The sequence below is a fragment of the Embiotoca jacksoni genome, unplaced genomic scaffold (genome assembly GCF_022577435.1).
Source record: "Embiotoca jacksoni isolate LCO1_2020_lvr unplaced genomic scaffold, fEmbJac1.0.p SCAF_1, whole genome shotgun sequence".
NCBI classification, from domain to species: domain Eukaryota; kingdom Metazoa; phylum Chordata; class Actinopteri; family Embiotocidae; genus Embiotoca; species Embiotoca jacksoni.
The window spans coordinates 6,751,043-6,895,221 of record NW_027185229.1 but is presented as its reverse complement, the minus strand read 5'-3'; the positions used below and the strand labels follow the sequence as shown (position 1 = coordinate 6,895,221).

At 40.9% G+C, this 144,179-nt stretch overlaps 7 protein-coding genes across 12 annotated transcripts; 1 reads left to right on the top strand and 6 right to left on the bottom strand.

The window, feature by feature from the left end:
• Nucleotides 1-27,188: 27,188 nt before the first annotated feature.
• Nucleotides 27,189-33,821, bottom strand: myorg (myogenesis regulating glycosidase). 4 transcript variants are annotated; one of them, XM_069158561.1, is made up of 3 exons: nt 33,740-33,821; nt 30,893-31,271; nt 27,189-30,722 (listed from the first exon to the last, which is right to left on the bottom strand). In XM_069158561.1, the coding sequence occupies exons 2-3, from the start codon at nt 31,153-31,155 to the stop codon at nt 28,931-28,933; spliced, it is 2,055 nt and encodes a 684-aa protein (XP_069014662.1). In that variant the 5' UTR covers nt 31,156-31,271; nt 33,740-33,821; the 3' UTR covers nt 27,189-28,930. The 4 variants fall into 4 exon arrangements, with proteins under 4 accessions (XP_069014662.1, XP_069014643.1, XP_069014652.1 ...); XM_069158542.1 differs by having other exon boundaries at nt 33,550-33,750; XM_069158551.1 differs by having other exon boundaries at nt 33,579-33,750.
• Nucleotides 33,822-37,230: 3,409 nt separating this feature from the next.
• On the bottom strand, nt 37,231-42,882 carry LOC138199404 (BOS complex subunit ncln). The gene is made up of 15 exons (XM_069151465.1): nt 42,744-42,882; nt 40,910-41,100; nt 40,507-40,651; nt 40,228-40,325; nt 40,008-40,085; nt 39,750-39,853; nt 39,412-39,500; nt 39,187-39,326; nt 38,916-39,094; nt 38,715-38,802; nt 38,566-38,604; nt 38,037-38,209; nt 37,872-37,925; nt 37,716-37,794; nt 37,231-37,560 (listed from the first exon to the last, which is right to left on the bottom strand). Exons 1-15 carry the CDS (start codon nt 42,880-42,882, stop codon nt 37,504-37,506), a joined length of 1,653 nt encoding a protein of 550 aa, XP_069007566.1. The 3' UTR covers nt 37,231-37,503.
• An 880-nt stretch (nt 42,883-43,762) lies between these two features.
• Nucleotides 43,763-55,771, bottom strand: fam219aa (family with sequence similarity 219 member Aa). 2 transcript variants are annotated; one of them, XM_069158500.1, is made up of 6 exons: nt 55,528-55,771; nt 51,663-51,759; nt 50,713-50,806; nt 49,971-50,051; nt 47,747-47,822; nt 43,763-46,807 (listed from the first exon to the last, which is right to left on the bottom strand). In XM_069158500.1, exons 1-6 carry the CDS (start codon nt 55,585-55,587, stop codon nt 46,649-46,651), a joined length of 567 nt encoding a protein of 188 aa, XP_069014601.1. In that variant the 5' UTR covers nt 55,588-55,771; the 3' UTR covers nt 43,763-46,648. The 2 variants fall into 2 exon arrangements, with proteins under 2 accessions (XP_069014601.1, XP_069014609.1); XM_069158508.1 differs by having other exon boundaries at nt 47,768-47,822; nt 55,528-55,770.
• An 826-nt stretch (nt 55,772-56,597) lies between these two features.
• dnai1.2 (dynein, axonemal, intermediate chain 1, paralog 2) lies at nt 56,598-83,013 on the top strand. The gene is made up of 20 exons (XM_069158465.1): nt 56,598-56,716; nt 56,864-56,923; nt 57,223-57,321; nt 57,539-57,619; nt 57,720-57,846; nt 58,658-58,713; nt 58,864-59,010; nt 60,789-60,848; nt 60,953-61,078; nt 61,822-61,906; nt 62,019-62,133; nt 62,253-62,296; nt 62,540-62,787; nt 63,141-63,230; nt 63,383-63,470; nt 63,653-63,732; nt 69,719-69,867; nt 71,551-71,650; nt 75,892-76,077; nt 80,678-83,013. Exons 1-20 carry the CDS (start codon nt 56,675-56,677, stop codon nt 80,777-80,779), a joined length of 2,085 nt encoding a protein of 694 aa, XP_069014566.1. The 5' UTR covers nt 56,598-56,674; the 3' UTR covers nt 80,780-83,013.
• Nucleotides 83,014-95,641: 12,628 nt separating this feature from the next.
• On the bottom strand, nt 95,642-99,048 carry LOC138203556 (transmembrane protein 233-like). 2 transcript variants are annotated; one of them, XM_069158530.1, is made up of 4 exons: nt 98,819-99,048; nt 98,518-98,708; nt 97,826-97,960; nt 95,642-97,294 (listed from the first exon to the last, which is right to left on the bottom strand). In XM_069158530.1, the coding sequence occupies exons 2-4, from the start codon at nt 98,701-98,703 to the stop codon at nt 97,283-97,285; spliced, it is 333 nt and encodes a 110-aa protein (XP_069014631.1). In that variant the 5' UTR covers nt 98,704-98,708; nt 98,819-99,048; the 3' UTR covers nt 95,642-97,282. The 2 variants fall into 2 exon arrangements, with proteins under 2 accessions (XP_069014631.1, XP_069014622.1); XM_069158521.1 differs by having other exon boundaries at nt 98,824-99,048.
• A 2,615-nt stretch (nt 99,049-101,663) lies between these two features.
• LOC138203525 (RNA-binding protein Musashi homolog 1-like) lies at nt 101,664-126,440 on the bottom strand. Its single transcript, XM_069158477.1, has 14 exons — nt 126,299-126,440; nt 125,754-125,794; nt 124,927-125,008; nt 124,717-124,801; nt 116,153-116,194; nt 115,689-115,781; nt 109,675-109,723; nt 108,329-108,411; nt 108,093-108,210; nt 106,454-106,534; nt 105,925-105,981; nt 104,425-104,484; nt 104,091-104,245; nt 101,664-103,967 (listed from the first exon to the last, which is right to left on the bottom strand). Exons 1-14 carry the CDS (start codon nt 126,361-126,363, stop codon nt 103,926-103,928), a joined length of 1,053 nt encoding a protein of 350 aa, XP_069014578.1. The 5' UTR covers nt 126,364-126,440; the 3' UTR covers nt 101,664-103,925.
• Nucleotides 126,441-134,504: 8,064 nt separating this feature from the next.
• Nucleotides 134,505-139,557, bottom strand: LOC138203533 (protein unc-119 homolog B-like). Its single transcript, XM_069158490.1, has 5 exons — nt 139,172-139,557; nt 138,119-138,232; nt 137,779-137,878; nt 137,415-137,587; nt 134,505-135,960 (listed from the first exon to the last, which is right to left on the bottom strand). Exons 1-5 carry the CDS (start codon nt 139,401-139,403, stop codon nt 135,848-135,850), a joined length of 732 nt encoding a protein of 243 aa, XP_069014591.1. The 5' UTR covers nt 139,404-139,557; the 3' UTR covers nt 134,505-135,847.
• Nucleotides 139,558-144,179: the final 4,622 nt, after the last annotated feature.

Here is a 144,179-nt window from a genome sequence, read left to right as displayed (position 1 = left end):
GATATCAAAATAAATTTGACCGAAACCTGAGAGAAGAGAAAATGGATTTGATAAAATAATTAACATTTTGATGAAAATGTACCTTTATGTTTAACAGCTGTCAAGGACGAACTAGGAATTCTATCCAAAACAGTCAGAAAAGCTCCCACAGCTACATCTCACATTTCTCACAATTCTGCCTCCAATCAAACAGAATATGACAGAAGATTAATGACCCACCTGAGTCACAGAAATTGATTTGAATATACTGAATATACCATCCAGGGTTTTCCCCACCATTATAACACACCAAGCAATTTTTCACAGGACTATAAACTCTGTTTTACCTATGTTTGGAGATTATTATTTTCATGGAAGACATTGCATTTTTGAATAAATACTGTAATGATAATATTCCAAAACTTTGTGAAAATGCGTAGGTTTCAGTAAAATAAGTCCCCACCAGCCTTTACTGCTACCACAGCACCTATAAGCCCTCCACAAACCTGGGAAAACCCTGCTAACCACTCTTCTTTTCAGGGACCAGTGCAACAGTGGTCCGACAGGGACAAGCAGTAAAAACCAGAACTTCTCCAAAAATAATGATGTGACACTTTATGAATCCCAACTGAGAAATTCTCTTTATGTTCTCTCCTTCCAGGGGGTTCAGAGCAGTGGGTCAGATACAGTTCAATGACACTACAGCTGAGCTGCTCATTTGTTTTGTTACACTCTAAAAGGTCTTTACACACTGGGGGCGTTTTTTTTCGTGCGATTAATTCGCACGGCAATATATTTTATCGAAGTGTTTTTGTCATGAGTACTTTCCCACAAAACGCAAATATTACACAGTTAAATAGCGTTTGGTTTTTTTCTGAAGAAGGTCCATTTTTCAGAGCTTACACAGCACAAGTAAAGGAATCAACTAATTGTGTGGAAAAGTAACGGACATGACATCACAACTCCAAAGACAATGTTGACTGTGTGCGTCTCCAGCGAGCCGGTGTTATCCGACAAAGGGCGCAAAAATTACAAAATAAACAATCTCACAGACAATGTATGGACCAGCATCGAACAACTAGGCTGTCAGGACAGCTAGTAGTTTATATAGTTTACTTTTGGATGTAGCAGAGTTGGTCGTAACCAGTCAACAGTGTCACAGCCGGTTTGTCTCACAAACCAAAATCTCCTCTTCTTTTGCAAGGTCAAGAGGAGCAGGACAAGATAGTCATCACTGTATGAAGATGACTCAATCATTTTTTCTGAAGGAACTGACAAAAATATATTCAAACTACTGTCCACAACATTTAACAGCTGATGCAAATTCTCATCAATGATGGTATGAATAGTTTTTATGCAAACTATTAGCAGGCAGGTATTGCACACTCTGGTTTAATTTACTTATCACACCCCTGGTGGTTTAAAGGCCTTTCAAAAAGAATAAGGTGAAATAATAAGGGTTGGTCTGTTGCTAAATTAAAAGATTTACTGTAATTTGTGGCATTAGTTTTGGTTAAATACTTGCTTATAACAATTGATTATTAGAGATATGATATCTTATTCTAACCACACAGCTATGTTGAAAAAACGGGCCAGATTAGTTAATGCTGCTTTGACTGGCTCTCTGGAGTGTCTGGCAGACCACTGAGCTGGCACTCGGTCCATTAACACTGATAATTCTGCTGCACTGTGGGTTTTGCATGCTTGTACATGGTTCAAACTCATTTTGGCTCAGACTGAAACATCTTAACAACAGTTGAGTACATTGATAAAATCTTGCACAGCCATTCTTGTTCCCCAGTCAACCCAGTCTCACATCAAAATGTGTGATAGCGACGTTGGTAAACAGAGAAAAATGTATTTGTTTCACAATAACGGCTCACAAATTGAGATACCTTCATTTTTTTGGTCTACTCTTTTCCATTGGCCTTCATCTATGCATGTACGTCATGTGACCATCCAACAAAGCCATGAAAATGTCCTACCTGAGAAATTCTTATTGTCTCTTCTGTCCTCAAAACCCCCGTCTCCACCTTCCCTGGTCATGCTGACCTCAAACATTGCAACGCCCAGCCAGTCATACAGTAATTATGACTTGCAAAGTTACAAGTTTACATGGATTCAACGTAGGTATGACCTGTTTTTCCAGGGTCACTGTGCAATATTCAAATTATGCAGCTTTCTGTCACAAAATGACATAAATACAAGTTATGAATGCAAGGAATAGAGAGACTACGTTCCTTTTCTATAAGCTCAAATTCTACATATCATATACAGTGGGTACAGAAAGTATTCAGACCCCTTTACATTTTTCACTCTTTGTTTCATTGCAGCCATTTGCTAAAATCAAAAAAGTTCATTTTATTTCTCATTAATGTACACTAAGCACCCCATGTTGACAGAAAAAAACAGAAATGTAGAAATTTGTGCAAATTTATTAAAAAAGAAAAACTGAAATATCACACGGTCATAAGTATTCAGACCCTTTGCTGTGACACTCATATTTAACTCACATGCTGTCCATTTCTTCTGATCCTCCTTGAGATGGTTCTACTCCTTCATTGGAGTCCAGCTGTGTTTAATTAAACTGATTGGACTTGATTAGGAAAGGCACACACCTGTCTATATAAGACCTTACAGCTCACAGTGCATGTCAGAGCAAATGAGAATCATGAGGTCGAAGGAACTGTCCAAGGAGCTCAGAGACAGAATTGTGGCAAGGCACAGATCTGGCCAAGGTTACAAAATAATTTCTGCAGCACTCAAGGTTCCTAAGAGCACAGTGGCCTCCATAATCCTTAAATGGAAGAAGTTTGGGACGACCAGAACTCTTCCTAGACCTGGCCGTCCGGCTAAACTGAGCAATCGTGGGAGAAGAGCCTTGGTGAGAGAGGTAAAGAAGAACCCAAAGATCACTGTGGCTGAGCTCCAGAGATGCAGTAGGGAGATGGGAGAAAGTTCCACAAAGTCAACTATCACTGCAGCCCTCCACCAGTCGGGGCTTTATGGCAGAGTGGCCCGACGGAAGCCTCTCCTCAGTGCAAGACATATGAAAGCCCGCATAGAGTTTGCCAAAAAACACATGAAGGACTCCCAGACTATGAGAAATAAGATTCTCTGGTTTGATGAGACCAAGATTGAACTTTTTGGCGTTAATTCTAAGCGGTATGTGTGGAGAAAACCAGGCACTGCTCATCACCTGCCCAATACAATCCCAACAGTGAAACATGGTGGTGGCAGCATCATGCTATGGGGGTGTTTTTCAGCTGCAGGGACAGGACGACTGGTTGCAATTGAAGGAAAGATGAATGCGGCCAAGTACAGAGATATCCTGGAAGAAAACCTCTTCCAGAGTGCTCTGGACCTCAGACTGGGCCGAAGGTTCACCTTCCAACAAGACAATGACCCTAAGCACACAGCTAAAATAACAAAGGAGTGGCTTCGGAACAACTCTGTGACCATTCTTGACTGGCCCAGCCAGAGCCCTGACCTAAACCCAATTGAGCATCTCTGGAGAGACCTGAAAATGGCTGTCCACCAACGTTCACCATCCAACCTGACGGAACTGGAGAGGATCTGCAAGGAAGAATGGCAGAGGATCCCCAAATCCAGGTGTGAAAAGCTTGTTGCATCATTCCCAAGAAGACTCATGGCTGTACTAGCTCAAAAGGGTGCTTCTACTCAATACTGAGCAAAGGGTCTGAATACTTATGACCATGTGATATTTCAGTTTTTCTTTTTTAATAAATTTGCACAAATTTCTACATTTCTGTTTTTTTCTGTCAACATGGGGTGCTGAGTGTACAATAATGAGAAATAAAATGAACTTTTTTGATTTTAGCAAATGGCTGCAATGAAACAAAGAGTGAAAAATTTAAAGGGGTCTGAATATTTTCCGTACCCACTGTATGTACTTTCATCCCAATATAAAACCTGTCTTCATATTGCCCACAACACAGTCCACAATCACAGCAGCTACATGCATAATTTAGACAAAATATAGACTCGGAGCCCAAAAAAAAGACCCTTCAGATAGAAAGGAGGAGCAAACTGTCAGGCTGCCACTTCCGAAGGCTGCGATCCTTAAAACTAAAGGCAATCTGTTCAGATCACTGCAAATAAGAGTTAAAATACACCTGCGGTCTTTTTGTAGTGAGGTTAATGGGGAAATGTTTCATTGAGAACATTTAAAACTTTCCATTACAAATTAATTTTGGCCAGTTTGTCATTTCTCTTCACTCTGTTTATTTTTTACAAAATGGATTGAGTCAAGCTTTGATTGTTGTCTATAAGTAACAACATACTGTGTTTAACAATACCAGTGCAGAGCAATGAACAACTAAACACAAAAGTTCAAATTCATCTTTTAAGTTTTTTCTGATGTTCTGTTGTAATTCACTGCCGTATGTACGAGTCACATTTCATAGCCTGAAAGTTTTGTCAAAATTATTTCATAACCATCTCATCACAATTATTTGAGATGATTATAATCATTTTGCATAATCATCAGAATCATTTCTATTAATCTGTGTAAAAACAGGTGGATGAAAACTAATAGATGTCATATTTCCATCATTTTCTATAGTTTGAGATGTGACTAGTGCTCTTGCTCTTTAATGATGTCATTTAACTAAGGTGGAGAATTAGCGCCCCCAACTGTTTACCTGGAAGCGCTCTGATATTTGACTGACTCGCTTTTGATGATCAAAAGCCAAGCACCAAGAAGCTGCTCTGGCAACATTTTGGTATTAGGCCAGATTTTTTTTTTTTTTTTTTTTTTTTTTTTTTCAAGAAGAAGAAAAGCCTGATTCCTAGAAGGATGCGATTTTTCCAATTTACAGCAACAAGCTGATTGTCAAAGTACAATGAACAGAAAAAGACAATTAAATTGATTGCAACTGATTGTATGACAATTATTTGTGATAGCTCTAATAACCATTTTTGTTATTTCCTTCCTTTCACTCTATTTATCATTTAGTGAAAGCCAGGTTTACTTTTCATAGTGGCTGAAATAGTAAAATGCTGAAAAAAAAGCTTCTCTATCACCAGTGGCTGCTGTTGTTATTGTACATGTCCAAAGAGTAATGTTGTCTAGCATTATATTAACTAAATAAATAAATTTTTGTCTGATACAACTTTGTATGACTGAGTAGCTTTCCTGGCCTATCATGTGCCAGTAAATGAACTTCTAATGAAGACAGTTTGACCTATAGCATTTTAGATTTCATGCAGCACTTAGCTGTGACCAGAGGCGTTAATCTTTGGCTAAAATTCAACCTGGCCCTTCCGATCTGAATAATGAGGCTTCGTCTAATCCCCCGCCTGCGAATGCTTCCCCTCTTCTCCTCTGTGCTTGCACTCCTCCCGCTCCAACTTACCTTCCTTAATCTTGTGTCTGCTTCTTCTCACAGGCAGTGGCCTCCTTTTTTTTTTTTTTTAACCAGGGTGAAAATCTGCTGAGTAACTCCCACCACCACCCAACCAACCCCCTTCCTACTCCTTCATCCTCACCATCACCCTGCACACGCACGCGCACACACACACCCACCCACACCCACCCACACACACCCACACACCTACACACACACACACACACACACACACACCTACACCTACACCTACAGAAAGTGATGGGAGGAAGAAGGGAGGAGAAGGTGAAGGGGGGTTGCTGCTGCTGCTGACGTTACGCGGCTCACAGGACTTGCCCGTAAATGAACTCATTTTTCATCCTGCCTCTCTCCCTCCTCCCCCTCCTGTTAATGACTGGCACTTTCCTCATACAGAGCGCCGGCCCTCTGAAGAGCCTGGCGAGTGACAGAGGACCATTCATCTCCTCGTGACGGGGGTGGGGGGAACGGGGAGGTGGGTGGGGGTGGGGAACGGGGTGAGAGCAGGAGGTAGGGCTGGCAGACGGACATGCGGACAGATGCAGGGGAAGAAAGAGACGGAGACAGGTTGCAAGCAAGGCTAGATTAAGGAACACTTCTAACAGTGGGAGCCGGTGAGAGATAAAAGAGTATAGGAAAGAGGAGCTGGCTACCACAGATGGGACAGGCACATGACCTTACTTTCTTTCTGATGTGCAGAACAGCTCAAATGGCAGATGTACCACCTAGTAATTCAATAATCAGCATATTTTGATATTGATTTTTTTGTTTTATCTTTGATCAATACAATAGACATCCACATTTATCCAGCTCATGAAAACTTTCTTACTTGCTGTTTAAACACCTGGTACCCACTTGGACTTTTCTGATAAATATCCTCTGAAGCACATGCAGTTTATCTTGAAAGAAAAGAGCCCCATCAGATTGTCTGGCGGAGATACAATGCTGCTGTCAGGTTCAAAACTTCTCTCCACAATGTCAAGCGGAGAAAATTAGCTGAGATTTTAGATCTTCTTCTAACCACTCAGAGGAAGCGAAGTATACCTAAAGGAAATCAGTCCATCATCATCATCATTTCCAGTCAATTTAAGTCAGAATTATTTGTGGTAATTTCAACAACCAGCACAATGTCCACATGAAAAACAGAAGAGATAATAACAGGTGAATTTAACAGTCAATTGAATATGATGATTGTGTGTCGGATGCACCAATGAGAGAGACAGAGCCCAAGCACAATCACAGTCTACTCAAACTAATTTTTGTTTCACTATGTCACTGTGTGCACAGTATGTATTATCAAAGCCTTCCCTCCTTGAAGCTTAAAAGAAAGCTGTTCAAAGTAAGACACAGTTGCTCTGGTCAGCTTAAGTTGATGAGACAGAATCACCTTTCTTTTGTTAAAGAAAAAAAAAGGTGCTACAATATAAAAGAAATGAGGTGCAAACCAAACATTTGAGACTTCCTGCTGCGCATAAACAGATCGCAGCACACTGACGTGCACAGAGCAGCGGGAATCAATAACTTCTGTGAGTGAATATTTCAAGATTCATGCATGATCAACATAAGAACCCGAGTTACAGACATTTTAGTGCCCACTGGTACGTGCACATTTGCAATTTCAGCATAGGCTTGATCAGAGAGCGCACATCAAATGTGTCAAACACAGGAAATCGGTCATGGACAGCCTTAAAATGCTTCAGAAAGCCAGCGGCCAAAGCAAACATGAATTCACAACAGAGGACACGCACTCAAAAGGACACACACTATGACCACAACAGTAGGAAGCAGATGCTGACAAAAAATGAACCCAATCTAAGAGCAACAGAGGGCGAGGCGATACAACATAATACGCTCCTCTAAAGGCACATCAACACAAATACACAATCCATAATAGTAAAACAGCTCCACCAAAACATTAAAACAGCGCTGCACAGCCACAGTGCATTTTACAGTAGAGTACTGCACAGCCACAGTTCATATTACAATAACACAGTATATAATGATAAATGATATTGCCTTACCTTCATGCAGTTAAGAAGCTTCTGACTTGTCTCCACAATCCTGTCAATCACATCGTCAGTCCACCTTCATTAGGACCTCTTCCTCCGTCACCATCAGCTCCAACTCATCTCCATGCTGGGTGGAGTAACTTTCCTCACCTCACTTGTAAGCAGCAGAAAGTAAACAAAAAGCGTGAAGGCCAAGCCTATTGCATAATACACCTGAACGAACCATTTAAACTGCCTCGTGAGCAAATAGCAGCACAGTTCTTGCATTTCATTCATTTATAATTGCTCTAACTCCACCTGACCCGCTTCTTCCTGCGGCTCCGTTGACCCGCTTCTCGAGGCTTTTTGTTGTTTGTCGTCAGTTTCTCTCAACAAGTCCAGTGTACACGGCCTCCTCTTGTTTGTCTCGGTAGTCTGCCTCTGCAATGTGCGTGTCGTCACCCATACTAACGTTAGCGCTGCTAGCTGTAGCCGAACTCGCGCGAATAAATGCGTTATTTTTGCACACCTGTCACCGTCACCTAACAGCGCTTTGTTGGTCTTTCTCCTCTTTTTCTCTGCTTCCTTACACCTGCACCCTTTGGTCGCTTGCCGCCCCCATTCATTTCCTAATAGCCTGCAACACTGTCATAATTTCATATTTACATTTTTGCCCTCACTTGACCTCTCCAGCCGCAACAGATGGGAACAGAGAGGATTCTGGGAGAAAATGTGTTTATTAAAGGTGCAATTGGGCTGATTTAAAATGTTTTGGGCTTCGCCAATAACTTTTGAATAAATTAATGCCGTAATGGCCTGTAGAAGGCAACCTTTCTGGTATTTGTCCAATCTCCAGAACCATGACAAATCAGACAGACAAATGTAATAATACATTTTTTTGTCTCTAGGACAATTGTCTGGTCAAAACCTCTGCTACATTAGCTATACAGAAATGTTGAGTTTGGTAGCCTATATGCCTACATCTTGTAGGCTACATGGTGGTAAATAAACCACATTTATTTAGTGCTTTTCATCCTTAACAGACTGCTTTGTCTGTTAAGGATGAAAAGCAAATTGCTTTATTTGCCCTAGTAGCAATCAGGGGTTCAGTGTCTTGGTCTACCACAACTTGACACAAGGAGCTAGGAATTCGTCCACCAACCCCGGAATTAAAGGGCAACTTTGTAGTCCTCCTGACCCACGTTATCTGCATGTGTAGATGGTAGAATTGTCTCTCTACGCATCAGCTGAAAATCTGTTGTTCACTTAATTTGCTAGATTCCTCTTTGAGCCTTTAAAACATCACAGCCGCTTCACCTCCCTCTCTGACAGTGGTGCTGATTTTCCAGTGAGAGTGAACATCACTATTTTAACGGCCTTATGTCTATTTCTGTGTACAATTTGGACACCGTGTGGATGTTGCTGATTTGTGCTAAAACGTTGTTTACCTCTATAAACCCAGCAGGTTTTGCACTCTACAAAGAGGATTTCAGGTAAAAACAAAGATACAATTGCAGCTGGTGGAATATACATACGGTGACCTGTGGAGATTTCTAGTAAACAAAAACAGTTGTGTTTGCATTTATTGTTCCTCACCAGAGCACATTGTGTTTAATCTCAAGGTCTAACAAGCACTGAATGCATTTTCTTCCTCACAAACTTTTACAAAGCCAATTTTGTGAATATTTGAAACCTCAATTTGCTAGCTTGCAGTCTTCTTCCCTGCATGTGTTGCAGCATTGCTAAGTTTCTTGGTATAATACAGCCTCTAACTGAATATCAATGGAATGGTGTGCAAATGAAGTCATGAGACATGATTGTTTTTCATCGCAATTGAACATTATAGATAAAATACAAACATTACATACACAATTTTTTGTATAAACTGTGATATTTTTGAAGATTTATATATGAATTCGAGAAAATAGTCCCACATAAGCCTCAAGTCTACATCTCAAATAGCAAATTACTACAAGTGCTTGGAAGATTTTTGCCTTTGGTAGACTAGAATATCGCCCTGAGCTCTGATTAAGAGCACTGTGCACATCAAATACTCCCTCTCATTACATATAATTATATAAAGTATAAATATGCATGAGCCAGTGATGAGCATCTCCATCTCTTGATCACTTTTTGGGGTCGACCTTTTGCTCTTTCGCAGACTCTGAAACGCTGCGTCAAGGCAGGTGTGTTCCAAAATAGAACAAGTGTGATTAAAAATTCAAGCATGCGGTGGAGAAAAACACGCCCTGCTGTTCAACACAAATCTAATTGCGCTGCCTGTTTCCTCTACTATCATATTACCTGTTGGTGGGATGACGGATCGCTGAGCCTAAACAATGCTATTAGGATTCGATGCCCATGACTCAGATCCCAAGTTCAGTTTTGCAAGTAAACAACATTATTGTGATACTGGAGAGAGTGATTAATTATGATTACACAATTATGATTATAAAAGAAGAGATGCTATACCAATGCCTCAGAGGACTTGAGGTATCTTGATTCCGTAGATAATTTTGAAAAAGAAAAAAAGCTATCTGAGAAATGCTTTTTAATGAATTCTGTTTTGTGACCTAAAAATTCATTTGAGATCAGTGCTTTTTCTGGCACTTCCATAAAGTGACAGATGGATAGAGCTGGTTTATGGTCAAAATAGTGCACTAACAATCAAGTCAAACTAAATATATGGGATGAAATGACAGAGGAACAGTTTCAAGCCATAATAATGCAGAAGCATCCTTAAAAGCACAATAAATGGAACCATAAATGAAAAGGCAACAATAAAAAAAAACCTGTTTGAAAAAAACTATTTTCGAGTGAACTGCAGTCTGCACTAGACTACTTGTACGTTTATGAGCAGGTACTTGCACATATGATGAGAAAATGATACCAAACCTCAGAATGCACATGATCTACCATGAGCACATCCATGTTTCTGTATATTTGTTCATGTGCACATGCTGTGAAAAGCAGTTTGTTTTGGGATTTTTGTTTCTCCTGCTGAGTGTGGCAGATGGAGTCAGGCTCAAAGTGACACAGCTATAAAGCAACACCTGGAGGAGATGGGCTGGTCACCGCTACATCTGTGGCCATCAGGAGAGTGTGCATATGGGTGCACGTCTGTGTGTGTGTGTGTGTGTGTGTGTGTGTGTGTGTGTGTGTGTGTGTGTGTGTGTGTGTGTGTGTGTGTGTGTGTGTGTGTCCTACGGCCAACAGAAGTGTTGGCACATTGTGACCAGGGTGATGGTGCCAGCCTGAATTCTCTGTGAGATGCGCCAGAAAAGCAGGAAAACACATCAGCTAGGAGATGCAAAAGAAGAAGAAAAGTAGCTAGGGAGATGTGGACTGCCAGATTCTGCTCTGGTTTAAAGAGGGCTTTTTTTGTTTTTTTTCTTTTCATTTGCTTTAATAAAGTGTTGTTCATAAATAGTATTTAATGAAACAAAATAAGTATTTCTCATATGGCAAATGAATCACAGTAGAGTAATAAGTAGAAATGGCTTTTCCTGAGAACCCGTGGTGTTTACCTTCCTGTTAAAATAAGAGGTGAACAAGGACTGGGACTTTAGCCTCCCTGAGATCTGGCAATTCTAAAAAATAATTACATTTTTCAATGGCCTCTTTTCCTACTTTAGAACAAAGAAATGTCTGGTTTTCTTGATTTAGTTTGAATTGTTTTTAAAAATGATCTCTGGTTGAAACAGGGCAGATTATATTTTATATTGATTTAAAGTAGACACTACATACTATATACACACACGATAGAATAAATTGTAAATACAGCTTGCAATATAAAATAAATGTAGGAAAAATATAAAATTATATAGAGAGGTTCAAACTACAAATTACAAGGTACTTCATTAATAAAATGCAGGGTACTGCAAATTTTTCTGAGTTTAAAGCTATGTAAAACGCTGCAGAGAGAATTGCATGTTACAATGTGACCTTGTTAATTTAAGATAACTGTACTTTAAGGAGCATCTATGCCATCAATGTGACAAACTACAAGCTTCAAAATATAGAAAAAAAAAATTTTAAATGTAAAAACTGTATTCAAAAAATGGATCAATCTTCCTCTCAGTTACAAAGCCTGAATCAGACAAAGATCAGTTAGTCTATCTTGATTGGATGACTTATATAATGCATTTTTGCCTCTTCTGACTCAGTGGTTTTCATCTTGGAAGACTCCTCAGCCTGTTTTAGCAGCCCTAATGCATCTCATTTTAAGTCTGGTGCTTTTGTCCTTAACTCTACTGTGAAACACTTTGTGACATCTGCTGGAGAAAGTTTCTACTTAACCTTCACCTCTGTCCTAAAATACTCTACCATGCCTACTTATATGCAGTCATAACAAAAACTGTGCATCAACACACATGAATTGCTGAGTAAAGTTCCTGCAGTTTGCATGAGAAGTGAGTCCGGTCTCTTCTGCTCCATCTCCCACAGAGCGTGTCCCTACCTGCCCACCTTACTCCACAGTTAGCCATTCAGAGCCCTTTTCCTGTCCCAGCAGCCCACAGCCCAGCCAGTCAGAAGTCATTACACCCGCTATTAACTCCTGCTCAGCTTCATTAGGCATGCAAATTGAGGAGGGACAAAGACTTGAAAAACTTTACTCTGTCTCACAACCTCCTCCTCCTCCTCCTCCTCCTCTCTCTTTCTTTCTTTCTCTTCCTCCCTGCTGCCAAACTCCCACCTGTGTTCAATTAAGCCTGGATCTGTATTGAATAGTCTGATGTGGGAATTTGTGTCGTGTCGCTAGGTATGGAGAGTCTAATAGCCAAAATGTTTGACAACTGGGGGTTCAACAGCATGACCTTAAAGCCCTGAGAACAAAAACTTATGTGATTTCTGACATTATATTGCAGTCACAACAAGCTGTATCCTCAGCTGACCGCACACATACATGTGTTCTCACACGACACAGATGTACTGTTCTGATGCATCGTTTCAATGTGTTAAATTTAACACTATGGATAATTTGAAGTACTAAAGGGCCCTTTTTTTTCAAACCGCAGTTACTACAAATAACCTGCTCAAATATTCATGATCATTGTGTTAATCTAAAATGTGGCAATGAAATTTCAGCGATTTATTATGTGTGATTATGCAGGCCCGAAGACAAACAGAGATCTGTGATTTACTGATGTACTGGCTTGTCATAATTTTAAGAGGAGGAGGTTTCTCTTTTCACGCCGTGACCTCGATTCCTCTTTAGTAGCCCTCTTTTTGTCTCTGCTGTCTAAAGCCACCAACATCAGAGGCAAGGCCAACATGGGTCAGGGCCAATCCCTTGCTCTGATGGAGCATAAATGTATTACCAGCGGGCTGAATTACCAAGGGATAACACGGTGTGTCGCGCCTTGCCACTGTGCATCACACAACAGGTTCAAACAGGTGGAAAATGTATTCAGAGGAGAAGAATAAAGTCAGCCTCTGTCAGTTTGCACAAGAAGACACACCTTTAACTTAATGTGGATTCATCTGTAAGTGAGACAAGCTTTGAGCGGGAGTATCACATCTCAAATAATGAGATTTATTAATTCACTGGGAGTTAATCCAGTTGAAACAATATTGGAGACTGAAACCAAGACTGAAAATCCTCTGTATATCTTTGTGCTTTAAGACAGTAAGGATACTGTGATCTTAGCAAAAGCCAATCAGTCCATTTATATTTATTATCTGTGAACAAAGATTAAGAGTTGTGATTGTTCAGCAGTCAGCTGCGCTTTGAAGCTTGAGAGCAGGTATTCTGTAGTAAACAGTGCCTTCCGCTGATTCTTATGAGAACTACACTAACACGGCTCTCATCTGAAACAGAAGTAACTCCAGGTAGTAGTTACCGAGATCGTCATTGTGATGAAACGTTTTTTCGGTTGATATCTGCTTAAACTTTACCCATATTTCATTTGTTAATCCATAAACCAACCAATTTAGGACTTTTGAGGGACCCAACATGTGAATAAGAAAACCCAAAAAAGAAACTGAATTTTGCAAATTTTGTAATCAAAAAGTTTCAGCACAACTTACTGCATCACTTTGAAAGTACACCTATGAAAACATATTCTCTGCATGATTTTTGAGACCTTCTAGTCATCGGGTTCACAGTGATGAAGCATGTCTTAGTGAAAATCTTGCCAGTGCTAAATGGCGCCGTGATGCGGATGGCCCGGAGGCCAAGGGCCAGCCGGAGTACAGGTGGCAAGCTAATCATGTGGAAAATGAGAGCCTGGAAGGCACGTGTAGGGGTGGGAACAGAGGCTGATGAGGGGTGTCCACCTTTTGCTCACAGGTCTTGGCCCGACTGGGAACGAGACCAGCTCCATGGAGCTCCATTCTGTCTACCAGCGAAGCCCCCTTTACACCTGCCATTCCCACAACTATATTACCCATCCAGTGTTTCTTGCACAACCTCCTGATGGCCAACCTGTTGCTCCACCAGCATTTTCTTATTCTTGTTAAATAAACTCACAAGACACTACATCATTAAGTCATTATACTAAAATAAGGAGGATGTACAATATTTTAACCAACCTTTCTGGTCAGTGTACTAATACAGTATTCACTGTGTGTTCATTATACACAACAAATCAACAAGTCATTATAAAAAGCCCATACAACAGACTGATCAGCATTGATGCTGAACCTTAACAATTCAGCTAATTGCTGCTAAACTGATTTTGGTTAGCGCTTTGTCACTGTCCAATAAAGACTTCCTGTGGTGGCAGTGAAGTTAGAGTGAGACAGTGTAAATTTAGGTGGACAGCAAGAATCTATTGGATAATTAAACTTTTTCTGACTGATGGCCACTGTTGCCATAAAAAAAAAAAAAAAAGCTAAACTAGTTAATAATAAATGATAACATGTAAGATAATAGTAACATCAGAAGAGAAAAGTCATAAAATCAACAAATGTAGTCATACAGTGATATATGTCTAAATTTAGCTAACATCAGCAAAACTATCAAGAGCACTAATTTGAGTAACATTGCATTTTATTGTTTGTAAATTTGACTTTTCATTCAATCAGGAGCACATGGAATGGAGTGATTGAATTTTTGATACTCCCTGCTATTACTGGTGATACCACTGTGAATCAACACTGAATATGCATAGTGTGGTTAAAATTGTCATTTTGGTTCACAACCCGTGTCAGTTGACAAAAATCTGTGGGCAGTTTCTATAGCCAACATGAAGCAAGTAAACCACTGATTCAGATATGTGGATGACTCATGTGAAAAAAGCAACCTCCGAGGAGGCGAATCTCACAAAAAACATCAACTCAGTGGGTGATAGCATCAATTTTACAACAGAGTCCATGTCAAACAATGAATAGACATTCGTAGATTGTGTTGTCTCTCTGAAAAAGGGAAGGGGGAGGGTGGAGCTCTGAGATCGAGTACATGCACCAGTACCTTCTGTTTGATTCCCAGCGTCCATTTGATAAATTAGGTGTACCTCAAACCTTGCAACACCAAGCAGAAACAAGCATTGACGAACAGCTTTTATATGACTGCCATGTAACCACAGGTACTTTCATATGACACCACTGTGTGAATAAGGCTCAGGGGTTTTACAGTGAATACCTGGAACAATCTTTGATAGGTCATGTGAGGCATTCATTGTTAAGTGTTTTCGCATCACTCAGGAATCTTCTTCCTAGTTTGACTTTTATTGCAGAGAAGTCTTTATGCCTAATCTTTTGATTCATTCTGATATATTTGATCACTATTTTGATATTCCCACTGATACTGTGTCCTGGGGAGTGTGTTGATTCAATGAGTGGAGGGCACATTTAGTAAAGCAGGGCATCATGGTATACATATAATGCACTACAATGACTACATGTCTTTATCGACTCCATGTGATTTGTAACATTTTAGCTGTACAGTGCATCCGGAAAGTATTCACAGTGCTTCACTTTTTACACATTTTGTTATGTTACAGCCTTATTCCAAAATGGATTAAATTCATTTTTTTTCCTCAAAATTCTACATGCAATATCCCATAATGACAAAGTCAAAATAGTTTGTTTAAAATTTTTGCAAATCTATTAAAAAGAACGAACGAAAATATAACACGTACATAAGTATTCACAGCCTTTGCTCAATACTTTGTTGAAGCACCTTTGGCAGAAATTACAACCTCAAGTCTTTTTGAGTATGATGCTATAAGCTTGGCACAGCTATTCTTGGGCAGTTTCTCCCATTCTTCTTTGCAGGACCTCTCAAGCTCCATCAGGTTGGATGGGGAGCGTCGGTGCACAGCCATTTTCAGATCTCTCCAGAGATGTTCAATCGGGTTCAAGTCTGGGCTCTGCCTGGGCCTCTCAAAGACATTCACAGAGTTGTCCCGAAGCCATTCCTTTGTTATCTTGGCTGTGTGCTTCGGGTCGTTGTCCTGTTAGAAGATGAACCTTCGCCCCAGTCTGAGGTCCAGAGCGCTCTGGAGAAGGTTTTCATCAAGGATGTCTCTGTACATTGCTGCATTCATCTTTCCCTCCATCCTGACTAGTCTCCCAGTTCCTGCCGCTGAAAAACATCCCCACAGCATGATGCTGCCACCACCATGCTTCACCATAGAGATGGTATTGGCCAGGTGATGAGAGGTGCCTGGTTTCCTCCAAACATGACACTTGGCATTCAGGCCAAAGAGTTCAATCTTTGTTTCATCAGACCAGAGAATTTAGTTTCTCATGGTCTGACAGTCCTTCAGGTGCCTTTTGGTAAACTCCAGGTGGGCTGTCATGTGCCTTTTACTGAGGAGTGGCTTCCGTCTGGCCACTCTACCATACAGGCCTGCTTGGTGGAGTGCTGCAGAGATGGTTGTCCTTCTGGAAGGTTCTCCTCTCTTCACAGAGCAACGTTGGAGCTCTGTCAGAGTGACCATCGGGTTCTTGGTCACCTCCCTGACTAAGGCCCTTCTCCCCCGATCGCTCAGTTTGGCTGGGCGGCCAACTCTAGGAAGAGTCCTGGTGGTTCCAAACTTCTTCCATTTACAGATGATGGAGGCCACTGTGCTCATTGGGACCTTCAATGCTGCAGAAATTTTTCTGTACCCTTCCCCAGATCTGTGTCTCGATACAATCCTGTCTCGGAGGTCTACAGACAATTCTTTGGACTTCATGGCTTGGTTTGTGCTCTGACATGCACTGTCAACTGTGGGACCTTATATAGACGGTGTGTGTCTTTCCAAATCATGTCCAATCAACTGAATTTACCACAGGTGGACTCCAATCAAGTTGTAGAAACATCTCAAGGATGATCAGTGGAAACAGGATGCACCTGAGCTCAATTTTGAGTGTAATGGCAAAGGCTGTGAATACTTATGTACATGTGATTTTTTTTTCGTTTTTGAATTGTAATAGATTTGCAAAAATTTCAAAAAAATGTATTTCATGTTGTCATTATGTTGTGTATTGTGTGTAGAATTTTGAGGGAAAAAATGAATTTAATCCATTTTGGAATAAGGCTGTAATATAACAAAATGTGGAAAAAGTGAAGCGCTGTGAATACTTTCCAGATGCACTGTATATGGAGAAAGAAATTGGATTAAGATTTTTGTGCAAAATATTTCATCCTTATCAAAATCAATCATTGACAGTTATGACACAACTGCTATTTTTGGCAATTATCTGGTTATCACCACCTGCCAGATCAGACAAGCCATTCATACACATCCTGCCTGTTTCAAAAGGGTAAAAACCAAAGTAAACATGAGAACATTTACAAATAAGCAAAATGAGTAAACACTTGTTTTTTCATTTTCTTCAATATTTTTTCAAGATACCATAAATGCAAAATGTTTGAGTGCTTCCCTTACCTTTTATGGATTTTTCCTCCTGACTGATACAAATTACTTTTAATTCAAAGGTGATAAGTAAAGGCTGTTCTTTTCTTTATTTATAACATTGAGTCATGCAAAGAAAACAAGATGTTTTCTTGGAGTTGGTGGTCCAAACACAGGGCACAAAAGTGTCTGTATATTGAGCAGGTGGTGACAAAAGACATGACATTAACACAGGTATAATTAATATGATCTGTTACCCTGTGTGAAGAGGGCTTATAGATCTTATTTATTCATTGTAGGGTGGACGCTTATTAGAACTGAGCCATCATTAACACACCTGTGCATTACCTACTGCGACAAATCAAAATGTCTACTGCAAAGAGGGCTTATTGTTTCGCAAGCTTTATCTTTAGAGTATTTTTCTTTCTTTGTAGTGGTCTAGATTGGTTGATGCAACTTTAATATGTAAAACTAATTTCATTTAGTTAAATAAGTATATATTTGGATTCATGTTTGCGTCCACATAATGAATATAAGTTCATATTCACTCTTCTTTTAGCTCTGTTTTGGTCCCCACCAACTCCTGGGTGATATTTCTTACTCTTAAGTCAGTTGCTAACTTTGACTGTTTCCTTTTTGGGGGTGTTGTGGTCGTGTCCAATGTGATAATCAGCTGCATGCTGGAAATGAGTTCAATGAGAGCCATGAGAATGAAGCAAAACAGTAAAGTTGTGGAAGGAAAAATTAAAACAGGGAGCTGAAAGAAGCTACAACGCCCCAGCAGAGCTGCGAGATGGGCCTGTTACTACAAGTGATGACGGTTTTTTTCATTAATGTAAAAATATTGATTAGTGCAATAAAATTAGCACAAGAGATACAGATTACAGAGGGTATTTTAGATTGTCCGAACAATGCTTTTTACTTTTAACTCTAGATTCGTGCAGTCTGGCCAGATCAAGAGTGGTTTAATGGACAGAAATTTGTGACACAATAAATTTTGGTTATTGTTTGATTTACAATACCTCCATATTTGTATAGTCTACAGTCCAAAACGAGGATGTAATGATGATGGCAACACATTCCTAAAATCCTAACTCATTTCAAAACAAATGTAGATGGACAAGTAAGCTGAGATAAATCACATACAAAAACGCTGCTCCACATTTCCTTTTGTAAATGTCAACCATACAGAATCTATTCCAGAGTTATAGGCAGACTTTAAAAGAAAGTGTGACAGAGAGCCATAGTGCCCATAACAGGCAGAAAACCTGCATGGAGCAGAGGGCCACAACAATGTCTGTCTCCTGGGCGATCCTTTCTTTGAGAAAATAAGAAGGGCTGCAGGGAAGGAAAAACAGGTCAATATCACAGTGTTTTTCAGGAAGGAATATTGCTGTATGTGTGTTTGAATAACATCCTGAGGGAATTATTGATCAACACTACAGCATAAAAGAGAAAGGGCCCTAAATTGCTTCAAATTGTTCCTAAATTGCTGTCAAATTAATGCCACTCACATTAGGTTAGCGGCATGTTGAAAGGAGAAGGAGAAAGTCTTGGGTATAATTGAGCGTGCTGCACTCGGAGGACATTTTAATATTTGTTTTATTGTGCATAAGAGTGCCAAAATTTTGACTTGGTAACGGTGTAAATCTGAGAAACACATTACTCTGATTGTACATAGTTTAGTTCATTCAGTTCACATTTTTGTTGTGTTAGTTATCATTTTTGATCAATAGGACTCATTCTCTCGCCACTGCTGTGATTGGTGCAACAGCAGCTCTATCTCATCTGCTCTGTGCGGAGAGGGAGGGGGGGGAAATTACACGCTGATGTGATGACACAAATTGCAATGTAGAAGTAGCTTTACACCCACACACCACTCCCAACCCCAACCCCCCAACTTGGGAAGCGGAGGAGAATTAAATCGTCTAAATCGGGGGTGTTCTTTTTTAGTGCAGAACCTCAAATTAGAAATTTTGTCTCTCATCCTACAATACAGGCTCATTAATATTTATTGGTACTTTTACTTTGTGGGAACACACTAAAAGTAGAGCTGTGACCCACTTTGGGTCTGATCCACAGTTTAAGAATACAGATTATGCTCCATTTTTAAATGAAATAAGATATTCCAATATTTAGGATCAAAAGACATCATAGACAATCATAATGAAAATAAAGTAAATGACATTAAACCCCTTTTGTGGACATGTCAAGTAAAACACAAAAGCTAGGAGAGTGAGAGATGGTGGGAGGAAGAGACTGATGAACAGAAAGGGAAGATGTGTTATCAAACTTGCCAGAAGGGGAATCAACTCTTCTGTCCCTATCCATATGTTACTAAGGTGATGTTCCATGACATCCATCCTGACTCAGACACCTGCCAGCCGGAGGTTCTAACACTGTTCCCCTGCGCATCCATCTGGACCAATACTACCAGTGGAAAACAGGACAGCAGGAATAGGTAAAAGTAAGGCTGCCAAATATGAAAAGAGGAGTCTGCAGTGGCGAGGTATTTTTTCCCTTTGAAAGTTCAGCAGCAGTGATTTTGTGTGGTTGTTATGAAGCATGTAAAGTGTTCTTTCTGAAATAAGGTTTAATGGCATCTTCATTCATTCCAGGAGCATTTTGGCTGCACTCTGAGCAGCTCGCTGTCTGTTAAAGATAGATCAGCAAGGCAAGACAAGGAAAGAAAATAACACAGGAAACAGAGGAAGAAAGAGAAAAGCCATTTTGTCCCCGTCAACCTATTAATTTGAGGAGAACCAGGAAACGCCATTAGGATTAAATGTGTTACTCCAACGGCTTTTTTCCTCACTTCTTATTCTTTTTTTCTCTCTGAGTTCAAATTAAAGGATGGGGGGCTCTGTGGGGAGCGGGGCGGGGGGAGGGGGTGATGGAAAAAGAGAAGAAAGGTGTTAATTGCTTGCCAATCGATAATTCTATAATTACTTTGTGACAAATGGCTGGCTTGCGGTGCTAGGGTAGGTTTGGAGGCGAGTGGGGAGGAGGGTGGTCAGTGAGTGTGGATGTTAAAAGGGATCGGCCATGATCAGGAACGGAAATATTTGCTTTTGTGCCTACAAGCCTGGCTGCCCCGGGGATTTGTGACAGGGAATTTATGTCAGGTTTAAACGCGAAGCTTTAACCTGATCTTTGTAGTGGGGAGAGCGTGTACACACACACACACATGTATGTAATGACACTCAAACGACACAAAGTAGTTTTCGCCTCAGCATACTTTACCTGCTTTTTCTCCTCAGGTTGAGTGAGTTACTAAATCCCTTTATTCTACAGTACACGAGACAATAGCCACCCGGAGTATGAAAGCATATTAAAGGTAGGCTGGCAGATTATCATTTTTCCAACATTAAATTGTCAGACCGATTCAAGAGAAGAGAGGGCTGTAAAAGGAAACCTGGAGCGAGAGGTTTGAATTTGGCTAGAAGTTGGAGTCTACCACTGCCTGTCACAGTTCACTATCTTCCAATCACAGTTTCATTATGCCAGCCAAGCGTGAAGTGATGGGAGTCTCTTCTAGCCGTAGGGGGAGCTTTAGGCAGACAGCAGGTGGGCTATCTGGAGACCTGTACAGGTCAGGGTACCATGACACCTGGCGCCCCCTAGCTGCTATGGCTGGGCGGGGGAGGGTCAGAGGGGCCAACGGGAGATTGATTGCCCACCTTCATTCATGTCAAATCACCTGTCAGCACGCCCCTGGCACTGAATCCATTTTGTTCCAAGCCACCATTAACCTTGGACCATTTGGATTCATTCCTCCCCTCCATGGACCAGGCCCCAGCAACCTTTGTCTACTACAGCTGCCAAACTAGTTACTGGCCTCAACTTTTATCATGTTCGCTGAGCTTTCATCAACAAGGCCGACTTTTAAACAGTAAACACTGAAATATTTGACACTGAGCTGTAGGCACACAAAAACAAGACTTTATTGATTGTCAGGATTTGGGGAGCCTTGATGAGGCTGATTCTGTTTTTGATGAGAGCTGCCTGAAGGCCATTTTTACCCTGTACTGTTCACACTTTTGGATAAATGTACTGTTTTTCCATTGTTACATCTTTTTTTTTTTGGATAGGATTTGATATTGTATGTGCAATCCATCTATATATGAAGCATGGTTATGAGCAGATGTTTGATCATTTCACAGGCCTATAAAAGGGCGATTGGGCTGCCAGTGGCCGCTGTAATATTGATTGATGGTGGGCAGGTGGGGGCCACAGTGCTGCCCTCAGACAGACTCTGTTTATTTATACAGTCTGCCGTCTGCCCACCTTACCCACCACAGGGCTACATTCACTGAATTTACAGTCGTCAGGAGGGAAGAAATATGCTAATGATGCTGCGCAGCCCTGAGGAGAAACAAAAACATTTTCTATCCAAAATTCAGTTAACATCAGTTATATCAGGCTGGATCTCGTGCATTTTCAACACAAATATGATGTATACAGTAACTAGGCTCTTCACAGCACCAATCCATTATTTGCTACTCTATTCCCTGGGGCATACATAAATTGGGTCCAATAATGAGAGGCAGTAATGATTGTCTTTGCATATTTGGTCTTGATTTTCAATTATGTATCGCTCATATTATTGTTGTGGATGCTGTGCAGTGTGGTATTAAACTGCACCATTCAGTAGAAATGGATTCAGTGTCAAAAAAGGGATTGTTTTCAGATAAAGGTTATTATGTCCAACCTTTCGACAGGCTTATTTGAATCAGGAATCTGTGTAACCGCAGATACTGAAACTCACTGTTGTATCATGAAAAAAAAAATCACAAGTCATGTGCTGCAGAAAATGTAAGATAACTGCATATATGCTGTTTCAGTGACAGACAGAGTTGAGAATGAGAGAGCGGCCGTCTCTGCGGCATTAAGGATGCTGAATAGTGAAATTCTTGTTCCATTCCAATTTTCTAAGCTTTGAAGGAGTCAGTGGTTGGACGTGGGCTGCCTCTCAGAGCATGTCTGCTGTTCCACTGAGCACAGTAGCTTAGGGATCAGCCTATGTCCCTGACAGGAATGTGTGCCACTGAGTGTTGGCCTGTCCACTGAACAGAGCTGCAAGCCTCAGATCAGTGGCATTGGCTGGCCTACGGGTTGTTCTTTATGGCTGTGTCGCTGAGTGGCTGGCTCTCCGCTGCGCACACGGCAGCCCTCCAGATGGATGCTGGGACAGCGGAGGCCACAGGGCTGAAAATCCCATCAAGCAGCAGTTCCAGGCCCTTGCACTGAGAAGATGAAGCACACCGGCACACCAGGGGACACGGGCCAAACCCTTGTGCGCCTCCATCACCCACCCCAACCCCAATCCCTTCATGCCCCTCTTTCCTTCATCCCTTCATCCCTCTTTTCCCCTTTTTTTCTTCCTTTTACCGGGGAAGACTGCATGCCCAACCAGCCACAATATGGAGTGTGGCCCTCGGGGTCTGTGGCCCTCGCTTGTTAAATAAAGGAGCTGACTGGCTGATTGATAGACCCTCAGCAGTCCCTGCACCTCACATGTTTCCCACTTCGCTGCCTTATATACGAATCCTTTGTTGGCTGGGCCTACGTTAGCATTTGTTAAATGCAGTGTTTGATGGATGGCATCAATTTCCCTCCAAAACCCAGATGAGCCCCCTAAGCACCTTTCCCAGTCCTGGGGTTTCTCCCCAGGTAAACCCCAGGAGCATGACGGGACAGGAGTGCTCTAAAACAGTATCAATCAAACAACCTTGTACGCGGCTGCAGCAGCAACGCAATGTTTCAATTATGCATCTGTTCTTCGGTGGCTGACATTTCGTTCAACCTCTTACGCCCACTGAGGCACAGAGAATGTGCCCTGCCTGTTGTCCTCACCTTAATTTTACTATTTAAGTTGGCTGGCATTGATGTTGCTATTTTCTTATCTTTCATCACTCTATATAACATATCCAAACAGATCTAAACAGACTCAAGATTCAAGACCGCTTTATTGTTATTGTTTCCAACAACAAATTACTGCAAAATCGGTTAAGACCATGGCTCCTCCTAACAATCATTTTAATTACAAAGTCATTTACAGATTAGTTTCTTATTTGATTATTTGATTATTCATTTACTCTATAAATTGTCAGAAAGTAGTAAAAAAAAAAATCCCTGTCATAATTTCCATACTTTCAGGAAGTCATCCATTTGCTTGTTTTGTCCAACCAACAGTCTAAAACCACATGACAAGAAGCAGCTGCAAATCCCAACCCAGGACCACCCCAAAAGTCTGTGGCTCTATCAAACCATCTTCCACCGGGTTGCCAATTATTCTGTCTATACCTTCCTATTTAGACTGAAGCACTTATTTACTTCATCAATGACCCCTGTCACATGACTTCCATCATATGACCTCTTTCTTCAACCCGAGCTGCATTCTGAATGGGATATGCTTTTTCTTTTTACTGTCAGTACGTTCTGCAGCTACCCTTACAAAGTAGGTACTGTTACTTATAGTATGCATACAATTGGAACATACTACCTCATCAGAAAAATACGTTTTGAACTTTGACTTCTTAGTCATATCTTAACGTTACACTTTTTTTTATGCCTCTTTCTTCCTCTTCCTTTTGTAAATTGCAACAGGACATAGCATTAGCGCCACCAAGTCTCTCGGGGGCTCAGTCAATGTGATGCATTCTCTGCTGCACAAGGGATTGTGGGTAAGAAAGGCCAGAGAAGCATGCTGGCTGGCATACTGCAAAAAATTACCAGATGTAGGACATCCTGGTATTTTTTGACATACTGCATTTCACAAACTATGTATTGGGACATTATAAATCTTTCACACTACTATTTTTCACACTGAGATAAGTGACTGTAGTGAATTGTCACTATTGTGGACTGACTGGTGTTTTACACACTTTTATGCGATACTGGGCTGCAAATCCTCACATTTAGCCCCTGAAACCTGAGAATCTTTAGAATTTTGGCTTAACAATGATTTAAACAATTACTTATTAAACTAGTTTCCAATTATTCTGTCAATTTTGATTCGGCATGAGCTTCTGCACAAGAAAATTACCAAAGAAACACATGATTAGGAGGAACAGTATACCGAGAGGATATAAACTTATTAAAGTTCTTTAAAATATGTAGGTGGACCCACACACTACTATACTATCATGCCCAGTACCAAAGTTAACAAATATTACTCCCACTCAACACTGACTGTGTCCCTGTAATGCCAGAGGCAGGCTCTGAAATCCACAAAGGCTGCAGAGTGAGTGTCAGCCTGATGCAGTGCAGCGAGCAGACAGGTGAAAAAGATAAACAGATGCGAGACCAGTCTCTGGGGTGTTGGGTTCATTTGTTACCTAGCGAGGACAGACATATTCCTGTCAGACAAACCGTGGCAGCACCAGATGCGAGGTCATTCTAGTTACGGAGGGAAAATCTTGGGTTAAGGACAAAGATTCTCACTTCACACGAGATGGCCATGAGGTTTTATTTCCCCTGTGGTCGTCCACGATAAATGCTCATTCCACACGTAGCTTTGAGGCGCCAGAAAGCTTTTTTATTAAAACTGAACCTTATATATCATTGTTTGTCACTTCGTCACTTTGGTCTTTTATGTCTGATCCAACAACAATTCTAATGAACAAGTGATGCTGTTCAAAAATCAGCTTTTATATATATGTATCTTTATTAATTACCCTTTCTGTGGCAGTTGTTGAGTCATTCTGGATGAATTTAGCTGCATCGAAAATGCACAAGCACATTATAGAAAAAAAGAATACGTGTTTGCTATTCTTTTTGTATTTTAAATAATGTAAAAAAACAAAATTTAATGTGAGTAATATGATTAATTCTGCTATTGCTGCTTTGATGTTTTTGAGTTTTGTGATGTTTTTGAGTTTGATGTTCAGAGCAACGCTCTCTCTATTTGCCTTACTGCTGTAGGACACAGCAGACAGACTTGCTGAAGTCTCTCATTGAGGATATGGGAAGGTACTTGAGACACACTGGCTCCTAACCAGAACAACTGGCGTCTCTCCCCTGCAGATGGACACACAGGTGGGCTCACAGGTGGAGAAGGAAGGGGGGGTAAGTGCTCTGCCAGTTTTGTGTCCTGCTTGGTGTGTGTGTGTGTGTGTGTGTGTGTGTGTGTGTGTGCATGCCCACGCAACATCTGGACTACGGTCCACTGACATGTCAGAAATTGAATTCATCACTGAAGCTACACTGCACCCTTCTGGACGGCTGCAGCACCACACATCCTGAACAACACGTCTCCGTGTTTTGTTACAAATTTGAGTGGCTACACTTCGATAGATGACCCTGTTAGTTTTCTTATTTTAATATTCTGGATTTTATTCTAAACTTACTCAAACTCTACTCCTACTACTATCAACAAATATGCACTTTCCTCTTTTTTTTTTTTTTACAATAAATACATGTGTAACATAGTGAAAACAGAAAATCGTGTGCTTCCATACACTGAACTATGTACTAAAATAACAAATGAAGCCTTTATTATTGTGTCATCTTTACTTCTAATTCTGTTCCCTGATTTAACCCTAGAAATCTCACGGATATTTCTAAAGCTCCTAAAGATCTCACATAGAGTAAATTATTTGTTCAGTCTATGAAAAGATGGTAAGAACCAAACAATATAATTGCAGAAAGCACACGGACAAATAATATTGATCCCAGCAACACACAGACAGCTAATCAATGCATGCATGTCCTCCCCGCACAGGCTGCAAGTCTGGATCAATTCTGGAGACAGATGAGACATTGGCAAATAAAGTGAAGCAGTTCTAAAGCATATCCCGCTGTTGGGAAACAAACATATGAATGATCGACTGCAGCTATGAGGAATGGAGATGCCAGGCTGTTTGAACTGAGAAAGAACAACCATGTTTGATGCCGTAATTGGAATAAATATGCTCGCTATGCTCTCCTACTGCAGTAAGTTTATCTTTCTTATTCTCGGTGTCTAGTCGTACACTTTTATATCACCTGCTCTCTGGCCTCGTATCATGAAGCAGCAGATGATTTATTGATCTGAACACAGCCTCCAAATAACCTGCACAATTGTTTCATCACCTTGTCATTATTGCCCTATGATGAGCTGGGCATCAAAAAGTTGGAGGAGCCCCTCAAGGGTGTCTCTTTCAATATTGAACTGAGAGGCACATTAGTCTTCATGTATTTCAGACTCATAAGAGGTTATAGGTTGTTAGTTGGCTCACTGATTGCACGGTCAGCTTTCTAACTGAAATTTCGAATCCATTTGTCATTCATTCTTGTATATTTATTTCCTTTATTTTCTGGTGTGTAAAAAATTAAAGACAAATTACTCATCACTCTTAGAGCAGTCTTGGAGGATTTCAAACCACCTGTCTGGCAATATTAATCATGGTAGCAAATATAACAATTTAATATTCAATCTTAAAATGAAGATTATTGTTTGTTTCATGCAAATTAAACCCAACAAAAATTATCGTAAGCAAACAAAAGTTAAAAGTCAAACTTGATTTCTTTTAATACATTCATATAAAGTGACATCAGATATGCACTTTGAAATCAATGCAGCCTTTTAGTCACATGCAAATATTGCTGATAATCACTTATAACAAACAGCACACACTGGGTTAAAAAAAACAACCAGCCAAAAGCACAGAAACCTTCAGTCCAAGATGAAGACTCTGTCTCGTCCCAAAGCAAGACAGTCTGAGACAGAAATAGCCTGAGAGATTGGCCTGGCCCAGATGCTAAGTGAGAAGTGCTATAAATAGGAAGTGTTGTTGTGATGAAACCATGTCAAAAGGCACAAACAGCTGGGGTCAACACGGGAGACACATGTCGAAGGCACAAGTCAACAAGAGGCTGCATAATGTGTGAAAAGCAGAAGACATGAACATGTTTCAAATGAGCAAATTGCACAATAAGTAGGTGGACACTGTTTTAGCTTAAAGTCAAAACACATTATTTTTCATTGCAGCTTCAAAACCAATCAGTCAATCTCAACATTTCTTAAAAAGCTATTAACAACCACAGGAAGTCAAAGATGGACGTTATTAAACTGAATAATTTATGCATTTATTCATTTTTATGAAAGATTTATAATACTTTTAATTATGTCAGAAATATATTTTTAAAACATTGTAATAAGATGACCCATACTTTGTGAGCGACAGTCAGTGGAATATGCTGCCTCACCCCTAGTTTGATGAAAATACCAATATCTGTTTCATCTCTGGATGATATCATACATGATTTTACATGATGTTCTTTGATCTAGAACTGTGAAAAAAAAAATCATTTGCAGCTACATGCTGGAAAATTCAAGGGAAATGTCATGTCTGAAGATCACCATGTTCTGCAACACTCAGTTGACCCCATAAAGAGTTAACCTACCAAAAACATTAGCTAATAATCAATAAGAATTATAATAAATGCATAGAAAAAAAAACACAAAAAAAACTACATAGCCCTTATTATTAACACAATGCCCTTAAGAATATTGGTGCAGTTCAAATATTCACATTAACAAAACACAATACTACCATTTAATGTGATAATTAGATGATGCTAAATTCCCAACACATACCATAGACATCAAATAACTATTATGTATTTTAATTGTGTTTCCGAATTAGAAAAAATTTAAACAAATTGCTACAAAAATGCTCATTATTTTGGACGTGGCCTTTATTTAATGCATTAGACATTATAGTATTACTAGCTGTTCAGCTGCAATCACAGTCAGCAGAGCACGTTAAAAATAGTTAGCACACACTTCAAACACACGACAACCTGAGAAAGCAGTTACAGTACCTGAGGAGGAGCATAAAATATTTAGGACCTAATAAAAGGCATCTTCTTCTGGGCTAAGAGTAGTTACACGACAGTGTAACACAAATGAGGGCACAGGCAGTTTGCAATGATTAAACCTCAAGCATTCATCCTGATAAGTGAAGCATAAAACCTGAAAAGTATCTGGAGCAGAAGAGTAGAGCAGTCGTTAGCATCGCAGAAAAGCAGAATATGTCAAGTTTTTATGTAGCCTACAATCTGCTTAATGATAATAAAGACACATGTGTAGTTGTCCTCCCACAATACAGTCTGTTTGGTTTCAGCTGAAATTCAAAGTGCTGCGAGACTCAAAAATATAACAGCTTTATGGCATACACTAGCAATCATGCCTTATTTAGTTCACAGCTTGTATATTCCCTTTTTCAAAGTTTCACAAAAATGACTTGTAGGCATTTAAAGCAACACAACACAGCTTTACAATTTTTCCTAAGCATAAAAATGCTTAATTAATTAGCTTTAAAACAAACCCTTATTATATTAACACACTGGGACAAGTCTTACTGAGTCTGGCATGACCAGTAGCTACCTGGCAGCTATCTACACAAATACTGCAGCATAACTGATTTATGTCTATGACTCTCTTGTGTTACTGTTGTATTACATTTTACCATTCCTCATTAACCTGTAAGCAAAGTCAGCAAAAGTTACATGACCTCCCTTTAAAGGACACTTGGCTATCTCTTATTAAACTGCAGAATACTATAAAAGTTTGAATGAAATGGAAAATCATAAATTAGGATGAGGTTTTTGATTGATGCAACTTCACATTTGTGAAGTAATGTGGTGTTAAAACTTAAATTCCTTTTTAAAGTCTTGTTGCACAAAAGCTGTTCCATATAAAACTTTTTCATATAATGTCTCTCCTGTCAACCATGAAAGATTACCTCATCTCGCAAGCAAACTGGAGCATAGTCTAATTAAGTCTGTCATTTTCTTCTTGCTACACCCAAACAAAGTAGGCAATTTCATCCAGGTCTACAGGATAGTCTGTGAGGTGCAGCGGCTCCTTGATATCAAATCTCTCCCCCTTGTAGCTTCTCCAACGGCCGGCAGGGAGGTAGATGTCTCGCTCTTGCTTTCCAGGCTCTAAAACCGGGGCTACCATGAGGTCATCCCCAATCAGGAACTGGGAGTCGATTTTATAGGCTGTCTCATCACCTGTGGCAATCCACCACAGGGGCCGGATGATTGGGTCCCCGGTGTCCAGCACCTCGCCAGCCAGCTCCAGGACCCGCGGCGCTACAATACTTTCGTGGAGGGCTGTGTATTTCCGGGCAATTTCAACTACCTCGTTGTCGTATTCCCACGGCGGAATAGAGAACTGCATGGAGGGCATGAAGGCTGACAGCTCCAACCAGCGGATATAGAGTTCTCGATCAGGTAATGCACGATTTCCATCAGTGCGGTTCAGATAGGCATTCCCCCCGATCATGTCGGGTAGAATGAACTGATAGCCCAGGATGCTGATGGTGAGCACTGTGGGAATAAGAGATTTGAGACCCAACTCATAGCCCCACACAGAGTCTCTGTCAATTGGTCTGAAGAAGCAGGATATGTTCTGGGACTGGTAACCACTCCGCAGCTCGGCTCTATCATTGTAGGGAATCGCCATTTCTGTGTAACGTCTTGTGAAGAAGCTTGGGTCCCGAATGGGAGTCCTAGTACTAAATTTCCATGGTAAATAGTTGGTCTCTCCTGCATCGAATTTAAAAGAGGACACCCCGTACCTGGAGCTCAGTGAACGTAGCTGGGAGGAGAACCAATCACGGGCTTCTGGGTTTGTGAAGTCCAAAATGCCGCCGATGCCATTCCACCAACGCACCAAGGCTGGCAGCCGGCCTGTCGGCTCTTGGACAAACAACCCCCTTTCTACACAGGTATGGAAGTTCTCTGAGTCATAGTTAACAAAAGGGTGGATCCAAAGAGACACCAGAAATCCATCTGATTTCAGCTTTTGGAACATGGCTGAGGCATTCGGAAACTTTGTAGTGTCAAACTCAAATTCCCCGTAGCGGCTGGTGTAGCGGTCATCTAGTTCCAGGTGGCTACAGTTGAAGTTATGCTTGCGGATGCTGGCGGCATACGTCAAGATTTTCTCCTGGTCAATGTCAGTTTTATGTAATGCCCAGGTGGACCAAATAGGATGCCGAAACATGGCTTTGGCGGGCACTTTGTTGGGTTTATTGAAGTATCGGCGGACCATGTACTTGTGTATTGATGTCACATCCAAGCCCACACAAACTCTGTAGCTAAGTTCAGCACATGGCGCCTCCCCTGGGTTTGGCTTGAAGGGACTATCATTGTATCGTGCCTGGAAGTACATGGTCTTCTCCGTGTTGTTCCAGCCCAGGTGGAAGGGCACTGAGTTGTTGATCTTGATGGCCGTAGCATTGGACGAAAGCCAGTAACTCTCCAAAATTCCACCAAATTCGTTACGGTTTTTGTAGATGTCACTAGTAACAAAGGGTTTGGGAGCCTGTTGACCAGAAATGGAAATAGGCCAGTGCTGAATTGCTGACACTGCACCGCCATACCAGTGTGCAAACTTGTACGTCATGGCATGCTCAACAGATATGTCAGGAACCAGTTCCTCCCAACGGACACGGTAGCATTGCACAGTGTCCTTGGGTCGCACTGTCTCAATGAAGAAGTTTAGTTTCCTGTCAGTGGTGTGTCCACAGCTCAGCATCTCCCCTTCTTTAGAGCAGGAATCCAAATCCAGAGTACCTGATCTGCCAAGGTTTAAAAACATTTCTATTTCCACGCTTTCTCACTTAATACCAACTTCACATTTCCTTTAAATGACAACAAGGTTCATTTAAGGACAATTAAAAATTGAAATTGTACATTTATATTTCACATCAATTTTCCAAACTCATTTCAATAACCTAAAAATACCAACCTGAAGTCCATCCTGAAAACAATGGAGCCTCCCTGGTTGCGGATAATGTAGCCATCTTTATTCAGATCCAGCAGCTGAGTTTTAAGCAGCTCAGCTTTGCGTAGAGAGGCGATGTAATAACACCACGCGGTCACGGCTGCAATCAACAGCACCAGGCCGATTACTCCGGCTCCGACTAAGGGTCGAGTGTCCTTGCTGTGTTTCTGCTTGGGGATAACATCTGTAATTGTGCCCCCCGCTCCTCCTGGCACTACTTGGTACATGACTTGTGCTGTTCAGTGGGCAAAACGGAGAGTTTATGCTCCACAGATCATCAAAGTGCTTTGCAGGGAGCCTCTTTTGTTGGACTCTGGCCCTGCTGTCACATCTGTTTTCCTGCCTGTCATGAGAATGAGATAACAGAGTCAGAGTTGAGGTCTCCACACAATATTTGCATATCTCATATTAACACTACATTTTAGGAGTGTTTTCAAAATATAGTTAATATTTAATAAGGTTTTATACAGTTAATTCACCTACTATTGCTTATCAGTTGTCAATCTTCAGAATATATTGATTTAGAGACATCCAGGAAAACAATCCCAGCCAGATCACTGTGTTGAGACATGTGCTCAGGCTTTCTTGTTTTCCTGTCAGTTCAAAGCCTCCATTACATTTCTGGGATTGTGTTACACGCCCTGCATTGCTGAACAAAGTTATTTCACAGCACTTAAAGGTATTACGGTGTCAGGATGTAAACTTTAAAGAGGTGTTTGAGATTTAACAAAACTAATCTACTGCCAATTACCAATAAAAAGATAAATTGGATGTTGCCAGCAGTAATTCTAACATATGAGTTCAATTGAAAAGAGACTCATTTGTATGTAAGGAAGTAGACACGCAGGAAAGGGGATTTTGGCCTTAAACCTCTGCCAGTGTCAAGAAGGAAAGGAAAGAATACTAAACACCGTTCTCTATCAAGCCAGACTAACCAAAACTGGAAGTAACCTGGATCATTCTATTATAGTTTGACAACATCAGTAACAAACACAGAAAAGACTCAGATCCATTTGTATTGCATGCACCTCACTGTACCAGGAGAACATTTTATGGGTAATTAACTTGCTGATGTTAGTTATTGTGGCTTGAACCAATCAGAAGAGATTTGATTACAATATAAAGCCGAGTGTGGGGAGTTCATTTCTCTTACCAACTTCCCTGCTTGCTGACTCCTAACTGCAGTTGACCATCATGCTCTGCCCTGCACGGCAGCAGGGGTCAATAATAAAAAAATGTTGGCTATTACTTAGCAATCTAATTGACTAATTCTGTGTTTAACCACCCTTAGTATAGATTTCCCCCAACAACAGGAGTGATAACATGAGCCCATTATTAATTAACAATGAACTAACTGTTGGTTCCTTGGAGATGAGCTCAGGCTGCTGGACTCAGGGAGGAACAATAACCAGGAGAGTCATTAGATGATTACACTAAGCCAAATCACTTTTTTTTTTTTTATTGGAAATATGCAAAGACTGAACCATAGCAATCTGCGATTTAATATTTGTATATCAGGCTGCAATTAACATTAACTTTTACAACCGATCAATCTGATGAATATTTTCTCCATTTATTAATTACATTTCAAATCCATTAATTATCAGAAAATTCTGTATGATAGCTTTCAAGAGCTCGAGATGATATCTTTATATTGGAAATTCTGATCAACCAACAGTCTGAAACACAAAGATATTGCATTGATTCAACAAATATTCAAGTTTGTTACTGCAGAAAAGAAGCTTTTTCTTTAAAACATTTTAACATTCGATAGATAGATAGATAGATAGATAGATAGATAGATAGATAGATAGATAGATAGATAGATACTTTATCAATTCCCACAAGGGGAATTTTTTTCGCTAGAGCAGCATTATAGATCCAGGAAAAGCAATAAAACAACAGAGTAAAAAATATTAAATATAAAAATGCACAATATATACAATAAAATAGAATAATATTAAATTAAACAATTAAATTAATCATTTAGTTGCCTTTTATTTCGTTGTTTTACAAAATAGATTGAGAAAAATCCAATAGTAGCCTCATGCAATGACTTACTGTAGGACCAAAAAGCAGGCCTGATCCATAATCAAAATTGTCTTTTAGTCGCTCAACTAATCAATGAATGGACTAATCGTTTGAGCTGTAATCCTGTTTTTTACATAAATACAACGAAACTTTCATTCACACGCATAGTGTTTTTGTTGTTGTTGTTGTTTTTTTACATTAAACCGACAACAGAAAAGTATGAAAGTGTCAGACTGAGGCATTTCTTTGTTTATGCTGTGATCAGGGGGGTTCATATCTGCCATTTCAGCCGATTCCGTATCTGTACTGACGGGAAGAAAAATAAACACAGAAATGCTGATTCAGTTATTGCAGCTGTCTGAGAAAGTCGAACTACCTCCAAAAGCGCGCGCGCGTGACTGTGGCTTGTTGCAGCATGTTGAATTTGTTATTTTTATGTTACAGAGCACCGAAACAGTTACATTAGCCTATGCATTGATGAGGCTGAGAAATTGTTCAAAATCCTATTTTTATCCACTGAATAAAAAAGTGCACTAGGGACACACATGCATTTCTATTGTAATGATCATGAAGAAGAAAATAAAGCATACTTTCTCATGTATCCATATCTTCTACATACATTTGGTCTGATGTATAGAAAGCTGGTGTTGTCTTGCGCCTTGGTGGGTGGTGCGAGAAAGTTAACGGAAGAAAAAAACAACACGGGATCCGCACGCGCGCTATCGCTTATGTCCACGCAGGGGTTTTTTCAGCTCGTTCGTTAAAATAGTTTTTGCCTACCGGTCAGCAGCGGTCCCCCTGGAAGCTCAGAGTGAAACTTGTTTGCCAGAGTTGACAGAAAAAGACGGAGAGGAATCAAAGCGCGTTGCTGCGTATCCGCCTCGTGTACGCCTACAACATCATGGGAAATGTAGTTCCGAGAGAAGAGCCTTTATTCTGCAGTGTTGCATGGTTTAAGAACATCACACGGGTTGAAATACTTCACTTAACACATTACAGTTTGTATAGCGAGAGAGAGAAAAATATGACAAAACTGACTTTTTACAGAAAAAGAAGTTTGCAAAGTAAGAAAAAGGCTTCCTATATTACTGCGGGGGTTAACATCTACAGTATATGTAACTACATGCAATAAAGTGACTCTGTAATGGTTCTATCTGTGCAGGTTTTACTGGAAGAAAGTATTCTGTTTTAGCCCTTCAAACGTGCAATAAATAATTCCTATATCACATGGAGAAAAGTATCCCTCTAATAGCACATTACAATTTTAATGTCACACACAGCACATTAGGGCCACAGTGCTTCACTCAATCTGCTCCTCACAAGCCCCTTGTGGTAAGATCTTTGCTGCTGATTTAGTACTAAGTGTGTCCATGCTGCACAGAGATAATAGTGTTGAGGGTGACGCTGTACATTATTCACTCTTACACTTTGTCTCACTGGGTTAATTAGCAGTGAATTAAACAATAGTTAATAATCCCTCATTTTGCTGGAGAATCCCAGCAGGTTCCCTCAAGGACCTCCGCAAGGCAAGTTCCAAAAACCCACTTTGGAAGTCTTTGCTCAGATAGTCCTAATAAAGGCACTCAGACACAAACTCCGGGTGTATGATGTAGTGCCCGGCTTGGTAGGGTTTCACCACATGGAAGCAGCTGTAGCAACTACTGTGGAGAAAGAACAAGAGCAGAAATGAAACCTCAATGTTTAAGGCACAATAAGACAAATGAGATGCGTGCTTTTTGTTCATTCAACACCACAGCTAAGTGAATACCTGCGATCCAGAGAGCTGTTAGAACGATACCGCTGGTACTGTGTTGGTGGAAAGAGGTGAGAAGCGGCAGGTGGGTTGCTGGTTTGGAGTCTTGTTAGAAGCTGAGCTCCTGCATGTTGCCTATTGAAAACAGTGTTATTCTATTTTTTTTAATTATAAAAACAGGAGAATCACTCATCAGTCAACAATGTTCATCAACTCATCCAGTGTTTTAAGAGTCAAAAGGCCACAAGAAGAGGTCAAAGGTCATTTTCTTACCTGCATTGCTCTGCTGAGAGGGGATGGACATTCCTCTGATAATCCACTCTCCTGCAAAGAGAATCAATCTGAATTGGTGTGTATTTATCTGTGGACCACAGACTGAGATGTTAATAATACCTTTGGGGCATCTTCAAAGCGGTGTGGAGCTGAGTGGCAGTGCCAGCAGGAGACTCCGTCAGCTGTTGTTTCTGCAGTCTGTCAGCAGAGGGCAGAGCTTGTAGGGTGGAGGAGTTAAAAGGGGGCATGTTTTGAGGTCTGGCTGCCTTCGCTGTGTTTACAGAATTGTCATGGCAAGTTGTAACAGGACTATGAAATGACAAATGTCTGACAGGGGGGAAGCGAGGACATCCGGTGTCCACAGGGGTCGAGGGATGTGGTTGTGTGTGGGGTGACCTGTAGCTGGGTTGAAGACTCCGGGGAAACAGAAAATTCTGGGGCAGGCCAGGAAAGAAAGGCAAAAAAAGATGTCTGTCACAGATTTGTCGCACACATTGACCTCAGTTTCCTCTTTACATGTTTTGTATCTCACATGTAAATACTTTTTTTCATTTTATTTTCTTTATTCTAATAAAGTACAGCTTGTCTGAGATGATTCCTCTCAGATGTCCCTCTCAGTAACATTGTATTGTGCACCAAACAGTAAAGATTCAGGTGACAAAATTCCATTTTATATCTCTTAAATGGTTTTCTCTTTGTATTATTATCATTATAATACACTGAATACCGTGAAAGGGTGAGACAGTGCAGTGCAAACTAAATTTTTTTGCATATGTCGCCTCTCTCCTGCATAAGTTTTGCTTTGTTTTTTTCCTTACTAGGCTGATTATACCCCTTTTAGCTCTGTTTACTCCTGGATGAATATATATAGGCATGAAGGAAGTACTGAATAATAAATGGGACACAGCTTTCCCCATGCACAGAGAAATGTAAACAATTCGTACAAGACACCTCAGCATGGCCAAATGAAGAACAATGCATTGGGTGTAAGCAATAAGTGACCCAGTTAGTCCTGTCTGACCTTAAATGCACCATATTTTTCATATTTTTCTGGATTAAATAGAGTAACGAACTACCACTTGTCAATTTCTAGAGAGTAATTTTTCAACACATCTGTGCACAATCATATGTAATTACCCTGTCCAGTCAACCTCTCAGTGCAGCAGGCTGTGCGTCTTACCGGTCGGGGCTGGGGGTTGTTCCTGCGGTGGGCAGAGGTGGGTCGAAGTTGTGCTCGTTTCGCCCTGCCGGGAGAGCTGAACTGCTCTCTGTACATTGTGATATAGAGCTCGGGAACCATCTTCGCTGACTGCCTTACTTATTTTCCACTGCTTGCTTCAAGTCTGCCTGAAAGTCAAACAGCATCCTTCTCCTCCCCTGTCACCTGTTAGCTCCACCCCTTTCCCCCATCTCCCTGCACCTCCTGGTTTTATTTCATTTTTTTGTTTTTTAAGTTGTTTAACATGTGTGGGGTTTATTGCTGCTGGGTTGTGCATGCTACCTATTTTGCTGCTATAAATTACTTATGATGTGTGTAGTGTATCACAACCCCGTTTTGCATCAGCAGTTATAAATCCTCCATGGATCCTAGTCAGCCACCAAATAAATACAACTTTTTGTTTAACCTGTAGCTATTATGATGAATCTACTCTGTTGGTAGTAGAAACAAGTTAAGAGCATCCCTGCTGAAGCAGAACAACTTTGTGCTACCTGAGCGCTCGGACACTAATCCTCCTAAGCTCTGGGCCCCCTGCAGAGACACACATACCTGGGGTCACTGTCCATGACCTACTTCCCTCCCAGGGGTCCTTACGAACAAGCAGCACTGATCTCAGACACTGAGGCTCAGTTTGTTTCGCTGCCTTGTACTTGAAACAGACTCGGTCTTATCAGATCTGCCGAACAAGAGCAAACCAGTGAAGGAATGGGACTTCTAAGAATCTCCCACCACTATCCACCGTCACCTCTATTCACTGTGAGCATGCCACATAAGCATTAATAATTCACCAAGCGCTGTAGGGTGCCTTTGTGTCTCCAGCGCTCTCACTGAGTTATCTGTGACAGGAACTGGATGTTCATACACTGCAGTGGTTGGGTCTTGTTTGACAGCCATGTTAAGCCCAGTCAAATCCATGACAACAGATGCAAAGCAGAGGACATGAGCAATCATAGTAATGATGAGACAGGAACATCCTTGACGGGTACTTGAATCAGATCCAAGCTGTGGTTTGTGTTCCCAGCTTTGATACCAAACTCTTTCTTTCTTTATTTTGTTCACAAACAACCATTTCCAAGTCTGCTCATATTTTTCACAGCTCAATGACTTTGGGTATAGTGAAAGGTACAAACATCTTTAAAACACTCTACATTTCAAAGCAAAAGCACACTTTATAGGGGGACTCGGAGAGGATTCAGAGTGCTTTCATGGCCTGCGCAGACAGTGAAGCAAATGTCCAACATGGGTTGAGCAGACTTCAAAGGCCTTGTCATAGACTCAGTATTCATAGTCTTACAGTATTTACTGGTGCTTGGATTTCACTGCTGCTTTCAGTTTAGTGTAGAGATAACCAAAATTCTGTAAAAGAGAAAAAGCAGAAAATAAACCAGACATATAATTTTTTTTTTAAATATATCTATCAGTGCTTTGAAACTATATGAAACATATAATGTTCAGCGCTGTCTGAAAAGAATGCAAAAATACAATATGAATGGAAAAGAGCATTTACAAACCTGGATTGCATAGTAAACAATCCCCAAATAAGCAGCAATGCAGCCACCTAGGAAGAGATCAAAGGCTGCTGGCTTCACTCTAAAAAAAGAAAAATGTGTGTCAGTGTCCAAATGTCTCATTGAATTTAACATGTCCACAAAAACACGGATATTTACCTGTACATCACTATTGGCTGGTTCATTTGATCAAAAAAGGTAATGTCAGGGTCCCTGTATGAAGAAATATTCTGAATCATTTTATTTATTTTATCTCTTTCTTCCATATTGCTCAGAGCACTGAGAAGGCATCACATTATTTTGAACTACGGCTGTATTCGTCACCTCTTGTCCTGTCGGAAGGTCTGTCTGTGGACCTGCTGCAGGTAACGTTTGAATTCGTGCTCCAGTGAGCTGACGAGCAGGACATGACTGGGCTCCTTATCCAGCAGCTGGGTGGCTCGAGGGACTGACGTCAAGTAGGACATCAGACTGGAGACTCGAGTCTCCTGAAAGTCCTGCATCAAGAATATTTAGTGGATGTGGGTTCACAGAGGGGGGAAAAGGTGGGAAACATCCTATGTGTCATCAGATAGAATAAAAGTTACTTTATGTCAAGGAGTCTGAATTTTTAGTCATAAAAGACGCAGTTGGGAATTTACTATTTCATAAATCAAGCTGTTACTGTTTTTACACTCAAAACGTGTTGAAATAAACAGCACCTCATATATTGAAATGCCCCTGATATTCAAAAGAACCCATTGAACAAGCCAAGGTTAGTATGCAGACCCAGGCTGATGATGTAATGTCTATATATTAACACCAGAGGTCAGCACTTGTCCTTGCATATTGACCAAAATCATCAGGAACTCACCAGTTGGCCTTTGAAAACCTGCACATCCTTTGGTGAACCCTTGTGGAGAATAATACAGTAATCACACATTAACATGCTATAAATAGATCAAATGATGGAGACAGTTTCTGTTTTCATGTCTATCCAATAGGTTGTGTGTATTGATTCACCTTGTCAGAGAGATTGTACATATACCGGGCCAGTGCTTCTGCTATGATGATGCCATTACGCTTAAGTTTTCTGAAATCCACCTGTGACCTATGAGGTTATATTCACATAAGTCAATTATCTTTTTATGGGCTGTGAAACTAAACCAACCCTTCAAGTATAGCTCAAATAATTCATCCTTATAAACTGAATTTACAATTTACATTGTGTCTAGTATAGAGCCACGCAGCTCAGATTTGGGATCTTCCACATGAGACAGAGTGAAGCCCAGGATCCTGCGGAGGCTGTAGCGCTCATGCTCCCAGGCTACTGTTGACTCCACAAGATTGATCTTCTTATGAACCAGTCCCACCTTCACCCAGGGAAATCTGGAGGAAACCACCTGCAGGACAAACAAAAGATAAAGGTGCACAAGGCAACTCTAACTGACAGGACTTGCCCATATTCACACATATTAACAGTTAATATGGTTACCTCCTCCAGCAGTTGAATGAAAGAGTGCATGGGAGTGTCAGGCTTCGGAGGGCGGGACACATGCATGTACAGCTCGTCACCGTTGGCCAGTGTGTCCAAACAGAGAACAAATGCCACATTGTCATGCAGCAGGCTGGACTCTGGAGGGAAAACATTTGGCTTAAATATAAATAATTCATATTCTCACACATTAGACAGCCCAGAAGTTCGAGACAGAAATGTTACCAGCATGGTCCAGGTTGTCTTCGATCCATCTCTTTGTGCCGAGAAAGTTGTATTTTCCTCCTCCAGCCAAGGAGAACATTAAATTATATCTAAAACACCAGAGAACAGTCAAACTATCAGGATTTCTATACATCACCAAACTGTATAAATATTTTCGCCAACACAATGGTGAAAAATCTGATATTTGAGTACGTCAATATGGCAGCGTGTGCCTTCATTGCAGGTTACTTTCTCAACAGTATCACACATAACACAAATTTTGGATCTCAAAGCTTCAAAGAAACACACATTGATCATCTCACACATGATTTCTTATGTTAAAACTAACAGAAACTCACTGTGGTCTGGTGCTGGGGCTACTGTAAAGTTTCTGGAAGAGACGTGCCAGCTCCAGCAGGATCGTGACTCCACTCCCATTAGAGTCTGCTCCATATGACAACCACTATGTTGCACAGAAACATTACCACGTATGAGCCCAGTATTATACTGTATGTACTGACATACTAAGAAGGGACTGGATCAAACAATTCATCAGGTTGGAGCTCTGAAAACGGTGACCTACACTTCTCAATGAACTGTTTTTGCATGTGACTCACCGGTGCCAGCCCATAGGAGTCGTAGTGGGCAGTGATGACGATGGTGGGCGGATCCTCTCCTGCTCCAGGAAGCACTCCCTGAAATACACATCACCAGCCATAGAACTGAACGAAGAGGGAATCACAAGCAAAGTGTAAAACTGGCCAAAATTTAAAGAACTTCTGTCATAGCTGTTACTTCTCAATGTAGATAAAAGAAGGTATTGAGCTCCACACTCACCTCCAGTGTGACTATAGCATTGTCAGTGGTGGCCTTAATAGCGGCATTGTTGCTCACCAAGATCTGAAAGGCTGTAGCTGTGACCATACTCCGAAGGACTGCCGACCATAAAAAAAACACATTTTAATGGAAAGGTATTGTTGTCTTTTCAGTTTTTCTGTCTCTTCAGCTCTTCATATCCATTTTTGATCAAATATTCTCTCCTTTATCCCTTCAAATGGTATTTCAAATACTTCACGCATCCTCCATACTTCCATATATTCTACTGTATTTTTTTACCTCTGACAAATATGGATGAGGTCCGTGTGGCTGCAGTCTGCTTGACCTCTTCATACATATAGAGCAGCTGTTCGTCCTCGGGGGCTACATACACTGGCATGAGTGTTTCCTTCTGCAAACTCTCACTTTCACTCACCATAAAGGACTGAGAAAAAAAGGCAAACCAACTGGGTAAAGAAAGGACTGTTTTACTGTTAAGAACTGCCTGATAGCTCCCTTTCCTTTATGTTTTTTTCTCATTTCTAGAGCAATTGTATAATATTCTGTGACAATACTTCACCAAACTGTTATCTTGTACTTTGGAGCAGAGAGATATTATTCTGAAAATGGTTTGATAAAATCTTTTTTTTGTTCCCTTGCAGCTTGTCTTGAAGCACAAAACTGCCTTTAGATAACATATTACCTGTATCATGTCAGGGGAGATACTGGAGATATTTTGGGGCAGCAGGATCAGAATGGCAGCAGCATTTTGTCTCTGGGCCTCCAAGTATCTTTCTGTGGTGAAATCCGGCACCTTCATGATGACACAGCGGCGGGTCAGCGATGGCTCTTCGGCTGAGCGTGCCTCGGCCACAACAATGGCTCCACGGCAACCTCAGCCAAAGAGACAGGGTAAGGCAAATCAAACAGACATATCAACTTGAGTGTCATACAAAAACAATTCTTCCTCTGTTTTTTTTTCCAAACAGAAAAGCATTTTTGTAAACTTTATTTGTCAAGAGAGCTCACACTTTCACCAGTCAAGGTTCATTCCCTCATAGTCAATGGCTATGTTTAGGTCACACGAACACCTAAAATTCATTATCTCATAACTCCATTGCATTTTTTTAAGATTAATAACTGCTCCATTAAAAAAACAAAAACAAATATGACCCTAATGCAAAATCATGTTGATCTACTTTTAGTTCTAACACTGACATGTATAGAACCAAAAATATACAGACTGAAAAATATTCTGCTTAGAATTATAATTTGTTTTTAATAGGAATTTACCCAGTTCAATTTAACTCTACGGATGATGTTGCAATTTTACAGATGTCATGTAGGGGGCGATGGCGCCTGCAGGACTGCACCGAAGTCAAGGCAGAAAAACAGGAGGGAGATTCAAACGAAGAAGAACATCTATCAGACTCCGGTGTCGTCAGTTGCATCTTCACTTAGAAGATTAGGTTGTTTTACTGCGTACAAGTTAAAGTCATTTAAGAATGTTTTATCATGTTTCGGTATTTTGCTGTTCACAAGAAGGTTACGAAGGATCAGAACTGGATGTTTATTCTCCGGTGAGTGTGTTTTCTGTTTTTCTCTGCAAACTTATACTGAACAGAGCTCGTGTTTGTTTTCATGACTCTGACTGCATTTTATTTTTCCAGTCACTGATTTTAGTTTGGTTTATGAAGGTTTACATTAGTAATGAGAGTGATAAAGAACTGTGCATGTTGAAGAAAAATTACATTAATTGAAAATCTTGTATATGCAGGTGGGTTTTTTTGTGTGGTGGATTTCTGAGGGAGGAAGATGGTCGAAGTAATGGGGGCTCCTACTTGAACTGAAACTATATATATATTTTTAAAAATTTTTACTTTATTAAACTAAAACTTAAAAAAAAGAAATAGGAGGAGAAAATTAGCGTAGACTAATGAAAACATTTTGAACTGACATTGTAACATTACCCAGGTATTAACAGAATCTGAATGATGGACAATTTCATTTCAGTTTCTTTTTTTCTTGCTATTTTATGGCTTTTAACTGTAGAATAAGTTGCACACAATTATCCAGCGTTTTTAAAGATTAGATCTACTCCCTCTCCATCACTGGCAAATCTTCCATTTTAAGATACATTTATTTTCCAAGTCTAAAGTTTAACAACTAGATGCAACACGTCCTTCTTCACAAACTCCATTCGTGGTATTTGTTTGTCTTAAACTCAGATTTATGGTGAGCTCAAAGAAAGTCACTCAGCAGATTAATTTAAAAACAGCCTTCTAGTTTCAACATCTGAACACACTTCATTCTGCACAGTTAAGGTCAGATATGTAAATGAAGTAACAATAAACCAAAACCAATTTTGAGAAGAGGCTGACTTTAAATTTAGAAGCACTTAGCATTTTTCTCAACACAAAATTCTATCTGAGATGCGGTAAAGGAAAGTGATGTAACTTTCTTTTTTTTTACAATCATAGTACATTCATATCCAGGTGTGTCACAGTACAGTTTAGGGGAAGGAGACATGAGCTTACCATGCTTCTGCTGTACCAGGTCGTACTGTTGCATCCTATAGGCAGTGAACTCATAGGAGGACACGGCAGGAAGAGCAGAGCCGTGCAGACACTGCACACAGAGCTGCAGCACAACAGCAGCGACGCTCAGCAACATCATGTCTCGTCTGGTTGGGATCTCAGTCTGTGAAGGGAGGTTGATGTTAGGCTAAATATGTTAAATAAGTCCAAATCTGTGTTCATTCACTCAAGCAGCCCAGAGTTGGTCAGATCAGTCGAGGGAGGAAGGATAGACAAGACTACAGCAAACATCTATGCCCCTGTGCAAATTGCATCATCTCTTTGCTTTACACCTCGCCTTAGAAATGTTTTGGGAAATTTAATAAAGAAATTGGTTGCTGAAGATTAGGATCATCTTGTCTTGTACTATAGTGTCAATTAATATAGACTGTCATAAGGAGACTCCCACTGTGTACAATATGTTCAATCTATAACCACAAGTTTGACTGTGCACTAATAGCATTATTTTTGGCATGGAAATGTTTCTCACCTGTCTTCCTGCAGTCGTGTCTCATGAGCCCTTTTTCTTTATCAACTTCAGCGTTACTCTCTGCAACGTGGACACACACTGCTGTTAACTCCTGGGATCCAAGGCGTCTAGGTAAGCCACCATTCACCATCTGCTCCCAAGGGATCAACTCGAGGCTAATCACAAATGCCCATCCCCCCAACCCTTACACTCACTACCTCTCTACCTCTCTATCTATCTATCTATCTATCTATCTATCTATCTATCTATCTATCTATCTACTTCTCTATTTATCTACCTTTCAATCTGTCTGTCCATCCATCCATCCATCCATACATACAGCCTGTCAGTCTTGGTTACTACCTCTGTTTCACCCCGTAACTATTTGTTTCATCACGCGCAGGGACAACTGATTGAGTCTGAGCGAGTGTTGGACTAGAAAAACTAAATGGCTGTTGTGTTACACCAAATGAAAAAGGCACAATTGAAAATTATAGAAGCACAATAAAACTTGAGATATCTAATATTTATTTTCTGATATGTTGCACTAAACACAGAACTATAACACTGTTAGAAGCTAAATGGAACCAGTTCACAATCATAACAAGCATCTGACAAATAAAAAATGTCTGTCTGTATATGAATTCATTTCCATTCATGAAAATAACTGAAAAACGCACACCTGCAAATAAATAGTTTACAATGAATTACTCTCGACTCTAAACTGACGTTAATGAAGCTACGCCCCAATTTATACAAGGTTAGCAACAAGTATTGCACTCAGTAGAAGACAACCATGATGACTTGTGTGCAACTCGGTGATGTTGATGGCAGAAAAATGCAGCACCTTTTTCACATAGTCAGTCCCTACAGTGTTTATGTTAACTGCACACAGCTACTAATGCAACATTCACCTCGACTAGTAGATGCATTTAAGATATGTTAAATTACCTACTGCGCTGCAATTTTCTATTTAATGCAATTCACTTTATTGTCTACACACATGGCACCATTTTGCAAAAGAAATGTGAAGTATTTTTTATTGTGTGCACTTTTGTAGATCAAATGCCAGAGACACTGAGGCTGTGTCAGTGAGATGAGTGGTAAGAGACTGTAGATGTTGTCTGACTGGGTCAGAGAGATTTGTCTGGAGCGTTTACTCAAACCAGAAAATTTTTAAAAAAAAGTATAATTTAGTTTTCTCTATTCATGTAGGATTTAGTTATTTTTATGCTATACATACAGTACCATTCATTCATGTGTTTGACCGGTGCCGAGGTTCTTCTTTTGACTTCCCATACATGCAGATCTGCAAATGAAAAAAAAAGAATGACTAACATGGAGTTATTTTGGAGCCGAAAATGACACGGTGTACCTCCCGTCAGTGAATCATACGAGTTACATTTGTTGCACTCTACAGATTTTCATTATAAACATGTAAAACCTTTATCAGAAGATTATCAGTTATGACAGATTAATGTGCAGTTCATTAAAACAGTCATATCCAACTCAAACTAAAATGAGATTGTTCAGAGTAGATGCACACAGTATTTCAAATCCCTTTAACATCAGACACAGAATATTAAGATTATGAGGAAGTAAGTTACGCCACAGTGTAAAGTGCACACATACTTAGAACTGTGGTTCTACTACCAGCTATCTTTCCTGTAAGATGGATGACGGCTTATTTAATATTTAGTTTTTAATGAGAAAATGTTTTTGAGGTGTCATGATCAGGAATTGGTACCTTTTTAAAAAGTCTTGTTATGACCTGACTTCCTGTCATCATTTCTTTAAGAGCAGATTCACATGCATGTAACTGTTACCATCTATTAGAAACACTGCTGATGTCTGTGTAGCTCTTCAAATGTCTTCAGCGTGATCTAAACATAAAAAAATATGAAAAAAGAAACAATGTACATTCAGTGCTTCTAAATAACAAGGGCTACTTCCTATTGAGCGCCATGGAAAACATTAAATGGAATAAAGCACTGACAATAAACAGCTGTGTCTGGTGCTACATGTACAGTTTTTGTCCCCACATTAGACTAATTAAAATGTTATATTGTAACTCAGAAGAAATATGCACTCATTTCTCACCTTACAAAACAAAAATAATTCTAAACAAAAGGAGAATCTTTGAACTCCCCTTTGCAAAAAGAGGAGTGTCCTTCTAAGGAACACACACACAAAAAAAAACATTCCCATCCAATTAATGTGTAATCACTTTAGAGACATTCTTCAGAAGCACGTCTGACCACAATTGCACAACTTTCAGTGTATCTGAGAAAACTTGCAGCTTTTTATCCATCTATTAATTCCCTCAAGTATATGAACTATATTGTAACCTTCACTGGTGGAGGCTAACATGGACAAACACACAAAGTACACTAACTCGTGAGTTCATTTCTGCCGTTATTACAATGGTTTCTCGAGATCTACTGGTATTACAGTAGGTTGACCTAAATATGACTAACTTTGTTTCTGAAAGCACCTAACGTCTCCTCGGCACAAGGATGTGGTTAGGGGATCAATAAAAACTGAACTTATATGCACAGGCTGGTCGTCAGGACACAGTGTTAACAGGCAACATGCATTTTTCAGCTTATTTTAACTGAATGTAGAACAATTAAGCGGTACAATTTCGGTGTAACGGATAAAAAAAAAAAAAAAAAAAAATCTTGATTACTAACTTTGTGTTACAAATGTAAGCATTAGTGTTTTATCAGCAGCTTGATGGTTAGCACTATGTTCCTGGGCATAATCTGGTACATGTCATTTTCGTGTTTGACACGTATATACAGGAAGACAACGCAGACTGACAAAAAGAAATTATAAAAGAAAATGGCCACTACAAAACTTCCCATTTCGTCTTCTCCATTGTAAATGATCACCAATTAAACACCAGGAGAAGAAGTCGACCTCTTGGATGGTCCACTAACACGGCATTGACACTTATGTCACCATTACACGTATTTGGTTGAGTCCCAATCATCTCATTTAGTTGTTTCTCTTCACAATGTCCCACAATCCTTCATGGTCCTTGTAAACCAGGAAATCCACAAGCATGAGATGGAAGTCAAACAAAGGAGAAGCAAAAGTAACAGGGTTCCTTAGAGGTATGGTTTCTGCCATCAGTCGAGTCCCTGCTGAACCAACAATGCAGAAGTAAGACGCACAGATCCTTCCATAGGAGGAACATGCACAGATACTGTACATATTCATTTTCTCAATTTCTTATTTTAGCATTTATAAACCCTAGTTTTGTCCCTTTGTGCCTTTGCCAGCCAATAGTTTTTCTTCCTTGTTGCCACTCTGGTCAGTAGTTGGCCTCAGTGCAGGTGGCAGGCATGAGATTTTGGGGGGAGGGAGGTGGGGAGAGAGGGGAAGGGGGGCGCTACTGGATTTGACAGGCTGTAGAAGGAGCAGCCTGGCAGCACATGCAGGTGGCGTTGACCGCTTTAGGGGGGATCAGATCCAGATCCTCATCGTCCGGGATCTCATCGAGGCGGTACCCGTCCTTCAGGAGTTGGATGTTCAGGTCCTGGTTGATCTGCTGTAGAAGCCAAGAAAATAAGAGCTCAGCAGAACTTCAAGACAGTTTTGTAAAATCCTAAGACTGGGAATTAACTTGGTAATACCAGACCCAAATTCACTGCGAGAATAGATCTGGCAACGCTCCATTGGAGATTGATCCCTGTCGTTGCATCCTCCCGGGCGTAGACCGTAGGTTCATTTTAAAACTACTGGAGTAGCCATTGACCACCAATATGATGTATGTTGTGCACCGTAATGCAACAAGCTGTGAGCAACAGTGACCCTCCCACAATATGAGAGATATATGATGCAATCTGCAGACTTTTAATTTTTTTTTATTTTAAGCATTGTTCTTACTCTGGTTCAGTTCCTCGATATCTGCTACAACTGTTTGTATCTCTTCATCTCACTCTGACACTGCCACCATTGTTGGAACTACATTTGTCACCACACTTAACCACCCCCACTGGCCTCTGATTGGTCCTCTAGTCAGAGGGGCATTGAAGATTGAAGCTGTTAGCAATAGGCGGAGTCAGGCTAACTGTGAATTACCATTGTAGTTAAAGTAGTTACTATGTTGATTAAGAAAAAGAAAAAAAAGAATTGGGGGGAAATGTAAAAAAAAATGTTTTTTTCAAAATGATTACAAACATTTTGAGGGCACCAACATATTGTAGTAGAGTAGATCACTGATGGTAATAGGCTGATTCAAGAGGCAAAAACACGCAAGACATTCAACTCCAAGAGGAAGAAATGAAAGGAACAAATCTGTTTGGATGAGAATTATGGAGAAGTCATTACAGGTGACTGTGACTATGAATGCTTGGAGGAGCCTGTGTAAATTTTTTTCAATGGGTGAACATACACCTGGTGTGACAAAGGGACTAGGTGATCACATGGTGATGTTTGTGGTTTCACCAAATGAAGCTGTGAAACAATATAATATGTGTATATATACCTGGTCCCTCAGACATCTCACCTCGGCTGAGGAGTATCCTGATGAGGAGTATCTGGACATGTCGAAGTCATCATCACTGAAAGACAGGAGACAACAGCACTTAGACACAAAAGGTGAGCGTCTACGTAACATTAACACAGTGAATATTTAAAGGGGCAGTGCAGCAATTTAGTATTGAACTTCCACAAAGTTTGGGGACTCGACACGAGTCAGATTAAAATGAAAATGCTCAAAATACAGACAGTAGAGGTTGAGGTATCCTGACTTATTTCTGGTGTAGAGAAAGGGTACAAAATTATGGATGCAACATTTCCCATAATGCAATTCAGTCTATTGTTTGACACTTCAGCCTGATAAGTATAAATTGAAATGGCCATGAATTTCAAACTGTGACCTCTGTTTGTAATGCAGACTTTCAATTTAAAATGTATCGTTTCTATCAGGGTTCACTCTACAGCCTCAGAGGAAATCATTCAACATTGTTTCCATAAGCTGAGTAATAATTCACATTACTCTTTAAATATTGCTTTTGTTGGTTAATATTTGAACTCTCATATTTGAACTGGCAGATTGGGGGATTAGCAAACAAAGTATTGATATTTCCAGATTATTGAGTCTCATGCAAGAAAATTTGTATCATTAACTCTGTAAATCACTCATTTCAGCCCGGAGAAAGTCACCTGTTCTGGTGTCCATTCATGTGATTTGGTCATCAACATAAACAACGCTCTCTAAAATGGCTATGTGGAGCTACATGCTCTGCTCCTGAGCGAGTTTCATTCCCATGAATGTTTTTTAGGAGTTTCAAGTCCTGCCGTCAGAAGTGAGCAAACAAGAAAATGTGTTCAGCGGTGACAGCGGTGGTATTAGAGCACCACAACCAATTAGAAAATATTAATAGTATAGCTGCTGATGATGTGTCGGAACAGAGCTGCAGTGTGAAATAGAAAGAGGGAATTGTTTGAGCTGCATGAATTTGAATGCCAAACAACATCTTTCTAAAGCAAAGTGGTCCGTGATTATTATTAGATGTGGTCATGTGATGGAGGCATGAGACAAGAGAATATTATAACCTACAGCAGGTGGTGTTACACTGCAGGTGCAGCAGTGTGATACAGGACACAGAACTGGCGAGATCCTGAGGCAGCTGAGTGAGAATAGTGTAAAATCTAAAGAATCCTTTTCAGAATAAATGCACATCATGATGACATGAAGAATTTTGCAAAAGACATATTTCATTATAGTTAAGTCCTGCATCATATTTGAACTAAAAATGAATTCTGACTAATGTTTGTATTTTCTCTGGGGAAAGGCAGACTGACTGGCTGTATGTGACTCAGACAGCAGGTTGTGATCACTCATGAGTTTCATTTGCATGTACAAGAAAGATTCTTGGTACTGGAAATTTGTTGTGTCACAAATTGTCTTAAATCATTGATACGTGCCACTGAAAAACAAATTTGTTTGTAGAAGTGGTTTTAACAGGCACAGACAATGTCTTTATTGCTTTAGAAATTACTCGCTTTAATAATGTGGATGAATAAGCAGGTCAGATCAACTTGGAGCCTCTTGCCTAAATTCTTTTGAGTTGTAGTAACATCATGGTGATGCAGCTCAGGGTCTTTCTCCCTCAAATGAGTAATCTGCCTTTCCTGAACTAAAAACCTGTAGAACAGGGGGACATTGTGCTGAGGGTGTGTACATGAATCTGAAATGTGGACAATAAACAAATGGCTGTCGTGTGTTGGTGTGAGTCAGAAAGCTTGTTGGAGACAGTATATGAGGCAACACATGATGTAAGCTGTGTTGTCCACCAGAGAGCTAATTTTCCAGGAGAGGGTTTGCTCATGTATCATATGGGTTGGGGGGAGGGAGGGGTTGGGGGGAGGGAGCACAAATGGTTGGAGTCAGTGTCAAATACAGACCTGCTGGTTACAGGGCGCGGAAGCGAGTGCTCTCTGAGCTGCTGTCCAAATCCTCACCCCGCTATCCTCTAATCCTGAGCCCTGGGAGAGGCTTTGCCCCTTTTTAGGATCCCTTCTGTTAAGAACTCTCTCAAGTTGCTCTGTGGATTAATGTGCCATCATTACAGAGTGAGGCCTGCAAAACTACAAGTTAGCCAATCTTTTAGGTCATCTCTACTGTTCCTAAAATATTATTTCCCTCTATCTGTGTGAAAATTTTGTGTTACAGAGGTTGATGTGATGACATGTACTGGACCTACCTGTCAGTGTCCAGAGCTACCAGAGGCTTCTCATCTGGGCTCTGGTCTAAGGAGGAGTAGCCTTTGTTTGGCACCACCAGCCTATGAGAGAGCACAGAGAACAAACAGCACACTTCTGTATTAAAAACTGAACCTATTGTATTAAAACTGAAACACCTCACAAATGTAGAAATCATAGATATATTAAAGAAACAGACTGTATTTGTCCAAAATACTTCATTCATTCCCCACAAAATTGAGGCTAATCTGTAGCCTTCAGACTGTTGGCAGTGCGAGATTATCTTTCTGCCTCAGAGATTCTGCATCCAGACCAGTGGGTAGCTTTTCTTATATTTTCACTAATCCACCAGGGAGTGGGATTAAACAGATGAGCCCATTTTCAATACTGTGGGTTGTACTGGGTTTATACTCAGTGCTTTTGCCTCTTTTATCAGCATTGGTACTCGCAAAGAATCATATTTCCTTTCATTAAGAAGCCTCGCTGCGCCCTGTTTGTGTTTACTTACAACATTAGGAAGTCCGATGGCGTCCCAGCCAGGCTGGCTGCAAATAAAGCCTTCAGAGGCAGCACTGTGCACTGTGCTCATGTTTTGCATTTCAGTTGCCTGTGGTATTTTGTACTGAACGGACGACAGAAGATGCAAAACCATATTGTTTGTGATGCTAATGAATGCAAAGTGTAACACTTGTGGTTAAGTTGGTCAAAATAACTGAGAAACAAACAGGCGGTGGAAGCCGCTACCTTGTCCTGGCATTCTTCTTGGGTTGTTGATTGACAGGACTTCCCACAGTGCCATTCTTCACTGATCCCTTCCTGGCAAGGTCCCTCTGTTTCTCTGGGCAACCACAGGATGTGAGGTCATCAGTAAATACATCAATTAAGTTAAATGCATTTACATTTAGTCGGTTATTTAGGCAGTTCAGTATTGAACTTTGGTAGAGAGCATAGGCTGTGAATGTGGTCATTTTTATACGCAACATGCTGCCCCTTGTGGTGGTTAGTATTTTTATGTCGATAAAACAAATAGTGAGTCTTCATTAACACATCCATGAATTGGAAATGTTAAAATATGTGGTTGTTTTACAAGAATTATACAATATATTCCAAACTTTTTGTGTTGTGGATTGAAAGTCAAAAACATCTGTGATTGCTTAAGAAATAAAGAAGAATTTCATCCCACGACCTTGAAATAAATAACTACCCAAAACAAATATGTTTAGAGGATGGTATAAGTTGGCCAAAAGGAATAGTTTTGAAATATTGACTAGTCAGTTTCCAGAAACCATCTTCTCCCGCAATCTTTTTGGAGCAGAACCCTCAGGACTAAATAGAAATGAGGAACCAGAAGTGCAAAAAAGTGTTGTGGTGGTAAAAAAAAAAAAAAAGAGGCTGCGCAGGAATCTTCTGACACCTCTGACAGTAGAAATAATAAATTGCAATGCCGGGAGACATAATTTGACCGACATACAATAGTGACTATCATATGGCACAAGAAGTTTTTGAATACTTATTTTTGACTTTGTGTGATGCAGTAAAACAAACCTGCATACAGCGGTCTCCCATGATAAATTTCACTGATATATTTAAATACTTAACATTCTTCGCTGCTGCTTACTGTTGATATACTTTACTTTTGAAATAAGAGGGTAAGTTATGTCATGTATTGATTTGTAGTGTGTTGGTTATGATACCTATTTGGACCTGCAGTGGTGAGGGCTTGTAGTTCATGGTCACACTCTCTCCCTTCATGTCAGGCTCTGCCTCTGAGGTGGAGGATGCTGCTGGATCCTGGAAACAGAAACACACCGTGCAGAGTATGTTAGCTTTGAACACTAACACCTAACAATTGATGGTACTTTAGTAGACTCTCACATCTCGGATATACATATTAGGAAATTATCTTGTCATATTGGACAGAGATTAAACTTGGACTCAAACTGTTTTCAAATATTTCACCTCCAATCCCTTTGTGCTGTGATCTGGTTTATCGCTAGCAAACATAGCCTGGAAAATCAGCTCACTGTAGGAGTTGCTTGCATCCAACACCCTGGCAAGATTTATCTGGCCTGCTATGGCCGCCTGGATTGCAGCATCAATAGGCTTGAGTGTTCAGCCTATGTTGGTGGCTCTGTCTCTTTCATGTGTGAGCAGTGATGGCATGGAGAGGCGGCCGTGGGAGAACAGAGGGGGTTGCTGTTGGAGCCACAGTTTTACCCAGATTGCGAGACGGGAGCTGGGCCGAGCTTGGCCTGCTCCGCTCACAGAGCTCCACATTATGTTGATCCTACAGGCCTCCCCTTGTTGCACTCTGAGGGACACACCGAGGCCACATAAACAAAGGCTACCAGGCATTGGGATTTTAATAACTACGAATTCTCTCCAGAAAATTGGATGCTGGAATTAAACGGATGCTCCAAGCAATTAAATAACTGCAGTTGAAATTTAGACACTTACAGTTAAAGTTAAAAAAAATTCATAAAGGCTCAGAGAGATATACGAGATACAGTATGATAATTGTGTGTTTTAGTAATATAAAATAAAATGTACAAGTATTGGTTATTCCAAAGTCTTATAACAGGCAGAGGCAACAACATTTATAAAAAATAAAAAAAAAACCTAATAAAAACACAAGCGTCTGAAAATTGCATAAATTAAAACAAAATAAAGAAGTCTATGCACAGATATGTCTCAATCGATTTCAAAACATCAAAACCTTTTTATGGTATTATTGAGAAATACGGCACCAATCCAGGCCAATAGATCTTATCCAATCTCAAAGGGCTGGATGAACAATTCCTGATTATTTAGCACAGGCAGTGAAAAGCTTATTTTGCATATCAATTCTCATGTAACACAATTAAAAACAAACTGTCAACAACACAATCAGATGGGACAGCATAGTAAAGCAGTGCATGTTTAGACATGTAATGTGTGGTTTAATGCACGAGCTAAATTCTAAGTAACATGAAAGAACAAACAGAAACCAAATAACTTTTTTTTTTTTTTTTTTTTGAAAGAAAGGACCCCTCCTCACATTTCCCCACTTCTCAATAGGAACCTAGATTAAAATACCAATATGGTTGAATCCACCCACATTTCTAGCTTAATCTTCATCTGGTGATGAAGAATTGTTCACTTGGCTGGAATAATTAATGAGAGCTGCAACAGTGACGACAATACGCACACGCATAAAGGTTGTGAAATCACACCACACAGATGAGGTATTCCCGCTGCAACAAGCACAAACATTTTTCTGTTCTGTGACAGGCCCTTCCCTCAGATCATTAGGCTTACTCACAGGATTTTTTTTTTTTCCTTTACATTTTCCCCTTCCACAACAGAAAGATACTGTGAAGACGCAGGGTCACACTGTCTGTCAAATAAATCCCTTTGAAAAACATTCGGCAGAGCTGCCAGTGAATAATGAAAGGGATTTGGTATGAAGCTGCTTGTGACAGAAATTTCCTGCCACTTCTTAGAAAGAAGACAGCACAATTACTGAAAGCAAATGGCACAATAAACACGTTAAAACTCTTCCTGAAAGATCATAACTTAGACAGTAGATCAGTTAAAAGTTTGGCCTGAAGAAATGCAAATAAAGTTTATGAACATAAAAACTGAACTGAAAATGAACGAAGCAACAGCCTCAATAATCTGACTCGACCATTTTAAACATGAATGTAGTTTCCTTACAGAACATGTGCTGTCTGCTGACAGATCTTAGTCATTTATTAAAATGACTAAGATCTGACCTTTGACACTTGGGGCCCCACGTTGATTTTATGTACTACAGTAAAACATGGCCTGACCTCCAACATGCATTCACATACACTTACACTCACGGTCACATACACGAGAAATGACCACTCCATGTATCAGTTTCATCAGTCTGTCCTCCTGCGGCGACTACTTTGCTACCTCTGATGATAAAGAGCCACAAGGTTGCTGACACAGCATAAACACCAAGCGATTGGTAGGATTATACAGCATGGCCGCCCACTAGCCAATAGCAGTGAAGGCTGATACGTCAGGTGACCATTAAAACAGTTGAATGCTATCCTTATGCTATATATATCACTATCCCGGTCGTGTTGCAGGGCAATCTGCCATAAATGGATTCGGGACTCAGACGTCCTTGTGCTGAATGGCGCGATGCTTTGTAGAAGGGAACTTATTGTGATTTCACGTCTCATTGAAAGAAATCAATACAATAGACAATAATTCAAATCACTCTTAATTCTATACAGAGCTTTTTTATTTCTGTGAAATTGCTTAACAATGAGGCGGGGGCCGAGTGCATTCATGCGGTTTAGGAATCACAATGAAGTTATTAGCATTAAAATGCACAGCCATGTGCGCCACTGCTAATGTGGTCAGATACTGTATAAATGTAAAGTGAGAGACTGTATAATCTGGAATTGGAGATGGCCACGGTGTTGTTTGACCACTTCAAGCTATTACAGTGAAAAATAATAAAAAATTACAACAACAAAAATTATGGTTTCCAGTGTTTGAGGGCATGAGCTGACCACTGACACACTTCAGCCACCAAGTGTCTGATATTGGATTTGGCTCCACAAAAATCTCACTGTATTAAACATGAAGGCAGGCTGATCAAATCTTCATGGGGCAACGCAGTTGCATATAGCATCAAAAAAAGGAGACTTTCTGTACTGATGAAAGTATGTTCTTCTATGATTTCTGTCTGAGTTTAGCCCCAGGGTGTGGTAGTAAGGCTGGGGAAGCATTGATATGGTATGAAGAGTAAAAACTGGGACTGAACCCCAAAGGCAAACACTTAAAAAGGGACAGCTGGTTGAGGGTGCTTTGTTTGAAGTGGAGAGAACAAGGCCACAATTATCTATGGTAGTGATGCATTGCTGAAATTAAGCTCAACTCAAAATATGTTGGGAATAAGAGCAGAGGAACAGTAGATGGATATACCCTGGGACTCGTAAAACATGAATGTCATGACTGTTAAGAGCATTCAAATTTTAGTGACACTTGTGAAACTTGTATATGGTGAACCGTGGAGGGAGGGACCATTATCTTCCTGTGGAGCTGGCCAGGCTCATCATGGCTCAGCCCTGCAGTGTGGGTTTGGACACCGAGCACCAATCCACGCGTTCATACTGCCATTCCGACCCAAATAACACGTCAGCAAATGACGAAATGAGAAAAAGAAAAAAAAAAAAAAAGTGAGCTATTGATGTAAACAAGCGCAGACTGACGTGGATTTTACAGAATCACGATTCTAGCGAAGTGCGTAGTTTAAATAACAAGTGCTCATTTATAAATTACTATACGTGATATTTATCAAATTGTTCGACAGGTAAAGTAATAGTCGCAATCGTTGTATCTATCTATAGATGGTCGCTTTGCACCCATCCCAAGATCCAGCTTGTCCCAAAGCTGCAAAATTGCTATCGGTTAGCTCACACGCAGATTATGACACAGCTGTCACGATAAATCACACAGGCCAGACCCCCCCAAAAAAATGTTGCATTCAATAGAGAATGATTTGCATAAGATGTGTTTTTGTCTGTCGTCTCTTACCAAAGGCTGCGTCTCTCCGTTGACTGGAGGCACTTGAAACCTGTCGATTTCTTCCATCATTTTGGCAAAGCGTTACAAAAACGACGCAGTGGTTTCGGGTAAACGTTGAGTTTAGTTCAACTCCTCCGGTTTACGATGCTTGGTTGTCGGTATCCTTCGTTAATCAGCATGATAGCAGCTCGTTTTCCTCCATCCTCCTGACAGAGGTGACTCGACAGCAAAACAGCAGCACCCGCCCTACTTCCGGGTCTATAGAATATTCATGACAAATCTGTCCAATCACGGCGGACATCATATGGAAATACGTTGTGAAGCAAATTCATTAATATATCGAATAGAACATTTATGTAAGTCAACACTTGTTTACAAGTAATGTATGAAGACTGCATTTTACGATTGAATTATACATTATTATCGTCTTTAGCTTTCAGATGTTTGTGTGCCACTTTTGCTCATAAGAAAATGCTGTATATATATATTATATATATACTATATATATATAATATATTTAATATATATATTATATATATATATGTATGTGTGTGTATATATGTGTGTGTGTGTGTGTATGTATATATATATATATATATATATATATATATATATATATTTATTTATATGTATGTGTGTGTATATTTATATATATATACACACACACATATATACACACACATACATATAAATATAAATATATATTATATATATATTATTTATATATATATATATATATATATATATACACACACACACATAGATATACACACACACACACACACACACACACACACACACACACACACACACACATATATATATGCGTGTGTGGGTGTGGGTGTGTCTATGGTGGGAACTATTTTGATGGTTTTCCGAGGCTCTTTGAGCTGTCATCGACCGAGACGACAGGTGTCGTGCCAAAATGTGAACCTCTGTCAGAAACTGACTATAGTCCGCGGGATCGCGCGCGCGCGCAGCCTGTTAAAGCCGTTGTCTTGGCAACCCAAATACAGCAGCAGGCACATGCCGTGGAGTAAATATCTTCTTTGTTTTTAGCCATTTAAAACTTGTTTTTTTTTTCACTTTGTGTCGGAAAAACAGTTTTAACAAGTTATACTGTTAGTTGAGATTTAAAGAAGAGACTCTTTACGCAATGTCCGTGCCTAAAAGTAACGCCGCAGCATATGCAAGAAAGGTAACTGCCAATTAATTTGAGCTAGTGTAATTTAGCTAAGTGGCAAATTCATGACGCACTAAGTATGAGTAGACTACTGTTAACGTATTAATGTGCCCTTAATACTACAGCTAACCATTAAGTTTTCTGTCCTTTGTTTTGATGTAGGCCTCAACTGTTCAAAAGGTATCTGGTGTGAAGTCAACCAAAGCAGCCGGTAAGAAAAAGGTGGGTGAACCCTGTCAAAATTCCTGCACTACACAAGCAAGAGTCCTAACATGTAAGAGTACTATTTGTATGTGTACTAAGATAAGTATGTCATTTGGAACACAGCACCAGAAGCTATGTCAACTTTTATACACAGGCAATGGTGTACTTCCCAAAACAAATTAAAGAAATTGCTAAGTTTTGAATTTTGACATTTTGTTACAGGAGGGAGAAAAACGAGAGACTTGTGCAAGTACAACATAATGCTGTTCCCCATTTATTTAAGACATAATAAATCGCTTCTTTATATGACATTACAGGATGAGGAAGAGGCTGTGGAGCTGGGTGATGGAGGGGAAGAGTGGTTTCATGGAGAAGGTGTCACCAAGCCTCCAGATCAAGTGGACCTCACTGAGGCTGTAAGTGAAGGATGGGAATGTTCACTTCTCAAGTTTAAGAATCAGACGGGTTGAGTCGAGGGAATAGTCTCAGAGTTTGCTGCTGTTCTGCTTCATTCAGTTTTCTTAAAATTGTTATCATTTAGTTCAATGTCCTTGTAATCAACACCTCTGCCAAGTTAGTCAGGCATACGTACATTTTTATGCTCTCTGCTTTATCTAAATTTGATATGACTAGGAGCTGAAAGAAGAAATCACGAGGATCCTGACTGCAAACAACCCACATGCCCCTCAAAATATTGTCCGCTACAGCTTCAAGGTAAAGCAGTTACATCCAGATGCAAGCATGACTGCAATGTTGAAGCCACCTCATATCAAATTAAGGTACTGTAGATTAGCAATTTTTTTGTTTTTCTCAGGAACGTTCCTTCAAGCCGACGCTTGTCATGGATCAGATGGCTGTTCTCTTTGAGTTGGATGGCGGCCTTTTGCATAAAGATTCTGATGAGGCCCGTAGACTGAGGGTCAGAGACAGTCTTACTGAAGGTAGCTACTGAAATGTTCTACAATACATTACATTTCATTTAGCTGACGCTTTTATCCAAAGCGACTTACAATAAGTGCATTTCAACCATGAGGGTACAAAACCCAGAACAACAGGAATCAAGAAAATACAATTTCTTCAAGAAAGCCAAACTACAAAGTTCTATCAGTAAGTGCCATTTTAAATGCTACTAAAGTTCTACTGTTCAAGGTAAAGTCGGAAGAGGTGTGTTTTTAGTTTGCGGCGGAAGATGTACAGAGTTTCCGCTGTCCTGATGTCGGCGGGGAGCTCATTCCACCATTTAGGAGCCAGGACAGCAAACAGTCGTGATTTTGTAGAGTGTTTAGCTCGCAGTGAGGGAGCAACAAGCTGATTGGTCAAAGCAGAGCGGAGGGAGCGGGCTGGGATGTAGGGTTTGACCATGTCCTGGATGTAGACTGGACCCGATCTGTTCGCAGCACAGTACGCAAGTACCAATGTTTTGAAACGGATGCGGGCAGCTACTGGTAACCAGTGAAGGGAGCGGAGGAGCGGAGTAGTGTGAGTGAATTTCGGAGGTTAAAGACCAGTCGAATACTGTTCTCTGTTTACAAAAACATAAACCAAACATAAACCATAAAAACTCCAGATCATGTTCCAGAGGTTCTTTTTACAGCATGTTGTGTTGTTTTTTCCCTGGTGTAGTACATAACTGGTGCCACAAGATGTCAATTTCAACTTGAGCCATGAAATTCAAGATGTGTCCAGAGTCTGCCTGTAAAATGTTCATTTTCTTCACTGTCAATTATGATGTAATTTTTCTAACGTGTCCAGGGAATGCAACAATTGACACTGAAGCAGAATGTGATGAGGAGAAAACAGAGACCCCGGTAAAATGTCTTTTTTTTTTTAAAACTGAAATCAGACCACTGGTTGGTGCTGGGCAATGTTTTGCATTTCATTTCAACAGTCAACAGTTCTTCAAAATGTAAATAGGTCAAGAGTTTGAAGACAAACCTCTAATTGTTAGTTTTTCCCAGGCTACACCTGTAGAGGATGGCGGGGAGGTGGAGGAAGCTGGAGAGGAGGACAGCGTTGCCTCCAAAACTATCAAGAAAGAGCTGAAAGTTACCAATCAGTTTAACTTCAGTGAGAGGGCCTCCCAGACTCTCAATAATCCACTGAGGGTAGGAAGGCGCTACATTGCCAGTGTTCTGCATAATTGTTGAGATCTCTGATATTTACAGATGGAAGGTTTTGATGTTGAAGTGCATTTAAAACACAGTATTGATAGGTATATACAGCAGGTAAAATAAGTATTGAACACATCACCATTTTTCTCAGTAAATATATTTGCAAAGGTGCTATTGACATGAAATTTTCACCAGATATTGGTAACAACCCAAGTAATTCATACATACAAAGAAACCAAAACAAATAAGTTCAGAAATTAAGTTATGTGTAATAATGTGAAATTAGACAGGGAAAAAGTATTGAAACCATGAACAAAGGAAGGTGCAAAAAGGCATGGAAAGTCAAGACAACAGCTGAAATCTATCAGTAAATAGAAAGCAATCCAGCCCCTTGTCAGTGCAAATTAATATCAGCTGGTTCAGTCCCAACTGATGGCCTATAAAAAGGTGTCTCATTACCAAGGTGTCACACAAGAAACATCTCATGATGGGTAAAAGCAAAGAGCTCACTCAAGACCTTCGCAACCTTATTGTTGCAAAACATACTGATGGCATTGGTTGCAGATGCATTCCTAAACTTCTGAATGTTCCAGTGAGCACTGTTGGGGCCATAATCTGGAAGTGGAAAGAACATCATTTCACCATAAACTGGCCATGACCAGGTGCTCTTTGCAAGATTTCTGACAGAGGAGTGAAAAGAATTATCAGAAGAGTTGTCCAAGAGCCAAGGACCACTTGTGGAGCGCTTCAGAAAGACCTGGAATTAGCAGGTACAATTGTTTCAAAGAAAACAATAAGTAATGCACTCAACCGCCACGGCCTGTATGCACATTCACCACGCAAGACTCCATTGCTGAAGAAAAAGCATGTTTAAGCTCGTTTAAAGTTTGCTGCACAACATTTGGACAAGCCTGTGAAATACTGGGAGAATATAGTCTGGTCAGATGAGAGCAAAATTAAACTCTTTGGATGCCACACACCATGTTTGGAGGACAAATGGCACTGCACATCACCCTAAAAACACCAGACCAACAGTGAAGTTTGGAGGTGAGAACATCATGGTGTGGGGCTGCTTTCAGCATACGGTACTGGCAAACTTCACATAATTGAAGGAAGGATGAATGGAAAAATGTACAGAGAAATTCTTGATAAAAATCTGCTGCCATCTACCAAATGATGAAGATAAAACGAGGGTGGACATTTCTGCAAGACAATGATCCCAAACACGCAGCCAAGGAAACTCTCAATTGGTTTCAGAGAAAGAAAATAAAGCTGCTGGAATGGCCCAGCCAATCACCTGACTTGAATCCAATTGAAAATCTATGGAAAGAAATGAAGATCAGAGTTCATAGAAGAGGCCCACTGAACCTTCAAGATTTGAAGACTGTTTGTGTGGAAGAATCGGCCAAAATCACACCTGAACAATGCATATGACAAGTTTCTCCACACAGGAGGTGTCTTGAAGCTGTCATTACCAACAAGGCTTTTGTACAAAGTATTAAATAAATATCAGTAAGCGTGTTCAATACTTTTTCCGTGTCATTTCACAGTATTACACATAACTTGATTTCTGAATGTATTTGTTTTGGTTTCTTTGTATGTATGAATTACTTGGGTTGTTACGAACATCTGGTGAAATTTTCATGCCAACAGCACCTCTGCAAATATATTTACTGAGAAAAATGGTGACGTGTTCAATACTTATTTTATCTGCTGTAGTTTATTATTAGTCGCCTCAATTTTCAGAAAAATCATTTTTATTTCCGCTGTAGGAAAGAAGCTGCCAGACTGAACCTCCTCAACGCAGCACCTTCTCTTCCACTTCTAATCAGGTAGTAAATTCTCTCACTTATTTAAAAGATATGTTTTCACCAGTCTTGTTTTGTCCCGTTTTTGTTCACTTGGGATGACAGTAATAACTCTGTTCTCTCTGCAGTGGGTGATCTATGATGCGTACCACGAAGAGCTACAGAAACAAGAAAAAAATAAAGAGAAGCAGAAAGTCACAACAAAGAAGGATGATGACAAAAGCAAGAAGAAGCTGGTGCTGATGGATGGTCAGGTAAACCGACTGCTGACCAACTGTCTAGCCTAAACTTATCATCACAGCCCGACTGATGCCGGAGTTTTAGGGCTAATAGCGAGATAGGGAGTAAAGAAATTCTGATATTGTTATATCACACATGCACACACATGCACACACGAATAAATATAAAACACATTTTTTGCAATAAACCCTTAAATGTGGTTATTGAATGCTCGTGACAAAGATGGAGGCTGGATATTTGACAGTTTATTGTCCACAGTGACATCAGTGCACCAAAACAGTGAAACGGTAAACTCCACTTGGTGTTTAATAATTCAAAATAACTGTTATAAAACACAAATAGAAATAGAACGTTTTTGCGGCCTACATACAGTATATGCTGATACCGATATACCTGTGACAGGCCAACATTGGCAGATAAAACTGTCTGACCAATATATTAGTCAGGCTCTACTTAACGTGTCTAATATTTCCATTTTTCCTATTTATGTCTGATATAGTGCTGTGATATATGCTACGTACACATTATCCTACTTATACACTACTAATAGCTGCCATACCATAATTGTATCTTCAGAGCTAACAAAATGAGTTGCCCAGGACTCCTGATAATGCTCTACCATCATTTTCAGGTTCTTATGTTAGTCTATGATAACTTAACCATGAATCAAAACAATTCCAAAATAAAACAGTGTAATGTATGTTGTTGTTTTTTTTAAAGTGTTTTCATCCAATATTTTATCATGTTTCTGTTACAGATTGATGAACTTAAAAGAGTGGCCAAGGCGGCCAAGATCTGTGAACGAATAGTTTATCACAATACGTGTGGCGACATAGCACTAGGTATGTTCTATTAAATAAGGCTTGTGACAAAATAATACACTACAATGCCATTTGATAATTAAGCAAACACATTCCCTTCTCCTCTAGTCATCCTCCTTTCATGTTCCCTCAGATTTTGCATACTTTGAGGATCCTTCCGATGAGTTTCGGGACCCGGAGGGCACTCTGCTCCCTCTGTGGAAGTTCAAAGACAAAGCCAAAAGACTGTCTGTCACTGCCCTCTGCTGGTAGGTTGGCTCATAAACTCTGCTAACATTTCCTCAGAATGGTAATTGTATTCGAGTGATTTTATATCCCTGTAGCTGTCATGAGAAGGGGGACTGATTGAGTCACCTTTCTTTAACAGGAATAAGAAATATCAGGATCAGTTTGCTGTGGGCATGGGGTCATGTAAGTACAAAGGATAGTGAGCAGTTAAGAACTATCTCACACAGGATTTTAATTTCATGTAGTCACATTTGTAATTGTCACTTTCTATGAATAGTTAGCCATTAATAAACCTTTACTAGTTGAATCTAATATGATCTAGTAACATTTGTATTTTTTCACTTACTATGAAGAACATATGTTGTTGTTTTTTTAGCAGATTTTTTTTTTCAATCGATTATCCATTCATCTCTCTCTCCTGTCTAGATGACTTCAGTAAACAGGGACATGGCATGCTTCTCTTCTACACATTGAAGAACCCTGGCTTCCCAGAGTACGTCTACCCCACCAATTCTGGCGTCTTGTGCCTCCACATCCATGAGCAACGTTCCCAGCTGGTGGCAGTAGGCTTCTATGATGGCTGTGTGGCTGTCTACAACCTGAAGAAGGAGGGACAAGAGCCCGCTTACAAGAGCACAGCTAAGACTGGCAAGCACACTGACCCTGTCTGGCAGGTGAGATTAGGGTACACGGCAGGGGAGGATAGAGTAATAGGAGTTCAGGGTGTATGTTGTTCAATCTAATTTCAGCCACTCCATCCATTTATACCTTCACATGGAAGTTTTTCCATTTTGTAAGCTGTCCCAAGCCACTTATTTTGGAGTGAACGTGGACTAATAAACTGTCCAACATTGTGCATACAGTGATGCTGAGTTACAATACTACCCTACAGCCTAATACTGAATTTCAGGCTCTGTAGAATAAAGTAAATTTCACATAAATCTGTCTTCTTTTTCAGATATTATTTTGAATCCAAATCAATCTAAAACTCTTGTTTTAAGTCCATGTGTTTACATTTTTTGTTCAGGTGCGCTGGCAGAATGATGACATGGACAACAACCACAATTTCTTTTCTGTGTCATCTGATGGCAGAGTTGTGTCCTGGACACTAGTCAAGGTTAGTATGTTATGTTTGTAACTTGCTCTCTTATACGCGGCTAATTAGATGCTTTTGTGCGTGCTATGGATAAGCGTGTTTGTGTCAGTTCACATTTGTAGTTGTTTTCGTGTTTTTTTTTTTATATCTACTGTGTGTTTCCATAATTGCAGAATGAGATGGTTTTTACAGACATTATCAGACTGTCACTGAATGGATTTGTCTCTGTGGGACTGGAGGGTGCACAGCTACCCAGAATTGGTAAGGCTTTATTCATGTAGCGTGTTATTGTACTTATAACACTTATTTAATGCTATAAATTATAAAAAGTACTGGACAATATTTATCTGATATCAGTTCTGATTTTCTTCAGTCCTGTTTATCAGACTGGTGTCTGTAACGATGTGTGTCTAATTTAAGTGCTTGTTGCTTCTTTTACACAGCTTGTGGTACATCGTTTGACTTCCATAAACAGATAGACTATCTGTTTGTGGTTGGCACAGAGGTGGGGAAAATATACAAGGTATGTTTCATGGATTTTGCAATGTGGGTTTTGGTTGGATGCCACTTTTAAAATTACATCAAGCATGTTGTCATGACTAACTTATTCTGTCAGCATAACTCATGATACAGAAACATCCAGACACTTACAGGATATAGACAAATCTATAATACTCAATACAGCACAATCATCTATGGCAATACATTGCAGTATTTGCGTAACATGCCGATATAGAATGGTAAAACTGTTTTAAAAAGTGTCAATTAATAAGACATCATCGCATTAAAGTAATTTAACTGGCGACAGCAGTGGTTTTCATTAAGTATGAATTGTGTATAATTTGCATTATGATGTTAATTCTAGACTGACTTTTTCAGCAATCTGACAGGAGTAGGTATTCAAAAAACAGGCTGGCCAATCATCTGTGTTTTCATATTGTCATGTTGTCATTACCAGCAGTTGTCATTAGTTACACATCATATCTGATTGCCTGTTACTGATCTCACAGTCCAGCTGTTTTCATTAACCTGCATTGTTGTACATTTGACAATGTACTGACCATACTGTTAGTAAGTCTGCAACATTTCTCCCTCCCTCATTCACTGTCCAAAACTAATAATGCTGTTCATGTGTTAAAGCAAAACCAACTGCCAATAAGCACATGCGTTAACTGTATATACATTCACAAGTGAAGTTCTGGTGTAGAAAAGAGCCGGGAGTCAGTTATGGCATACAGACTCCCTGGATAGTGCAAAAGGGAACATAAACAGGTCACTTTAAATGAAAGAGGGGACTCAAACATTCTGCTGTGTGTATTTAGCTGTCAATCGTTGATCTGACTGCCAGTCAACATGAGCCTATTAAATCATTTCGGCAGAACCTTGAAACTTTCTTCAAATGATCCAATGATAAAACGCATGTTCTCATTTTACAGTGGACACTACATATGCCCTGTATTTATGTCCTTTCATCCATCCATTCTCTGAAGCTTATCCAGGGTCGGGTCTCGGTACAGCTGCAATAAAAGGGATAGTGCTGGTAGTATACATTATTATCCACTGTTAAGATGTCATGACTGTGGTCCCACTCAAAATATATATTAATGACAGTGAACAAAAGTAGTTAGACAAAGAAAGGAAAACAGACAAAACAAATTCATAAATTTTAGCACATAAGATATTTTACAGCGGTATAACCAAAATGGAGGTTATCCTAGTTTAGTTAATTAGGATGACCATTGAAAATGTATCTGCAACTTTTGCTGATGTTGTTTAGCAAAGCCTTAGACCTAAAATATGTTGCCTTTTTCGACCACCCCTAAATGATATAATCTTTGGGCTTTATACTGTCTCCCAGAATCTGCTCTGAAAATGGAAGATCAATTTGTTTGTGGGGCATTTACAGAAATCTGGCTGCGGTTGTACTCTAGAGGATACATAAGCTAGACATTTTCCATTAATTTTGCCTTCGTGTGTGTGTGTGTGTGTGTGTGTGTGTGTGTGTGTGTGTGTGTGTGTGTGTGTGTGTGTGTGTGTGTGTGTCCATGTGGCCTGTTGGGAGTGCTTCAGGTTCGGCATTTAGCATTTAATGTGTCTCTTTAAGCAGAGGCGCTCTCTGTCCACTACAGACAGCTGGTAGTTTTTGGCTGCCCCCCACCTCCTTCTCTCATCCTCATGGTGCCCATTGAGACTTGAGACTCAAGTGCCTCAATGTCAATACACACACAGGCTGGTGCCCACGCTGGCAATGTTGGAAAGTGCATGTGGTAATGATTAATTAATTGTCAACATTTCATCCTGAGGAATATATTCTGAAACAAGTAAAATCAACAAGTGATTTAATCTGTCAGCAAATGTCACCCGCCTAATATAGCAAGGGCTCCAGCACTAAAGAGCATCATTGACGTCATTGACATCTAAATACAAGTTAAATCATATAAAAGAGCTGTACCATTGCAGTGGGGCACATTGTACTTCATTGAAATGATATATACAGAAAAAGATGAAATTACCATTTTGATATGATTTCTTATGGCACATGGGCAGCACAGTGGTGCAGTGGTTAGCACTGTTGCCTCAGTGAGAAAGTTCAATCCCAGGCCTGGGGCCTTTCTGTGTGGAGTTCGCATGTTCTCCCTTTGCCTGCGTGGGTCCCCTCCGGGTACTCCGGCTTCCTCCCACCATCCAAAGGCATGTCAGGTTAATTGGTGATTCTGAAAAACAAATTGCCCTTAAGTGTGAATGAGCGCATGAATGGTGTTTGTTTCTGTCTATCTCATTGTGTTGGCTTTGTGACAGACTGGTGACCTGTCCAAGGTTTACCCTGCCTTCGCTCAAAGTGACCCTGTTCAGGATAAAGCGGGTATAGAGCACATGAATGTTTTTAAGATACTATAATTAGTGATTAAATTAACTACATTTCCACTTAATATGTTTTAATAAGCAATAGAAATACAGTATATAGGAACCCCTTAAAGATTCATCTCCTTCCTTTAGAATTCTTGACCATGAAAATATAAAATGCCACTCATTTTACTCATTGCATTTTCGTGTTGAAACCAGACACTCGGAAACAGTTGATGGTGCGTTTTTGCACAGGTAGAAAGAGGACTCCTATCTTTACTGTCAGCCAGTAAAATCACCTTACTCGCCTACATCTCTTGGCAGTTTTGCTGACACACGCCCAGTACGTGTGATAAAATATGCCTGTCACTTCAAGGTTTAGTGGCGCAGAATCCTCAGGAGAGGACATATTAAGAATCTTTCACCTCGCTGTAGGTCAATATCAAACTGTCATTGCTTAGAAATGCAACAGCTCTCCCCACAAGCCATAAAGCTGTTTTTATCCTGGCTTGTGTCATTAATTCTTATAGCAAGACTTTTTCATAATCTGTCAATGGAAAGCCGTGCCCAGATATTATATATACAGTGCATCTGGAAAGTATTCACAGCACTTCACTTTTTACACATTTTGTTATGGTACAGCCTTATTCCAAAATGGATTAAATTCATTTTTTTCCTCAAAATTCTACATGCAATATCCCATAATGACAAAGTCAAAATAGTTTGTTTAAAATTTTTGCAAATCTATTAAAAATAAAGAACGAAAATATAACACGTACATAAGTATTCACAGTCTTTGCTCAATACTTTGTTGAAGCACCTTTGGCAGAAATTACAGCCTCAAGTCTTCTTGAGTATGATGCTATAAGCTTGGCACACCTATTCTTGGGCAGTTTCTCCCATTCTTCTTTGCAGGCCCTCTCAAGCTCCATCAGGTTGGATGGGGAGCGTCGGTGCACAGCCATTTTCAGGTCTCTCCAGAGATGTTTAATCAGGTTCAAGTCTGGGCTCTGCCTGGGCCTCTCAAGGACATTCACAGAGTTGTCCCGAAACCATTCCTTTGTTATCTTGGCTGTGTGCTTCGGGTCGTTGTCCTGTTGGAACATGAACCTTCGCCCCAGTCTGAGGTCCAGAGCGCTCTGGAGAAGGTTTTCATCAAGGATGTCTCTGTACATTGCTGCATTCATCTTTCCCTCCATCCTGACTAGTCTCCCAGTTCCTGCCGCTGAAAAACATCCCCACAGCATGATGCTGCCACCACCATGCTTCACCGTAGAGATGGTATTGGCCAGGTGATGAGCGCTGCCTGGTTTCCTCCAAACATGACACTTGGCATTCAGGCCAAAGAGTTCAATCTTTGTTTCATCAGACCAGAGAATTTAGTTTCTCATGGTCTGACAGTCCTTCAGATGCCTTTTGGTAAACTCCAGGTGGGCTGTCATGTGCCTTTTACTGAGGAGTGGCTTCCGTCTGGCCACTCTACCATCCAGGCCTGCTTGGTGGAGTGCTGCAGAGATGGTTGTCCTTCTGGAAGGTTCTCCTCTCTTCACAGAGCAACGTTGGAGCTCTGTCAGAGTGACCATCGGGTTCTTGGTCACCTCCCTGACTAAGGCCCTTCTCCCCCGATCGCTCAGTTTGGCTGGGCGGCCAACTCTAGGAAGAGTCCTGGTGGTTCCAAACTTCTTCCATTTACAGATGATGGAGGCCACTGTGCTCATTGGGACCTTCAATGCTGCAGAAATTTTTCTGTACCCTTCCCCAGATCTGTGTCTCGATACAATCCTGTCTCGGAGGTCTACAGACAATTCTTTGGACTTCATGGCTTGGTTTGTGCTCTGACATGCACTGTCAACTGTGGGACCTTATATAGACGGTGTGTGTCTTTCCAAATCATGTCCAATCAACTGAATTTACCACAGGTGGATTCCAATCAAGTTGTAGAAACATCTCAAGGATGATCAGTGGAAACAGGATGCACCTGAGCTCAGTTTTGAGTGTAATGGCAAAGGCTGTGAATACTTATGTACATGTGATTTTTTTAATTTTTGATTTTTAATAGATTTGCAAAAATTAAAAAAAAAAAAATGTATTTCACATTGTCATTATGGGGTATTATGTGTAGAATTTTGAGGGAAAAAATGAATTTAATCCATTTTGGAATAAGGCTGTAATATAACAAAATGTGGAAAAAGTGAAGCGCTGTGAATACTTTCCGGATGCACTGTATATTATATAGGTATGCAATTTTAGATTCTCCACAAGGTAACTTTACAAATTCTGTCCAAGTAATGTCTTTTGTTTTGTATGTTTCCTTGTCAGGAATACTACTACTTAGTGTGTAAAAACAGTTGTGTCATGTTTTCTGTTGTGTTAGAGGGACCTTTGAAATTTATAATGTTTTTATAGCTTTATGACCCAAATCCACAGTGTGAATATTTAGGTCGGGGTACTCCATAGGGAATCCTCTGGGTTAATTTTGAGGCTATTGGATCATCTCTAACCAATCAATGTGGCCAAAACCAGCTGAAACTCTACCACTGCTGCGGCTACATTTAGAAGAAAACACTCAACTACAACATCTTCATACTTAATCTCTGACACTGGTCGCTGATTAGTCCGACCTTCAGACTGTCTGAGCGAATGCTAATGCTCAAGATCTGTCTCTGGAAAGTCCTCCAACATGATGTGTACCAAACCACTGCACTCTTTTAAACTATATCACCTAGTGTGCAAATGTCCTTCTCAATGAAAAAAGGGAAAACACTTAAAATGACCTACCTAGGCTGAATAAATGGCAAATTGTTTTACTCGATAACCAGATATTTAAAGTACCAACAAAGGTGCAGTGAGTCAGAAAACATGTTGCCACATGTGCAGCTTCAAACTTCACCAGTTTCTCTTCAACCCACTTAAGTTCTCTAACAGAACTTATCTAAGCACCAACAACATTATGACTGTCTCTGGAATCACTCACCTATTAACTGTATAGCACAGAAAATGAACTGTCAACCATTTTATTTGAGAATCTAAATTCTGGTGTAAATGGATCCACGGTACTGCCCTCAAAAAATAACAACAGATATTCTGCATTGCAATTAAAAAAGCAGCATCTGTAGCATGTGCACTTCTTACTTCGCACAATCCCAGGATGCAATGCTCCATATATTTAAGAGATGACAAAATGACTGTTAGACACTCGGCTGTTTGTGATGACAATAAGTGAGTCTCTAAAATGTCAATTTACTGCTCATTATTTAGTAAGCCATTTAGTGCATATTGCATTAGAAGCAGATGAGTGAACAATCTGTGATTTTGGACAGTTTAATGTTTACCTGCTGTGAGAAATCACTTAGTGTGTTAGAAATCAGTTTCAGTTGTTTTCAAATCCTTTAAGTCTGCTGTTTGTTAAACTTTCAGACAAATCTATTATAGGTAGTTGAAAGCTTGGATTTATGTAAATTGTTGCATTGTATGTACCTTTATTGCGCTTTAATATATTGTATCGTGAAAGCACATAGGTCCACTTCTTAAACAGTAAGTTGGTTTTGTTTGTACCATGACATCTCATTAATCCTCTAACACAGTAGGTGTCTCAAACCTCATATTGTTGTTGTTTTTTTAACCACCCACTTGGTCAAAATTAAGATGTTGCATTTATTCCGTAGTGCTCCAAGACTTACTCAAGCCAGTACCTGGAGACCTATGATGCCCACAGCATGCCAGTGGACAATGTGAAGTGGAACCACTTCCATCCAAAGGTTTTCATCTCCTGCAGTTCAGATTGGACTGTCAAGATCTGGAACCACATCATCAAGTAAGAGAGGCAATACCAGCATCTGCTGTAGATGTGGCATAATTTTAACTCTAGACACTGCATGTTGTAGGACAGTTGAAAAGTTAACATTCTTTTTTGGTTCTATTTTATTTAGTTTTTTAGTAGAATTTTGTCGTCAAGTTTGGTTTCCCTTCATCAAGTGTTGTTTCCATTTCTGTGCAGTTTTTTCTAGTTGTACATTATTGTAATTTCATTTATTGAGAAATACGAACACATGTCCATCGCAAACATGTTGTAGTACATGTTGAAAAAAAAATTATGATTTCCGGGTTACGTGGCACTATTACGCCCGCCCACCATTACAGTGACTAGGTTTCAATCTCTGTCACTGCTGGCTTAACTGGGTGTCCCATTAAGCACAGTTGGCATTGTTGGCTAGTTGGAGGCTGTTGAGGGATCATGTACTTGCTATGCTAGTGACTCCCACGGGGTGGCTGGGGCATATTTGCAGAGGAGGGTGTAATCTCTGGGGGAAAACATGAAATACTCAGTGTTACATTCTCCCTGTGAAGCTCAAAGTTGGGTGAAAAGTAGAAGCTTGACAACTAGTGTGACTCCATATGTGTAAGTGTCATACAAGATGTACCAAAATAGATCGTAAAAATTCAGGCAATCTGAGTCAATCTGAGTTGTTGATTTTAAAATATCCAGCACTCTTCAGTTTCTTGTGATTTTGTTCAGTGAAATAATATTTATATTTAATCGTTATTTCAGGTTTTCAGAGGCTCTCTAGCAGGAAAAAGATGCAAGACATTTGTAACTCACCTCTAATGGGTAGCAAAAGTTGATTACAGAATAGTAACGACAACATAATGCTGTATTTATATCGCCATGACTATTAATTCCCTGTGTACCAACCTGTGTTTGTGTGTGTGTGTGTGCGTGTGTGTGTGTGTGTGTGTGTGTGTGTGTGTGTGTGTGTGTGTGTGTGTGTGTGTGTGTGTGTGTCTTTTGAGCTCCGCTTCACTTGTAAAATGTGCCCATAAGGCCTTTTCAGGTGTTGTTTTTAAATTAGTTCAGCCGTTAAAAAAAATCAAACACCAGTTAGGAACACACTGCAGGTGCAAATTGCTTTCTATACACATGCAAGTCTGTACTTATTTGTTTCTATAGATACAATCTATTGAAAGTTTTACTTTGTCTGTCTCTCTCACTTTCACTTTCAAACTCACACAAATGTGAATTGGACACATGGTCCCTCCTTAATATTTGAAGATGGCCCATAGGTGCCCGGTAATTCATTTCTTCATCTTGCTTCCTGTGGTGTTTCACAAAGTAATAATGTGAAGAAACAGTGTGCTGGAAACTTCTGTTTGAAGTCCATATGTTTCCTGTGCCAGGCTCTGATGAGACCAGGTATCTGGACATGCTGTAACTGATGTTACATGACAGTCTACTAATGGTTCTCCACTACTGGAAACTTGTAGGAAAGAAGTCACAGGTCTACTAACTAATACTATGATTATAGTAATCAAGTACTGTTTTTTTTTTATCCAGGAACAGATCAAATATTAGGATAGATTGTGTGAACCACTCCAGTTATACAGAGGAGCTTTGTATAATTATATGAATCATCATATTGAACACTTTGCGGTCCATGCAGTATGATTAGTTTGATATTTCCTGTTTCTTCTGACCTAATATGTCGGTGGGTTTTTCCAGCACTCCCATGTTCACCTTTGACCTGAAAGCACCCGTTGGAGATGTTGCCTGGGCTCCTTACTCCTCCACAGTCTTTGCTGCTGTGACAATCGATGGAACAGTAAGTCTTTCTAAATTCTTCCTTAAGTTTGGAACCCACAGCATAACCTGATAGTTCAACAGCTCCTAACTATTTTTGTATTATCCATTAAGAATACTCTGGTTCAAGCTACTTCAGGTTTTTTTTATTTTTAGTGGAAGAATGCAGATTTTGCACCAAGACAGTAAGAATGTGCAACTTAGCAATGTCATTAAAATACAAACGGTGGACAAAATATTAATAACACCTTTCAGTCCAGTGCAATACGACACCATCACAAACTACAGGTTCCAAAATGACCATGTAATTTATTCAACAACAGGTTCAACAAAAACATTTAATAACCCTGATGGAGGTAGGATGCCTGGCAGGAGTGTTGAATCAGACTGCATTCATTAATAATAAGCTAAGAATAGAAAATATCTCTTAATTGTATTAAAAAGTTTATTTAAATGTTGTTGTTTTTTGTACAACTAGGACTAGAAAAAGGGACACATTACTAATGATCTAAAGATACTAGATTAAAAAAAAATGCAATTGCATGTGAAGTACAAGATATTTTCATGGCTCCAACTGATATTGGCTTATCACAGTATACAAGCAGCTTCAGACCTGCATATGAGGGCCTATAGGATGCTAGTCTGAACAGCTGTTACAGGCACCTTACATTTGCTGTGTACCTAAGACAACATGAGCTTGACACTTGCCTGACTGAACATGCAAAATAACAAACAGCTGCACCATCTACCACCTGCCACCCAACTAATTAATATCCTTTTAATAATAGCTACAGTCTCAGCTGGCTAAACCTGGCTGGCTATGGTCTCCGGCTAAGCCTGAGATTATTGCTGAATAGCCTCAGGCAATCAAGTTTGTTCAAACATTGTATCTCGTCTCAAAGGGGTTTCCTGCTCTGCCAGCAGTTATTGATTCCAGCCAAAAGTAATTTCAGTGAATGCTGTGTTGCTTATCTCCACATATTTTCTTAGTATGGCTGCAAGCTGTCCCCATCTGTTTGTCTTCACAGTCTGCGCCACACTGTGAAAGTCCAGAGTGCTATGTCTGACACATTTCCTGTTCAGTGTGCCAAATGAAGTCAAGTGAGAATGACAATGAGGGAATGAGAGCTGGGCAATTTGAGAGATGCCTTATGTGATAGTGTGTGTGTGTGTGTTGTCCTCTCCAACATCAGCATTTAGTCACCACAGGACGCCACAAGACTCGCTCTAGTATACTCGCCTTCATTATGCTAAATATTCCTCAACCAAGCATCAGTCTTGATAAGACATGCAAATGAGGAAACATCAGATTTCCCAACAAATTCACATCCTGTGTACAAATCAGATGCTTATGTTATAGTGTACAAGTAGAATCCTGCAGTACATACAGAAAATCAATACTTTGTTTAATTGTGAAAATCTTTTGGTGAAAAAATTGATTGAAATGACTTTTCTAGAAAGTGTATGTCTCATGTGGATATTAATTTATTCTTTGAAACTAGATCAAAAGCAGTTTTCAGCAGCTATTAAAAAACTCATTAAGAGTTCATCAGCTGGCATACATCTCACAAGCACAATTTGAAAAGCAAAAGGAAGGACAAGATTATAAAACTGGTCAAGGTCAGCGTGGCTGATTCATTTTTTTTCTCAGTGAGCAGATCTCAATACTGAGTAGATAATTCCAATCTGATTTTAGTGACGTGTTTGACAAAAAATAGTTTACACTTTGGCGACCAGTTATTAGTGATTAGTGATACTAGTATTTATTGCAATCACACATTTTGAGATATCTTAAATAAACCTAACATGGATTTAACCATCCCCACTAAATAATATTTTCTACATTCATTACGAGTGAAGGCTAAACTCTCCCTGAGATTTGTTTACCGTCAGATCTTGAAGAATGACTGAATGTCGACAGCTTTCTCACATTCAGCGGTGGAGTCTCAGATGGCAATCGGCGTAATCTTCCCCAGGATAGAGATTTCAGTGCAGTGCATTTCTCATTCTCGGTGACAAGTGTGTGACGGCGCTCGAGTGACTCAGCATGCGCTGCGTGCTCCTTGACGTACACAAACTGTTGATGACAACCTGGTCTGCCGCTGCCGCCGCTGCTGCTGCCATTCTTCAAAATGACAGAGACACAATGGCGTATGTGTTTGTGTGCTTGTTCTCACGTGTTCATAAGGATGAGGACCTGCCAGGCAGACTGAGGTGCGAGAATGACTCAAAGTTGTGTGGTGCAAACAAATATCTCCTCATTCTGTCCCTCCCCCGCTTCTCCGCCTGAGCTAGCTGTCGAGGAAATAAAGTGTCAGGATGAAATATTCCTAGAAGTTAGTAGTATTGTTTGTGCAGCTCCACTTAAATTTTTTTTGCGCATCGACTACCACATATTTAATTTAGCATCATATTTTGTACAAGTTTTATATCTAATACTTTAACAACATTAGCCCAAAGCAATGTTTTATTTTGCCTCAATGATTTTGTGCTGTTATAAAAACACTTTGGCTTTTAATTCTAAATATTACCTAAATTAAGTTTTCTGGGAGGCATTTAATCCTTTGCACATCTGGGACCTTATTCACAAAGATTCCTCAGACTAAAAGTTATTCCTAGTGGCGAAATTCTATGAAAATTCTTAGAGTTGCATTTATTTTTCTAAGAATTTCCCCTGAAAGTTAGAAGTAGATCCTTGTAAACATAAAAGGTATTCACAAAGCATCTTAGCCCTTAAAAGAAAAAAGCTATTAGGAGCATGGAGGAGGATTTTAAGAGTTTAATAATTTCTTGACTTGTGGAGAAAATTGCGGAAGTACAGTGAGGTAAGAGAAATATACTTCGAATGCTGAATGACGGCATGTTAATAAAACACTAAAAATGATATCGTGCAGGGATGATGTTTGTGGTCGATCACTTCTCCCACTCAACACAATAACACAGGAATGAAAGTGATCGCAGCACGTAGATATTTGGTAACTACAAAAATTACTTGAGTCTGTCGCAGCCTTCATCAGCAGTCTTCACCAGCAGTGATCACACAAACAAAAACAGCTCTTTCACAATCTCGTATTGGCCTGCAGTTAATTTTATTTCCACTGGATGTCACTGTCCATTCTGTGCCCATTATTGTGGATTTCTTTGATCAACCAATCACATTTTATAAAAGGATGTCACACATAGCAAAGGGGTGAACCACACCTCCTCACTAAGATAAGGGTTCCTGTCCTTTGCTTGCTCAGAGTTGCTGTGAGAAGTTTCCTAAATCAATCCCAAGCTCAGACTCTTTGCTAAAATGTTTTAGGCTAAGTTAAGAGCTCTCTGAGAGGATTCTAAGAATCTTGTTTAATACGGCAACTGGTATCTAAAGCTCCTTTAGATAAAGTATTACATTTAAAAATAGGAAAAGACATTATAATGTGTGGCTGTGTATTCATGCTAATATGAATTATACATTATAGGCATAAATTCAATACAGTAACATGTCTGCCTGCTTCAAGTACTTGCCTGAATTACAGATGTAGTCAGTGTGCACTGTAATCAACCATGACTAATGTTACATTAGTGCTTATATATGAATAGCAAAAACACTGTAGTTTAATGACTGTAGTCATAAGGGGTTGCAAAAAGTCATACCCTGGTGGAGTATGATGATTGGTTACAAATGATGACTATGATGCCTTGAGTGGTGCTGATACACATAAACAGTGTGAACCATAGCAGCCCAGGCACAGTCATCTCTGATAAAAGGAGTGGGCTGTGCTTTGCAGTGGGCTCATTTGTTGTCGACAGATTGTCTACATGCACTTAGGGTGGAAGAAGAATACCTGTGATCTTGTTCCTTCTGGATAAAGATGCATATAAAATCATCGTAAGCATCTTGGTCCTGCCAGCATACACAAAGAAACACATGCATACACATGCACTACTAGTACACACTCATGGAATTACTAGGAACACCCTTCCTTTCACCAGATGGTCAGACTTGCATCCCTGCAGAGCATTGTGCACCACTATTCTCCTGTTAATAAAAAAAAAAAAAACACACACAGGATAGGAAAAAGTCATCTGTAATGACACATTTAGCCCTCAACACTTATATCCTCAAGACCAAATATGGAGGTTAGTTTTTTTATACGATTTTTATTGAGGGACTCGCGCAGTGTTGTTGTAATAGCGTACAACTGAAATGTCAGTTAAGTCAGAGGGTCAAAACAGTTCAAAATAAACACGTTAACTGGTATGATGACTCTTCTTTCCCAGGTTCATGTTTTTGACCTCAACGTCAACAAATACCAGGCTCTCTGCCAGCAGCAGGTGGTGGACAAAAAGAAGACAAAGCTGACTCACATCGAGTTCAATCCCATTCATCCCATCATCATAGTGGGTGATGATCGAGGCCATGTCACCAGCCTCAAACTCTCTCCTAACCTACGCAAGAAGCCCAAGGTAAGAAACTTAACATGCGAGAGAGAGACGGTCATTAACAGCAGAATCCTTTGAGGTAATTTACCCAAGAGCTATACCTGTTTTAAGCTATTTTATAAGCAGTAAGACGATTAACCTCCCTTTTTAAATGCTGCTGCTTTACCCATCCACGTTTGCTCTCTTTGTTTTATTGTTAAGGCTCTACAGCAGTTTCAGTTTTGAGAAGTTTGTTCTGCAAGTGTTGCTATTATACTGGTACTACTTATTTTTTTCCTTTTACTTTAAATCTGTGAACAATCTGGATGCTGACTGCACTTTTTCATTATTCATGACTGCCATGAATAATAAACTGCTTTCATTGACCAAGTGTTCCAGGTCATTGAACAAGTGTTCCAGGTCAATGAAAGCAGTTTAGATGATTCATTCATTCAGAGTCCTGACTTCATGCTAATTTCACTAAATAACATGCCATCCCATTCCCAACCCATCATTAGCATCACTAATCGCTTCACACTAGCAATAATTAGGACAATTTGGGGTCAGTTTTGCTCCTCCCAGCAATCATGGGGGCATTTCAGGTTCAAGGCTGGTCTCCACCGAATATCTCCCCAAATGATCCCATGGTACGAGATGTTTCCAGACATAATCTTAATGTCACTGACTGGATTGGAGTCTCCCCCATTTCGAACTGTAAATAGCAAATGCATTTGATATTGAAGACTTGAAATCCTGCAGTGTGAAAGCAGCAGCAAGGGGATATCGAGCAGAAACCCACATTAGCAAATTAAAGAGAGCTGACCGGATATGGAGCGGCATCTCCTTGGCTGTGGAAGGTCAGGTAATGTATAAATGGCTGCCGTTCTAATGGTCACAGGTTTCACTGCCCCCCTTCACTTGTGTAACTCATAACGACAACGTTAACTTGTAGCAGTAGCTTGCACTCACCCGGTTCAAGACCAACAATAAAACATTTTTTTCAAATTCATCTCCAGCTTGTGCTGCAAAGTGTATAAGCTGTGCTGATTCTGTCTCCTAAGCCACGACTATATTCTCCGTTTTTTTTCTCTTACTTTGTTTTTGGGTGCTAGTTACCTAGCTAACAACATCGGTCCACCTTCAGGTTTGATCCACGTTTGATCTGGAGTCTCTACTCTGACATGGTTTAGTATCAATGCCAAGTGTGTGGTCTTGCTCGTTGACTGAATCATCTGGTTTGTGCATTCTAATGATTAGAATATACTTTTTTATTTTTTTTATTTTTAAATCCGTCACTAAAACCGGTTAAGATTTGAAAATCCTCTAGTGTGCACCAGGCATTAACAATTGTAATTTGTAACAAAGATTATTTTTTGAAAAAACATTCTTAAAATTATCTTGAAAAATGTAATTCAATGCTGTGGGTTCAAGGGTTTCCGTAGTGATGCATGGAGTCTCTCTCTTTATATTACCTGTCACTCATTATGTCAAATTGTCCAAAACGGCCCAGACTCAACAGAAAACATTTAAATACATAAATCTGTGTTCACACCAACTTGCAGCTATACAAAATACTGCTTTGGTCCACTCACAATTGATGTGTCCTTGAAAGCTTCATTGCCTCTGAGGACTACAGTTAATGAGCCGTGAACTAATCACAGCAGTTCTTTCAAATACCCAAGAAAACCGAATGGCACAATTAGTCATAACACTTTAATCAGGGTCCATTTAGAGTCAGCGCTACAGCCTCTCCAGTTTTCATTTGTGTTGTGCATGTGAATTAGAAGAAATTGTAATGATTTAAGTAATATGCATTTATTTTTGCAACACGCAACACTATGGGCTGCACAGCCTGGGCGCAATACACACTACACAGTTTTCCTTCAGCCACAGTTTGTGTGGATACAGCATTGCAACACACACACAAACACACACGTACTTACACACAAACACACACACACACACACACACACACACATACACACACACACACACACACACACAACCTCATTAGTGACCTCAGACTGCAGCCCTAAAGTGTACAATTGGGAAATAATTGCTCAGTTCGGCCCCACCGACAGCGCTCAGAGCATTTTGGAACCCAGTGAGGCAAATAAGCATCAAGCACAAACACCCACAGCAAACACTTTCAACAATATGTCTCATAAAGTCGGCCCATCAGCCCACTAAAACTAGCACGATGCGCATGATGGCCAATTAATATATCCAGAACATTGCACAGTGGCCCGGCCAGCCAAACTGTGACAACACAAGTGTGATGTACCCACCTATTTGAAGGGCATTTGATACAGCTCACAAGGCAGTCCATCCTCTTGGCTGTCGTACTATGAACAAGTCCACTTGTCTTGCTTTGTGCTGTGGTGCTCCTCAAATAGTTTTTCATTCATTATTTTGAGCTGAATTTTCAGGTCTGAAACCAAGTTGTATCATATGTATATTGTACCTGAAGGTGAGCATGAGTGAAAACTTTAGACACATCAAATTATTATTACTCTTTGCATGTACACGAGCCTCAGATGAACCCTGCCGATGCTCAACACAACACACTGCTCTGTTCAGCTGTGTGCAGCATGAATGTGTTCATCTCATTTGTTCTCTTTTCAGCTTTCTCTCTTTTCTTTGTTGACAAATCACCAGATGAGAGTTGCAGTATAAAAGCAGCATTCTGAAATATTTTATGATTTTGATGAGTGTATTTATCATTATTGCTTCCCAGAATATAACTTACATAAAAGCATTTATATTTGCATCAGTGTAGGCTGCTAGAAAATGAGCAGATGCAAAATTGTAGTCCTTATAGCAAAGGGGGAATTTGTATGCATCTCCATATTACACATATTACCTTGCAGACAAAGTTTGGATTTTAAATGTTGCGCTAATTTAACCAGCAAGGAAAAACCGAAAATTGAGCAAATAAATCAGAACACAGGTTGACATCTTTAAACAGTACATTTCAATGATGTCGATTGATTTTCAAGTTTCATCAATTGTAAGAGATGGTTCTTGTGCTGTCAGCCTCTATCTAATCTGAACAAACCTTTATTTAGTCCTAGTCATTGTAGAGATATTATGTTGCATCAAGATTTGATGCTCATTTATTCAGGGACACAGCTGTCGGTTTTGATCAGGCCCTTTGTGTATCCATGTCAAAATATCAGAATAGCTCCACCGAAATATATGAAAATATATTTTTCAAGCTTCAAAGGAGGAGTTAGTAAATCAGCTGTCATTTGTACCGCTGTGCTGACGGGGAAGGCACCCTTTAAATATTCAACAGTCACTGCGTCCCATTTCAAAAGAAATAAGGTGAAAAATATATTGTCTACATTATTACGCTTTTACTTTTAATGTAAACAGTGGTATGTTTTTGTTATTAAACAAGAATTCATGAGCTTTGCTATTTTTCTATTAGCAGGATATGATGTCCATCAACAAGCTTTAATACATTTTTGTGTAAGCTGGCTTTTTTTATACTTTTTTCTGCTTCATGATGATCATAGTAAACGCAATTAACTCACTTGATTAAATTTTTTACAACAATGTTTAATGTTTTTTAATGTAACACTGAAGACCCATTCAGAAGTTCTGGTTCCAGGGAATTGACTGTATGTTTTTCTGAATCACCAACATGACACGTGAATGTAGCCAACCATTATAAATATTATTTGTAATGTTATTATAGCTGTGTGGTTCGTTAAACCCAAACAAAATTCTAACTGCTCTCTTTTCTTGATTTCTGCATCAAATAATCTTGAATATCTTTATGGAAACTGGGCGGTCAAGCAAATTCCTGATTACATAAACTTTTTGAACGCATGAGACAACTTAACACAAATTACTTCATTGTTGAAAATGAAACTTGCATTAATTCAAAGTCAAAGTCAACTTTATTGTCAATTTACCATATGTACAAGACATACAGAGAGATCAAAATATTGTTTCTCACAATTCAGCGGTAAAATCTGTCATGTATGTTCTCTCTTAAAGCTCAACAGTCTAACATGTTAATACTTGGTCAAGATAGTTAATCTAAATCAAAAGAATTGTTTTGGGCTTCTTAAATCAAAGTTCAAAGCAGCATTAGAAAAGTATATAACAATTGTACAGGAGCTTTGATAACCTTAAGCTTGCTGAACATCTTCTCAGGTGGAACAAGCTGCTGCAGCTCAATAGAACTAATGTTGAGCTTCTTTATTGAATGCTTATGTAGAAGCTATCCAGGAGGATTTAATCTACTCACACCATAACTTTTAAAGATCTCTTTGAATTTGCTCCTTGCGATTGTGTTCTATCGGCTCCATGTCGTCATAGGACATTTCACAATATGATGAACAGAGCTTGTTGTGTAATTGAATAATATAAACATTCTCACCTTGAATCCATTTCAGTTTCTGTGTGCTTGTGCTGTGTTGTCCTCCTGTTAACTGCCTGCCTGCTGGGTTCTTGGTGTCCTTCAGTGCTTGATAAACACTTTGTAATTTCTCTCTCTCTTCTCTTTCTCTCTCTGTTTGCGTGTGTGTGTGTGTGTGTGTGTGTGTGTGTGTGTGTGTGTGTGTGTGTGTGTGTGTGTGTGTGTGTGTGTGTGTGTGTGTGTGTGTGTGTGTGTGTGTGTGTGTGTTTGTAGAGCAAGAAGGGTCAGAAGCTGTCTGAGGGTCCAGAGGTGGAGATAGCCAAGATGGAGAAGCTTCTCAGTCTGCTGAAGGAACCGCAGCAAAACACAATCTAATGTAGCCACGGCAGCTTCGCTGTCCAGCAGAGCAACATGGTACAATCTTTCCTTCTCCTTCATTAAAGCCCACTCCTTTTGTTCAGTGCGTGCACTAAATAACATCAGCATAACAAACACAATTTGTATATGTTTATTAAAATGTTTTCTGCTGATTTAAGATAAGTGGTGGATAAATTATTTATTCAAATTGTAGTGCATCTATTGGTGATGCAGTACTTGATACATATAAACCAGGAAACATTAGACTTTCAATGACTTGGCCGACCTCTTCTGCAGTGATTTATTAAAACCATTCCATAAGAAGTGTACAAGTTGATTAAGCTAAAAAGTAAGGGGGGAGAGTCACTGCAAGTGAAGATATATTAGAGTAATAGATTGAGCACTTGTGGGCCTCATCCAGACAACTTGTCTTGGCTGGCACACTGTGTCCTGGGCACCCGTCCAGGGAGGATCTAGGAGCCTTTTAGTTTCTCATCTACAGGGAGATCTTTGCTTTGTAGTGGTGTATGTCTTTATTCTGCCTCTCCCTTCATTTCTCTTTCTCTGAATGATCTTGTCCCTCAGTAAAGTACCACTCAGTGCTCTAATACTCTTATGTTGCCAACGTGTCCCGAGACTTTTTCTCTCTCACTCTGTCACAGTGAGCTCCTCTGCCCTTCAGATTTTTCTGTGAACACAAACAGCTATTTTCTTTTCCCCGCGTATGTGTGATTCATTTATTTATTTCTACAAGTTCAGTTGGAAATAACTGCTTAATCTTCTCATTTTCTCATGCAACATGTAACCAATGATTGTTGCCATTTGGTAGTAATGACATGCAGCTACACATTTACCTCAGTATTGCAGTAAAAGGAAGCAGCCAACTGCTCGGCTCGTTAAAGGCCTTTCTGATATGTCTATCTCACATGTCTGGATTGTTGTAGCTGCGTGTATTACATTTGTGTTGGTTCGAAGAGGTCCATTTCTTAGGGGTACCTCTCGTACACAGGTCATTATTTTATCGTAACACTTTATTTCCAGAGAAATATTCCACTTCTATGTATCAGTTCAGTGAGTTTCCAAGTTACTTTGTTCTGTTTCCACTGCTTCTTGCATCTAAACCTCCCAAAAGGGTATGGAGTACTTTTATTTGTGGTTTCCTCTGAAAATAGAAGCTTCATTTATGTTTCATCAGTGCATTGCATTTTAATCTACTGAAGCCATTGGTGGAAAATGTCTAATCCTACTCTGATTATATTACCCACATTTTCATGAGTATCTTTTATACTCTTTATTCAGTGTAACTCGGATATCAGCTAAATGTTTGGAAGTTTGTGAAGTTTAAAATACAAATCATAAAATCTACAGCATGCCTTGCTGGGACTGAGACTGCAGTACCAGCGATACAGGTCAAATAGTTTGGTATTATTACTTTGCAGTGGGATGTGGATAGTTTCTGTATACGATCTGTAGGACTCCACTGAGTCAGTCCTAGAATCAATCCGTCTGTATGTGAACAACCTGTGTTTCAGTCCAGAGTGAGTGACCCCTCGCAGACGCAGATGTCAGTGGGCCATACTAAAGAGGACACAAATTTCAACTAAGCCTCTTCAGTCCTTATGTAACGCCCTCAGCAAGGCGCCCTGCCTCACAGTCCGCTGAAATGTATTAGTGACAGCAACACACTCACTCCACACAGGCTCAAATTCCTGTTCTCAGCAATACACAGTCTTTTTCTTTTTTTCAGTCCACCTTATAAAATATGAGGATATATTTAGAAACCTTTAACAACAGGCCAGCCGCTCTTTGTGTGCTGAACATTCGTTTGTCTCAGTCGCTGTGTAACCTGCATTCATCATTGTGACAATGTCTTTGTCTTGATACTGCTTGTGTTTAACATACATTGACATCAGCATTCCCCTGAACGCTTTGTCAAACCAAGGACCAGATTTGCAGTGATAGCTGCTTATTAAAAATGTCCTTTTTCCACCACAATTCATCCTTGCTGTCTTTGTGACACCCCCCCCCCCACCTCGCCAGCATTCAAGCGGCAGCTAACTCTAAAAACGAGGAAGGATAAGCCTTAACTTTGCTTGCCGTCACTCCCAGTATTTCCTGGATTCCCTTTTCTGGGGAGGAGTACAGCGACGCCATCACTTGTTGCTACATTTGACTCATTCTTCTGCAGTCAGGAGGTCAACAGGTACTTGTGCTCGTTCATCTGCTGGGTTTCTGCCTCTCTGGGAGCCAGCTCTGGCTCCTGCTCTTGGCTGGAAGGGACCCTGCAGGCTCTGTAGAGAATGACACAGAGTAGAAGGAGGAGCACAGCAACTAATGTATTGCAGGCAATGGCCACCAACGCAGCTGTGGACAGTCCTGTTGTGCTTTCTTCAGATTCCATAATGAGGACTCGACTGCAGTGTCCGATGTCAGTCAACTTAAATATTAGATATCAAGTTGGCTCCATGATGTCCTTCGTTCATCAGGTAATGAATGAGACTCATCTTCGGGTAAAACTGGGATTGGGATTTCCCGTTTCCACTGGTGGACTTCATTTACTGTAACCACATCATATAGTTCTTTCTTTTAGGTAGTTTTAGGAGAAAAATCAACAAAGTGCAGTGTGTTGGCTCTGGTTTTCTGGATGGCTTCTTTAGGGTGACACATCAGCACTCCCCCATACAGACGAGCCTCGCAGCCGTCTTTGGCAGTGATGACTTTACAATAGTCTGCACTATCAAAACACTTCTTACACTTCCAATAAAGGCCTGCCAGTGTCTGTAAGAGAGGAACAAATAGAACAGTTAGGAATAAGTAAAAACAAGCAGAGTATAAAATGGGATGTAAGAACAAGCTATGTGCCAGTTAACATATCAATCTATGCAATTAGCTCATAAATCATGTTGTTTTTCCTGCTGTTTTATATATTATAATGTTTACTCTCGTTTTATAATGCCAACTGGCTCCTGTAACTGTCATTACAAACAGTCTGCATTTGTGAGCACAAGCCTATACTATTGCACGTGTGCCAGGAGGAGGCGTGACAGGACCCCTGCTGCCGACTACTGTATATTCCTCGATGTGTGTTGAGTTGTACGAGGGTGGACCAGTAAGTTCTGAACCTGCTCCTGTTGCGTGGGAACGACCCGCAGAACCAGGACGTGCACGGATGATAGAGTCTGTAAGCTTTGTGAGTAAGTACTCTAAATTTTAGTTGCTTGATAAAAATCAGCACCTGAGTTGTGACTGATCATATGGTAGTTCAAAAAGTCTATCTAAATAAAGAAAAGAAACACATACAGGAATGAATCCTCATATTCATCATCATCCACTCATTACTGAGTAATTACCCTTCCAGTTGAGTGACGATGCAGCTGGCCGAAGGCAGCATATACACTCATGCTCCATTTGTATTTGCGTTCTATTCGAAGTAATGTGCATTTTCAAAGCCCAATTACATACACAAAATCCCCGGTGGCTAATTTAGTTAAATTTTACACATCCCGTTGGGCTGCTGTAAAATACAACCCTTTTCATTAAAAAGTTTAACGCTGTGTAAAATGTAAAATGTGATGATTGGCAAAAAAAAGTGTAAGCCTATATTTAATGGAAAATTAAACAATGACAATAATAGATGTTGAAACTGATTCATTTTATTGTTTTTTTGGAAAATATATGCTCATTTTGAATTTGATGCCAGCGACACATTTCAAAAAGGTCAGTGAGGAGGAAATCATGGAGACGAAGTGAAGAAATATGAGGAGACCAATTTGGATGACAATGCAGTGATGTTTATTGGCAGCATCTCGATCGAGGCGAGAGATCACGACATGTGACGATGCCCGGTTCCTAAACATCTGTGCCTGAACACATTCCTCTAGATAAGGACGTGAACGTGTCCTTTCTGATTTTGCTTAACAGAGTCGGCCAGGCTTTTTTCCAGTCTAAGTATAATCCAAACTCTTCTTAGACTGTTAGTTCATGAGGTTGGGGACTCCTTACGGGGCCTTTACCCCACATACAGGAGCACGTTCACCACTGTGTTGCCTCACCTCTTTTACCAACACTCTATAAACATTTGGAAACTAAGGAGACCAGCTGCTTTTGACAGTGAAATGTTGTATCATTCTGGTCTGATATAGGATTCAAGCTTTCAAACAGTTGAGGGTCTCCTTTGTTGTATTTTTTTGTTTCACAATGGGCGGAATATTTTCAGTGGGCGACAGATTTTGTTTGTAGGCCGGCTAGTTTAGCCCCTGGACTTCTACTACGGAGCCATGCTATTGTAATATGTGCAGAATGTGGTTTGGCTTTGTTTTCCTGGAAGGAAAAAAGCAAGGCCTTCCCTGAAATGGACATCTGGATGGCAGCATATGTTGCACCAAAACCCGTATATATCGTTCAGCATCAATGATGCCTTCCTAGATATGAGAGCTACCCATGCCATGTGCACTAATGCACCCTCATACCATCACGGATTTTGGCTTTCGAACTGTGTTGATAGCAAGCTGGATGGTCCCCCTCCTCTTTAGCCCGGAGAACACGGCATCCATCTTAAATGAGCTCAGGCAGTGCCTGTCAATGACTGAGGTATTAGCTGGACAACACATTGGGGTTACAGTATAAAGTCTGACCTAGTCGAGAACAGAATCTCATTGGCTATACAAAGCCTCAGTCATCGCCAACGTAGCTTGCAATTGGCCGCAGTTGTAAAACACAGAAGAGAGGAGGGCACTTTATCTCCACATGCACTCCGTTTGGCTTCTGTAGGCTAGAGACAGGATTTAGAAATGTCCTATTGGCTCATTGAGGTGTCAATCAAACGGTGTCGGACAAGTTACGTTTGTTTGATTCAGACGACGGCAGAGCTGGCTTTGTGCCAGGATATCTCATGTTTGAGGACAATTTGTGCAGGTTTATGAACTCACAGGTGTAATTCCAAACACACACGGCCAATCGTGTGTATTATGGATATATTTATGCTTTTTGGACTAAATACTTTGCTGGATTGGATTTACTGAACCTTTGCTGGTCAGTGTGGGACTCTGAAGCTGTATTGGTGAGTTTCTTCAATACTATAATTGTTTGTTTGTTTAGTAGTGATCTGACAAAGCTGTTTACTGTACCTGCTGTTGTTATAGGATCTTAAAATGGTTTCTACCAGTCGAATCACGAGAGTCTTAGCTTTCCATAGACATCTTACATGAGTTTATACATTAACTTTGTTGACAGAAGGTGGGTGCTGGTAAAGCTCCGATGGCCCGCAGGCGGGTGGTTTCTTCTTTGCATTATCCTTTTGACCCGCGTTTGTGAATGCAGCGACATACTGTGTTAACAAAAAGTGGTTTTCTGAAGTGTTCCCCAGTTCATGCAAAATAAACAGCCATCCAATATTGTTTTTTGGTCTTCTCCCTTGAGTACAAAGATTTCTCCAGATTATCTAAATCTTTTAATGATATTATGTGCAGTAGAGGATGAATTCCCCCTGTTTTTTTGGTGTTTTTTTTTTACAATTTTACATTCATGAGCATTATTCTTAGATTTATGCACTATTTTGCAGTCTTTCACAGAGTGGTGAACTCCTCCCCATCTTCACTGCTGAGAGACCCTGCCTTTCTCGGATGCTCCTTTCATGACCAGTCATTACCAATTAACCTAATTTGTTAGAAGTTCCACCAGGAACTTTTGTTGCACCTGTTCCAACTTGTTTGAAACGTGTTGCTGGCATCAAATTTTTAAATAAGCATATGTCTTCCTCAGAACAATACAATTTCTCTGTTTCAGCAACTAAGTATGGGTTTGCATGATTTGCAAATCATCACATTCTGTTTTTAGTTACATTTTACAGTGTCCCAACTTTTTTGGGAAACAGTCTTGTAATCCGTCAGTATTCACAGGCGGCTGTCTTTTTTGCACATACAACTTTGCATGTTACACATAAGAAAAAGCTTTGATTTCAAAAGGTGCTGATTTGTTCCTTTACCACAGCTGTCAGCATGCGCTGTTTATGAAGCGATAAGCTCTTTGCTCTGATTAATTCTTGCCTCTAACACAACCACTTATAAAGGATTTCTATCAATCCCGTTAAGTTTTTGCACCATAGTGAACTATAAGTGTTCTACGCATTAAAAGGATAACCGTACCAAGAACTGTGCACTTTCATTCTCCAAAATCAGACGTTTGGTATTCATGTACTATTACACTCTTCCACCCACATATACTTGATACTCATCTTTCTTCATAATCCTTCAAATTAACATCTCTCATTTAGGCCGGGCGTATGCTAATGTGATGCACAATTCAGGGAACTACACTTCCATTATTTTCCCTTTTGGGAAATTAGCATATCAATAAATCGGATAAGCACTTAGTCATGTGAATGCAAAGAAATAAACTTACATTGCAGTGACTGAGGAGGTTTTTCCTGAAGAATGCTAATGGACCTGCATTATTTTCAAATCAGAAACATATCCAAACAACATCAGAGAAGCACTAGTTTATTTGTGAATGGATCTATTCATTTTATGTTTTTGAGACATATTTAGTAAAAAACTAACAGCAGTCTTCTTCATACAATAAAGACATAAGCTTACATATTAAACACTGAAATACTTGCTATTTCATTTGTTTACTCTCAGCGTTAATGCCATAAAAAGGCAACATGTTGGTCATCTTAGTTCAGTCATGTCGAATGTAATGCACCACTTTTAGCGTTGTCATTGATCTTCTCATTTAAGCCAACGGTTTGTCCACATCTTTTCTTTGCATTAAGTGCTAAATAGCACAAGTGCATTCACACACCCGCCAGAAAAACACCTCTATAAACCCGGTAAATCACAGAGATCCAACCCAAATTGAATTATTTACTTTAATCAGGTGAACCCAGAGTCTCTTCCCATCAGTCAAGCTTACACACCACTTTCACACACACCGGCTCCACCTAACTGTTGGTAAACCCTGGCAGCTTTAAGAAAAAAGAAAAAAAGACACAACTGTAAGAGGAGACCTCTGTATGTGACAGGTGGATCTGATCAGGGCTTTGGTGCAGCCTTCAACCCTCAGGTGGAGACAAGCCCCTGTTCTTTCTTTTTTTTACTGTTCAGTGAATAAGAAAGATGCTGCACATCTCCCCTGTGCATTAAGGCTTAACTGATTATGTCACATTTTACAAAGTGCACATTACTTCCACTACTGTTGAAAACCATCATTTTAGTAACAACTTCACGTCACTAAGATGTTAAGATTTTTTTTTTTTTCTTTTTTTATATAATACTCAGCTGTTACATGTCAAAACATAAGTTGCACACTTACCCGACAGACTTAGCCAACAGTTTGTTCTTTGAATAAATATCCCGGTGTAATCTTCCTCTGGCTTTTTCTCCTCACATGGATAACAGTTCGCTCTTCAGCTGTCTACCACGCTCTCTCTTCTTCTCTCATCTCTGCTTCTGTCTCCCCGTCTTCCTCTCCGTCTCCATCTGCTCCGCTGCACTGCTGCACTACACACATGACTGAAGACGAGGCAGGACTGCACACTGCCAGTGAGAGAGCTGTGTAATAGCAGAGATGCAGGGAGAGCGAGAGAGAGAGCGAGATAGGAGGGTCTGTGCTGGTGGATGTCAGCAGTGATATCAAGCGTAGGGGGAGAGGGGAACGCTTTGGATGTAATTACACGGCTCCTGCTGCAGACAGGAGGTGGGGGTGTGGACGTTGTTACGGAGAACAAGCAAAGCTGCCTGTCAGACGGAACGATGACTTCTGCCTCGCATCGCAGAGCAGAGTTTGGATAAACAAATCATTTTAGCTGCTCAAACAGAGGCTATTATGAGAAGAACCCAAATTAAGACTCGATGGAAGAGATGGTATTTGTTACTAATGGTACACGGCACAAAACAAGTTTATACAACTTCCACAATCAGAACTTTTCCTCTTCCTGCTATTGTTTTTGTTCTGTCTTTTGTGCTGCTTCCATTTTTCTCCAGCTTCACCCTGTCTCCTTGGATCCCACTAATGATGTACCCTCTCGAGTGTTGTGGCGCCCCGTGTTAGATATTTCTGAAACTCATGGGTAGCAGTGGTTTTTATCACATAACGGGAGATTTTTAAATGGTGCATTGGTATTGTTGCAAGCTCTCAGATAGGAAAACTAGGATGTGTGTGCTTAAATTTCCAAGTCAGGGCATAAGGCCCTACTCTTAAGCTTCTTAGATCAATACTATAATCTAAGTCTGCTGCAGAGTCATCACTGTGGTCCAACTTCCAGCGAGTAATACGATCACATGAACTGCTGTAGCACAGAAGACTGAAAGGCATCTGACAAAGCAAAGAGGGGAAACAATTAGTGTTGCAGCATTTGTGAAGTGTGTAGTTCGTAAACCCTCTCAGAACTGATACACGGAGAGACTGTGGTCCCGGCACTAAATTTAGTCAAAGTAATCTTTGTTGTGGGATTTTGTTCTTGTTGAAGTTGTTCCAAGTTTGAAGTTACCAGTGTCAATAAAAAGTATGTTACAGATATAATCCAAGTGTGATAGATTTATTCTAGATTTAAACCAAAGCCCTGTGCTGTCTGAGAAGATATGAGGATTAGGGATGTTACAGGTGCAGGTGAAACAGGCAAAAACCTCATTTTACTGTTTACTCTTCACTGTGGTAAGTTACAGAGCAGGGTGGTGTTTGGCTGACAGAAACAATAAATATATTGAGGAGTAACCAGTCAACTACAGATTATAAGCCTGAACAAATTATAATCGGATGAAAGGCTGATGTAAATAGAACTTTGATTTAATTTGTTTTGAAGCTATCAGACTGTTCAGTGTGCTATAAACATTCAGCCAGAGAGACTCGTTCCTAATTCACACACCAGTTATGATCTTGCTTTTCTTCTTTTAAACATCAAAAAATATTGTCCCTGAGCTTTGAAATTTCTTTTGTCAGTGTTTCTGATTGTTGGTAATAAGAAGAACAGAGAATAGCAATGTTCTCTGCTACCAATGTTATTTAACCTGTTCAGTGGAGACGAGGTTACATAATGTTCTCTCTTTCTCTCTGTGCTTAACTGAGGCTTCTCCACATCTTTTTTTTCTGTGCAGTTGCTAAATAAATAAATAGTTTCTTAAACATATTTTAAAATGGTCAGTCATGATAAGGCACTAAATTTGATGTGCATATATTTAGATACCTACTTTATTTTGAAATGTACTGTCCTTTTCTTTCTTATGATATGTTCCATGTGTGCACTGTATACATTACTTCTTCATCTTTAGTGACATCTTAACTCAAATCTTATTTTCAGTCTTACTCCATTATGTAACCACGCTGCTACTAGCGTGGTTGTCTCTACAATGCTGTGTTTGTAATCTCTTTGAACACAAACTACATCACTGTCATGCAAATACCAGGAGCTGCTGGAAACAAATAATCCAGCTGAAACACACCAACGCACGTAAAGTTAATAAGCATAATTTATTTAAAAATAAAGAAAAAAAAACAGCTGCAGGACGTGTGATTCACACAAACAAAAGCATCACAAATCAATCAATCAAACTTTTCACAGCGGATGCACTTTTGAATTCAATAAAGTAGATGTCAAACTGTAATTAGCTTCAGTGCAAAGTATAATAGATAAGCAGGGATACATGACAGTTGAGCATGCTCAGTCCAGCTCACATGTACACAGCTAAATACCAGTGAGATAAAAACAACCATTTCTTATGACACGATCAAATGGTTTAATCATATCTTTAAAAGCTAACACTTTGAACAGTGGCAGTTTATTTTTATTGGTTCGCTGACAGGTGTTTGTAGTTTGCTCATTTGCTTCATAAATTTAATTTATTGTGTCTATGTAAAAATATTCAGGAGTCATTTTACTGAACACACAGTTGATCCGTTAATTATGATCAAAACTGATAAAAAAAAATGTTTTTTAAAAGTGCCAGAACTCCAGTACGCTACATACAGTCGGGTCTAAAGTCAGACCACGATTGAAGAAACTTCTATTTGTATACTTCTTTTTCCATTTGTCTAATTTAATACACAATTTTGGATTACAAATGATTACATATATCAGCTCAACGATGTGATCGAAAGGTAAAATCTCTGAAAAATGACTATGAATTTTAGACCTTTTAGATCTTTTTGCTACTCAAGCTGCATGAACTCAACAAGTTTGTTCAAACTCAATGACCCTTGTTCTACCAGCATGATGTGATGATTTCAAAAGCTGTGTTCAGACTTCAGGCTAATTGGATTTTTTTTCTCAAATCAGATCTTTCGGACAGATTACTGTACCATACTGTTACTTGCGAACAGTGAACAGATCTGATTTGGTTAGTCGAGACTGATCCAGACATCACCAGCCCATCTGCATGGGTTGCTGTGGTAACGAATGACGCGCAGCTATGCTGGTGACACGGCTTTCACAGAAGCTGCCGGCACGAAAGTGGCAGCAGACAGTTTATTTTGGCTTCTGTCCGTGGACCATTGATCGTTGTCCTCTGCAGCGCGAAAATCTACACTTTGTGAAAGCGCTCTGCCAGCGCTCTCTGAAAATGACACCGTGAGTCACGTTGCGAATGACACCAGGAAGCGTCTGGACTTGAGAGGCGTTGGCAGAAATCCAATTGGAATCGCATTTTAAACCACCTTCAAATGTGGTTTGGATCCAGATTGGAAAAATCCCATTTCATGTGTTTTTTGTTTTTTTTGCTGTTCAGACTTTCAAAAATCAATCCAGATACAATCTGGACATGACAAAAACTGGATTTGGACTGGCAGTCTGAGTGTAAAGCTTCGACGTGTTTAGGCTCATTATCCTGCTGCAGTATGAATCCTTCTCCAGTTCCCACTGAGGGTGGAGCATGTCTCTGAGGAACAGAGGGCTACTTCTCCTCCGTTGAGAGCCAATTCAGTGCAGGTGTCCAACTAGAGAGTCACAAAACAGTTCATCCTCGTTGTTCAGTTTCAACCTGTTCTCATTGTTTAGTCGTCTTTCTGTGTTTTCCTCGTCATTCGGTTATGTCTCTCTGTCCTTTAACGTTTTTATGTTCATTTCCTGTTTTATTTTGGTAACTCACCTTGTGTCTTGTTTCTGGCATAGTTACTTCCTGCCCTCGTTTGTGATTGTCTTCCCGCCCTGGTTGTTTCTACCTGTGTCTAATTATGTCGCTGCCCTCCTGTGGATAAAGTCCACTCGCTCCCTTCCACCTCGGTTTCGTCCTCAGATCGTCGTTGTTGAGTCACCGTCGTGTCCGAGCTCGTCAAGCCTGTCGTCTTCTCATGTTCAGTAAGTTTTTGGTGTTTTGACCTCATGTTTGCCTTGTGGACTGTTTTTGACTTTCACTCCGGTACCTCTGTTTTCTTGACTACCTGCTTCTGGACTGTGTTGGCTGAGCATTTGAATTGTTCCTTTCTTTGATTTTTGAGTTTTTGTTTCTGGTTGTACATTTGAGTCCTAACCCCTGAAAACATTTGCTTTGGGTTTGATCCGCTGTGGTTTCACCCTCTCCTCTGTTTATCTCCTTACATCCACCCTTCTGTTTCTGCAGCTCATGTCTAACTTGGATTCTTCAGTAATTGACTTTTTTTTCCCCATCATCAGCTGTGAAATGCTGCAAGTGCTTTCTTTCACTTTTGTTGTCTTGCGTTCTATATTTAGTAAATTCTGTATCTGCGACAAAGTTGCTTTTCTCTCCGTGAACGAAGCTCGGCGCATTGATCACCTGATGCTTGTACGATCACCTTTGGTCAACTTGATTGTGCTTTGATTTATGTGAACAAGCCTCCAGACGTGTAGTTGAAATTTTAAATGCTGTGTCAATGCAAGAGATACAACTCAAGGAAATCTCACCTTTTGTTTAAAGTAGTTCAAAAGCGGAGCCACGCCTTTGCTTCAATTTGAGTTCGGATCTAATTGTGCAGAATCTGAAATATTTCTTTTTCATTTTACATCTCAGAAAGTCTCGTGTTTTATGACAGATTTTCGTTGTGAACTCAGACTTTCGGAGCCCACTGTACATTCCTATGTGGTAAATGGCAGCAACCTGTTATCAAAGTACAAACCTGTGCATGACCCAGTTTTTGACCACATTTACAAAATAAAGTGAAAATAAAATATGCCAAAAATATAAATATATATAGATGATCAAAATCGAGGATAAAACTTTTGATTCCGTGTGACTCGAAAAAAAATTTACAGCACCATTTCATAAGCACAACCACACCAACACGTATGGGGTTCTTTTACAAAACACGATAATCATCTCTCTCGACAACCATCCTGCTAAACATCGATTAGCGTCTGTAATAATCAGTACTCGGCATTGTTAAAGATACGGATATATGACTGTTGAGCTACAACAACACTCTAGAGATACCTCAGTTGTTTGATCTATCATAATATAAAATGATTGGTTATATCATCGTTAACCTCAACAACTAAGGGAACTGAGTCACTTGCAGTGGGGAAAAGTAAATTATCATCCAACACTGCAGCTCCACTCAGCTCTGCGGAGTATTTTTGCATCTTTCAGGCCCACAACTTTACTGTTTGGGTTTCCTCTCAAAGCTGTCAGCATCATCATATCCAGACACAGACAGTGATATAAATAGTAAAATCCAAAGTACTCTGCCTGTCTGCATCAAACCGCTTGCAGACAATCTTAGTGACTACCTGGTGAACACAGTGGAGCACTTCACTGCTAAAGAAATCAATTAAAAATAGACCAAAAACTGATCTTAAAGAAGAGTGAATGATGGGCTACAGCAGTTTGCCAAAAAAACATGACAAAATTACACTGACGTTGCACCATAACTGCTGAATGCGTAAACTGATCAAATTGTGACAGCGTTCAATTCAGTAACCAAGTTGAACGTACTCTCTTCTGCCTCGTATCACTCTGATTAGCCCCTCCCACCAAATGACGCAATAAACATGCACGCTCTCTTCGCTGGGCTTGAAGTGCAACGAATAGCTTATTAAATGTTTTAACAAACTACCACGCTAACATCCGTTCTATTCGGCTGGTTATGTGTGACTCGGAGTTAAAACAAAAACAACAACATTGAAATCGAATGTGAATGTGCAGCTGAGCCTAATGAAAAGAAGGCAGGACCAAAGCAGTCGAAACCAGAAGACCCTTGTTTATAGAACTTCTGTGATTGGCTAGTTACAATTAACCAATCAGACTGGCTAACTCTGATTGGTTAATTGATTCAGACTGCGTCCAGTTAAAAACAAAGCGACGGGCATGCTCACAGACTCATTTTTATTTATGGAAACCTTCAATTAAATATTGTTAGTGACATGCAATTGTCAAAATTAGTTATTACAATCAAAATTGTCATGTGAAAGTATTGCCTACTCGGCTTTAAGGTGATAATATGTCAGTGTTCAATCTGTAGTTTGTTTCATTGCCTCGAAGACAAAAACGAGAATTAATGAAGCTGTAGTAAAAAAATGTTATACTACATTTAATGCAGCTTTAATTAAAGACTTAAATGTTATATATTTGAAAAATAAACTTTGGTATTATAAATATTGTATTTCCAGTATAAAAACTGCGAATCTTTAGGGGCTTTTACTTTCTTGGATATCAGGTACCTAAATGCACGTTTCTCTTTCTCTACTTGCTCTTTACGATTCTCACAGGTCTCCTTTTCCATTTATTCCAACTGGATCAAACTGCTGCTCGATATGAGGAATGCGTCATGGGATATGTACACATGGAGGCTCTAGCTGCTGCTAATGGAAGCAACTTGTTCGAGTGGTCTATTTATGAGCACTTCATATGAGTCATGGTGCTCCAGCTCTCCAAATTTATTGGCTTATAGTGCAGCTAGCAACACAACAGCACAGCTTCAGCGGAGTTTTTGCTGTGAATGCAAACAGGAAAGCAGTTTGATTCACTGTTGTTGTACAGGAGAGTAAAAGCAGCGGTCTCACGAAGACGGGAGTCAGAATCTCTTTTTGATGTAGCAAGAAAAACTGAATGGAAACTGCTTTAATTGAATTTGTTTGTGTGAAATTTTCTTGGTTGCTCGGTACCTTAATCAGTTTCCTGTCACAAAGTCTAACGTGATCCCTTGATAATCTTACCAAGTGCTTTCAAGTCGCCTAATCCCAGCGCTCATTTCATTTTTCATCTCGTCCTCTGGAGTTTTTGCTTTGGTGTGACATCAAAGAGGTGCCACTACAATCACGCTGCATTTCTCTTTCAAGTAATGGGAGATAATAGTACAAGATTACTGCCCAAACTGATTTGTCTAAGAGCCTTCGAAAAACTGCAGGAACCTGGCAGCAGGCTTATAACATCAGAGGAACAGCTTTCAATTACACCTGCATACGGGAGAAAAGAAAAGGTACACACTTCTTATCAAATGTACAGGCACAAACAGCACATCTTTGTTTTGTGTGTAGCATGCATGTGTCATTTGTGTGTCCTCAGAGTCTGTAGAGCTCATTGTTACCTGGAGAGCTGTGAAATATATGAAAAACAGCCTGAAAAGGTTGTTTTTCAATAGCAGCGGTCAGAAAACTGAAATGAGTCGTGAGATGAAACTGAAATGGACAAACAAATCGATGCCCCCCCGCTTGAACCCGTTTGACTCATCACTTTATTTCTTCCCACCTTGTAGGCCACATTTTTTATGTTTTCGGTCACCTCGTAACGGGGTCAGTTTTGTTTGACCATGTGACGAACTAGCCAGTCCGCAACACGGAGGGGAAACCTGCTATATTTAGTTTGGGATATACGATGACATATCAAACTACAAGGAAATGTCCCAGTGAGGCAGGTTGTAATTCAAGACTCGAGATTTCTATGTGAACTATTTCAAACAGGCACCAGTCTGTTTCTGTAAATGACCCTAATTGTAGGAATTCTCTCAACATAGTGCATTACATCTTTATTTCAAACACAATTTAAAGGGTGTGTGAGGGTCTAATAAGCGACAGGTGTAGAGATCTTAGTCACGTGTAATATGATCTTTTGATTTAAGTTTTTACATTAAAGCTTTGATGCCTAATTTGACAGTCTGGAGCCGTGCCGTGGCACGTCAACCCACACAGGAAACAGGGTTGCACAAGTCAAGTAACATGACTGCAGGAATAGTTCTGTCATTAACAAGATGCGTTTAATCAAACAAGTGCCAGGGAAGTGCTGAAACAGATTTTAACATGTTCTTAATGGGGCAGTTTAATTCTGGGACTCGCAGGAGACAGATTTGGTAAACAAAGTAAAAAAAATTAAAGCAACAAAGATCAAAGCATTTGGACTTTTAATCCCAAACTCCAAAAACGCTATATTTCCCATCATGCAGCGAAGTAGAATCCCTTCTTACATTCATTACACCCTTTCTGCCAGCCGGCATCTTTCCAACATGAGCAAGTTTGTAACACAGGTTTTCTGTCTCATACCAAAGAGGAAAAATCCAAGACACTTGTTTGAAGTAGCTTTTCACATATTTCTATCACAGCGACCACTGCAGTCACATTTGAGGGATGGAACAACATGTTTTAGGTGGAGAGGGGCCACAAAGTCACTGAAATGACTTCATCTAACCAAAGTCTGACTTAAAATTCACATTAGCCACCATAAACTATGCAGGTCATGAGACAAAGGCAGCAAAACAGCAAAACCCATGACTGTATTGAATTGAACAATTTAATCTGTAAAATGAAAAATTAGTTTTTTTCTCCGTATAAACTTTACTTAGTCTCACTTTAAAAACGTTCCCTTCTGAGGCACAAATTACATTAAACTGTAGTCTCCCTGTTTTCACATACAGAGTGGTATTCTTTGTGACTTGTAAACAGGAATCAAAGAAAGGTTTATTTATACAGTAGTTTTTAGACACAAGCTCAATGTACAGCAGGGATTTTTTTTTTTTAAATAATGCATTTCAGTTCCTTAATAAGAATTAAAGACCATTAAAACTAAACCTCTAAAAAATTCACAAGCTATTGTCACCACTGACAGACTCACTATGATACAAATGTAGCACAAATTATCAAAGTCAGCACTAAATGTTTATTAAAGCTCTATAACATCAGTGGATTAGCAAATATTAAAGTTGTCATTGTTTTTTTATTTTGAAATATCATTCATCAAGGATGCTGTGAACATAATTTGTTAAGTTATGCATAAAGTAGTTATTCTGATCATAGTTTATTGTTTTCATTCTAGTTCCATCAATACTTGGAGTTAAAAACAGTGAAATTACGTCTCACAGCGTTCAAGTCTTAACAAAAACCCTTATAGAAAGCTGCCACTTCAATTTAAAGCATCAGTGATACGAAGTACTAAAATGTATGCAATCAGTAGATTTTATAGTCATTAATTGTCTGTATAAAAAGGAACATATAAGAAAGTGCCGTACTGGTTAAAGTAAACGTGAGCCGAGTGCAGATCTTCTCATTAGCAGATGGTGTGAGCCAATCAGCTGAGCCCATCCAGACATCCAGAGGTTTCTGTTCAAGAGTCTTATGTCTCGTGTCCCCCCATCTACACTCCCACAGCGCTAAAAATCCATCTGCAACACAGAGTCATACGTTAAATCACATTAAAGACATATATTTTTGATACACGTAGTGGTTGATACCCAGAGACAGATCTGCCATGCACAATTAAAATCACCATATCATAAATGGATTATACTCGCAGTCTCTTGCACGTCTGTGCTGCGTTTCATGTCATAGTTGCAGATCTGCCACTAAATATGTTGCCTGGCGTACATTATGAAAAAAATATCAGACATGTTTCCTCTCTTTATAATTATAAACATTCAACTGTGACGTTTGAAAATAATCTCCCTTATTGCAACAGAAAGCAATGTTTGTCTAATGTGCTCCTACCACTAATCAGAGGTCTCAGATTAACTTTGACAATGACATCGTGATTTTCAAAAGCACCACAAATTTAAGTAGCTGTGGGAGTACGTCAAATCCTTGTTACATAATACAATATACATTTTCTGTGAAATTCAATTTAGAGACATTTTATCCACGCAAAAGAAATCCCATTTGTAACCGTCATGGTCATACTGAGCAACCCCTGGACTCACTGCGGTGAAATGAACAATGCAGGTGATGGTGATGATGAGGAGGCCGATGATGATGGAGGCAACAGCAACATAGAGGGCGTTCCTGCCCAGTCGCCTGGACCCGTCGTAATCGCCCTGCTCGTAACTTTTTCTAGACTGGGAATAAGAAATCACTCCGTCAGGACGTTTTAAGATTTTTACTTCAAAATTTTGGACACTGACAAACCTACTGAACCTGACTTTGACCAGAACCACAGATATTACAGCTCTGCTTTAAAAGTTTTGACAAGTTTTTGAAAGTGTAAGCGACATACGCAGCTTTTCAACCCATTTATTTCATGTTTATTATGCCTTCTTTAAGATTTTGATTAAACCGAATACAGTGTTACATTCTGTTTTTCTTTATATCCATCCAAATGCAACATGGAAATATAATTTAGATTTTCCAAAAGGGAAAATCCAGTATGTTTGTTTGATGGGTTAGAGCAGGTGTGAGTGTGACTGGGTTACATCTCGGTGTCCGACACATTAACGCTCAACACACCAGAATGCTCTGTAACTGGTGTGTTTAAAGCTCCCTAAACCAGAACATGTTTCTTTTCTCTCCGACTCATTATTTCCTTCATGTTAAACAACAGTTCATGCATACTGTAAGATGATATACATTCATGAGCTCTCATCAGTTTAGCCAGAGCTGCATAGTCCCTGCTTACCATGATAGAGAAGATCAGGGCCACAATGTTGACCGGGTACGCAGGACAAAAGCAAGTGAAAATAGTCAAACAAAGGTAGCTGCGAATTGGAGGTGGAGGTCCCTGCTCCTCTATGGAGCGCCGGTCCAAAAATGCACTCCCGCTTAGGGAGTTTTTAACTTGTGAATTTAGCACGTCAAGTGCCATTGAACCTGACAAGCAATGAAACACAGTCAGCGGGGTGAAAAACACCTAAATTAAAAATGGTGAAAAGCTGCAAATAATCTGGAAAGAATAACGCAGGACTTGAAAGGACAGAAACCTAACTGGAGGAGGTGAAGTCCAACTGGAGGAAGTGAAGTCCAACTGGAGGAGGTGAAGTCCAACTTTTAATGAGAAAATGTTTAAAACCAGAAGCTCAAGAGTCGGATAGATAAAGTCTGATGTTTGTCTGTTGAATCTAATCGTCTTTCAAAGCTAGAAAAAAAAAAAAAGAAGGACGTTTGTTGGAAAAGAAGGGAGTAGGAGCGAGATGGGAGAGAGGGGAGAGGATCACTAACTCTGCTGGCCTCGATCCAGGACTCTGACCCGAGTAGGAGTGTGAGGGATCAGACTCCGTTTACCACTGCTGGCACCTCGCAGAACAACCGTCAGCAGTCGGTGCAATATAATGTGTATGAATGTTGTTAACACACCACAGGATACAGTATTCTGTACGTTCTGCTCTGCAACGACTCACCCTTCTTCTTTTTGGCTCAGTCGGTGTGTCCTCAGTGCGTCTTTGGATGTCTTGTCATTGGAGGATTTTACTTTGTAAACATCATCTCCTTCATGTAGCCTTTCACATCACAGCAGCACCTCGGGGAGAACTGCCTCTCACTCTCCTCTGGATATAATGCTCTGTGTGACTTTGCACTTTGGGTGTGAAAGATGTGTCAGTGTTCAGATCTGGGGAGGGGTGTCTGTTTTTTTTCTATACTTCACTTGTCACTAAAATCAGAGAGAATTCAATTGATTGAGATCAGGGATACATAAGGCTCCATCTGGTGGTACAGAGCCTTTCTGAAAAGCCTAACAGTTGTACTCCGACCGGCCCAAGTCCAAACAATGTCATTTAGTTTCATATTATTTTAGACAAGATAATGTAAAAATTAGTTTTTAATCATTTAAGTGTTTTGGAAATAAAATTAGCCTGTGCTTTGCCACAGGTACCGGTTTTGGACTCGTCAATCGTTGATTTCAGAACGTGGAATAAGTGGAATTTACCGGATAAAATGTAATTTTGATAGATTTTTTGAGTGCCCTGATTAATGCACTGCTCAAAAAAATAAAGGGAACACTTAAACAACATAATGTAACTCCAAGTCAATCACACTTCTGGGAAATCAACCTGTCCAGTGAGGAAGCAACACTGATTGTGAATCAATCTCACCTGCTGTTGTGCAGATGGAACAGACAACAGGTGGAAATGAGGCAATTATCAAGACAACCCTATAAAGGAACGGTTCTGCAGGTGGTGACCACAGACCATTTCTCTGTCCTCATCCTTTCTGGCTGATTTTTGGTCACTTTTGCATTTTGCCAGTGCCCTCACCACTAGAGGTAGCATGAGGATGTCTGCAACCCTCAGAAGTTGCTCAGGTAGTGCAGCTCATCCAGGATGGCACATCAATGCACGCTGTGGCAAGAACGTTTGCTGTGTCTGTCAGCACAGTGTCAAGAGCACGGAGGAGGTACCAGGAGACAGGCCAGTACACCAGGAGATGTGGAGGGGGCCGTAGAAGGACAACAACCCAGCAGCAGGACCGCTATCTGCTCCTTTGTGCAAGGAGGAACAGGAGGAGCACTACCAGAGCCCTACAAAATGACCTCCAGCAGGCCACTAATGTGCATGTTTCTGCTCAAACTGTCAGAAACAGACTCCATGAGGGTGGTACGAGGGCCCGACGTCCACAAGTGGGGACTGTGCTTACAGCCCAACACCATGCAGAGCGATTGGCATTTGCCAGAGAACATCAAGATTGGCAGCTTCTCCATCGGCGCCCTGTGCTCTTCACGGATGAGAGCAGGTTCACACTGAGCACATGTGACAGACGTGACAGAGTCTGGAGACGCTGTGGAGAACGTTCTGCTGCCTGCAACATCCTCCAGCGTGACCAGTTTGGCGGTGGGTCAGCGATGGTCTGGGGAGGCATTTCTTTGGAGGGCCGCACAGCCCTCCATGTGCTAGCCAGAGGTACCCTGACTGCCATTAGGTGCCGGGATGAGATCCTCAGACCCATTGTAAGACCATATGCTGGTGCAGTGGGCCCTGGGTTCCTTCTGATGCATGACAATGCCAGGCCTCATGTGGCCAGAGTGTGTTAGCAGTTCCTGCATGATGAAAGCATTGATGCTATGGACTGGCCTGCCCGTTCCCCAGACCTGAATCCAATCCAGCACATCTGGGACATCATGTCTCGTTCCATCCACCGACGCCACGTCGCACCACAGACTGTCCAGGAGTTGACTGATGCTTTGATCCAGGTCTGGGAGGAGATCTCTCAGGAGAACATCCGTCATCTCATCAGAAGCATGCCCAGGCGTTGTAGGGAGCGCATACAGGCACGTGGAGGCCACACACACTACTGAGCCTCATTTTGACTTGTCTTGAGGAATTTCCACAGAAGTTGGATGAGCCTGTGATCTGATTTTTCCACTTTTATTTTGAGTATGATTCTGAATCCAGACCTCCATGGGATAATGATTTTGATTTCCATTGATCATTCTTGTTATTTTGTTCTCAACACATTCCACTATGTAATGAATAAAGATTTTCAACTGGAATATTTAATTCATTGAGATCTAGGATGTGTTGTTTAAGTGTTCCCTTTATTTTTTTTTGAGCAGTGTAGTTGCAGTATATTGTGTTATTCAGCCTTTCTGAGGCTGCTGCATGGTTAAATAAGTGGATTTTATTTTCTTTTTCTTTTTTTTTTTAAGTTGTTAGAATCTCAAGTGGGAAGTGGTTTAGGAAATAGTCTGAAAAATTTGACAATCTCTTTGTTCAAGTTTACTCATTTTAAAAGGGGACTTTTGCACCTGAATTCACTTGACTGTGTGTGTGTGTGTGTGTGTGTGTGTGTGTGTGTGTGTAGTATTTTTAGTAAGGAAAAAAAGCAATCACAAACGCTTTAGAATAATTTATTAGGATTTTCAAATTGAAATTGTCAGAAAAAAGAAACAAGGAAAAAAGAAAAACATTGCTGTAAAACCTGGCGGGGGACAGGCCAAATCTTTAACTTTAACCGAGCTCATGTAGAGCTACAAGCTCCATTCAAAGCATTGGCCCTTTTCCTTACATCAACACAAAAGACAGCATTAAAATCAATATACAAGGGGAACAAGATCTCAAAACAGAAAAATATAGTTTCTTTTTTTCTGAAAATAAGTCTTAATGCCGCAGAATTATCCACTTGTCGTCTGCTATTACCAATAATAGTACTATTTTCATTTGTAAGGTAAAAAATAACTTATTGCTTTATTGTAAGTTAAAAAGTTACAGTGTTGGTGTCCAGCAGTAGTTTTTTTTTTTTTTTTTTTTTTTTTTTCTATTGTGTCCCAGCCGGTCTGACCGAGGAACTACTGGCTGGATCAGGAAGTTTTCTGCTGTGCTGAACATCAAACAGGCTGCAGCAAGAAGGCTGAACAAACAGGCTACTTGTTTTTTTGCAAATGCTGAATTACTTCCAGCTCTGTGACTTTTCCTGCCAGCCAGTGTCACCTCGTACTGAAGTCCCGTATAAGAGCCGACCGGGAGCGAGACCCTGTTCCATTTCTGGTTCACTGCCCGAAACCCTGTCTGTTCACCACAACATGGAGCAGCAACCATATATAAACAATATTATGTTGGTTCCAGAGGAGCACAAATGTATTAAAACTATGAAATGGGAAAGAGGCAGGGGAGAGGAGCAGATGAACCAAAATGGAACAGGGCGATCTTTTTTTTTTTTTTTCAGTACCAAAGAAAAAAGGCAATCAAAATGCTCCTTCGTTGCCAAAAGTAGTTCCATATTACACCTTGATGTATGCGCACAAACACTCACTCACACACACTCAGACGCAATCACATGCACCTTCAATAGTGATAAGAGGACAGAACATGATCGTGATTTTCTACAACGGCTTCTCTGAGAATGTCCTTCATTTGTTCTCGCGGTGGAGAACACCGCATAAAAGAATTTGTTTTTAAAAAGAAAACAATAAACAAAAACATTAAGAAGTGAATTGCGCAAAAAATATATATAATATTTTCAAAAAGAGGAACTCGAGTCAACCCCCAATCTAATGAACCCCTGATTTCTCCTGTTTAAGGTGGTGGTTGTTCATTCGTGGTCCATCGTGTTAATCTGAAATTGTTTCCATGACGATGCAAGAAGCTAATTTGCTCTTTTCGAGATGTAAAGCAAACAAAGGGGATGACTTTGTAACAAAAAGTGTTAATTAACCAAACAAATATGCCAGACAAACTCCTGGAAGTTTATTCGTCCACCGTCATCGTCGATAGCGCTGCGCTGAAGTGTCGCTCGGGTGGACTGGCCCACAGTGTATACATGTACCATATGTATACTGATACAAGTAGTAGTAGATGACGTCCAGTCAAATTGCTGTTTACCCTTTCCAAACCAACCAATGACATGCCAGCCGGTTCAGTAACCCCTCCACCCCCCACCCCACCCTTATGTACAATATCTTACAGGAATACATAAAAACATTGCTTTAAAACCAATTACAGAATAAAATACCTTACAGATTATCATTATTATGTCAATATTAATAACAATATTACAAAGGTTTTGTTTTTAAAGACTACCAAAATATACATTTTAGTTTTTTTTCCATGTTTCCGTGACATGTGAGTTAAAAAAGGACTTTGTTGGATTTGTTCTTCCTTTGTTAAAAATGTTTTTCAGACAAAGGCCCATGTCGCACGGCTTTTTCTTTCTGTTCACATCAGTAACAGCTTTGCAGGATTTCATGATAACGACATATCACATTGAAATAAAATATTCATAAAAAAACTCATAATAGTTCCGTGTCCTTGTCAAACATGACAAAGCTTCCTCAGAGATTTTTTTTTTTTTTTTTTTTTTTTTTGCAGTTTTCTTTTCTCGGCTTCAAAAGAAAAACAAACTGATAACTGAGGGGGGATCTAGTTGTTAAACTATGAGGAGAAACGGGGACGTTATGTCGAAGTGAGATTAGTACAGCAAAACAAGTGTTCTGGATTTAAAAAGATATTCAGTCGGTGGGTGAAGCCACGTGGAGCCAGGAAAGCCCGGTAGAGCCTGTGGCCGGCCAATCAGGTTGTGCCATCAATGGGCAGCCAGCATTGTGATTGGCTCATCAGCAGAGGAGAAACCCTCCAATCCTCAGTGACCTGAGACGTTTCAGTGGTAGCCATTAGTGAATGCAGTAGCAATCAGAGGACCCTGAGGACACATCAGCAAGAATGAGTACACTTCTTAGTAGCTTTGTGAATTAATGTGTGCATCCACGCATGAATTCACGTGTGTGTGTGTGTGTGTGTGCGTGTGCGTGTGTGTGTGACCTACCCCTAGACCGTGGCTGAACCCTGTGCTGGGGGCGGGGCTAGCCGCACTAATGTAGCTGCTGACTCCTGAGTCCTGATTGGCTGCAGCATACAGGTCAGCCATTGGTCCAGGGCTGCTAGTTCCCAGGAAGCCAGCTGTGCGTGAAGGGGTTGCGCCTGAAAGGCAGGAGACACAATTCAGGCTTCAACACCAGAGGGACACACACACACACACACACACACATCTAAAAATATTCTTTTATTTGTCCAAGCAGGCCGTTGTACCCGTGTTCTACCTAAGGCAAGCATATAAATATGCACAAAAAATACACAGTCAGTATATTTCACACACGTACCTCTAACTACTGCTGCTGCTGCAGCTGCTGCCATTGGTCCATATGCAGTCAGGGGAATGGCTGAGGATTACAGAGCAAACCAAATTATTGCACAAACAACTCACGATGACTCGACTCTCATATCACATCACAAGTAATAATCTACAGCTCGTTGTGGTTGAAATGACATCTGTTCACACATCTGTCATTTAAATCCAACCGGAGGACAGAGTGAAACTGAAACAGCAACCGCACCGGTGACAAAACACCCAACATCATCTAGCTTTACGTTCATTAAATAAGGAACAAAATAATGTTGATGATAAAAATGGAGGAAGATGTTTACATGAGGAGCTGCGAGTACAGCTCGCCGCCACTAGATGTCAGTGGAGAGGCAAAGCTGCAAGAGCTGCTTGTGGATCAGGGGCCTTATGCACAAAACATCCAAAGACCAAAAGGTTTCTGCTTACTGGGTCAGAAAAAAACCATTAACGTTTTCATCTAAGAGAAATTCACAAAGCATTTATCACTAAAATAACTCCTCCTAAGCCAAACGACTCCTCAGTGACTCTACAGTTCAGTGTTTAGAAAAAATACAATATATTTAACAGCATATTTTGATGGCAGATGATAAGCAAAGAATGAATCAGTTCAAAGCAGTTCAGAAACACTGGAGGTTTGCACAACTCCACTCTTTCCACCTTTTAAAGCTGCTCTTGACTCCATATTACTGTCAATCATGTCTCCACTGAGGAAAATATTCCTCCAACCAACAACACGCTCTTCAGATTCACTTGACAGATCATCAAGTCTACATCATATAATCATTAAAAGATTACTTTATTTAATCATTTTATATTGAATTATACTTTATTTTCACCCATACTTTGTCTTGGCTTGGATTCTATCAGTTCCTCAGTCAACGTTTGTGAATGGCTCTCAGGATGAAAGTCGTTCAGAAGGAGTTGTTATTGTAACTTTGTGAATACGACCCCAAAAATTCATACAGAAATCTTGTTCAAAGGATTGTTCATAATCACAGGATTGAACTCCTCCAAAGAAAAACATTTGGCTGGAATATTTACAGGAGGCTAAAAAACTTTTAAATTTTCACCTGAGTAAACGGTACACAAGACATAACACGTTAGCTGGTTAGATGTGCTGGTAGTCGGATTTATTTACCTTTTGAAAGGAATCGGGAAACCTGCTTCCAGTCTTGTTGCTAAGCTAAGCTAACTGGCAACTGGGGATCACTTTAATTTTACTGTGTGCACATGAGAGGACTATTTCTTTATTGAAGCTCAAATCAATCTGCTATCAAATGTAAAACAGGAGACCTGTGAAGCCCAACTGATCCCTGAGCAGTGTAGCTTTTGCTCTACAGCACTAAGAAGGTTCTCGTGATCTAGGTTAACTGTATTTAGCAGCAGTGACGTCACATGCAAGGTTTTATTTGGCCTTCTGCTGCTAAATAGGTTTGTTTTGCTCTGTGGGCCGTTGGAGGAGCGAGAAGCCACTGACCTGCCAGCTCTTGGGGGTGGGATGATGTCAGGAGGGGGGTCCTCTCTAAATGAAACTCTAGAAACAGAGAAGAGATAGAGAGAGAGAGAGAGAGAGACACACACACAGAGAGAGCTTCGTAAATACAGTCACCATTCACTGGCCGGACTACAAAGCCACATACACACTGAGATGACGCTGATGTGGACACACATGCACAGAAAGTAAAAAAAAAAAACACTGTGACGACAGGCAGGAAGGTAGGAGCAGAGGAAGAGGAGGGGCGGCACGGCCAGATGAAAGAGGGTTACATAAGTACATCAAATAAACAGAGAAGAATATGAGAGGAAAGCAGGCAAATATCATAAGTCAATGGTAAAACAACAATTGGAGACCGAGGGAGATATTTTAGCGAAGGAGGGTTTGAAAGGACAATTTCAGCTGGAGATGCTGAAATTAAACTGGTATTAATTTATAGTGTGGACATGAGTGGAAGACTGGCTGCAGACCTGTAGACAGTCAGTGGTGTTTCAGGTTCATAAGGACTTACCTGGGAACTGGTAAGTGTAACCGGGCGCAATTCCAGAGTAACTGCGGCTGGTGTAAGTAGCAGTCTGAAAACCTGGGTACCCTGTTAGAGCAATAGAGGATAATTGGTTTAATTAATTTGGCTGAGTAGAAACACATGAAGACAAAGTAAAGCCATCTGATCTAAATGTTCACCTGCTGCAGGTTCGCTACCCAACCTCCCGTCAGAGGTTTTCCTCTGCTCTGATACAGCAAATATGCAAAGTGTGTGTCACATAAACCTTCTGATATAATGTTGATCAATTTCTTTACATAAAAAAAACAATAAAAAAAAAAAAAAAAAAAACAGCAATAGTCACTATTAAACCTGCAGTGTTGAACTTTCGTCTCCCTCTTAGGCTGGTGAGGGTAATTACTGAAACCCTGTCGACGTGTGCGTACATCAAACGACTCATTCCACTATCAGACTTTTAAGCAATCAGCTGGAGAGCATTTGGGAAGTCTTTAAAAGCCGCATGATTGAAACCTGATTTAAGTTAGCTTCGGGCTGAACCTGAAGTTAGCCGACTCTTCCTGCATAAGTGTTTTTAGTTCCCATGCTCCGCCTACAGAGCATGCCCAGTATGCATTCATCCAGCAGAGCGGGAATGTCTCACCAGACACCCGATTTAAAAACTCTATACAGACAGATTTATCTGGAGCTGCTTTTTAATCAACTCGTGTAGGAAGCGCTTGACTGTAATGGGCGTTCATTTACATGTATTTTGTTGGTCATGTCTTTGTCATCCTGGGTTCATTTAATCTGCTGAATGTTTTGATTTTAAAGTGAAGCTTTGAGTCAACTCATCTAAAGGGGACGTACGATGATTCAGTCATCCACGCTATCATAACATACGTGTTTCTTTCAGAATTAAAATCATCAAAGAGGAAGGACAGATATGGAGGACAGACAGTATGAATGATCCACATCTAAAGCCGTCGCTGCGACTGTGCATTACTTCATCACGCTGCAATCTCAACTGTCCACTAGAGGGAGCCAAACCACCACAGGAGACGGGTGATGTAACGCTGTTTGTTTTCTCAATGAGTCTTTTCACAACGTTTTACTCCAGTATGCAGAAGCCCTTCAGTCTGTGACCTCGTAGGTTTAAATACCTTAAAGAGACGAATAAAACAGGAACCAAACCAAGGACATAAATTCAGACAAAGTCAACTGTATTACTTTCTAATTTGAGCCATGAGTCATGTGGGCACTGCAGCATAAAAATAAACAGGTATTTACACCTTAACTATTATGTTCAAGAAGGTTGCGTGAATTTTTTTTTTTTTTTTTTTTTTTTTTTTACTAGAATTGAATGCTCTTCAAATGTCCTTCAAACGATTCATGGACAGACTGCATTTAAAAAAAATAATTTTAAAAATAAAAAAAAAACACTAATTCAAGAGTATGTCTTTCATGTTTTGAACTTTTCTATTGTTTTCATTTAGTTACACATTTAAATCAGGTTTTTGCAGACATGCTAGACATTTAGAGTAATTAGAAATACTGTGTATCTAGAGACCAACTTCTAACAAGTAAGTTACAAGTTGTGTGTCCATCAAGAAAAAATAATGTAAATGTCCTACTTTGCATATTTCCTATATTTGATTATGTATCTTACCTAACATGCCGATGCCCAGCATGAAGGCATCCATCCCATAGGGCATCACTCTGGACCGGCCTCTGGCTGAGCCTGTGGGCGTCATCACCTCCTTGGGCTGAGCTTTCTTACACTCCACCTGCAGCAAAGGAAACCAGCGTTCAGTAAAACAGTCCTATAAAAAGATTCACAACACATTCTAGCAGACAACCAAACGCATCCTTATGTCACTGAGTAAATAACGCCCACATCCGTACCATTTTGTTGTTGATCTCGTGGAAGTGAATCTCGCACACTTTCTCCACCACGTCTTCATTCTCAAAGGTCACAAAGCCAAAACCTGTAGAAGACCGAAAACAAACTCTCATAGAAACACTTCATTGGCTGGGATCTGTGACACCCTGTCGTATCTAGCAGAGACATCACAACTATAGAGTCTACCGAGAAGCATATTTGTGATTAGCCCTGATGCAAATATTGTTCTTAGGCCCCGCCCCTTGCCCCTTGCCCGAGCCTGAACTCGTGCTCTCAAACATACAGACGTTTAGTTTGCATTGCTAACTTCTTGTCCATTTGCTTAAGAGCTTCTTGCTAAAAGGTTAAACCATTGAGGGGTCATTTCAAGTAATCACAGATGACAGGGAGTGAGGTCATTGGACAAACTAATTAGCATTTCCCAGCATGCCTTCTTCCTTGCTAGCTTTTTAGAATAAAGAAACCAAAGTAAACGGATAATGATTGGTATAAATAATAGACTACTTCTGTTGGAGCAGTTCAATAAAGACAAACAATAACACATAAAATAGGCTGACTCAAAACCATAAGTGAAGGTAGAGAGATGCGATCAAAGTCTAATCAAAACTTATCTCGTTGTTGAAGGGTTATTTTGAAACCTGCATAAAACAACCTGTCTGTGAGAGGTCATGCTTTTCAATTCTGGACCCCTGACAGCTTCTGGGATCCAGTTAGGATGCATAAATTTTAATATCTGGCACACTTTTCATAACTCTTTATCTTGGATATGACAGACTGCCTGAGGAGCACAATCACATCTTGGAGGGAAGCTGTTGATTATAAACACAAAAAGCATCCAGATGAGGCGAACTGCACACGTCTTGCTCGTCAATCAAGTGTCGCCCTCGTGGAGGAGACGGGCAGCGGCGTGATTCACCCGAAAACTGAGCCTACATCATCACATCCAGTTAATTCTAACTCCCCCGTACTCCTTTCCTGCTTCTTGCTTTCCTCACTTGTCTTGCTTAGTTACATCCTCGCCTGTAAACGTCCTGACTCCGCATCACAACCCTCAGCGGGCGCTGCCCTCCACACCCACAGAGGACAGAGATAAATGAGACGGGAGGGAGGCAGGAGCACAGCAAAGACAAAAGAATGAATATTTGAGAAATATTTCGCCTTTTTTTTGTCATGGTTCACCTAATGACTCCTTCACGCTGTTTCTCCTTTCATTTGCGAGGACGTGTTTCTAGATGTCCCACTTAGTGTGTCAACACATATTAACATTGTGTGTGTGTGTGTGTGTGTGTGTGTGTGTGTGTGTGTGTGTGTGTGGTGTGTGTACACGAGTACAACTCTGCGTACGTACCTCTATGTCTGTTGGTTGTTTTGTCAAACATAAGCATGGCATCATCGACCTGTGAGAACAAAGCAAAGAATGGATGAGCTTCGACATATTAACACTGACACACACACACACACACACACACACACACACACACACACACACACACACACACGCACACATGCATCATTACACAGCATGGGGTGCCATTGTCCCTCTTTAGCATCGGAGTAAGAGGGGAAAACAGATGGAGAGGGTGGAGGGGAGGGGTGACAGGTGACAAAGGAGAAGGGGAAAAGAGAGAATGAAAGGGTAAGAAAGGAAGAGAGCGATGGGAGAAACAGGGGAGGAGGAAGGGGGAGGGGGGGCTGTATAAAAATAAAATGAAACACAATCTATCAATGTGTAAAAGAAGTGAATGTTCTCCGTTCATGAGGCGCTGGAGGAAATTCTCTCCCATTCTTCGCTCTGTCCCTTGTCTTTCGCCCGAGTTCTCACCAACTCTGTCCTGCTCTCTCTCCCTCTTTTTCCCCTTTCATTCGTTCACCCTCGCTGTCTTTCTTTCCCTCTCTGCAAAGTTTACTATTCCCATGGAGACCCTGTAAAGAATTTCAATTAGAAGAACTTACCCCCAACTCCACCTCCCCTCACCCACCAACCCACCCTCCCAACTCATTTCAATGAATAGGATGGAGAGAAAAGAGAGGGACAGAAAGCATGTGACAGAAAAGGGTGAAACAGTTACAAAAAATGGGATCATAAAAAAAATATTTAAATCGACGGAGGGTAAAGTTTTGATGAAGGATAGAAAAATCTGCTCGTGAACATTTTGGATTACAGAGCGGAGAACAAAGTGAGCTGGGGGTCTTTGTCAACACGCTCTCCTTTTATTCTCCTTCTCCCTCCACTTTCCTTTTTGCACTCACTCCACTGCCCTATTCATATTCCACCTCCTCCCCCTCTTTGCCCTCTCTCCTCCCCCTCCCTCCCTCGCTTGTCCTTGACTGGCAGGAAAGTTTAGCAGCTTCTGCTCGAGCTCTGACGACATGAGGAGACACACACCGGGAAGCCAAGGCCAGGGGTCACCGTGGAAATCAAACTTTTGCAGATTTCTGCCTTTAAACAGGAGAAGAAAATCTGCAACAGAGCTGTCCATGCATCACATGGAGACACATGTGGCGTATGACTACATGGCTATTTTCATTAGGCAGCAAGCGCTGAAACTCAAACCAGTGTAACATGAGTGGCAAAGGTCTCTGGATGGTCCAGCCATAGGATTTCCAACACTTATGAAAAACACGCGCACGCACGCCTTCTAGTCTGATTGGCATTAAATCTGTGCGACTGTTTGTACCTGAGGAGAGGATCAAGGTTGATTCTACAACCTTCCTGACTCTTGTAACTCTCATCCCTCTCGACATATAGCGTACACACACACACACACACACACACACACACACACACACACACACACACACACACACAGAGACATCCTCCATCCCGCCTCCCTCTGCACCGCTCCTCTTTCTGTCCTTCATTCAGTTTTTAATTCTCCCCCTCCTCCCCTCACGTCTTCCACTCCTCCGGTCATCCAAACTCAATGACACAGCAGAGAGCCGGGGAACAGGACAGTAAGTAGACAGCTGCAAGCCAACATGTTATCATAAGAGTAGAGTTACATGCACAGCTAGCCCTCCTGTTAGCATTAGCAACAACATCTATTCTGGAAGACATGACGGCTGGTGAACGCTGCCAGAGGAGCCCGGCTCACATTTTGAGCTGCGCCGCTCTGATGGCTAGAAAAAAAAAAAGGTGATGTGCTCTCCGGTCATGCTAACATGTTTCAACTGATTGTCTTCCAGGAGAATATGATGGTGTGCGGACTTGCAAACAGTTCTGTCACGTGTGGGAGCTCATGCTGCGGTCGCACACCAGCCCCTCGCCTTTGCCAAAACCAATAAGAGGACGATCTCACGATGTCCACTGCCCAGGGTGCTGTAAGACAATCTGATTGGATAGCTGTGGGGGTCTGAGATTGGCTTAGCAGTGGCTCAGTCGCTAACTACTCAGCATGCGAGCACAGAGTGAGGAAAAGTTAAGGTCATATTCTCAAGTTCTGACATTCTCAGATGTACCGAGATGAGGGGTCAGCCGAGATCCGGAGGAGCTCTCGGAGCGCGGCATTAAAAATATCCAGCTTTTAGTGAAGCGTACAGCTATTGTCTGAGGGACAAGTGTTTGCTGACAAGTCCATTACACTTTTTTTGCGAGATTATGAAAGGTGGCATTCACATTTTTTTCCCTGCTGTCTCCTCACATCTCCCTCTTTCATTTGCGCTCTCCCTCTCTCCGGCCATCTCTCTCTAAACAGGCCAGCAGACAAAGTGTTCAGTCAAGCCTTCTAATCGCCAGCTCACATGGGTGAGTGGAGTCCCAACTTTTCCCGTCTGCCTTGTCCATGCTGCATTTTTCATCTTATCCACTCCTTCCTCTGCCTGCTGCTCGAACATATTCTCTCATTTTAGTACAGAGGAGCTAAAAAAATTAAAAAAAAAAAATTAAAAAAAACAGTTTTTCATGTAAGGTAACTCGGTATAAAATGGCATGAAAACAGGGATTTTCTTTAGATTAACCATAATTGACCGTCTGGCTAAAATGTTGCCGGACTTCCAGTTTGAAGCATTTCTGTGGTGGTAGACAGGTTGTATGTTCAGCCTTGGCCAAAAAGAAGGGCAGTTTTGTCACCAGGTTGAGGAGGTTTACTAGACCCTAACCTCAGGATTCAGACTTATTTCACACACAAATATGGCTGCTGCCATCTTATTGGCCCGGGGACGTTTAGCAACAGGAGCTCAGATTTGTTCGGTTAGGAAACCACACATAAACACTGACTTCTCGCTTTGGTCCAAAACACCTGAACAGCCACTCCGGCTCGGTCTAATGAAGTTTGCGTAGGTGCGCTTTCAGAGGTGTACTCCAAAAAAATAAACTTCGGCACGTATCAAAGAGCTGCACAAAATGCATAGTGCATTCTGTGTTTTCCTTGCAAGGCGGTGCCACAGTATGAAAATAAACAGGACACCGAGTGTTGCTCTATCCAAACCTGCACCTTGTAGCCAGGCTCAGATAATAAACAAGAAATACCTCCCGCTCAGCAGGAATGCACTGTGGGATTGCCACTATCCATGATACAGCTTTGGTCTCGCGTGTCCAAACAGTCCAAATATTCCCTCATCCTGCGGAGGGAGTGTTGTCTTAGATATGAGTGTCTGTAATCACCAGGGAAAACTGATTCGGCATAGAGCTGCAAACAGCCATTTTAGAAAGCGCACTCAGGAAACATGACACATGTCACAACATCCACCTGCATGAGTGTGATGGTCACACGCGTAATCCACGTCAACCCGAGATCCGGGACCCAGAATTAAAACACATTATTTAAATGTGAACCAGAACCTGAAATACGGTAATACCCCATAAAGAGTGAGTCAGAGGCCAGCAGGGAGAAAACACGGCCAGACACGAGGCAGAAGGAGCTTCGTGCTGTTAATTTCTTCCAACCCATTAGGCCGACATCCTGAAGCCATGCTCATTTTCAGACTGCCCTGCTCACCAACAGCAGCAGAACCACACACTTAATGTTTGTGACAACTGGATCGCAGGCTGTGAAGCATCACTGTCTCTTTCTGGACATGCAAACTCGCCTCCTTCTGCAGCCGCGACGATGCCACTGTCACACTTTTGTACGCGCACACACACACACACACACACACACACACACACACAAACGTATGTTTTTTTTTTCCATTCATGCAAATGCACCATGTTCACACATTTTTTTTTTTAAAGGGAGCAAAAAATTATAAGAAAAAAAAAAAAGAAAACCCACTGGATTATAGTGGGACAATGGGTGAAGGCAGGTCACCACGGCAACAAGCTGGAGCAGGGTGTGTGTATGTGGGATGGGAGGGTGTCTGAAGCACTGATTTTGGGTGAGGTGGGGGGGGCTGTCTCAGCAGCAGCTGTTGCATTTGATTAGTTAATACTGAAGAGCCTGAACTCCACTCTAACACACTACCAAACCCCCCTGAGGTGGAGCTAGCTAAAAAGTAACCCAACATGTCGCGCATTGATACATGTATGTCCCATCAGATTGGTGGTTTTTCCCCTTTAATAGTCACTTTTGCTCCTCACTATATTAACATTCCTCCTTTTCTCTGCCCTTCAACCTTTTCTGAGTTCCCCTCCCTCTCTCTCTACAGGGGGTTTCTTCTTCCCTTTCAGTCCCCTGCCATCTCCCTCTTCTCTTCCCCTCCTGATTTTTTTTTTTTTTTTCTTTTCCTCCCTCTCCCCCGGCCACTCATCTGTCTACACAGCATGTGTTTGCCTTTCACCAAATTTCATTCAAAGGAGCTGAGCAGGACCAATGCAGAAGCTAAAAGAGCCCTAAAATGTGATCAGAAAAGAGCGAAACAGCGAACAAAAGAGATAAACTAACAAACCAAGTAGTTTTTCTTTCAGTCCTCTCTTTTACTTTCAACATCTCCCCTTTTTCCCACTTGTTCTCTAAAATGAGGTCCTTCTATAGGAGAGAAAAAAAGTGTATAAAAAAAAAAAAGGCTTTTCTCTGTTAAATGTACACAAAAAGCTAAAAAGTGTCAAAAGGCAACATATGAATATAATATATCAAAGGTATACAGTCAATTAGAGCAGTGATTCCCAACCAGAGGTACTTGTACCCGAGGGTGTACTTCTGTAGTTGCCAGAAGGTACATGGAAAGATTGCGCGCTCAAGTCATTTAATTACCAGATATTGAGTCAGCTGCAGTTCCTGAACATCTCAAGTTACCAATAAGTGTGTGAAAACTAGTCAGCAAACAGGCCAACAAACAAACAGTTAAAGGTACGCATAAACTGTTGGAAACTATTAGTTAACGGATAAATCATTACATATTGTAAAGGTCCCCCATTTTATTTGCACTCTTGAGGATATTTTCGTGGTTTTAAGCACCAAAAAAAAAAATCACAATATAGTTTCACATCTCTTAAGCTTCTGTCTGGAGCTCCACCAAGAACAGGCGGTTTTGTGTCTTCAAAGGACCAGTGTGCGGGATTTAGTGGCATTTAGCGTTAAGGTTACAGATAGGAACCAACAGAAGACCTCTCTCCCCTCGCCGTCCCCTTCAAAGCATGTAAGATAACCTTTATTAGTTGTGAAAAACGTACAAGGCCCTCTTATTCCTTCATTTCTGGGCTACTGTAGAAACATGGCAGTGCAACATGACGGGCTCTGTGGAAGAGGACTGCTACGTATGAAGGGTTCACTCTGGTAATAAAAAGAGAACTTAAGTTTCAGCTGATTATACATAAAAAAAAATTGTTTTTTATTATTTTTAAATATTTTTCTTCCATTTCTGCCAATAGAGCCCCCTAAATGCTACATACTGGCCCTTTAAGGAGCAGTGACCCTCTCTTCTGATTAGCTGGCTGTTTTCTGAGTGACACACATCCTGACCAACCATAGATTTCCAATGGTCTTGTAGCTTAATAGCCCCAAAATATAATGACTAAGATGTGTTTTCTTCCACATTGAAGGTTGTACAAGTTTGTGATGTCAACAATTAAGGAAGTCCAAATGATAGTTGCTGAATACAGGCTGCACATTTCTCTGTGGAGGGTTTGGACACTTCCACAGTATTTGTATAGCATCTAGACCTGCTTTATGAAGAAATAAAGAAATGGACATCAGACTTTAGTAAATAGGAAACCTTTAAAATAATGAATAAATGGTTGAAATAGTTATGTAAATATAAGGAGATAAGCAGTAATCAACCAAATACTGATAATGCAATGGTTAAAACAGTATTATAGATCCCTATTTTGAATATCCAGGTTGAAGTAAAATTTTAATGACGATATTTGAGGGATGGTGGGAGGTATCTGTGAGTGGCGCACCAGACAAACAACAAGGTTGGGAAGCACAATCAGACAGACCGCTGCGTTTCACCGTGAAGGCTTCAGTGCGAAGTTTAGTTTACCTTCCCAAACTGGTCAAAGTATTGCTTCACATCTTCGATGGTGGTATTGACTGACAGTCCACCGACAAAGATCTTCTTTGTCCTGGTCACCAGCTAGAAACACAGAAGAAGAAAGAAGGCAGCATTTAGCACTAATGACATTAGGTAGTGGGGCAGATCCCTGCGATAGAGATGTTGTGTTGGTTGATATTTATCTAATCTCAAAGATTTCTGAACGCTCTTTTGAGCATTCAAGGTAATTGAGCTCAGTTTAAGGCCTCTTAGGCGCGTGTGTGTGTGTGTGTGCGTGTGTGCGTGTGCGCGTGTATATAGGACCATGTGTCAGGCTGGACAAGTGGATTGCAGCTCTTCTTTGGTCACGTGTCCGACTCCTAATCCCACCCATCCAGAGCTGAATGATTAGGAGTGACACATGACATCATCACCTCCCCGCTTTGTTATTAACCCCTTCAGGGTGCACTCACCTTCGGCTGAGCCCGGCGGGGAAACGCCACCTTTGGGTCGATCTGTAGGGAGAGAAAAGTTAAGACGAGTTGTTAAAAAGTGGTACGAGCAGATGTGAATTTCAAAAGACTCTTCAGTGAATTTGATTTGTCTATTAAAACCCATGTAGATAAGAACTCTAGTGATCAGCCTTGCCTTTGATAAAATACAGGAATGAGCATTAATCATGGGCACTTATGTTATATGGACTATTCAAGAATAAATATATATCGCTTTAGTTTACCAAAAAGTAATTCACAGACGGGTTAGTGTCAACACATTATATAAGTTAAGGGGTAATTTCCCCTCTGTACTACAACTTTAAGGACGGAGATAGACTTGCTTTAAACTACGCGTTTGCCTGCGCGAGATGGTTGCGACTGTTTGGAGCGCTGGTTGTGCACATTCTCAAGAGATTAACGCAATGCGCACAAAAGATGCACTATACACATGACAGGTTAGGGTGGTGTAGGGCGGGAATGGAGATGTGACGGGGTCAGGGACCTGCAAATCTAAATGGAAATAAGTGTGGGACTGTTACATTCCTGTAACAGTTGGAAAACGGAGTTGTGATGAGTTTGAGCCGCTCGGATGTGGCCACGTTTATGGTTTAGATTAGGCTAACCATGGATGTTCCAGTGGTGTCCTTGTTGGACTCCTGCAGTAACATGCAGACGCAACCATGTTAACAACAACGTCCATGACACAAACGGCTGTCAAGGGGAACGCATGGTTCAAATGCAAGAATATTTCCAGCCTCATATCACAATACAAAAATAGACCTAATAAGGATTTGGAAGCAGAGATGCATAAAAGGTACCGTCAACAAATCTACAGAAAAAAATTTCCCCTCGGGGATTAATAAAGTAACTACCTAACCTAACCCTACAGTAATTAATCACCTTCTACAGTTCGGGTCTCTGACTCCACAAGCCTGAGTAGTAACGACTGAAACAAGTCAACAGTTCAGCGGTTTCAGGACCCCAAAGGCATATAGAGGTTTAAAAACAGAGATAAACAGAAAACGAATACTTTTTAACGTCTCTTCTGGGATGGAGCCGAGGATGCAGCACCCACCATTGAATCACATCCGCCCAGCTTATATTTCTTTGAGCACAGATACCAAATCTCTATCTGCTGCGGGTGTATTGTTTAGTGGTTGATCCTGTGCTCGTGTGAAGTCCATAGCCCTCTGGACATCAATGACTTATCACACTGTTAACTAACTAGAATTAGGTGCAACACACAGCCTCGAAGTCTGAACCCATCTAAAGGACTACAGGTCCAGAAATAGAACGTATGCTAATCCGCGAATATGTATAGTAGACCCTTGTTTATGCAAGGCCCCAAAAATCCAAACACACCGGCCAAACAAACAGGCACAAGGAACAACATCCACAGTGAGACGCAAATACGTACCGTCTCTGAATTGTGTTGACACAAAACTAAATGCATTAAATCTAGACAGAGCAGGGCAATCTGGAATCTGAAATGAGCATTTAATATTCTGAATACATTTCAGATGGATGTATTTTTTTTTTTACATCTCACAAATCCTGATAACCTCCATTTTGGATTAGCCATTTTTGACTGTATCCATATTTCTCCCCACTGGAATGTCTCAGCAATGGTCAAGGTTAGATAAAATGAGAAGTAAATGAGCTTTGAATGAGCTGGCCTTTAATAATACTAAATATGCAAAGCCTGGCCTGGCATTTTAAATTTGTGTGGAATCTCATGTTGTTCTCACTTAAGCCAACAAGAGAGATTATTTTAGGTCACAGGACCTTGTGGTGTATTATGGTCTTAGAGTTCAATCTTTGTTCTAATAATTGGATGTGTGAAGCAAAACCCCTTGTGTCTCACACAGCTATCGGAGGTATTGAATTGATATTGGCAAATAAAAAAAGAGCCTAGCCAATAGCCAAATATAATTACTATATTATTATAATGTGAACAATACACATGAAACAAAGGAGGGTGTTCTTTCAATATTCAAACAATCCTTTCATCTCATTCCTATGATAATTCCCTGCTTCTGATGAGAAATCGACTGACAAATACATCCCACAAGGACCTTCAAGGGCCTCAGATTTACCGCTGCTTCGAGAGCACAACGCGGCGTGTAACTAAGATGCAGCCGCAGCATCCTTGGAGGGGATTGCAGAAGGACTTTGCACCTTGAAGTGGGACACAACGACGAGAAGAGCCGTGTCACCTCCAGCTGGTCGAAGCACAAAGACAAAGGTGACAAGGACACGCAAAGCCACCAGCGACCATCGGCAGCAGTAGTGCTCACAAACGATGACGACACAGCGTTTCTTGCAGGGTCTGTGCTTAGTGGCCCAAATGTAGCGTTAAAGATGTGTGACTATATGATCCTGCTGCTTGTCCTGTGACTGGATTCAAACTATGACAGTGCACGAATGCTTTAAATGGCAAGTGCAGATGTAAACATTGCTATATACTACCAGGCTCACTGTTTATGATAACGAATACATTAAAAGTAACAGGAGAAAAAAAAAAAAGCTTTTACGGTAAAAATAATGACAAGCAAACAAGACGGAGAAAGAAAACCTCTGAAAATCGACATTATAACATAATCAAACATCTAGAATAGCAGTAATAAATATACGTTGTTCTGAGCCCACATCCTCACTTCTCAAAACCACCGTGGTTGAGAAATGTAGGCAACATGTCCGCCGTGCCGTCTGACACGACAGTGTCAAGAGGTAACAGCCTCCCGAGTTCAGGTCAGCCCACCTGCCTTCAACTGTTACAGCACAACCAGAGGACAGGAGCTGCCCTCAAGCCATTATGTGGCAGAGACGTGAGCTGACGATGACAGCAGTCACAAAACCAACTCGCATCTGACACACGACTGCAGTCTCACAACGCTGGCCGCAGTTTCTACAATCTGAATGCACACATCCGCAAATGTCCAACAGCCTTTTTGTGAATTAAGCAAAATGTGGTTTGAAAATCAGTTTCCTGTTAATGTTTTTTGTAAACATTGCCAGTTTTTTTTGTTTTTTTTATTGCTTATACAGTTAGTTAAATCGCTAGCGGATCAAAATCAAAATCTTGTAAATACCACACAATGCAATTAGAGACGTTAAATACATTAAAAAAAAAAAAAAAAAAAAAAAAAGGTTTGACAAGTTTAACATGTCTTGTGGCATGTTGTCATATTTCCCTTTACATTTTGACAAAGTACCCATATTTCATCATCAGAAGCGCTTAGAAAAACAGCCCATAATAATACTGAAGGTTACCAGCTGGACTAGGTTAGGCCTAATGCACTATCTGTAGTAGTGCTACTACGGCTACGGTCATGCCATGCTGTTAAAAAATAATTCCACTTCAGTGAAGTAACAGAATGTATCTAACATGTAATTTCTACATCTGGCTGTACTCAGGAGGTAATAATAAATGAAAACTAAAGCATCTATAAGACTGGCAGATTAGCCTCGAGGAAGACAGATAGGCCACAAAGCAAAAAAAAAACAAAAAAAAAACAAAAAAAAGAGTAAAATGACTTAGCCAGGTCACTGTATGCAACACTCAGAAATAGCTCTTCAGAGGTCTGACATTTGAGAAGAGCCTCGGCCGTGTAACAGTCCCAATAAGACCGGTGAAAATGTAGCTACTCACGAAAAAAATAAATAAAATGTTTTAAAAGAGTTGCTCTTCCCAAACTTACAGACATGAGTTACAACTGAGTGTTTGTGAAATGGTCTGACTAACATCCTGCTTCATGACATCCAACCTCCGCTCAATCTAAGCAGCGCAGTGACAGCAGAGCCTACAATATGATTTTAGTGGTTTAGCTTTTAAGACTACACTAATCTACAACCAATAGTCACCTCACGTGGCGCAGCGCATCCACCAGTGATACAAACTGGAAAACACAAATAAAAACAAACAAAAAAACAAAAAAAGTCAAATCAATAGATGGGCAGACAGATAGGTAGAGAGCAGAGAGAAGAGGCGGGAGAGAAGAAGAAAAAAAAGCACAGGGGGAAAGAGGAGGCATTCATTTGGAAAACAGGAGGCCCATGAGAAAGTGGGCCTGTCCAGTGTAGCGGTGCAGCGGGCCGTCCCAGCAGGCAGCCCCTCTGATTTCATTAATTAACAGGACAAAGAGTACAAAACAGATGGGCCCGGAGAGGGACTGGGGCTCCCGTGCTACCCCCCACAGGCACACATACATGTACACACACACACACACAGTCGCCAGCCAGCACCCACATAATGTAAACACCAACACACAGACATATGGACTAATGCACCTCTTCTAAACACTCCCACAGGCTCTGACACCCAGGCTAACCTGCCAAGAGGTTCTTGTAAAAAAAAAAAAAAAAAACACAAACACAAAAAAAGGCAAACACCCACAACCCACAGGCTACCCCATTATGACAACATAATCAATATAAGCTAAACAAAAAGCTATAAACACAAGAGGAGACAAAAGGAGTTGGCATGTCAATAAAGTGAGAGAGAGAGAGAGACTTGGTTTGGGCTCAGGCCAGCAGGGTCGATCTGCACGGCTCAACAATGGCACAGTAATTAGTTAACGAAGCACACTAATGAGAACCTCCAACCCAACCCCACCCCTTCCCCTGAAAACCTCCACCGAGCGCCTCCTTTACCAGGGAGGGTGCTGCGTGATGCCAGTGGTGCACATGTAGCTCCTCCGTCAGAGCAGGCCCGACCTTTATCCCACGGATCTGTGGCCCTCGCATGGACCTCAGAAGTCCAATCCAGTTTGTTTCCTTCAATCCGATTAGTTGCTTTTTCAGATCCATACTAATTACAGCACAGGAGCGGAGGGGGGTGGGGGTCCCCTCCCATTCGCCACAATCACCCCCCCCCCCCCCCTCCACCTTTGTCCACGTCAGCATTAACGGCTAATCTTCCAGTCAGAAGCGAGGAGCGAGCATCTGAACTCGGAGGCCAGGTGTTGGGCCGGCAGCGGCTGCAGACTGTGGTGCCGATGGTCCACAGAGGCTGCTGCTAACATATGTTGTTACAGTACATGGCTGCAGATAAAAGCAGCTATATTAGCAGCCTGCTGACGACCACGACCGCACCTTCACAGATAGTGGTGCCAAAAAAGCAGCAATTATCACCTACTGCCATTTTGAAAGGGCATTCTGCTTTTTTGGGGGCGTAAAACAAACAAATAAAATAAAGAATAGTCTGTATAGTCCTAATTTTGCCATTCCCTTCTCTAAAAATATGGTTCCTTTTAAGTAATGTTAGTTCAGCATTACCCAGAGGTTATTATGGGATAATAACCTTTAAAGATATAAAAATACTATCTGACATCATCACTGAATACCGACCTCATAAGTCCAGTCCATCGCATTATGAATTTGCCCAAAGAAATAATCATAAGAACAAAAATTCCTCCCTTAAAAATACACCACAAATAATAACGGGGAAATCTAGAAGCAGCCCATCTTAAGCCCAGTGAAAGAGAAAAGGTCGTCTTTCTGAGAATATCCGATCTCGTCTTTTCTTCTTCCCATAACTGGTGCCAGTAAAGCGTTTCTCAGAGAAAACAAATACCAGTTGTGCCCTTCTTCTTCTTCTTCTTCTCCGTCCAGAGAAACACAACAGCACAGCACTGCCCCGAGGCCGCTCTCTTCCCCGACAGGAAATCTAACCTCCAACCAAAACAACAACCTCAACAGACCTCTCTCTGAAAGCAATAGACAACCTCTTATTTATTGTAGTTAGACTTTCGTCAGGTATCGGCAGTATTTATAATGTGTATTTCGTGTTTAGCCTCTGACTTTAGTTGAAACAATACTGGACTCCAGTTACTGGAGTAACCGGACTGTAAATGTTTAATACCCATTAATACCCAGCAGTGTGGACCTTGCACCAGTTCATGTAGTTTACTTCTCACCCCATGTGTCTTCTTTCCTTTTCCGTACACCTTCCTCGTCTCTCTCCTTTCTGCTTCATGGCTTGTAGCATCTTTGATCACGAACCAAAGGCTCAGCATAACAAGGCACAAACATCAGAGCTTCCAGTACTCTTCCTCATTCCAGGAAGGAAAGTCTTTCTCACGTCTCATGCTGATCAAACAATGCCGTGGATAGAGCGAGAGAGAGTCCAGGTGTGATGCAGAAACGCGGTGCGTGGAAAATATAGAAGTGAATATATAGAAATTATAAAGAGGTTTTATTTATAAGTACCTTTTAAAAACTTTGTGACCCAGTACAGCGTTTTCCCGAAGTTTGTGGAGAAGTTAGGTGCACGTGTTTGGTGGAGGATTTGTGGGGTCCTCGTCCAAGAAAATCTTTGTTTTTCAAATCAAAATATGCAATTTCACATCCTTTTATTTTAACTATTATTAATGTCTGTGTGACATTTTATAAAAATTTGGAAAAGCTAAAGCAGCTGAAAAATAAACAACAAAAGGTGAAAGACAACTTGCTAAAGACGTCCACAAATATAATTAGCAGTTAGTTTTGATGCTCTCCATAATAATATTACATTAATTCGTCTTGGGTGGTTCCCAATGCACCTAAGCCTTATAATGTTTAGGGAAATCCAGCCAATTACAGCGGATGGCACTAAAAATGACTTCTTTAGCTACGTCACGTTCATCCATTTTATGTAGTGTTACAATGAATTCGGCTATAGCAAGAAAAAAAATACAGAAGTTGTTACTCTTTAGTCTTGGTAAATAGCTAGATATGCAAACACACAAATAAAAAAATTGAAAAAAAAACAGGGCTCCTATTTCCTAAATGGAGCGACAAAATGGCAACCGTACCCACGTTTTCAACGCCTGGTTGGGTAAATGGTACCATGGCGTGCTTCCCCCGCAGGCTGCCGCCACAACAACAACCTGCACGACCGCAGCTGCATTTGAGCCCTCAACATTATTATTGTTTATCCTTCTGCCTGTATTCTGGTTTATAATAGGGCAACGCCTCACCCCAGCAGTGGCCTGCCAGACTGAGCTTCCAAAAGCGTCCAAACCAGTGTTCACATCTCACACACACACACACACACACACACACACACACACACACACACACACACACACTCTCTCACACACACACACACACACACACACACACACACACACACACACACACACACACACACACAAGGTCTGGCTCTCAGACACTTCCACAGTGCCCAGTTTTAAGAGGTAATATGACTCACTGGGTAACACTTTGCAGTTGCTTTGTACCTCCTTTCATCCAAATAATTTTTTTTTTTTTTTTTTTTAAATGGACAGATTACCAGCAGCAACACTCATTTAGTAATAAATATTACGGCGACTGAGCAGAAGGATGTCCATTTGAAAATTGCAGCATTCAACTTTCTAAATGTTTAGTGACAACACACGTAAAAAAAAAAGCAGACGATAACCACGAAGTGTAAACGTCTGACATGACTGAGCCCTGCTGCTCAGACGAGCTCAGTGTCTTCAGTTAATGCAGAATAGCTGAGAAGTTGTTATGGAGACATAAATCCCATTGGGCTGTGCAGTTACAGCACCGTCTCCTGAGGCAGGCGTCACCCCCGGCAACAGGCTTGCTCCAACAACTAACCAACTCTACCTTTCTCCACCCCTGGGCTCTGCTGCCTTTCTGTGCCACTAATTTTCACTCTCAAATGATCCTATTGTGTGTGTGTGTGTGTGTGTGTGTGTGTGTGTGTGTGTGTGTGTGTGTACACGTGTGTGTGTGTACGTGTGTACATAGGGTTAGGGAAGGACCACAAGCTGACAAAGACACACCCAGTCTCCAGTCCTACAACTAATCTACATGACCAGAACTGCAGCAATCACACCTTTATAGCTATTCAAATCTACCACCTCAGCTCTGAGAACAAACAAACCAAACGTTGTATTCGATATAAGGACGACTAAACACGAAAACACAGTCTGACCTGTATTTGCCAAGTGATTCGTCCCATTTACCCACATTTTGAATTTCCATGTCAGTAGTGTAGGAGGGGAAATTACAGAGAAACCTCCAATCAGTGTTTATACACGATCTCTCAGAGCCTCAGACTTCACATCAATATTTAAATTCAACGAAGACTCATTTCGACCTCACAGTCTTATCATTCATCAGTTTGGGATCCACTGACACAACTATTTCATTTGCTCCAACTCTGAGAGCTGCCACTAAAAAAAACAACAACAACAAAAAAAACGGCTGCTGTTATTTTCTAGGGAAAAAAGAGAAGGAAAAAAAACTTGTGAGCTCTCTGCTCTGCATAAAACCTGTGAGGGTTTTGCAGGGGCTCCTACCCTATTCAGGTCCCCAGGTAACCATGGCAATGAAGACCAAGAAAGAACGCTTTCATGTTGGCGCCGTGAACCGGGATTTGAAGGGGGAAATGAGAAGGGGGGGGACTGCTCCAAAAAGCACTCCTCAACTTTACAAGCCATTCGGTGGGAGGCAAAATGCACAGAGGGGGGAAAAAAACATGCAGCACAGAATCCGAAGAGGAAAAGTTACCCAACTGGTACCACATCCAGCTACTCAAAGGGGCAACTCACCGTTTTGGAGTCCAGCTCGTGTCTGTTTTGCGCCAAAACCTTTTCCACACCGGCTTGTTCTGCGTATGTTACAAAGCCGAACCCCCTGCAAAGGAAAACAATACATATAGTCAGAAAAATCAGAATGCAAACTCACGCCTCATGGAAAAGCATGGAAGAGCATGAGGCATCCAGTGATAGGACGGCGGAGCGCACACGCCTCCTTCTTACCTCGACCGCTTGGTAACGGGATCCCGCATCACCATGCACTCCTTCACCTCGCCAAATTTACAGAAGTACTCCTTCAAGCCCTCTGCAAAGACAGCGGGGACACACGGTGAAATAAAGCAGGCAGGAACGAGAGGGCTATCTCACAGGCCCTGGTGAGCTGAGGTGATGTGCTGGCAGTGGCTGGAGAGAGACAATGGGGGTCGGGGCGGACCACGTTGTGTTTGTGTCCCTTCAGTCCTCCGAGATTATACACTGGCTATCTGGCCGTTCAGCATAATAGCCCATTAGGCCCTGCAGGACCACAAACAAAGCTACACTCGATGTGTGACGATTGCTGTTTTGACACAGCAGCAGGATAATAACACGGGCCATCGCAACGACAATAAACTGTATTCATGCATCAGCCTGCGCTTCATGGCTCTTAAAATAAATGAATGGATCGAGCGGAGTGCAACAATAAGGAAAACAACAACACGAGCGTGGGCATCGATGTGTGCTCAACTTCTGCTTTAACGCTGAATAATCGATGACTTTCTACTAGAAATGCCCTTCTCGGTTATTAACAGTGTGGTTGAGTGCACAGGAAAAGGCAGACAAGTCGTTGTATGTGCGCGATTTCCAGTGTTAATCTCCTGCGTCTCGGCAAGTCTAAATCCACAGAGCTGATCCTTAATGAATAGGAGGCTTTGATTTAACTATTTGCAGTATTTCTCCTCAACTTCACAGCCTCACAGGAAATATGATCGTTAATATTAGGCCAAATATGTAAAGGAGTAAACAGGAGGCTTTCATCCACACTTATTAAAGTAGCGTGCGGGACAGCTCACCTTGTGTTGTCTGCCAACTCAGACCCCCGATGAACATTTTGCTGAATGAGAGAAATACAAACCGTAAGTCACACAGGATATATATATATAAAAAAGGCGTCTTTCAAGCACAACACGGGCACATTCAAGGGCAAATCTGGAGGAATTATTTGTGATATAGCATCAATAAAGTAAGAAGAAAGCATCGGCCATGTTGCGAAGTCACCAATCGGCCAGTCGGGCCGTTATAATCCCCTAGAGGAAGGGGGGGGGGGGAAAGGAGAGGATTTTCCAGATGATGGAGGAGAAGTTGCGATGTGGCCTTCTGGTGGAAAAGCGAGAGAAATAAACAAACACGAGGAGGAGGAAAGAGAGCGGAAAGCAGCGGTGCGTCTGTATCTCCTCCGCTGAGGGGATCCATCCCACACATACAGACACACAGCGTGCTTGTCTTTTGTCTCGGCGCGGCTCCGCTCCCGCACTGAACTCAACTAAAGTCCAAGGTGAACTCAAAGCAGGGCCGAGAGGCGAGCTAAAGGCAGGCGGACGGGCTGAGGCGGTTTTACCAGGGGTCGTGGGGGGAGTTGTCCGTGCCGGAGGACAGGCTGCTCTGGCTCCCTTCCGTCTCCATTCTGCTCTCCGCTGGTATATTCCCGCACTGTGAGGCGAGGAGAGGCAGTGAAGCTCCACTGCTGCTGCTGCTCCAGACTCAGGGGCGGGCAGCACGATGGGAGGGGGGGGAGGGTGAGAGGGGGGGGGGGGGGGGAGGTAGGAGGGGGGAGGGGGGGCAGTAGAGGTGGGGGTGGGGTGGTTTAAAAAGAGGAGGGGTGAGCGAGGAAACGCGCAAATGCAACTAACGCGCAGGGAGAGAGTGAGAGGCTCCGCCCCTACCTCGTTTTCCCGTAGCCTTTCCCCGTGCAGCCTCGGACCTCCCTCCCTCCCTCCCTCCTTCCCTCCATCCTGCACATTGACTGCCTTTATTCATGCTGCCACTGGCTCTCTCTCTCTCTCTCTCTCTCTCTCTATCTCTATCTAGTGTTTCCCTGCCGCTCTCGTCATTGGTTTATCACAACAGCATGGCACATTAAAGCATGTTAAAATGTCTGGAAATCTACAGTAGCCTTTTTGCACCGTAACAAACCAGAAACCACGTTTAGAGGACAGAAAAAAACAAAACCTACATGATAAAATCCTTCATAGATCCACGTGCAAGAGCATTTTTATTTGTATTTATGTGCATTGTACCCTGTCACGCATTAACAATCCCCCCATATTAATTACATTTTTTAACAGGTTTTTGGATGACTTAGGACACGCTGTCTGTGTGATGCCAAGGTTGGGCCTCAGGTGAAATGAGACATCTGTAACCAGGATACTACTTCTTTTTTCAAACACAACAGGAAGCAGCAAGCTCCCTATGAGGTCATTCTCAATTTTTTTTTCAGATTGCGTATGTCGGTTATGCTGTTTGATGTTATCCGACGTGATATCTCAAATAATGTTGGACACGAGGGGAGTCATGCTCTATGGGATCTTATTTGATTGAATGTGATGTGATAATATATGATGTAATTCAATCTTACATGACCAGATGGAAAGGGATTTGAGTCATGGTGTTGTATCATGTGACCATATAAATGTAATTTATACACTGTGATCCTGCATAATGTGAAATGTCTTTCATCTTTATTATTATCATTGACTTTTACCCTCACAATCACAAAGGAGTCTTCCCGTGATCCCCCCACCACCCACCTTAGGGCCGACCCACATCCAGCCCTCAGACCACCTGTTCCTCCTCCCCTGCTCATCCATTACATCCCAAAACAGCTAGCTGTGATCACCCCTGTGCATCCTTCATCCACCTCAATTCAGCCCCTCGTCTAAACCTGATCTTAAACCCAATCCCTTTCTTTCTCTGCCCACGTGACGGGCCACCCTATTTACGGCATTACCTCTTAAATCAGCCATTTTCTTGGCCCGGGCCGACCTGGTCAGCTGAGAGGTTTCATCAGCTGCTCCGACAAAAGTGAAACAAGTGAGGCAGGTTGTATGAAATGCACCTGCTAAACTCATCAGATTATGACCCTGACGCAGCACAACTAAATTAAAACTGTAGATCCGAAAAATGTAATCTGATTACAGCAGCACAGAATACAAACCTCACTAAAACGAGCCCCCCCCAAAAAATCGCCTCCTTTCTGCGCCTGACTAAAAGTTTTCAGTCGTGATGAGTTCTCATTCCCGGCACCACATGATGATCGGTGCAGTGCGCTGGTTCCGAGATGGGCCGCAGGCTGTTTGTGTGTGTTTGGCAGTGTGGGGGGAGTCAGCGAGGGGGAGAGAGAGGCAGGTCAGGGGGAGGGTGTGACTGGGGCCTGCTGGACCATAGCGAGGGAACAGTATGTAGGACAGGGCCTTTGCACTAGCTAACCTATCCTGTGCTGGAGCCCTGGTTGGGCGTGCTAAATTTCTGCATGCATGATCAATGGCAGTGAATAAAAAAAGAGAGGAGAAAGACAGCAGCGTGGGGGAGGGGAAGGAACAAGTTGGAGCAAAAGCGAAATTAGTTGGCCTTACTGGAGCTTATTATACTGAAGAAAGTCAGTTGTTTTGGAGCCACTTATTAATTTCAACAAATACACAAAGTGGAGAGGACCATTGAGAAACTTTGAATAACTTTTTTTATGGGCTTAAGCAACTGTTTTTATCAGATTTTAAAATCTGGTAAAGTATTTACTAAAGTAAATATGACATGACTGGGTGTGTGGTGGGTGAATGTGTGAAAGAGGTTTTCAGTGCACTTATTGCACATCTGATATCTGCCTTTGCTCTGTCCCTTCTCCATCACTCGAGCTGTCTTGTTGTCAGTTTGCCACCTTGAAAATACTGCCATAGTTTGCGTTTGTTTCCTTGACCACAGCTGACCCATAGCTGACCCAGAGTGGGAAGCCTTTGTCTCTGGGCGACCTTTGACCTGTCAGGGCCTGGGACCTGCTCTCCACCACCCTGGAGGCAGTTTGAAAGAAAGCAGAGAAGAGAAAAAGAGTTTGAAAAGGCAACTTCTGATCATCCGACAAGCTCGTAGAGTGTCTCTGTTGGCCAGCTGCAGCTACAGTTTTTAGAGCCAGAGGCCATCATTTGAATGTGATGCAAAATGTAAACAAGCAACAAGTCATTCCAGGAAGACTTGAATAAAACACAGTGAATGGATAATGAAAAAAAAAAAAAGAATAAAACTGGAATGTTTGAACAGACAAAAAGAAAGAAGAAATAAAAAGCCTCCTTTAAAGCGGAAGCCAGGGGGCCATTTTAAAGCACTCCATTTGCTGTGGGTGTTTTTTTTCCACCTGGCAGGTGGCGAGCTGAAGAAATCATTACATGGGAGAGGAGAAGGGGAGGAAACAAGCACACCTGTGGTCGTGCCAGGAGCCCCACCTCCATTCTCCAATCACAATCCCTGCATCCCCGAGGGGAAGGTGTGGCAAAGGGACAGAGACAAAGGCAGGAGAGAAAAGGCAGAGGAAGGAAGAGATTGTGGGGGGAGATTTACATGCCTCTTCAACAGTTGACTGAGGGTTGAGTTAACCTTTTATTAATCATACGCACACACATAAACACACAGTGGAGGGATGTTGCTGGGAGGCTCTCAGCGAAGGTGGCTTCCTGTGCGCACAAACACACCGCAGCCTCTTTACCTTGATGACACGGAACTATTTCTGTCTGACGGCCACATGGGTGTAAGCAGCAGCGGAAATCTGCACTGTAATACCTCACAGGCGGTTGGGCGGGCGAACGCAAGCAGGAACAACACACACACACACACACACACACACACACACACACACAAAACACACAACACACAACACAGATGCCACAAAAAGGCTTCTGGTTACAAATCAGCAGAGACCTAACACTTAAAGACAGATTGTCAATACTGCACTTGCCACCATGGAAATTGGTGAGGGAATCACAGTTTGTTAAAGGCCTGTCTATCCATTACTGTGGTGCTGAGTGCATTATTATCTCACCGATAACTAATGATCTCTTATCTCTTGTCACATCTACAAAGCTTTTGCTTGGCATTATGTTAAATTACAGAATTAATTCAGTGCAAAATGAAATGTTTGAATAAAAGTAATGTTTTTTTTTTTTTTTCTTGGTTTACACTGCTTTGAAAGGTAACTGATGATGATGATGAGTAAGCTTTTGGGTTTTTTGCGTCTAAAGTGGTGTTTATTCATATTTACAGTAAATGATCATCCTGCATGCTTTCAACCTCTACGTCTAATTCAATTCAATTCAATTTCATTTATACACAGGTTATTTCATGGCACTTAACACATTAAAGTCCTTACAGCAAGACTTTACAACATTATACAGAGAAACCCAACAATTCAACAATTCCCACATAAGCTAGGAGGGAAAAAACTCCTCTTTAAGGGAGAAAAACCTCCAACAGAAGGAAGGAAAAACTCTGTTTAACAGGAAGAAACCTCCGACAGAACCAGGCCATCTGCCTCGACCGGTTGGGGTGAGAGGAGAGCAGAAAGAGAAAAGGACAGCATAGAGATATAAGAGAAGAACTGTTGGTGGAGACGACAAGCGCAGGGCAGAGACATGCAGCTCCATGACGGGACATCTGCAAAAGAAAGATGAGAAACTACGCGAGCGAGGGAACTGAATGGAGACAACAGACAATAAGAAAAAGCTATGGGAGAGAAAAGGATGGTGAGGTATGAGTCAGTTAAAGAGTAGGAGGAAAGAAAAGAAGCTCAGCATGTAACAAGGTCCCCCAGCAGCCTCGGCCTATAACAGCATAACTAAGGGTTGGTTCAGGTCCACCTGAACCAGCCATAACTATAAGCTTTATCAAAAAGGAACGTTTTGAGTAATCTTAAAAAACTGGGAGCTGGTTCCACAGGGGAGGAGCCTGAAAACTGAAGGCTCTGCCTTCCATTCTACTTCTGTAAACTCTAGGAACCACAAGTAGAACAGCGTACTGAGAGCGAAGTGTTCTGCTAGGATTATATGGTTCTATAAGATCTCTAAGATATGATGGAGCCTGGTCATGTAGGGCTTTGTAAGTCATCAAGAGAATTTTAAATTGTATTCTTGATTTCACAGGAAGCCAGTGAAGAGAAGCTAAAACTGGAGAAATATGATCTCTCTTGCTAAATCCCGTCAGTACTCTTATTGCAGCATTTTGGATCAGCTGCAAGGTTTTTAATGAGTAATTTGGACATCCTAACCACAAGGAATTACAATAATCTAGCCTAGAAGTAACAAATGCATGAATGACTTTTTCTGCGTCACGCTGAGGAAGGATTTTCCTGATTTTCTTAATATTATATTAATATTAATCTGACCTCTTTCAGGGCAGGAGATGATGTCACAGAGCAAATTGCTGGAAATACATCATGACACATCATCATGCCGGCTTTAAAAAGAGGGGACCGTGCGGTGACGCATCACTTCTTTGCGGGTTATGCAGTGTTAACACATGATGGATTTTCACACCGGGGCCTCAGAGCAGGTTGCGAGGAAGACGGGGGAAACAAATTGCGCCAAGACAGAGAGAGTGAAAATCAGAAAGAAGAAAAGAGGATGTGTGTGTATGAATGAGGGAAAATGGATGGATGATGTTTTATTTGGGGGGGGGGGGGGTTGTGTTGGGTGGCAAGAAATTCATACTACCTCAGTGACACACACACACACACACACACACACACATGAACGAGCGGAGTTGTCCCTGTATCTCTTTTAATCCTTTTTCCACTCCCCCCTCCGTTTCTTTTCACAGGACCTATCAACGCCATTCCTAGCTGCTATTTATAGGAGACCACTGTCCCCCTGTCCCTCTGCCTGAGTGTAGGTCTGTGTGTGTGTGTGTGTGTGTGTGTGTGTGTGTGTGTGTGTGTGTGTGTGTGTGTGTGTGTGTCAGGGGAACCTCAATAAACCAGTGCTTCTCACTCCTAATCTCAATGTGCAGGATATATGGGAAAGCCAGGTACAAAGAAATACTGTGTGTGTGTGTGTGTGTGTGTGTGTGTGTGTGTGTGTGTGTGTGTGTGTGTGTGTGTGTGTGTGTGTGTGTGTGTGTGTGTGTGTGTGTGTGTGTGTGTGTGTGTGTGTGTGTGTGAGAGAGAGAGAGCTTGATTTATCCCACCTGTCCCGTTGTTTCCGGTGCGTGTGTGTCAATCTTCAACTGACTGCTGAAATGTATTCCACGAAGGCCCGAGAAAACACAAATCATCCCTGGAAAGCGTGTGTATTTATTGCCATGGAAGTGTTGCACACGCACGTGTGCTAATTGTAAAAGAGTCAGGCAGGATATATTGAGACGCCTGTTCCACCGACACATGGTTTAGTACCGTGCAGCTGCTTTACTTGCGTGCTGCAGTGTGTAGGCCCTACAGCCTGATGGAAGGCTGTGGTTATTGATTTATGAGCTCACAGTTAAATTGCACCCTGCTTTGTGGTCTAATCAGCAACTGACACATTAGGTCCTCACACCAGCATGTTTTATTGCATTTTAAAGGAATGCTGCACTTTTTGGAGGGTAAAGGTTGTGAGTTTGGTAAAGTCACCGATGCCTTTTGCATCTGTAGGTTGACTGGAAGTTTTCATGATGAATCAACCTGGTATCTGGCCAAATGTGTCATATACCTGTCTAACCCACCGCAGGATACCATGTCGGACTTGACAATTAAGATGCCTTTTGTTTATACACCAAAAAACATGTGGCTGGTTTTAGGAAAAAAAGTTGTTTGGGTTAGAAAAGCATTTCTTAAAACAAATCCACATTGCTTTTTTCACAGACGCTCACCTTGGTCTCATAGGTAAAAGTCCTGGATTTGATCCATCCAACCACTCCAGACCTGTACCTCCATTTTTTGGGACTTTTATATTTCATCAAATGACATCTGTCGCATGGCCTTCTCCACTTGACCTCCTTTATTTTTTTACCCAACATCATACATGCGTGTAGTTTTCACTACTAAGCGAGGTAAAACACGCTGAGACTATATCATCTTGTGGACTGACGGGTGTATTAAACGCTCTGGCATGATGCCGGGGTGGATGGATGAATAATGGGATTAGCTTAGTTTAGCTATGTTGCTAATTAGGATTGAGCAGATGAGCAGGAAACTACACCTTTAAATATCTCCAGTATAGTGAACGAACTGAAAAGCAATTTAAAATGTATGTGTTCATAATGTTTTTAACTTTAGGCTGTGTTCATTCATATTTTTGGATCATGTGATTATGTGTAAGACTGAAGGGGAGCTTGTGGTGATGGCATTTCCATCTCAGTATTTTGTTGTCTTTCAGCTCATTGTTTTTCATTTTGGCTCATGGCCATAACTTTATTGTTTTTGATCATTCTTACTGCTCTTGCATAGTTTCAAGCTGGCACACATGGTTAGCGACAAATGTTTTTGTTAGGAGAAAAAAAACCAAAACATAAACAGTGAGTGAATGTTTGCATCTGCGTTATACCATAATAATGTTGTGTTTACATACAAACACATACATGTATCTGCTGCTCCTTAGTGTCCAATAATCAATTCCTGCTGTAAAATGTAAAACTTTGGACCACTTCCTGTTTGCAGAGCCTCACTGCCACAGCTGCAAAAACAGATTCACAATAATATTTAAAGATGATGGGAGACCCCAGCAGGCCATCAACGGTCGTCTGTTATCTCACAGCCCCAATCTGATGTAATCCTGCAACAAGGTATATGAAGGGTGTAGTGAAGGAAGAGAAGAAGGTGAAAACTGATCTCACAAAGACTTCATGTATCCGTGTGAACACTGAATGGTATGTGGAGGCATGACTAATGCTGGAATTAAATAGAAAGGATTTAGTTTGAGAAAGGATGAAGGAAAGCAACATACAAAGAAAAGTAAAAAAGAATCGAATGAGGAGGTAAGATATATATATATTTATATAAAAAAAGAGGGTGTATGTATTCTTACATATCTGTGTGTGTTTCTGTGTGTGTGCAGCTGTGCGGTGACAGAGTGAAGGGAGGAGAGAGCAGAGGGGTCCATTGTGGGTCTTTGTGTGGCTCAGATTGTCCTCTTCTCTGGGAAAGTGGAAACTCAACACTCCTCTCCAGAGGTCTGGTTACCAGGTGAGAGAGGAGGAAAGAAAAGAAGTGGGGAAAAAAAAACGAGCGGGAGGGAGAAAGAGAGAAGGAGAGGGAAGAGAAAAAGAGCATGAGATTTTGGGCATTGGAGCTGGAGAGAGAGATGAAAACAGAGAGACTGAGAGATGAATACGGCGATAGGAAGAAACAGCTTGAGAAAGCATAAACAAAGAGAGATTTGATTTCAATCCCACTGGACTCCAAACATGGAGATCAAAGTAACAATTCCAACAAATTTCTTAAAAATCTATTTCATGCATTTATCACATGTTGACTGTAGATGAAGTAATGATGTGGAATTAAAGTGATTTTTCTCATTGTTACTTCCCCTTTGCAGTGAAACCGAATAAATAGAGATCAGATCATGACCTCAGCTGTAGTTTATAACACACTCATGTCCCAGCACAATAATAAAAAACATTTATGTGATGTTTTTCACAATAAAGCATGACTCGACTGAACTAAAGTGACGCCAATGGCACTCATTTTTAACTTTGTTATAGTCTAACTCCTCCTAGTGGCCCCTTTTGGGACTTTTCTTCCTCACACCAAAATCCACTCAGCTTCCTTTAACTTCAGCCTTCAGCAGAAATGAAACAAACATCACACGTTTCGTATCTGAAAATGTACATTTATTTTCTCATTTCACTTTTTACAAACTATACATATATATATGTATTTATTTTACAAACATCACCTGCAACCCTGAACATCAAAAGTTTACAAAGTACAAAGAGGAGGTACACGATCTATAGCTACAAATAAAACCACTCAGTTTCCAGACATATTCCCCCTGAATTAATCGACATGTGTCAAAACTTAAGAGTTGAACAGTATGAGTAATTAAACCTGGGTGGGAAAGAATAGTATTTAATGTCACTTTAGAATAAGGAAGCCAAGTCACCTCTTTCGCTCAAGTCCTTTCATTTTTCTCTTTTTCCTCACGCTGAATCTCTGATAATCTGTTAAAACATCTTTCCTTGTTTTTGTCCATATCATCACATGCATCATGATATCTGATCATTTCTGGCCCTCTGAAATTCTTAGGATTTCCTACTTGAAACTTGAAACTGGTCATCATATGAGGTTATCAATCTTCTGTCTGGTCACAGTGGAAAGTCACAATTACATTACTGTTACCTGATCTATTTTCATGTTGCTATCAGCCCGGCAAAACTGTAAAAGCAAAAGAGCAGGAACAATCTCAGAGACATTTGATCAAACTCTTATTCAGCACTATTGTTGATGTGTCTCTTCAGTGTAAGAAAGCGAGGGAGGAGAGGGAGGTGTGTGTGTGTGTGTGTGTGTGTGTGTGTGTGTGTGTGTGTGTGTGTGTGAGGAGGGGGCTACTGCAGGAGTGACCAGGTGTGTTTGACAGGAGTGTTTTTGTGGATGGTTCCTCTCTTTCTCCCCCGATATTGTCTGGAGTGGATTGTGGAGGCGGCAGCTCTGAGAACAGCTGCTTCTGACAAACACTGCGTAAACACTATGTGTGTCACTTGGGGATTGAGTGCGTATTTGTGTGTGTGTGCATGTTTGTGCGCAAATGTGTGTGTGTGTGTGTGTGTGTTGAATGGATAACCGTGTATCTAGTAGCCATTTCCTCTGTTTGAGACACGTTACATCCCTTCTAGTTACTGTGAGCCCTCTTTTGGTAATAAAGAGATCTGTCAGTCATTAAAAGAAGATAAATTAACACAAACTCAAAGCGGCTTCCTGTTTGTGTGTCAGAGCAGATATTGAGAATACAACATAAAATACATGCCCTGAAAATGATTGCAATGAATGTCAATTCATCTTTACAAATATAGGAGGCAACTCAACCGTGTCTGCGTCTGTTTGTGCATGTGTGACTATCTGAGCTGCAGAGATATGCATGCACGTGTGTATGTGTACAACAATATGTGGGTAGATGAGAATGTATGTTTGAGTGCGTGTTTGCATGCGAGCAGGCAGACATCACGGTCCTCCGTTATAAGCATAGTCCGCCTTGTTGTGCATGACCAGTCTGTTCTCGACGAAATAGAAGCTGTCTGACCGGGTCTCATAAGGACACTCCACCATCTGACGCACTGCAAAACACACACAAAATGCACATCAACGACCAAGCGAAGGCTATTTAAAAACAAAAAAATCCATGCAATTACAATAGCATAGAATTGTATAATAACTAAAAATAACTTGAATAATTGGGTCAGCGTTGATTAAGCTGTTGCAATGACCAAATGCTTTAGTAGCTCTGGTGCTCATTGGGAAGAGCTTTGACTCACATTTGGTCACAAAATCAAAATAATATCATGACGTGACACCCAGTGGTGTTAGACAGGCAATTAATAAGGTACATAATGCATTACTTAGTGCCCAATACAAATAGTTTTACATTAACTTTTACGTGACAGCTTTAAAACATATGTTCAAATTTTTGTTCAAGTCTGCCGTAATACATGAATCACATGCACATTTTGAGGAGAACGTTGTGGTTAATCACATGTAGATTTGATGCTGGTGTAAAAACACTGGCAAGAAACCTACACAGACTGTCAGGACTTAGACAACCACTTGTTTGCCTCATTCATAATATTAAAGCCTCATATTAGCTTTGGCTGAAGAGTTGTTCTTTTACTGTACTCCAAGGAAGGATTTCTTTATGGCCAGTGCGGAGAATGGCAATGATTGCTGCCGCCAATGAATCTTTTAAAGTACGTGTGACATGTAGGTCTTGTGTTTATACAGGCTTAAAAATCAAAACATATTTTCAAGAAGTTCAGTTTTAGGAGACCATTTGTTTTTATTATTATGTACTTTTGTACAGCAAAGTCTTCCAAAATTCAATCAGATAATCTTCTGGTAACCGGTGGAGTAAAAAGTTTAACAAGTACACATCAATATTATGACACACTGTCTCATAAAGGAGGGTCTAAAAAGACAAGAATTTGTTTGATATTTGGGATCTAATCATCCAACAAACAGCAGTAAAAATAAAAAAGCGGGTTTTTTTCATACTCTAATAACTGAAAATTATTAATTTGTCATGTTAATGGTTGACCGCATTCTTTTATGTAGACACAATGTTAACTGATGACCAAACATATATTGAGTCTTATATTGAACTTTTTTTTAATGTTATTTTTCCTGTGAGCGTACAGCATGTTATGTTATAAAGAACTATAAAAGTCATGCGGCAGGAGAACTAGATTAAAGATGTTGTTGCTAATGTGCTGCTGATGCCGTCATTGCCTGTAAAACACTTGCTAAAATGTAACCTAATTTTAGATTTGCTCCACTTTGACACATGAGGAGCAGGGAGTCAAAGATCCTCTTCAAGTCAATATCATTAATGAGAACTGCCCTCATCTTTTCTTTTAGTGTGTGCATGGTACACAAATAAATCAATATAATCAACATCTGACAACAAATGAAAGCCATAATCTCTACAAACAGTATATGTTGATGTAGCCGTAACCTGGATGTGTTTTGGTGTGTGCAGGTTCTCAGACTGGTCGTGGCTTGTGAATAGATGACTCACCCAGGATCTCAGACAGCTGGGGGAACTCGTAGATGTGCTCACAGGTATTGCGGCTGTTTGGGATACAGAAGCCAAAGTCAAAGTCAAAGCTCTTCAGCAGGTGATCGCGGAAGTAGTGCCTCTCAATCATGCGGAAATTGTTCAGAGGCCGGTTCCCGACTGTGAATTCGACCCTGATGGAAATAAAAAAAAAAAAAGAAACTTCAGTAACTATGATGTCATTACAGTCAGTGCACTAATAATAATAATAAAAAAAAATAGCCAGTGAGGTGTGTGTGGCTGATAGAAGATAATGCTGCAACTGTTGTCATTGTTTGTGTACGCAACAGGTCAGGTGTGTGTCGACGACGTGTGAGTCGCTCACGTAGCTCCCACGGTCCGCAGCCGCAGGAAGGCAGGGGTGAACTGGTAGCGGACGAATCGGCCCGCACTGGCATCTCCATCTCTGTTCTCCTCATCGTCATCTGACGCCCACAAGATTACATCGAGACGTTTCACATGATTCACACTTAAGGCTATTTCTAATCAAAATAAACCAGCAATGGATGTTTCTAATGCCAGCAACCTGCTCAGAGCACTTTATTTCATGCTAGTAGCCAGCAGCTGTCAGAAGGGTTAATACATTTGTTTTGTAGCTACATACATTATGATCAACAGCAGCATTTGCTTTACAGAGCAGAACACATGCAGCTAATATGCAGTACCTGTGTGCGGTGGTTTGGCAATCTCGAACAGGACAGTGTCGGTCTCCAGGTCTCTGATCTTAAAGCGCACAAAGTCAACGTTGTAAATATTGTCCTCGGGCTTACAGAGGTACCCTGCAACAACGACAGACGCATCACAGGAGATGTAAACACTGACAGTTTTCAAGCCGCTGAAGATAATGTGTGCAATGTTGAAACACAAACAGGCGTCTCTCAGCGACATAGACAGCATGCAAAATGTTTGAGGGACTTTGTTAAGACTCACGTGACACAGTTTTGCTTGCACATAGGCACACACAGCTTTGCATATATACATCTAGTTACATCAGAAAGTGTGGGGCTATCCTGTATCATTACAGATCTGTATAGGAAAATAGACATGCATGAAGCCACTGAGCAAATACCTTACTATATGTGCCATTTTCTGAAAGGTAGATTAAAAGCGTTGATTAAATCTTTACAATTTAATGATGTCATAAACCATTCTGACACAAGGAAGTTTTTAGTTTAGTCCCTGTGTTTGCTTTTATATTTCATATGGTGCCTGAAGAGCCCTAAATAAAGGCCACAGATACAAATATAACATGCTGCAATATGTTTTTATTAAATAAAGACCAGGCCTTCCTGGTCCTTAATGGCAGTGATGTCACAGTAGTGATATGGGATTTGTGTCCTGACATTTTTGAAGAGTTTTAAGTCATAACATGATCTCAGCTCAGCTAAAGTGACCCCACAGAGCACTTTGTCAACCGGTCACAAACGCCCACTATTTCTAAAACCCCATGTCCGCTGAACTGCTTAAAAACAGAAACAATTAAGACTATAACGGCGTCAAACGGTTGGTTTGTATTGTGAAATGTGTTTTTCCCATATAATTATGACACGTTTAAAACCATGTTATCTCCATTTTAAATGAGAGCCATGTAATCCTGTATACTTGGACTTTATGTTTTCCCATTTGTGAAGTGAAGATTTATATTTCTTTATGTGCAGATACTTCATTCAGGACCAGTCATGAAAAACCGACAAGAGGCCACAGAAAGAGACTCAAACCTCGCGTAGCTACTCGCAATCCCAGCACATCCTCCGGCGTGATGGGTCCACTCTGTGTCCGCAGGTCGTCCTCCGTGACGGGCCTGCTGTCTACCTGGTTTCTCCGGGACTTGAGCCTCTTCAAAACCCCTCCGCAGGGCTTGCGGTCCCGCGGAGGAGCCACGGCGCTGTGCCCACCGCCGGAGACGTTTTCAGCAACAGGCGCGTCGCTGCGGGCTTTGGCTCCGCTCATCGTGGTCTCTCTCGTCGGCCTCCTGTTGCCTGAACGAGCGTCGCCGTCTTTGATAAACGCGGGCAGAAGAAGATGGCGTCGTAAATGTCGAGTGTCGAGAGAAGTGTCGGTGAGCGGTCAAGCTCTTGTTTTTGTAAGCACATGCTGTACAGTTGCCATGACAACCCGTTCAGCGAGCCAGAGCAGGGAGTCAAGAGCCTCCTCTAAACGGCCACCAGGAGGCGGCAGGCCAAATAACTTGGGCCAAACCATAGAATGAAGAATAGAATAATAATAAATAATAATAAATAAATAAAGAATAGAATGAATATGTGAATTAAATAAATAAATAAATACATACATACATACATACATTGATACATATGAAAAAATACTAATATTGTTTTACTTAAGTAAACGCAATATTACAATGACGAAATGTTAAATTACAAGGAAAAGTACTGCATTTCAAATACTGTTAAGTAAAATTTAAAATGTGCTTATAGCAAAATTTTCTTAAAGTGTTAAAGGTAAAAGCACTAATACAAAATTTCAAAATTTAAAGTTATATATTTATCATGTAGCCTATAATTAATTGGGACATTGCTTAATTGACATGTACATGTGAACAGCATTTTCTACTTGTAATAGTAGACTTATGGCAGAGCTATGATGCTGGATATTCAAATGTACACATAACACTGTGTATGTAACTTGTGTTTTTTACATAGGCTACAAGATGACGAACTGAAAAGCAACTGGCAACTATACCGGCCCATGATAATGGGAAAAAAAACAAAAAAAAATAGGGCATACACAGTGTTGCAGACTCCGGTGACTGGACACCAACTCCATATTACTAACCACTCTATGACCCTTCCGAGACACTTCATCAAACTTGAGTGGTCGTTAGCAGTATCAAATTCCGCTAAAAGGAGGAGCCTTTGTCTCGGACGTCTGGCGATGCTGCCCAGGTTGTCACGACCCGGATTCGAACCCGGTACCAAGAGCCCTGAGACCCGTTGGTGCGGGGATGGTATGACTGCGCCACCGTGTGGCCACGACGAATTTTGGCCGGAATTTATATTTAAAATTAACTTTTCAAAATTTACCGGTTTTTTTTTTTTTTTTTTTTGGCGTAAAAGCTACTTTTTATTCGCCAGACTAGTGTCAATACTGACTTGATAGAATGCTGCGCTCAAAAAAGTGCTGAATTAGTCCTGGAAACGTTGTTGGGGTGATTGTGCTGACATATCCATATTCAGGAGGCTAACGTTAGCTGACGCCTAGCTAGCAAACGTCACAACGATCGCGCTTCTATGATTGACACTGTGATGGGCCAATAAATGATCTGTGGTGGTGCAACCTGGTTAGTAGGCGGGTCTCCAGCGTTCCTCGCTAACTGATCTCTGGCCTGTCACTCAACGTCTGATTCAAGTTTGTTGTCCTTTCAGAGCATACAGACATTCATCTTGATCAACGGTGAGTAGCAGATATTCAGTGAGAAGTTGATAAAACCAGAATACATCGAGTGAGACTTGCGGAAAAAAAAAATCCGCTCGCGGCTATGCTAACTTGTACAATGTTAAGTGCCATAGACGAATGCTAATAGTGTTAGCACGTGGTGTGAGTGAAACGTGGCTTGCAAAACCGCGACTCTGCTCGTGAACTATGAATGCAACCGTGTCAAGGTCACGTGCTGTTACTGTGAAACCATATATTCATGTAGATGAAGGATTTAAAGAAAGCTTAACTGTATAATTATTTATTTTGTTCGTTTAATTCACTTGTGAAGGTCTCCTCACGGAGCTTCAGCGATTCACCGTTAAAATTACTGTGTGCTTTGTGGGAAAAGGTGTTGGATTGAATGAATGTTGTCTTAAACCTCAAATCAAGGTCATTTCTGGTTGTGAATACCAATAAATTTAAAATTTCAGATTCAGTACAGAACTTAGTCTTAAATAACTATTTTGTAGTGATGTTACGAGACGTGCCGACGCTTCGAAGCGTGTGTCGAGTAATGGAGGGGGCGTTTCCTCGAAGCGCGTGTCGAGGCTTGCTTTCATTTAGGGGAGGAGCCAAAAATGATGACGTCCGAAGCCTCGCTGCCCGGCTGTACCACGTGACTGCTTCGGGAAGTGGTTCAGATTTTGCCGGGAGGTTTGACAGCAATATAAACCCCTCAGGCTCCATTCAAAATGTGGGTTGTTGGTGGAGAGTTGAGGTCAGTTGAAAGTTTGGATAGTTTGGAGAGTTTAGAGAGAGAGAGAGAGAGAGAGATAGTTTGGAGATTTAGGAGAGTGAGGAGAGAAGGATAGGTGATAAGATGGAGCCAGATAGGAAGAGGAGGATTTCCCCTGTGTGGGAACACTTTGATTTGATAACTCCTAATAAGCTAAATCTAACTCTATTTCAGACACATTAGGTTTGCTTATCAAGAACTGTATTTTTCAGTTTCTTATTTTATTCAAAGGTGAGTTGGGGTACAATAACAACACCTCATCCATGCTGAAGCGTTACCGTGCCTTGCATGAGAATAAGGAGGAAACTGGAGCTTCACCCAGCCAAGGTAAGTCATTACAATATTACAAATGCACCATCACAATTTTTCCCTGTTCACTTTTGTTTATTGTGCAAATAAAGACAGGTAACAGACACTGTATTTATTCTCTTTTAACCAGCCACCAGAAAACAAGAGCTGGATGAAGCCCTCGTCTCCATGATAGTGAAGGACACACAGCCCTTCAGTATTGTGGATGATGTTGGATTCAGGGCATTTGTGTCCAAACTGGATCCTAATTATGTTCTCCCTACAAGGCAGGTATGTATGGGTGCATGCATGAAACAGATGAGTACTTTATTGTGTCTCACAGTTCAGCACTATATATTTTTTCCTTTAGGCTCTGAAGGCCATGGTGGAGGCCAAGTATGAGTCAGCTAAGGAGAAGGCTAAAGTGGAAAAGGTGGCTGCTGTTAGCCTTACTTCTGACATGTGGACATCCACAAAACCAAAAACTGTTGAGAAACTGTTATTTCTGAATAAAAATGAATAAAATGTCCCCTGTCCTGTACATCATTGTCCAAGTTACACAAGCATATTCAGTCCCCTCTTCCTAGTTCCACAAGCACTTCCACTGTCCTCTGCCTGCTGAAGCCCATGCCATTTTCCTAAAGTGACAGAAAAATATTATTACACAACCTGCCATATCATATGATACTACCATTTTGGGAAAATTTACACACACAGAATACATTCAAAAAATATTTTATTATGCACATATGTGATAATTTATGTACAGAAATTATTTGGTCATACATTTTTGTAATTCATAGTCATTCCCAACAGCCATAACAGACACAAAAATTCAATGCATCACATGTGGTTCAGATACAGCTGCCTGTGATTATACACTTGGCCAGTAGGTGGTTTCGTGTGCACATGAAGCTTCGAGTAATGAACCCTTTCTCGAACCAATTGGCTGAAGTGGTTCGATGCCTCATGAGGCTTCATCTCACCATCACTACTATTTTGTTGTTCAACAGACATTTGAACCGTGTCATTTGAACCAGAGGTTATTTTAGCAACTGCTGACGTTCAAGTTAGGTGGAGCAATTAAATGAGACCTGTGCGTTAACTATGTGTGGATTGTTCATAAATGTGTGACCTGTCTATAGGTCAGTTTATTGATGGATTTGATACAAGTCCAGGTGGTAAAGAAGATCATCCAGCGACAGAGCTGATATTCCAGTTAACTGGATGGTGAACCAACCTATGAATCCTTGAGGAGGATCGTTCAGACTAACAAGTATTTGAGAGTGGATTTCCCTTCTTCACTTCAGGGTGTGGTAGGACGGACAAAAACAAACACGGATCGAGCCAGCGATCAATCCGCTGACTGACAATCCCAGACTGGACCCAGAGACATTTCATTATTTTATTTGTGCGCACTTTGTTTTAGTTTGTTATTTTTTTTTTAGGTAATTTTGCCATTTGTTGTTTAACCAGTTAATACAGTTCATGAAAAGTTCATTCCTGTGTTGCAAAACATCATGTAAGCCATGTTTACCACTTTATGTAAAACAGCCGTGTTGTGTCCCCCAGCTCGTCAGAGGACTCCTCCAGTGCTCAGGCTGTATCTCATCTGACTTCAACTCTCATCAGAAAGTCACCTGTGAGCTGGACCTCTCTCATTCCCGTCTGAGTGATGAAATGTCACACATTTTCTGTGCTGGACTCAGAGACCGGAAGTTACTCCGGAGTCCCGGAAGTCACTGGAATGAATATGAAATAAATAAAAACAACTCCCTGTAAGCCAGTATTGAGTTTCAGGACGTTGCTCATATTTAAACACAAACCATTTTACTGACCAGAGTAAATAAAATCGATGAGACAGCATGTGAATTCCGTCTAAATCCACTGACTTGTTGACATGTGTTAAGTATTTAAAATGTGCATATGTTTTGAAAAGCATGCCGCTAAAAGAAAGTTGTGATAATTTAACTATCCAGGATAATATAATGTGAGTAAAAAGGTTCAAGAAGGTTGACTGGTGCACATATTGTCTGTTGTGATGATTTAAAGATGAGGCTATTGAGGTTCACGATAATGTGAAAAAAAATAGGGCATCCACAGTGTTGCAGACTCCGGTGACTGGACACCAACTCCATATTACTAACCACTCTATGACCTTCGGAGACACTTCACATTTGAGCGGATGTAGCAGGATCAAATTCTGCAAACATCTTTAAACTCGGACGTCGGGGTCTGGTGATGCTGCCCAGGTTGTCACGACCCGG

Coding starts and splice junctions, on each gene's coding strand:
- myorg (XM_069158561.1), bottom strand. CDS start 31,155: ATGTACCAAGTAGTGCCAGGAGGAGCGGGGGGCACAATTACAGATGTT. Junction 30,723..30,892: donor GTTTTCAGGATGGACTTCAG/GTTGGTATTTTT, acceptor AAACCTTGGCAG/ATCAGGTACTCTGGATTTGG.
- LOC138199404 (XM_069151465.1), bottom strand. CDS start 42,882: ATGATGTTGCTGAGCGTCGCTGCTGTTGTGCTGCAGCTCTGTGTGCAG. Junction 40,652..40,909: donor TCTCCCCTGACATGATACAG/GTAATATGTTAT, acceptor TTTTTTTCTCAG/TCCTTTATGGTGAGTGAAAG. Junction 37,795..37,871: donor CAGCCAATAGTGATGTACAG/GTAAATATCCGT, acceptor TTCTTTTTTTAG/AGTGAAGCCAGCAGCCTTTG.
- fam219aa (XM_069158500.1), bottom strand. CDS start 55,587: ATGATGGAAGAAATCGACAGGTTTCAAGTGCCTCCAGTCAACGGAGAG. Junction 51,760..55,527: donor ACGGAGAGACGCAGCCTTTG/GTAAGAGACGAC, acceptor TTCTGTTTCCAG/GATCCAGCAGCATCCTCCAC. Junction 50,807..51,662: donor ACCACTGCAGGTCCAAATAG/GTATCATAACCA, acceptor GTGGTTGCCCAG/AGAAACAGAGGGACCTTGCC.
- dnai1.2 (XM_069158465.1), top strand. CDS start 56,675: ATGTCCGTGCCTAAAAGTAACGCCGCAGCATATGCAAGAAAG. Junction 61,079..61,821: donor TGGTGCTGATGGATGGTCAG/GTAAACCGACTG, acceptor TTTCTGTTACAG/ATTGATGAACTTAAAAGAGT. Junction 71,651..75,891: donor CTGTGACAATCGATGGAACA/GTAAGTCTTTCT, acceptor CTTCTTTCCCAG/GTTCATGTTTTTGACCTCAA.
- LOC138203556 (XM_069158530.1), bottom strand. CDS start 98,703: ATGGCACTTGACGTGCTAAATTCACAAGTTAAAAACTCCCTAAGCGGG. Junction 97,961..98,517: donor CCCTGATCTTCTCTATCATG/GTAAGCAGGGAC, acceptor TCTTATTCCCAG/TCTAGAAAAAGTTACGAGCA.
- LOC138203525 (XM_069158477.1), bottom strand. CDS start 126,363: ATGGAGACGGAAGGGAGCCAGAGCAGCCTGTCCTCCGGCACGGACAAC. Junction 125,795..126,298: donor AACTCCCCCCACGACCCCTG/GTAAAACCGCCT, acceptor TCTCTCATTCAG/CAAAATGTTCATCGGGGGTC. Junction 124,802..124,926: donor CCCGTTACCAAGCGGTCGAG/GTAAGAAGGAGG, acceptor TTTCCTTTGCAG/GGGGTTCGGCTTTGTAACAT.
- LOC138203533 (XM_069158490.1), bottom strand. CDS start 139,403: ATGAGCGGAGCCAAAGCCCGCAGCGACGCGCCTGTTGCTGAAAACGTC. Junction 137,588..137,778: donor CTGCGGACCGTGGGAGCTAC/GTGAGCGACTCA, acceptor TATTTCCATCAG/GGTCGAATTCACAGTCGGGA. Junction 135,961..137,414: donor CCAGCTGTCTGAGATCCTGG/GTGAGTCATCTA, acceptor TGTGTTTTGCAG/TGCGTCAGATGGTGGAGTGT.